General features: G+C 43.6%; 5 protein-coding genes, 2 long non-coding RNA genes and 1 pseudogene across 7 annotated transcripts; 4 read left to right on the forward strand and 4 right to left on the reverse strand.

The window, feature by feature from the left end:
• The first annotated feature begins 22,947 nt into the window (after positions 1-22,947).
• On the forward strand, positions 22,948-31,207 carry LOC103639487 (putative pumilio homolog 10). Its single transcript, XM_035962755.1, has 5 exons — positions 22,948-24,529; positions 24,770-24,932; positions 26,230-26,390; positions 27,108-27,372; positions 27,454-31,207. Exons 1-5 carry the CDS (start codon positions 23,196-23,198, stop codon positions 27,559-27,561), a joined length of 2,031 nt encoding a protein of 676 aa, XP_035818648.1. The 5' UTR covers positions 22,948-23,195; the 3' UTR covers positions 27,562-31,207.
• Positions 31,208-33,688: 2,481 nt separating this feature from the next.
• On the reverse strand, positions 33,689-36,715 carry LOC103639489 (uncharacterized). The gene is made up of 2 exons (XR_559476.4): positions 35,640-36,715; positions 33,689-34,852 (listed from the first exon to the last, which is right to left on the reverse strand). It is a non-coding gene; the product is annotated as an uncharacterized lncRNA (long non-coding RNA).
• A 4,859-nt stretch (positions 36,716-41,574) lies between these two features.
• LOC100216576 (uncharacterized) lies at positions 41,575-42,840 on the reverse strand. Its single transcript, NM_001142993.1, has one exon. It carries the CDS (start codon positions 42,732-42,734, stop codon positions 41,967-41,969), a length of 768 nt encoding a protein of 255 aa, NP_001136465.1. The 5' UTR covers positions 42,735-42,840; the 3' UTR covers positions 41,575-41,966.
• Positions 42,841-47,576: 4,736 nt separating this feature from the next.
• LOC109942323 (uncharacterized) lies at positions 47,577-48,970 on the forward strand. Its single transcript, XR_002265055.2, has 2 exons — positions 47,577-47,889; positions 48,387-48,970. It is a non-coding gene; the product is annotated as an uncharacterized lncRNA (long non-coding RNA).
• A 5,917-nt stretch (positions 48,971-54,887) lies between these two features.
• LOC100193008 (WW domain containing protein expressed) lies at positions 54,888-56,305 on the forward strand. Its single transcript, NM_001138176.1, has 2 exons — positions 54,888-55,397; positions 55,501-56,305. Exons 1-2 carry the CDS (start codon positions 55,137-55,139, stop codon positions 55,936-55,938), a joined length of 699 nt encoding a protein of 232 aa, NP_001131648.1. The 5' UTR covers positions 54,888-55,136; the 3' UTR covers positions 55,939-56,305.
• Positions 56,306-75,858: 19,553 nt separating this feature from the next.
• LOC103640416 (protein PGR-like) lies at positions 75,859-76,583 on the reverse strand (annotated as a pseudogene).
• A 1,010-nt stretch (positions 76,584-77,593) lies between these two features.
• On the reverse strand, positions 77,594-80,669 carry LOC103640418 (uncharacterized). Its single transcript, XM_008663004.1, has 6 exons — positions 80,461-80,669; positions 80,243-80,360; positions 80,039-80,110; positions 79,317-79,398; positions 79,053-79,117; positions 77,594-77,641 (listed from the first exon to the last, which is right to left on the reverse strand). The coding sequence occupies exons 1-6, from the start codon at positions 80,667-80,669 to the stop codon at positions 77,594-77,596; spliced, it is 594 nt and encodes a 197-aa protein (XP_008661226.1).
• A 1,106-nt stretch (positions 80,670-81,775) lies between these two features.
• LOC103639490 (conserved oligomeric Golgi complex subunit 8) lies at positions 81,776-86,049 on the forward strand. The gene is made up of 12 exons (XM_008662238.3): positions 81,776-82,044; positions 82,128-82,280; positions 82,964-83,112; positions 83,266-83,343; positions 83,421-83,514; positions 83,694-83,768; positions 84,027-84,323; positions 84,429-84,496; positions 84,578-84,632; positions 84,806-84,944; positions 85,058-85,242; positions 85,414-86,049. Exons 1-12 carry the CDS (start codon positions 81,895-81,897, stop codon positions 85,726-85,728), a joined length of 1,758 nt encoding a protein of 585 aa, XP_008660460.2. The 5' UTR covers positions 81,776-81,894; the 3' UTR covers positions 85,729-86,049.
• The last annotated feature ends 21,628 nt before the right edge of the window (positions 86,050-107,677 follow it).

Below are 107,677 nucleotides of genomic sequence, written 5' to 3' on the forward strand. Positions count from 1 at the left end.
TGATGAGCTAGATGATGAAGAGGCTCTGTGCGTCGCGCTAAGGAACATGTCCATTGGGGATGTGTGTCCTAAGGAATCCAAAGAGCCTCCACAAACACAAGATCAACCATCTTCCTCAATGCAAGCATCTCCACCAACTCAAGATGAGGATCAAGCTCAAGATGATGATGATGAAGATCAAGAGGAGCCACCTCAAGAGGAGGACAATGATCAAGGGAGAGATGCTAATGATCAAGACAAGGAAGATGATGAGGGTCCAAGACCGCCACACCCAAGAGTTCACCAAGCAATCCAACGAGATCACCCCGTGAACACCATCCTCGGCGATATTCATAAGGGGGTAATCACTCGATCTCGTGTTGCTCATTTTTGTGAACATTACTCTTTTGTTTCCTCTATTGAGCCACACAGGGTAGAGGAAGCACTTCAAGATTCGGATTGGGTGCTGGCGATGCAAGAGGAGCTCAACAACTTCACAAGGAATGAGGTATGGCATTTAGTTGCACGTCCTAACCAAAATGTTGTAGGAACCAAGTGGGTCTTCCGCAACAAGCAAGATGAGCATGGTATGGTGATAAGGAACAAAGCACGACTTGTGGCCAAGGGTTATTCACAAGTCGAAGGTTTGGATTTTGGTGAAACTTATGCACCCGTAGTTAGGCTTGAGTCAATTCGCATTTTACTTGCCTATGCTACTTACCATGGCTTCAAGCTTTATCAAATGGACGTGAAGAGTGCCTTCCTCAATGGACCAATCAAGGAAGAGGTCTATGTTGAGCAACCTCCCGGCTTTGAAGATAGTGAGTACCCTAACCATGTCTATAAACTCTCTAAGGCGTTTTATGGGCTCAAGCAAGCCCCAAGAGCATGTTATGAATGCCTAAGAGATTTTCTTATCGCTAATGGATTCAAAGTCGGAAAAGCCGATCCTACTCTCTTTACTAAAACACTTGCAAATGATTTGTTTGTATGCCAAATTTATGTTGATGATATCATATTTGGGTCTACTAACGAATCTACATGTGAAGAGTTTAGTAGGATCATGACTCAAAAATTAGAGATGTCTATGATGGGGGAGTTGAAGTATTTCTTAGGATTTCAAGTAAAGCAACTCCAAGAGGGCACCTTCATTAGCCAAACGAAGTACATTCAAGACATACTCACCAAGTTTGGGATGAAGGATGCCAAGCCCATCAAGACACCCATGGGAACTAATGGGCATCTTGACCTCGACACGGGAGGTAAATCTGTAGATCAAAAGGTATACCGGTCAATGATAGGTTCTTTACTTTACTTATGTGCATCTCGACCAAATATTATGCTTTCCGTATGCATGTGTGCAAGATTCCAAGCCGATCCTAAGGAAGTTCACCTTAGGGCCGTAAAACGAAGCTTGAGATATTTAGTTTATACTCCTAAGTTTGGCCTTTGGTACCCCAGGGGATCCACATTTGATTTAATTGGCTATTCCGATGCTGATTGGGTAGGGTGTAAAATTAATAGAAAGAGCATATCAGGGACTTGCCAGTTCTTGGGAAGATCTCTGGTGTCTTGGGCTTCTAAGAAGCAAAATTCTGTAGCTCTTTCTACCGCCGAGGCCGAGTATATTGTCGCAGGCCATTGTTGCACGCAATTGCTTTGGATGAGGCAAACCCTTAGGGACTATGGTTACAAATTAACCAAAGTTCCTCTCCTATGTGATAATGAGAGTGCAATCCGCATGGCGGATAATCCCGTTGAGCATAGCCGCACTAAACACATAGCCATTCGGTATCACTTTTTGAGGGATCACCAACAAAAGGGGGATATCGAGATTTCTTATGTTAACACCAAAGAACAATTAGCCGATATCTTTACCAAGCCATTAGATGAGCAAACATTTACCAAAATTAGGCATGAGCTAAATATTCTTGATTCTAGGAATTTTGATTGATATTTTGCACACATAGCTCATTTCTATACCTTTGATCATTTCTCTTTCATGTGCTATGACTAATGTGTTTTCAAGTGAATATTATGCTAAGTCATATATTGAAAGGCGAAATGGAGTCTTCGGCGAAGACAAGACTTCCACTCCACTCCATCGAATTATTCATCCCTCGCCGTCGCTCCACAACGCTCTCCAAATGTGGTATAATCTTCACTCCTATATTATTTACCATAAGGGGAGAAAGTAGTTACAAGGGCTTATATTTCACTCACAAGTATCTGTATTTGGCGATTCATGCCAAAGGGGGAGAAAGTATTAGCCCAAAGCAAAAGGACCGCACCACCACCAATTTCAAAAATGTAGTCTTTCAAATTTGTGTTAAGAAAAGTTTTTTCTATTGGTATCTTATTTTTGATATAATTTCAAATTGGTATACCCTCTTCAAAATCAATATCTAAAACCCTCTTGAACACTAAGAGGAGGATTTCATTAAGAGGGAGTTTTGTTTAGTCAAAGGAAAAGCATTTGAAACAAGGGGAGAAAATTTCAAATCTCGAAAATGCTTCTCAAAATCTTATTCATATACCTTTGACTATTTGCAAAAAGACTTTGAAAAGATTTTCCAAAACATTTGCAAAATAAAACAAGTGGTGCAAGCGTGGTCCAAAATTTTAAATAAGAAGAAAATCATTCCATGCATATCTAGTAGAAATAATTATTGGTTTCACTCCAAGCAACCTTTGCACTTACATTATGCAAACTAGTTCAATTATGCACTTTTATATTTGCTTTGGTTTGTGTTGGCATCAATCACCAAAAAGAGGGAGATTGAAAGGGAAATAGGCTTACACCTTTTCCTAATTGATTTTGGTGGTTGAATTGCCCAACACAAATAATTGGACTAACTAGTTTGCTCTAAATTATAAGTTTTACAGGTGCCAAAGGTTCACAACAAACCAATAAAAAGACCAAGAAATGGTTCAAACAAAGAGAGCAAATGACAACCGAAGTGTGCCCTGGTCTGGCGCACCGGACAGTGTCCGGTGCACCAGGGAACCCGACTCCAAACTGCTCACCATCGGGAATTCTGGGAGCCCGCTCCGCTATAAATCACCGGACTGTCTGGTGTAGCACCGGACTGTCCAGTGCGCCAGCAGAGTAACGGCTACACAGCGCCAACGGTTGTCTGCAATGAGCAATAAATGCGCTACAGTGCGCGCCTGCGCGCACAGAAGTCAGGACAGGCGCCAGAAGGTGCACCAGACAGTGAACAGTGACTGTCCGGTGACCCAGCTGTCAGAAGATCCAACGGTCAGAACCCAACGGCCGGGTGACGTGGCTGGCACACCGGACTGTCCGGTGCGCCATGCGACAGCAGCCTCCACCAACGGCTCCTTTGGTGGTTGGGGCTATAAATACCCCCAACCACCCACCATTCATTGGATCCAAGTTTTCAGCCTTCACACCTCATACAAGAGCTATAACATTCAATACAAGACACAACCAAAGAGATCAAATCCTCTTCCAAAGTCCAAAGACAATTCCAATCAAATAGTGACTAGTGAGAGAGAGATACTTGTGTTCATTTGAGCTCTTGCGCTTGGATTGCTTTTCTTCTTCATTCTTTCTTGTGCTCAACTCAATTGTAACCAAGACAAGAGACACCAATTGTGTGGTGGTCCTTGTGGGAGACTTAGTATCCCGTTTGATTGAGAAGAGAAGTTCACTCGATCTAAGTGACCGTTTGAGAGAGGGAAAGGGTTGAAAGAGACCCGGTCTTTGTAACCACTTCAACGGGGAGTAGGTTTGCAAGAATCGAACCTTGGTAAAACAAATCACCGTGTCATCCGCTCTTATTCGCTTGTGATTTGTTTTCGCCCTCTCTTTCGGACTTGTTTATATTTCTAACCCTAACCCCGGCTTGTAGTTGTGCTTAAAGTTTGTAAATTTCTAACGTCCTAAATTTTTATATTATTTATTAATTATTTTGGATAGTGATGGAATATATATAGTCAACTTTCATACTCTCAGCAAGGTATACGATTGGACACGTGGAAGAACTTATGTGGTTTGTCTCAAAGATGAACGATGTCGTTATAATCTTTTTGAGTAAGCAACCAAAATTATGGTCGAAGAACACTCATTGATTAATTTTAATTTAGCGAGGGAGCCTAAAAATCGGTTTATTTATGTTGTTGTTTGCATGCTCACACGTGAAGTTGTGAAAGTGCATAGGAGCTCTGAACTTCCTGAAAGGATTAGGATCTAGACGTCTAGAGCAATTGCAACAGGTTCGTCAAATATGCCCCTTGAACCCAAAAGTTGAGTTTCACACAAAAACGATGGGCGGAGGGTCTCTACTCAAACCCCCCTGAAAACAACAAAGATGCCTCTCACATTGTCATTAATGTCACCTAGAGGAGGGCTACTCTTTTCAATTTTAGCTATTTTTTCCACACCAGAACCATGCTTGCCCAAGCACTCGCTCCTTCCCATTGCTTGATCGTCGTTGTTACTAGATTGGCCGCTGATACCACGCTCGGTCTACACTTCTGGCTCAATGCCTTCTCCAGGAAGGCGGTGCGGGCGCTACGCCCCTCCCCATCTCCGATGATCCGCTCATCTGACATGTCGCCACCCCTCTTGTTTGCTTGAGGCACCACACAACTCTCGACGTGCCCCCCACCCCACCCCAGGCAGATCCACGTCATCTTCATTCCACCATGACATCATCCTTCATCTCGCTTGACACCCTAGTGAGCAAGGCTCTCTAAGGCCAGTGACGAACAAATTGATTCTAACAATAATAAAAGGAATAACATCATGCTTCACATATTTATAATCCATTAGCGGTTCATAAACTAGTGCTAGTGACTAAAGGAATACAGATATACACATGCTTACAGTGGGGTTTCGACGCTAGAATAGCGTAATAGTAGACAAAGCATATCAACATCGGTGTAGAGAAAGCAAACAAACAGCGAGCAGTCATGACGACGATTCCCAAAACTTTATACAGCCCCTACTCGTGCAGGGACACGAGGAGACGTAGGCTTCGGAGATCCTGCTCTCCCAACCTCGATGACATGTCGGCGGCAGGACGGAGAAGACGAAGTGAGCACAACGATTTGGAACGAGGAGGAGTCTATGTTCTGATTTGTGCTGGAGACGACGTCTTGCCCCGTTATATGCACACGGCGCGGCTAAGGTAAGTAATTAGCCACGTGATCACAACCCTAACGTGATTGACTTGCAATCAATTAAATCGATCACAATTAGTGCGAGGGTAATTACTTGACGGAATAGGCCAACACAATTTTCTCCATGCAAGGAAAAAAATCGAGCAGCAAAAGGTAGTTGGGCACTCGCAAGGGTGGAGGCAAGAAATCGCCGGACCATTCACATGCATGGCTTGCGCCCACGCCCATTGCCCCGTCCCGCCCCGGTGAAAGGGAAATGGCCTCAACAAATTCCTATAATCGATTTTGGTGTTTGACAACCATTACAAACTTTTTGGACTAACTAGTTTTTCTAGTTGATCTTTTTCTCAGGTGCATAAAGTTCATATACATATAAGAAAAATGACCCTTGTGCCAATTCTATAAGTATGGGGCAAGACAGGATTGCACCAGCCCGTGGTGCAGCGGACTGTCCGGTGTGCACCGAACAGTGTCTGGTGCCCAAGCTGGAGCGCCAAATGAACTGGCCGCTCTCGAGAAAGCGCAAAGCTCCGCGGCTAAAATTCACTGGACTCTCCAGTGTGCACCGGACTGTCCAGTGAGCCCATGAGCAACGGTCATCTTCGTCAACGGTCGACTGCCACGAGTCAGAAACGTCAGAAGTTTAGAAACAGTCAGCGACATCAGGTCACGCCGGACTGTCCGGTGCGCCACGAGGGCAAACGAATCCAACGGTCAACTCCAACGAGCGACTGACGTGGCACGCACCGGACACTGAACCGTGTTGTGTCCGGTGCGCCCGTCGACAGAAAGCCTAGCCAACATCTAGAATAGTGGTTGGGGCTATAAATACCCCCAACCACCACCATTCAAGGCATCCAAGCTTTCCACTCTCCATAGTCAATACAAGAGCAAAGAATTCATTCCAAAGACACATCCAAAGCTTCAAATCCTCTCCAAGTCCCACAATTAAGAGAAGTGATCAATAGCGATTAGTGACTTGAGAGAGTGAGATTTGTGTTTCATTTGTTGCTCTTGTTGCTTGGTTGTGCTTTCTTCATCTCCTTCTAAACTCTCAAAGTGGTTTGTAAAGCTAGCAAGAGACACCTAAGTATGTGGTGATCCTTGCAGGGTCTTTGTGACCTCCTCAACGGGGAGTAGGTTCATTGGAACCGAACCTCGGGAACAAATCGCCGTGTTCATTTGTGTTGATCATCACCATTCGATTTGTTTCTTCCCTCTCTTCTCTCTCTAAAAGTTATCTTGTTCACAACACTTGAGTTAGCTCCCAAGGTTATCCGCATTGATTGAGCAACTCATAGCAATAAGAACTATCTTCCGCACTCTGTATTCATTATTATTTGTTTCTAATCCTAACCCCGGGTGAGGTGCGTGCTCGAAGTTTATAATTTTTAGGTCTCGCCTATTCACCCCCCCTCTAGGCGACATTCACCCGGTGAGGCGAGCGATGCGCGTGTGTCCTCTCTTTTCTCCTCCTCAATAGTTTCAACCAGGTGGAGCCAGCTCAACTATTTAAGTTTGCTTCACTTCACCTAGAGTAGCAATGTGGTACTAAAGCTACCACCATACCATGCATTTGTGAGTGGACCTTTGGAATTTACATGATATATTATTTAAGCCAGACCCAAATTCTCTAACACTTTCACCGTAGAGCTCCCCACACCCCCACCTTCAGTGCACTCTGTTCCAAGCCTCACCGTATATGGCGGAGACAGGTATGAGTTGCAATCCCCCACACTTTAATTAGTTCATTTCTTTATGATATTGAGCTCTTTTAATTATCGTAACTTGAAAATAATGTGTATTATGGTAGATAAATATACTATGATTCTTTTAGCTTCAAAAACTGATGAAAAAGTCAAATAACAGAATTATAGTATGTAGGATAGGAGGATCTAGATAGGATGAATGGTTGGAGACGTTCTGAATATGGGGTATCTTTTAGAGTGATGTAGTAAAAATATATAGAAGATACAGATAGGGGAAGAATTGTGGGAGAATGATTGAAGATGTCTAAGGGCACACTGTAAAGCACCTCTAACTATATGTGAGGGAGCCGGGAGGTGTATGGGATTTTTTTCCTCTAACGGCCTTCAATAGCTCTCTCTATATTCAGGTTTCTCCCTTGTACTACTATGCTCCCCTGTACGTTAATAACATATTTTTAACCCTAATTAAGTCTCGTGAGATGATATTTATATGTTTTAGGGTATTACAAATATTGTACTACCTCCATTTTTATTTGACGCTACATAGTACAACTTTACACTAAAAACGTTAAATAAAAAAACCAGAGGGAGTATGATTTTTAAAGATTTCAAAAAATGATAAATAAGTGTTAATTAGCCGAGTTATAGTGAACATGTGAAATGGTTGGAGACGGCCTGTACGTAGGAATATAATCTTTTAGGAGAGACTAACAAAATACTTGTACATTGCTATAGTTTCTATTTATGCTTAAGTATAGAATATAAAACATAAATATATGTGTGTTCTGTTGGCTAGGTGGGTGTGAATGTGGGTTTAGAATCAACAATCGTGGTTTGAATACCAATTTGTACATAATTTTCGTATTTTTTAATTTAAATGTGGGGCACATTGCTGGTGGAAATCGTGGAACCATGGAAATCAATGCTTTAATATAGTAGAGATAGAGAAGTGATAATAAAATTGAGAGCACCTAGAGGGAGGTGAATAGGTGATCCTGAAAAATAACCACTAAAAACACAAACTTGGTCTCAAATGAGAGTTAGTGCAATACTAAATCAAGTTTGAGTCGAGAAGAAGAGACAAAAGTTTTCTTCACTTGATTGCTCTTTCAAGATGTAAATTAAACTTAGAGCAATATCACAAGTGAATATATAGAACTTAGGAAGAAAGAAAATCACAAGATCGTAAATGAACAAGAGACACATGTGATTTTTATCTCGTGATTCGGCCAAGCCTGAAATGCTTGCCTACATCCACGTTGTGGTGTCCCAACTGACACGGTTTGCACTCAACCCCTCTCAAGTGATTCAAAGATCAAACTTGAGCGTCACAGTTCTTCCTTATATCAATGAATCCCTCTCGCATGGAATCTCCACAAATTGGAGTCTTTTGCAGCCGTGCACAGATCAAAGTTACAGGCTTAAGCACAAGAGAGGGAGAGAGAGCACACACAAGTGCCAATCAGAGCAACACAACACAAGAGAAGACCATAAGAGCGCAAATACACAAAGTCACAAGAACAGTTTAGAACGACGCCAGATCTCGCTAGAATCACTAGAAGGCATTGTGGAAGAGTGTCGGAGTATTGAGATGCTCTCTGGAGTGCTTGGGTGCTAAAGGAGGTTGCCATGCGGGTGCTTTTATAGCTGAAAGCATCTAGGCCCCTGGTTGGTTTTAGTGATTAATGACAACGTAATATTATATGTGACTAACGTGTGTTTTGCAGAGACAAATGGTAAGTTAGGTCGCATGACAGGTAGAAGTACTACAACGGTGAAAACAATCCCGGAAATAAGAACTCGAAGCGACGGCTAAAATGACGGAACAAAAGGTGAAGGTCTACGGAGTCCGAGTGTCAAGGAGATGTGGACACTCGCGATTTAGTTAGGTCTTTTATTCTCTTTTAGCCGTACTATAAAGAGGGGTTGTCGATGAGTAGTTTGACCAAGAGAGTTCTAGTGTAGTGTTGGTGCACAATCACACTCATATACAGTGCTAGGTGTCACTCTAGAACTCACACACAAGTTAGAGCGAAAACTGATTTGAAAATCAGCTGAAAAACAAGACTTAGAGTTTCTGGCTTTGGGGCACCGGACTGTCCGGTGTGCACCGGACTGTCCGGTGCACCCTCTGCCAGGTGGGGCCAGGCTGGTCCACGGTAGAGTCCTCCCCTTCGCAGAAACCCGAGAGCGCAGCCTTCGGAGATGAATTTTAGTGGCACACCGGACACCGCACCGGACTGTCCGGTGTGCACCGGACTGTCCGGTGTGCACCGGACAGTGGACTGTTCACTGTCCGGTGCGCCATGAGTCCAACGGCTCTCTGCCAGAACTAGCCGTTGGAAGTGACCGTTGGCGCACCGGTGGCGCACCGTTGGCGCACCGGTGGCGCACCGGACTGTCCGGTGCGCCATCGCGCAGTAAATGCCTATAACGGCTAGTTGGTGGGTGAGGGCTATTTATACCCCCTCCACCCACCATATTCAATGTCTTGCACTCCACATTTATTCCAGCACATTGGTAGAGCATTGCAAGCACCAAAAGCCTAGTGAGGAGATTAGAGAATCATAATCCGCGCTTGTTCCTCATTAGCGCTAGTAAGAGCCACCTAGAGCACACACCACTTGCATTAGGCTTCTCTTGGTCAAGCGAAAGTCTACGGCTTGTTACTCTTGGTGATCGGCATCACCTAGACGGCTTGGTGGCGTTGGGAGCTCGGTGATCACCGTGAAGATCTTGTTGGTGACCCGACTCAAGTTTGTAAGCGGTCTCGAGGGATCCACCGCGCCGGAGTGGCAAAGGATCATCTCGTAGTGAGCACTTGGTTCTTGCGAGGACCAAGGGGGAGCGATACCCTTGCGCGGGTGCTCCAACGAGGACTAGTGGAGAGTGCCGACTCTTCGATACCTCGGGAAAAATTGGAGGAGTCTTCTAAACTTTGCTTTACATTCCGCACTTAATTCAAGCACTTTACATTGTGTATTTGTTTAGCAAGTATTTGAAGCATTGTCTTAGCTTTGTTACATTTCTAGAATTATATTCTTAGTGCTAGTTGTTGGGGTGAAGTTGGGCTCTTGTTTAGCTCTTGCTTAGGTTTTAATTAGTGTTGATTTTTAGAAAAGCCCAATTCACCCCCCCTCTTGGGCATCGTGATCCTTTCAATTGGTATCAGAGCCTCGTTGCTCATAGATTAGCTTAACCGCTAGAGTTACGATGCCCGGTGGGGATGGACCTCCTCCCGTTTTTGATGGTGACGATTTTCCTTATTGGAAAATTCGTATGGAAGCATACTTAGAGGCTATAGACATTGGTGTCTATAAAGCCGCCACACAAGGGTTCCCCGAACCTAGAGATCCCACAAATCTTGTAGGTGATGAGTTCAATTATGAGAAATGGAATGCTAAGGCCAAAAACACCCTTTTTAGAGGCCTTTGCAAAGATGTGTTCAATAGAGTAAGGAATCATAAAAATGCTCATGATTTGTGGATGGACATTTGTGCTCTACACGAAGGAACTAGAAGTGAACGTGAGGAAAGATATCACATAGCCATGCGAAAGTTAAATTCTTTTGAAATGCTTACTAATGAAAATGCAAATGCTATGTACTCACGACTTAATATTCTTGTAGAAGAAGTAAATGGATTGGGGCTTACTCAAATCTCACAACCGGATGTTGTGAGGAAGATTCTCAGTGTCCTCCCAATAGACAAATATGGACACATTGTCACTGTGCTACATCAAATGGATCTTTCAGTTACCACACCTACACAAATTTTGGGAAAGATCAATGCCCATGAAATGTACATGCACATCAACAAAGAAGAATCATCTTCCAAAAGAAAGGATTTGGCTCTCAAAGCAAATCATGAAAGAAAAGGAAAAACAAAAATACAAGTTGAGGAAGAATAATCCTCAAGTGATGATGACCTTGATGCAAACATTGCCTTGATGGTAAGGAAGACCACCAAGATGTTGAAGAAGCTAAATAGAGAAGGCATCAAATTTGATTCAAGAAAGAAGAAGTTCTTTTCCAACAAAAGAAAGCCCATTTCTGAGATGGACTGCTACAACTGTGGTGAGCTTGGTCATCTTGCTCATCAATGCAACAAGCCCAAGAAGAACAAGTTCAAGGGCAAGAAAGAAGATGACAGCGATGATGAAAAGAAGGAAAAGAAATTCTTCAAGAGGAAGGATGGAAAGCAAAAGAGGTTTCACAAGAAGAAGAATGGAAAGGCATATATTGTTGGCGACTGGCTCACCGACATCGAATCATCAAGTGGGTCTTCTTCAAGTGAAGAAGAGAATGATGAAAAGGTTGCTGCCATCGCCGGGGACTTCTCTTCACCACCACCATCGCCATCATCCACTTCTCACCTATGCCTCATGGCTAGGGGTGAACGGAAGGTACAAAATGATATTAATATTGATGATGATAGTGATAGTGATAGTGATGAAGAATTTGCTTCACCCTCATATGATGAGTTAGCTGACTTACTTAAAGAATATACTCAAATCATTAGAAAGTCAAAAGCTAAATGTGATAGGTTGAAAAATGAAAATGAATCTTTAAATGCCAAGTATGACATAGTTATAAAGGCTAGTGATGAAATAAAAGAAGAAAATAAAACTATGTCATCAACTGTAAATGAGCTCACAAACTCCCTAAAAGATGCTAAGGAAAAATATGACAAATTAAATGAAGCTAATAGGGAGTTGCAAAATAGACTAGTAAAGATCAAGGAAGACTATACTCAAATTAAATTTGATCATGACAATCTTCTTGTTGAAAATAAACTTTTATCTTGCAAAACACATGAGGCTATTAACCCTGTTGTTAAGCTTGATGTAGCAACCTCATGTGATGACTTGATTCAAGAAGAGCAAACTAGTCTACATGCTGAATTGACTGAAAAGTTGAAGTCCTGACTTTAGACAACCAAAAATTGAAGAATTACTTGACTGATGCAACTACTAGAGGAAAAGTTGCTATTGAGAACAATGATTTCAACAATGAGTTGGCAGTGGATAATCAAAGGCTTAAGAATGAGGTCAAGAAACTAAAAAGTGAAAATGAACATCTTGCAACAAGTGTGCAAAAGTTCAACAAGGGTCAATACCTCCAAAATGAGCTGCTTATGAACACTGTTATGAAAAATAACAAGAGTGGTATTGGATACAATGCTTTTGTGCAAAAGAAAGCTATCACTCAATACAAGCCAAAGCAGACTCACAAGCCTATCAAATGCTTTGAGTGTGGAAATGAAGGTCATTTTGCCCACAACTGCAAAGCTAAACCACCAACTCCCTTGCCTAAGCACTCAAGACCATTTGCTTTCAATGCTCACTATGTTCTAAGAAAGGTTGCAAATGGAAAGATTAAGGTTACATTCCTAGGTCCACCAAATAAGAGTAGACCTAGACAAATCTGGGTGGCAAAGTCCTTAATTGAGAGAGTCACTGGTCCTATGCAATATAGGGCCCTCAAAACTCAAGCTTGAATTGTCTGTGAATGTAGGTGAACTACAAGACCGGTGGGAGCCATTGGGTTATTGACAGTGGATGCACACAACATATGACAGGCAACCCACGGATGTTCACCTCACTAGATGAGAATGTTGATGGTCAAGATAAAATCACATTTGGAGACAATTCAAAAGGAAAAGTACAAGGACTTGTCAAGGTGGCAATCTCAAATGATTTATCAATATCAAATGTTCTTTTAGTTGCACCTTTGAGCTTCAATTTATGATCAGTGGGACAACTCTGTGATCTTGGACTTCAATGCTTATTCACTCCATCAGAGGTTATTGTAACAAAAATGGATGATGAATCAATGGTATTCAAGGGATTTAGATACAACAACCTCTACTTAGTGGATTTCACTTCAGAAGATGCAGACTTAAGAACTTGCCTCTTCACCAAAGCTTCTCTTGGATGGCTTTGGCATAGGAGGCTTGCACATGTTGGGATGAGCACACTCAAGAAGGTATTAAAGAAAGATATGGTTAGAGGATTAAAGGATGTGGTATTTGAAAAAGACAAGCCATGCAGTGCATGTCAAGCTGGAAAGCAGGTTGCTAATACACATCCCACTAAAGCTTTCATGTCAACATCAAGGCCACTGGAACTACTTCATATGGATTTATTTGGACCTACAAATTATGTCAGTGCCGGTGGCAACCTCTACTGTCTAGTGATTGTTGATGACTTCTCAAGATACACTTGGGTGTTCTTTCTCCATGACAAATCTGAAGTTGCATCTATATTCAAGAAGTTTGCCAAGAAAGCACAAAATGAATTTGATTGCAAGATTAAGAAGATTAGAAGTGACAATGGCAAAGAATTCGACAACACCAACATTCATGAGTATTGTGATGAAATTGGGATCAAGCATGAAGTATCTGCCACATATACACCTCAACAAAATGGAGTTGTTGAAAGGAAAAATAGGACCTTGATCACCCTTGCAAGAACAATGATTGATGAGTATAACACACCGGAGAGGTTTTGGGCCGAAGCTGTCAACACTGCTTGTTATGCATCAAACAGGCTATTTCCTCACCGGCTACTTGCGAAGACTCCTTATGAACTGCTAAATGGGAAAAAGCCAGACGTCTCTTTCTTCCGGGTATTTGGGTGCAAATGCTACATCTACAAGAAACGCCATCACCTAGGGAAGTTTCAAAGACGTTGTGATATTGGTTTTCTTTTGGGTTATTCATTAAAGTCCAAAGCATATCGAGTATTCAACCATACCACTGGCGTGGTAGAAGAAACATATGATGTGGAATTTGATGAGACTAATGGCTCCCAAGGAGCACTTGAAAATCTTGATGATGTAGGTGATGAGCCACTTAGGGAAGCAATGAAGAACATGCCTATTGGAGCTATCAAACCAAAAGAAGATGAAGAAGAGGTGCAAATCATTGACAGGCCTTCTTCATCAAATGTACCACAAGATGATGAAAAAGATGAGAGGCATGCAAATGAAGATACATTTGTCTCTCATGAACAAGCAAGGGCACAAGCCGAAGATGTTGATGCTCCAGGATCTTCTTCCCAAGTGGTTGACAGGAGAAACTCATCACTACTTCAAGCACATCCTCAAAACCAAATCATCGGGAGTCCTTCACAAGGGGTTATCACTCGATCACATAAACATGCTAATTTTATTGAACATCACTCTTTTGTTTCTTGTGTTGAGCCTACTTGTATAGATGAGGCGCTACAGGATCCGGACTGGGTGAATGCCATGCATGAAGAACTTAACAACTTCACCCGTAACGAAGTTTGGACCCTGGAGAAGCCCCCACAAGATGCAAGAATCATTGGAACAAAGTGGGTGTTCAGAAACAAACAAGATGATCAAGGTGTGATTGTAAGAAACAAGGCAAGACTTGTCGCAAAGGGATTCTCTCAAGTTGAAGGCTTGGATTTTGGAGAGACCTTTGCCCCGGTTGCTCGACTGGAAGCCATCCGTATCCTACTTGCATATGCATCATGTTATGATATAAAACTTTATCAAATGGATGTAAAAAGTGCATTTTTAAATGGCTTCATAAATGAACTTGTATATGTTGAGCAACCGCCTGGATTTGAAGACCCTAGATATCCTAACCATGCTTACAGGTTGTCCAAGGCGCTATTTGGGCTAAAGCAAGCTCCAAGGGCTTGGTATGAGCGTCTTCGCGACTTCCTCATCGAAAAGGGCTTCAAAATCGGGACCGTCGACACAACTCTCTTCACAAAGAAACATAACGGTGATATTTTCATTTGTCAAGTATATGTTGATGATATAATCTTTGGCTCGACAAATGACTATCATTGCAAGGAATTTGGTGAGTTGATGTCGAAGGAGTTCGAGATGTCAATGATTGGTGAGCTAACATACTTCCTCGGCTTTCAAGTCAAGCAAATGAAAGATGGTAACTTTCTCTCACAAGAGAAGTATACCAAAGACTTGTTGAAAAGATTCAACATGGAGAAGTGCAAACCAATCAAGACCCCCATGCCTACAAATGGACATCTCGACTTAGATGAGGGAGGTAACCCAGTTAATCAAACTCTCTACCGTTCTATGATTGGTAGTTTATTATACCTTACCGCATCTAGGCCCGATATTATGTTTAGTGTCTGCATGTGTGCTAGATTTCAATCTAATCCTAAGAAAGCTCATCTTCGCGCTGTTAAGAGAATTCTTAGGTATCTCAAGCACACCACAAGCGTTGGTCTGTGGTATCCCAAAGGAGCTACTTTTGATTTAATTGGCTATTCCGATTCGGATTATGCCGGTTGCAAAATTGATAGGAAAAGTACTTCTGGGGGATGCCATCTGCTTGGTAGATCACTAGTTTCATGGACATCCAAAAAGCAAAATAGTGTTGCCTTGTCAACTGCCGAAGCGGAATACATTGCCGCAGGTGCTTGTTGCACACAGATTTTATATATGAAACAAACTCTTCTAGACTATGGCGTAGTTCTAGAAAAAGTACCTTTGTTGTGTGATAATGAGAGTGCTGTTAAAATTGCTAATAATCCTGTACAACACTCTCGCACCAAGCACATTGATATTCGTCATCACTTCCTTAGAGATCATGTTGCTAAAGGAGATATCATTTTAGAAGGAGTGAGATCGGAAGATCAATTAGCGGATATTTTCACTAAGCCACTTGATAAGACCCGCTTTTGCATGTTGAGGAATGAACTAAATATTCTTGATCTCAGAAATTTTATGTGAAATGTCAAATTGTGTTGTCAAGCTTGCATTGCATGTTTAAATTCTTTGTATTGCATCTAGGACTTGTCTAACCTAGTTGAGATAACCGCCAACAAAGCGAGTGAAAAAGCTTAACTCGGGTCAAACCTGACAAGTCTTAATTTTTAAGCTTTTAGCACTTAAATTCTTACTTTTCATGCAATTATTGGTTCTTGAAATATGCATGAGGTACTGCACTTAGGGGGAGTATTCAAAACTCAAATCACTCATGAAAACCCCTAGTGCAAACCAAAATGCAAATTTCACCATTTGCCTATTTTCTCTAAAAATTATCTAGCCTATGGCAAAATATTTTGAAAAGTATATGAGGGTGCCAATACCTGTCCCAACAAGTGTTCTTTTGTGTGATTATAAGTTGGGATTTGGTTTGGTTGGGAGTTAGATAGAAAAATTCAAAATTTTCCAAACTCTCCTCTGTCTGGGCTCACCGGACAGTCCGGTGTGCACCGGACACTGCACTGTGCAATGTCCGGTGCACCGGCAGCCGCGCGCTAAAATCCATTTTTCCTGTGCGCTGTCCGGTGGTTCACCGGACAGCTACTGTGCGCTGTCCGGTGTGCACCGGACAGGCACTGTAGACTGTCCGGTGCGCCCATATCGCGTTTTTAAAAATGCCTCCAGCCCGCAGAACCGAGCCAGAGGCTCCTTTTATTTCCCAGTCGCGCCTGCTGCTCTCTGTCTGTGGCGATTTCCCCCCCGCCGGCGATCTCCTCTGGCGGCCACCCTCTCCGGCGGTGCTCCGGTGACCTTGGGCTCCCCTCCTCTCCTCTCCTCGGTGAGCAACTCTTGCTCTCTCACTCCCTCAGTTCTTCTCTGTTCTGGTGAGCAGAGCCTCCCACCTCTTCCCTTTGTGCAATAACTCTAAATCCTGTGAATTCTGGTGATTTCCCTTTGTGAAATGTGTTCCCCTGTGTGCCTTAAGCATCCTTGCAGGTTCCTAGCTCCTTCGGGAGGGTTTTCCCACCCCAAATAACCGTTTCACCGAAACCCTAAATCCCCGCACACCACGTGCTCGGTGAAATGCCCAAACCAGCCAAACTTGCTCCAATTGAACCCAAATTTTTCAGGCACCTTCACAACACTTCCAGTAACCTCCTTGCCAAATTTCACGCCAATCCGAGATCCCAGGCTTAAATTTTACCAAAATTCCCGTTTTGCGCGATCGTTTCCGAGCCGAGTGCCCAAATCCCTATTTCTTCGCCTAAATTCAAACCAAGCACACACTTCACTCATATTGACCTATATAAACCTATTCGTGAAGTATCGGCTCAATCCCATATCATTTCGTGCCTCAATTCGAATTCCAATCATCCTATGTCACTATTTGTCTGTCAAACGTCGTTTTCACGTCGTTTGACTTCTTGATCGTCCCGTCTCGTGCCATATCTCTCTGTGTATGTATTTATTCACATTTCATATGCTTATGACTATGTGACTAATACGTGCTCACCTCTTCTGTCATTTCAGTGACCTTGCTTGACCGTGTGCTGTCTCTCGTCCTGCCTGGATCGTCACCTCTTGTGTGAGCCTTCCAGGTAGACATCTCTTTCTTTGCTAAAATCTATCGGTCACTTTTGCTCTGTGCTTAGTCTCTCTATCTCATTTGCAGACTTTAGTTCAGGATGCCGCGCACGAAGAATGCGTCGGCGTCAGGGGGTGGCGATGACGAGGACCCTCGTCGCCCCTTCAGGCAGGTGAAGGGCAAGACTGTCTATTTGGAGCAGCAGGAAGGCCGCAAGAAGCGGCGTTCGGACAGAGAGGCTCGTGCAGCCGCAGCAGCTGCAGCAGCCGCTGCGCAGGCAGCACTTGGAGATCAGCCGCATGTTCCATCCGATCAGATTGCATTCCGTGCTCGTCGTCTCACCTCCCGGCCTCGCTCCTCCACTCACACCTCCGCTTCCACTCTGCCACCCACTCTGCCTGCTCCCGTCACTCCTATTGCTCCATCCACCTCCACAGCCATACCCACTACCAGCACTACGCCAGCTTCCACTGCTACCCCTGCTCCCGCTCCCGCTTCAGCTCCTCCTGTCCCTCCACCTCGCTTCCGGGAGCGTGATGAGACTGAGGTCCGTCCTCTGGTTTCGGATCCTCGTCTGTTTGATCTTCAGCGTGCTACTGCAACACGGGTACGTCGGTTCAGGTACGTACCCGTGGAGTCTTGGCTACCAGCTCAGAGAGACCCAGCAGCAGGTGTTCTTTTCAGCACACGGATTCAGGAGTCATTCTTCAGGGCTCAGATGTCTGCTCAGATAGCGCTGCGAGTGCACCGCCTTTTGGATCTTCCAGCTTTTCTGCTTGCAGCCGGTGCTGAGTCTGAGGCACATCTCACCTATCTGCCTGGCCTCCTGACCCTTCTGACTATCAGCGGCAGATATGTTGAGGAGTGGGTCCGCGTCTTCTACGCCTCCGTTTGGATTGACCCGGATCATCATTGGATGAGGTTCCGCTTTGAGCGCGAGGATGTCACGATCACTGCCAGTCAGATCCGACAGCTATTTGGATTCCCTGAGTCGACGACTCGCCTTCACAGCCTCTGCTACGGCACTTCAGATCCTCCTCGTCGCCCTCACGGCGGTGTTGCTCCAGGGACAGCTCACGTCGCGGCTCTGTTCCACCCGCCTTTCTCAGATGGGTCGCGACGTTCTCCAGCAGACTTTACTACAGCAGCGAAGTACTTATATGAGCTCATCAGACGGACACTCCTGCCGAGGATGGGATACAGGGAGGCTACCACTCATATTCAGCTTTGGCTCCTTGGTGCCCTGGTATCCCACTCACAGTTTGATGTTGTGGACTTCCTGATCTGTGAGATCGAGGACACTGTTCTGGATGGGATTCGTGCTCGTCGGCAGCTACCTTATGCTCACTACTTGTGCCACATCTTTGCGCAGCTGATTCAGCCACCTCGATTTCAGAGCACCCTTGAGGCCTCACGCCTTGTGTTTGGATCTTACCGCCCTGCTCCTGAGATTCCAGTGCCAGCTTCTGCTTCTGTGTTTGACTCTCAGGCCGAGGATGAGCTCTACGACAGTTTGACACTCAGGGTACAGCAGCTGATGATGATGATGATGATGATGATTTTGGGGTTCCTCCTCCGCCTCCGCCTCCTATGCCTCCACGCTCACATGATCATGAGGCTGGGAGCTCTAGTGCTGCCCCTGCTACTCCTCAGGCTATGGACCCTGCTCTTGCTTTGATTCTCCAGACTCTCTCTCAGCAGCAGGCTCACCTGGCAGCCGAGCAGGCCCGTATATCCGAGAGGATGCTCTCAATGTTTCAGAACATGCAGGACAGGCAGGATGCACTTCAGCAGCAGCTTATTCAGGATAGGGCAGAGAATAGGGCATTCATGGCTCTCATGCTTCAGCATTCTGGTATCTCAGCACCTCCGGTTCAGTCTGCTCCGCCTCCTCCGCTTCACGCTCCAGTGGTGCCTTCGATCTTGTCTGGACCCCCTGCTGGTACCTCTCCGCTCCGGCCGGTCACTTTGGCGTTCACCTCTCCGGCTCTCAGCTCTATCTGTCCGCAGCCGCCAGTGCCACCAGCATCTGCTGTTACCACTACCGCTGTGGCAGTATCTGTGACCGCTTCTGTTCCGGTAGCTCCTGCAGCGCGGCCTCCGTCCAAGTCAGTACCAGCTCCAGCTTCTACCGCAGATCCTGGATCCGAGACTGACTCTGACCCTCCGCCGGCGTTCGCTCTGCTACCTCGACCTCGACCGGATGCGCCCCCGCCGCCTCCTCCTGCTTCAGATGTTTAGGTTCAGGTCCCTTTTGGTGTTTGACGCCAAAGGGGGAGAGATGAGTTGTGAGAGCTAGGGGGAGTTAGAGAGTTAGTAGAGAGTCAGAGTCATTTTGATGCAATATATGTGCTTGCTACTCTCTGTACTAGCTTGATGTTTTTTTGGCTCACAAACTCGTCATATACTCTCGTTGCGTATGATTGACTGGTTGTATTATGTTTTCACCTTATATCATATCACCAGTCTTCTAGCTCTTGTTTCATTAATTTACTCTCTCTTTTATATGAACAAGAATCTTATGATGTGTATGCGCTCACTCTTATTATTATGGTACACATTCCTTCTGTCAAAGATTACTGAGTATAACTAACCATTCTTTCTATTGACAGAATCTTCAAAACAAACTACTCTCACAAAACTTGTAGGGTTGTCATCAATCACCAAAAAGGGGGAGATTGAAAGCATCTAGGCCCCTGGTTGGTTTTAGTGATTAATGACAACGTAATATTATATGTGACTAACGTGTGTTTTGCAGAGACAAATGGTAAGTTAGGTCGCATGACAGGTAGAAGTACTACAACGGTGAAAACAATCCCGGAAATAAGAACTCGAAGTGACGGCTAAAACGACGGAACAAAAGGTGAAGGTCTACGGAGTTCGAGTGTCAAGGAGATGTGGACACTCGCGATTTAGTTAGGTCTTTTATTCTCTTTTAGCCGTACTATAAAGAGGGGTTGTCGATGAGTAGTTTGACCAAGAGAGTTCTAGTGTAGTGTTGGTGCACAATCACACTCATATACAGTGCTAGGTGTCACTCTAGAACTCACACACAAGTTAGAGCGAAAACCGATTTGAAAATCAGCTGAAAAACAAGACTTAGAGTTTCTGGCTTTGGGGCACCGGACTGTCCGGTGTGCACCGGACTGTCCGGTGCACCCTCTGCCAGGTGGGGCCAGGCTGGTCCACGGCAGAGTCCTCCCCTTCGCAGAAACCCGAGAGCGCAGCCTTCGGAGATGAATTTTAGTGGCACACCGGACACCGCACCGGACTGTCCGGTGTGCACCGGACAGTGGACTGTTCACTGTCTGGTGCGCCATGAGTCCAACGGCTCTCTGCCAGAACTAGCCGTTGGAAGTGACCGTTGGCGCACCGGTGGCGCACCGTTGGCGCACCGGTGGCGCACCGGACTGTCCGGTGCGCCATCGCGCAGTAAATGCCTGTAACGGCTAGTTGGTGGGTGAGGGCTATTTATACCCCCTCCACCCACCATATTCAATGTCTTGCACTCCACATTTATTCCAGCACATTGGTAGAGCATTGCAAGCACCAAAAGCCTAGTGAGGAGATTAGAGAATCATAATCCGCGCTTGTTCCTCATTAGCGCTAGTAAGAGCCACCTAGAGCACACACCACTTGCATTAGGCTTCTCTTGGTCAAGCGAAAGTCTACGGCTTGTTACTCTTGGTGATCGGCATCACCTAGACGGCTTGGTGGCGTTGGGAGCTCGGTGATCACCGTGAAGATCTTGTTGGTGACCCGACTCAAGTTTGTAAGCGGTCTCGAGGGATCCACCGCGCCGGAGTGGCAAAGGATCATCTCGTAGTGAGCACTTGGTTCTTGCGAGGACCAAGGGGGAGCGATACCCTTGCGCGGGTGCTCCAACGAGGACTAGTGGAGAGTGCCGACTCTTCGATACCTCGGGAAAAATTGGAGGAGTCTTCTAAACTTTGCTTTACATTCCGCACTTAATTCAAGCACTTTACATTGTGTATTTGTTTAGCAAGTATTTGAAGCATTGTCTTAGCTTTGTTACATTTCTAGAATTATATTCTTAGTGCTAGTTGTTGGGGTGAAGTTGGGCTCTTGTTTAGCTCTTGCTTAGGTTTTAATTACTAGAGCTAATAGTTAGCCAACTAACAAATTAATAGCTGAGTTAGACCGGTAATAAACTAATTGTTAGCGGTGAGGTAGCTTACAATTAGCTAGAATACTAGCTAGGGTTTCAAAAACACCCCTATATCGGAAGCAGGTAGAACTGAGAAGATGTACTGTTGGTCTGCCTCTTATCCATCGCAGCAACATTTCTTGCGGTGCAGCCACCCATCCAGACGCGGGAAACATCTACATGCACGCGCGTCCGGAGGATTGGGGAAGATTTCACGACGCGGAAATATGCAGGAGAAGGACGAGTATTCGGGACGCTAATAGGGTGTTTGGTTTAAGGAATGTGCTAGTTCATCATCTTCTCAGTTCTCACTGCTCACTATTTTTATTTGGTTTGTGGAATTGAATGAGTTGATCCATCACCACCCCATTCCTCATAGTTAGTTAGTTAGTACTAATATGAGGAATAGGGTCATCCTACCAAATTTGAGGAATGAACCCATAATGCATCACCTCAATTTGGATATAGTGATTCCTTAAACCAAACACCCCCTAAGTTAATGGGGAGAAGAAGGAGAAACTGTTGGAGGCTTAAAATGTATCTTTTTTTCAAAAAACCATTTTACATGTTGCTTTACGGGTTGTGTTGGAATTGCTCTTATGAATAGTAAATTTCCAAATTTCTTATCCTACCAGGCTCAAATGCCATCCAGAATAAAATGACAATGGCCAATGACATACTCCGTGAATATGGTTCAACACTGCAGGGCGAGACCACATATAGGGTAAAATAATATTTTCCATTACGCCCCGTTTGGATCATTGGAATTGAATTCCATTATAATAGTAATTTAGGCATATATTAATTAAGCTAATTTGATTTTATGCAAAATATATTTGTATACTATTATTAGCAAGATGTCGGAGATATTTATGTGCTACATTTTTACTATAGGGGAGTGAGACGAAGAATGTCATGTAAGTTATAGATTAGAAACCAATTCTAGTAATGCATAAAATCATTTCCCACCCTCCACCCCATGAATTTGAGATAGGCTTATATCTAAACTTTAGAAAGTGGTAGAATGTCAAATTCCAAACTAAATAAGTTACTTTATTGAGTGAATTCCAATTCCTCTAAAATGAAGGGATCCAAACGTCCCGTTAGGGAAATATTTTTTTGACCATGTATATGTGTGACCATGCTGAAAGTGACACTGGCTTTGCCATGGTTCAAAATAGTATGTTTTGCCGTTTCACAAAATATATCGCAGGCTGTTTTAGTTTCACTTTTACGGATGGTGAAAACAACACCATAAAAAAAGGAATAACGTTAATAAGTTGTTACAACCTCTCTCTCCATATCTCAACGAAGGTTGAACACGGCATACCGTGAATATATTAGTCTAATCTAGTATTTTCTGCTGATTCACAAAATATCGCATGACGTTTCGGTTTGCTACTTTTACGCTTGATGAAAACAAACAAAATTACAAAACAATGTAACAAATACGGTCAACATGTTTTTTCTTTTTTACTGATTCACAGATTTCAATCCTGAAAAGACTCAACTAACCCCGCCTCCGCCTCCGCATCCGCCTCCACGACGGAAGAGCTGACCAAAGCCGCCAAACCCCCCTCTGGAGGCTGAACGCCAGTGTTTGGCTATAAAACCCCGCACCGCTTCCGATCGGGCTCTCCCCTTTTGCATGCTTCACCTATCTCTCCACCTCCTCCGCCTCCCTCCACTACTGCTAACCCCTGCTCCCCAATCCCGATCCACCGCGCACCCGATCCCCGGATCCGCCGTCCCACCACCCCGCTCCCGGTCCGCGATTCCGTCCCCTCTTCCACCGATCTCCCCGATCTTTCTCAATTCCTCGGGGGGTTTTGGTTTCCATCTATTCTGGGTTGCGTGTGTTGTTCCGGAGTGCTGTTAATTAGTATCGACATGAGGGCCTCGGACTCGGCGGCGGCAGCGGCGGCGGCGGAGGCGGAGTGGACGGAAGAGATAGATTTTCTACTCGGCGTCGGCGAGATCCCCCACGTCACCTCTCCGCAGGGGCGGCAGCGCGGGGTGGGTGTTATCGGCGACGGCAACGGCGTGCATCGCGCCTCGGGTTCCGACGGCTACACTTCACCATTGCGCCTTGGGTGCCGACGGGTACACTGCCCCCCTGGCGCCGACGGGTACGATGCGCAGCACGCCAAGTACCCCTACTACATGGTCCTGAACCGTCGGGACAATGCTGCTCCACCCCATGGCGGAGGCGATGCGGGGGGCATGGGCTTCCCCACTCAGTCATCGGTCACGGGACCGCTCGTCGGTAGCGCGGTGCCGTCGCCGTCGCCGCCTCCGCCGTCGCCGCTGCCACTGGGGGCGGACGATCCGGACCAGCAGCTGATCGCGAACCAGCTCCGCTGCCTGCGCATCGGGGACGCGCAGGGCGCGCTCCTGCACCAGGGCCGGGCGCCAATCATGAGCACCGCCCGGACCGATGTCCCCGCAGGGCACGACGCCTACCATGGGTACACCTTCGCCGCGTCAGGTTCTTCCTTCCCCCGTGATCGCGTGTTCCTTGATCAAGCCAAAGCTGTCGGGCACGTCGCAGCACGGCCGCATCATCGCTTCGTGTCGGACGCTGGCCTGGATGACTTTGGTGGTTTCCCCGGAGCCCTGGACACCAGCATTGGAAGCTTCATGTACAATAGGGCAGGGCATGCCACCGGCATCGGTTGTGGCCAAGGTTTGGTACAGTCTGATTTCCCCGAGTCGTCCTACCTGCTTCCGAGTCAGGCTTGTGTAGAATTTCCCAGCTCGAGTCGGTTTGCCCTTAAGCGGCACCATGCATGTGGTGGTGTCCCTATGGCAGACAACGGATTTGGGAGAGGCAGAAATCCTTGTGAGAACAGTCTAATGTTCGATAAAAAGAACATGAACTCCCTGGAACGTGAGAAGGAGAGGAGATTCCAGCGTGTCAGTTCTAGGACTTTGAGGTTTAACAACTTGGTTCCGGTCAAGGGAGGATCCATCTACCACATGGCCAAGGACCAAAATTGGTGCCGGTATTTGCAGGACAAGTTATTGGAAGGGAAGCATCATGTTGATGTGATCTTTGAAGGAATAATTAACCATATTGCAGACCTTATGATCAGTAGTTTTGGCAACTATCTTGCACAGGAGATAGTGGAAGTGTGTGATGAAGGGCAAATGTTGAGGATCATCTTAGTGCTGACACAGTACCCTCTGAAGCAGCTGATTGCCGTCTCTCTAAACACACATGGGTAATTATCTTTTCTTCTTAAAATTAATCAGAAAACCGCATTATGATTCATGTCTCACATCATAGCATTTGCGCTCGGCAACCAATTATGGTGATTGTTGATTTTAGAATGTTGTTCTTTGAGTCAGTATAATAGAGTACACAGGCATCAGAACAAGTGTGCTGTGATGCAGTGTGATCCATTTTGTTTAGTAAGGGCATGAAATGATCCTGATGATTCTATTGTATTGATTTGTTCCAGGACAAGGGTAGTACAGAAATTGATAGAGAAAGTTAGCAGCAGAGAGCAGATTATGCTCATTATTTCAGCCCTACAGCCAAGCTTCATGCTGCTTGTCAATGATCACAATGGTCATCATGTAATACAGAGATGTCTGGTCAACTTTGGAGTCGAGGATAATAAGGTACATAATGATTCCTACTAGTTTGTAAACTTGTTTCTTGTATTTGTAGCAACAGGTGGCTGTTGCATTTTTTAAAATCACGTTATTGACTTTGTTTTTTTTTTAATAATTGACTCATAATTAAGTTTGAGAACTGATGCTAACACAAGGAATTTACTGGTGGGAGTACAATTAATCATTTCATAATTTCATCTGGCAATTTGTGTCCATATGCATGCGCGTAATTCTAATCAGACGTATTTTTTCTTGCATGAAGTAGTTTCTTTTAAAGTATATATGCTTGCGAACAAACAAATGTTAAGCCTATTCATCTCGACGTAAATTTGCTATTCTTGAACCTTTTAGCAGTTTTTTTTCAGGGACATACATTAACCAGGAATTTGTTTACAAACCACTCCAGTTCACTTTAGTACATCTTGTACAGAGACTTTGCTTACATTTGCAAACAGTATAATTTAAAAAACTCTTTAGTTTTGTATAGTAATTAATTTATGAGGTCCTGTCTGGATCCACTTAATTAGAAGTTCTAGACAGAAATTGAGACATTTAGAAAGTTTGACACATGAATATGATAAAATACACTAGATTCAACCAAGTTCATTAACCACTGTTGCTATGCTCAACTAAGTCACCAGTGTTTAAGTGCCAAGGACCATTTCCTTATGCATATCATGTTTTGCCAGTGCTGATATCTTACGATCAACTTTAAGAGCTTGTTCGTTTTGCTCTCAATCCATGTGGATTGGGTGGGATTAGGCGGGTTTCAATCCCGAACAAGTCAAAATCATTTATAATTTTTTCCAATCTCATCCAATCCACATGGGGTAGAAATAACCGAACAAGCCTAAGGGTTTTCCTCACTTGTTCTGAACTTGGATTAGACTATGCCATCTTGTGTTATTTTTCCTTCAATATTTTTGGCATATGCCTTGTGCATTGGAAGATATATTTTATACTTACAGACGTTTTTTTATATGCCCTAATGATAGGGAAATTCATTGGGGAAGATATAATTGTGTTCTTAGTTTTCACCACCTCAAATTATCAAGTGAAAAATAAATAAATAAATAAATAACAAGTTTGTTACTGTCTGTATACTCTAATTTTCATATTAATATAATTACCTTGCCCGAGGTCAATGTGGTGTCATGAAATCCTTCTTCTAGCAAACATATACTAAGTATGCATTGATCTTACTTTACTAGAGTATCTGCAAACATAATTTTGCTTAGTATGCGTTGATCTTACTTTACTGGAGTTTTCTGCACATATATTTATATTTACTCTGTTTAAACAGTTCATATTTGAGGGCGCTGCAGCCAACTGTCTTAACATGGCGGTACATTGCCATGGATGCTTTGTTCTACAAAGTTGCATAAAAGCACGTGGTAGATACCTGGCCAATCTGATTATGGAAATATGTCTTCATGGCTTTGAACTTGCCCAGGATCCATTTGGGTAAACCTTTGGTTGCTTATATTGTAGTTTGTTTTTAAAAAAATGCAGCATTGTTTTGTGTGTTTTTTTTCAATACATGGATGCTTTGTTCTGGTAGATTGTAGACATAAAGTCTTTGTACCTTCTCAGTGCACTGCCTTCATAGTTTTCAATACTGATGATCATCTCATATATATATTTGTACAAGGCTAAACTTTGTTTGAAATAACTTTACACCAGTGACTTAATTTTAGTGCAGCAAATGTTTGTTCTCCTTTGTTTCTATGAACCTGTATATGTTTATCTCGATTCAAATCTTTGTATTTTTCAAAAACTTTCTCAGTGATTCTGTGTAGATGACTTTTTTTTCAGAAGATAACATAGTATCATAGCAAGGACCATGAACTCTGTGCCAAGCCACCTTTATTTTTCCAGAAATAAAGGGAGCTCAAACTGTGCTAAAAGTAACTATATTTCTCATGACCTATAGCAAATGGCACTCTTGTTTGAATAGGCAGGGATTTGCACAGTTCTCTTGGACTGGCAAGGATTTTTGTTCATTTTATTAATTATCACTCGAAGGGGGAGCTATGAACCAGGCTAGTTGACCCACAAAACACCATTGGGTTGCATCCTTAATCCTAGCCCCCTTTCTCATTTCTCGATGGTATTTTAGGAATTTATTTTGGACTTCATCCCACAAATCTAAGATTGCTTTCCCATTCCCCGTTATCCCAGGAACTACGTGGTCCAATGTGTTTTGGAACAGGAAATTCCTTCCGCAAATGCACACTTGGCATCTCTGTTTGAAGGAAAGTATGTTTATCTCTCAAAGCAGCAGGGGAGCAGCAATGTGGTGGAGAAATGCTTAATGTTTTTCCCGGACGATGCCAAAGCTGTCATAATACAAGAATTACTCATGCTCAGCGGTTCTGATTTCGAACAACTGCTGCAGGACCGTTTCGCCAACTATGTCTTTCGCACTGCCCTTGACCACACCAGGGTTAGTGTGCAATATCATCCAGGTACATCATTCGGTATGTGCAACATTGTAAGCTAAGTTTTTTTTCCCTCTTCGTGGCAGGGCCGTCTGTACGATGTCCTTGTTGAAGCGATCCTCCCTTATGAGAATGCCATTCGGAACAGCCCCTATTGCAATAAGAGGATCATCATGCACCTGACCAGGAGGTGAAAGTTGTACTATCTGTATACCTTTGGTACCAGGGGGAAGGCCGCTTTCCTGTTGTTGACAATTTATGTTCGCTCTGTCAGAGTTCAGAAAGGCAGGTTTTGGTTGCAAGAACAACGGTTCAAGTGTTGTATCGTGTGTCTTCCGTGTTGTAGTTTTTTTTTCCTGATGGTGTGCTGTAGTGTACTTTAAAGTTTTAAAAGGAACCCGTGTGCTTCCCCCTTGTTTCTTTTTTGTACCTGCTGTAATGATTTCCACTTTGGATTCTGTGAATTGTTACTGTTTGATAAGGACCATTCAAAAATTAAGTTACTGTAGAACAAGTGGTTATACTCGTTGCTTTTATAAATAACCGTGTTTTGAGGAACAAGTTCACCGTTTCATTTGGAGAGTTGTAAAACACCGTGTGCTGAAGTTGTCAAGTTTTTCAGCGATTAGCTTTGCTGATTAATGCTTTGAATTGAATGTCGACTCGCCTCGGTTTATCCCTTCACTAGGCGGAGCCTCTACCAATAGATCTATCCTTTTTTTTGTTTTTTTAAATAGGTTAGTTTTCTAATTCCCTTAAACTATACCAAAATCTTATCAAGTTTACTGAGATGAGAAAAGCATAAGACGACTATTTTTAAGGCTGGCTATTCAGTTTTATTGGTTTATTTCATGCGGTTTATTTGGTGTCAAAAAAGTTTGGTGTTTGGAAAATGGAAACTAAACTTTTTGTTCAGAAATAAAAAAAACCCGCACAATTTAGTGTTCGGTTTTTTTAGTTTGGTATTGCCACAATTACCAAACAACTAGCAATTTAAAACTGTAAACATAAAATTGCATAAAGAACATACTCATCAACAAGTAACAACAACAACAACAAAGCCTTTTGTCCCAAGCACGTTGGGGTAGGCTAGAGATGAAACCCCGTATGAAAACCTCAGAGCTCAACCCCCAAAGAAAACAGGGGAAACAAAGGCAAAGGAGAACCGAAAACGACGAAACGGGGGAACACATAAAAGAGATAAAACCCACAAGAACCAGCAAGGTCTAAATGGGCACAAGAAAAGGTCAAACGATTAAGGAGGAAAAGCGGAACTATAAATCAAGGTTCTGGCACGTGAATTGCACACTTCCACCCCTTCCTATCCACGGCGAGCTCTTTATCAATATTCCACTCCTTCAGGTCCCTCTTCACTGCCTCTGTCCACGTCAAGGTTGGTCGACCTCTACCTCTCTTCACATTCTCGGGACGCCTAATTATTCCGATATGCACTGGTGCCTCTTCAGGTCTTCGTTGGATATGTCCAAACCATCTCAAACGATGTTGCATAAGCTTCTCCTCAATTGGCGCCACTCCTACTCTCTCTCGTATGTCATCATTCCGGACTCGGTCTCTCCTTGTGTGGCCACATATCCAGCGCAACATACGCATCTCTACCACACACAGTTGTTGGACATGTCGTCTTTTAGTGGGCCAACATTCTGCTCCATACAACATAGCCGGCCGGATTGCTGTCCTGTAGAATTTGCCTTTTAGTTTGTGTGGCACCCGGGGGTCGCATAAGACACCCGTCGCTTGCCGCCACTTCAACCATCCAGCTTTAATTCTATGACTGACATCCTCATCGATGTCTCCATCCTTCTGAAGCATTGATCCTAAGTAACGAAAAGTGTCTTTCTTGGGTACCACTTGCCCATCAAGACTAACATCGCCATCTTCATACCCCATGGCACTGAAATCACACTTCATATACTCCGTTTTAGACCTACTAAGCCTAAAACCTTTTGCTTCCAGCGTCTGCCTCCACAATTCCAACTTTTGCGAAACACCGCTCCTACTCTCCTCAATAAGTACCACATCATCGGCAAAAAGCATACACCACGGTATATCTCCTTGTATGTCCCTTGTGACCTCATCTATCACCAAAGCGAAAAGATAAGGGCTCAAAGCCGACCCTTGATGTAGTCCTATGTTAATTGGAAAGTCATCGGTGTCCCCATCACTTGTTCGGACACTTGTCACAACATTAGTGTACATATCTTTAATAAGATTAATGTACTTTGTTGCTACTTTGTGTTTTTCCAAGGCCCACCACATTACACTCCTGGGTACTTTGTCATAAGCCTTCTCCAAGTCTATGAAGACCATATGCAGGTCTTTCTTTTGTTCTCTGAATCTCTCCATAAGTTGTCTTAGTAAGAAAATGGCCTCCATAGTTGATCTCCCGGGCATGAAACCAAACTGATTTTGGGTCACGCTCGTCAGCTTTCGCAGGCGGTGTTCAATGACTCTCTCCCATAGCTTCATTGTATGGCTCATGAGTTTAATTCCACGGTAATTAGTACAACTTTGAACATCTCCTTTGTTCTTGAAGATTGGTACTAATGTACTCCGCCGCCACTCGTCGGGCATTCTGTTTGTCCGAAAGATGGTGTTGAAAAGCTTAGTCAGCCATACTATCGCTATGTCTCCAAGGCATCTCCATACCTCGATAGGGATACCATCAGGGCCCATCGCCTTTCCTACCTTCATCCTTTTTAGCGCCTCCTTAACTTCATATTCTTGTATCCTTCGCACAAAACCCCTGTTGTTGTTATCGAATGGTTCGTCCAATTCTATTGTAGAACTCTCATTCCTTCCATTGAACAATTTGTTGAAGTACTCCTTCCATCTATTCTTGATCTCTTCATTCTTCACTAATAGTTGGTTTGCTTCATCCTTGATGCATTTGACTTGGTTGACATCCCTTGTCTTCCTTTCACGAATCTTGGCCATCCTATAGATATCCTTTTCTCCCTGCTTTGTGTCCAACCGTTGATAAAGGTTGTCAAAGGCTTGACCCCGGGCTCTACTAACCGCTCGCTTTGCAGACTTCTTCGCTATCCTATACTTCTCTATGTTTTCTGCACACTTGTCATGATGTAAGCGTTTGTAGCAATCTTTCTTCTCCTTGATAGCCTTTTGGACATCTTCGTTCCACCACCAAGTGTCTTTAACTTCCCTTCTGTTTCCTTGACTCAGCCCAAACTCTTCTGAAGCTATCTTTCGGATGCACATCGCCATCTTCCTCCACATGATATTTGAGTCTCCCTCTTCTGCCCAAGGGCCCTCCTCGATAACTCTCTCCTTGAAAGTTTGGGCCACAACCCCTTTAAGCTTCCACCACTTTGTTCTAGTGACCTTGTTATGCTTATTCCGTTGTAAACGAATCTTAAAACGGAAGTCAGCAACGACAAGCTTATGTTGGGTTACCACACACTCTCCAGGTATAACCTTGCAATCTAAGCAGGCATGCCTGTCCTCTTTTCTCAAGAGGACGAAATCAATTTGGCTAGTGTGTTGGCCACTACTGAAGGTCACCAGGTGGGATGTCCTCTTCCTAAAGAAAGTGTTTGCTATAAACATGTCATAGGCTAGGGCAAAGTTCAGGATTTCCTCTCCTTCTTGATTCCTACTCCCAAAGCCGAAGCCTCCATGCACACCCTCGAAACTGGTGCTAGATGTACCCACATGGCCATTGAGATCTCCTCCTATGAAGAGCTTCTCGCCAACTGGCACACTACTAACCATGTCCTCCAGGCCTTCCCAGAACTCCCTCTTTGAGTTCTCATTAAGGCCTACTTGAGGAGCATACGCGCTGATAACATTGAGAACCAAGTCCCCAATGACCAGCTTGACTAGGATGATTCTATCTCCTACCCTCTTAACATCTACTACTCCATCTTTAAGGCTCTTATCGATCAAGACGCCTACTCCATTCTTGTTTGTTGCAGTCCCCGTGTACCACAACTTGAAGCCTGTACCTTCCACTTCCTTCGCCTTCTGTCCTTTCCACTTGGTCTCTTGAACGCATAAAATATTTACTCGTCTCCTCACCGCAACGTCAACTATTTCTCGTAACTTACCTGTTAAGGAACCTACGTTCCAACTACCTACACGGACCCTAGTTGGCTCGACTAACTTCCTTACCCTTCGCACCCGCCGAGGAAGATGCAAAGACCCTTGCTCATTTTCCACTACACCCGGGCGTCGATGTAGCGCGCCACTAAGGATGCGACGACCCGATCCTTGCTCATTTATCACCGGCTCCAGATCAAGAGACGGCGCGTCACTTAAGGGGTGACGGCCCGGCCCTTGCTCATTTAACACCATACCCGGGTTCCGATATGGCGCGTCGCTAAGAGGGTTACGCCCCAACGATTTTCTTTGTGGTTTGCATAACAATTTAGTGTTGAATAAGAGCAACTAACACATATTTTTTAAAAATATAATGATATGAGTCTAGGGTTTAATTAGGACCTTATAACAAGTGCTTGTTGGGCTTCAAGAGGTAGATTTGCTACATTTCGGTTTTTTGTATTTTCGGTGCCTCAATATTGAAAACCGCACCAAACACCAAATAGAGCTCAAATGCAAACTGCACCAAACACCAAAAAAATGAATGAACCACAAATTTCGGTCTATGGTGTTCGGTTCGACGCGGTGTTTGATATTTTTTTTGCCCACCTCTAACTATTTTGCTTCCTGAGTAGGGACAATGGTTGGTGTCGGTCAATGTGATTGGTAGTATCTGATTCAAGCATGTTATGGTGTTTGGTTTCTATAGACTATTTTGTAGATCCTCTATTTTATTCTATTTTAGTCCTTAAATTATTAAATATATAACTTAAATAGAATTTTAGTTTCCGTATTTTATAATTGATGGACAAATAGAATAAAATTGAGGAACTGAAAATTAGTCCTTAGAAACCAAACAACCTGTAAGTCTAATGTGACAAACATTCTAATGTCGATAATAAACTGAATGCCACCGCAGACTATTGTATGGTTGTTTATGTTTGTGCTTAATGGAGATAAGCACTTAGAGCATATTGGCTCTGACCCTTTATTTACTTTTTCGTAAAGATTGTATTTTATATATAACATCTTAATTTAAAAAATTATCTTTCTAGTTTGGCTAGTTAGAGTGATTAGCCAAATTCGGCTAGCGAGGGAGCCGATTTAGAGAGTTCGATAGCTTGTCTGGACCTTGAAGGCCTCCTCCCTGTGGTTCGTTCGGGTTGTACTTGTACCTCTGAATTTCTCACCTTGGCTTTCAGACTGAAGACTATGGGCCTATTTGGTTCAGCTTTTTTCTGACCAGCTTTTCTGAGAATCTGGCTGTAGAGAATCTGAGTATCATTAGAATTACGTGCGGAGGAAAATAAAGGTGTCCATAGGACTTAGGATCTAGAAAGTGACGGATTCCTACTATTGCAACGACTCAACCGATTATGTGTTTATATTGATTTTGAATGATTTTTAACCAAACGAATTTTATAGAAGCTGACTGAAAAGCTGAGCGTTTGGCAGTCCGCAACAGCTTTTGGTGGCCAGAAGCTCCAAAAAGCTAAAACAAACAGGGTCTATGAATCGACATGTTTCCGTTCAAAAGATCAATGGCTAAACACATGTACTTCAGGCCACTCAGGGAATGCCTCTATTTATTTCAGAATAATTCATGCTCGTATGCTAATATGGCATGCTGACATATAGAGCTCGTGTGTGAGTGAGAAAAGGAAGATGAAGCTTACATGCTAGTATGTTATGTTAGCGTATAGACACGTACGGGTCTAGATCTGTTTGCACTGGCTGTGAGACTACAGCCATTATATATATATATAACCATGCAAAATACTGTTTTGTATTATATAATGTATTATTTATATAATGTAGTTTAAAATAAAAGATATAGATGTGTAAGCTGTTTAACATAGCTTGACACTCAAACGCCGCGCGATAGAGGACTCATATGTTTAACTAGTAACTTGCTTGCGCTTTGCGCGAGTTGAATTAATGTGTTAAACTGGATAGCAACTCAAATTAGAGAATTCGAGGCTTACATAACATTCTTCTAAGTATTATATGAACAGGAATCAAATAATTTCATGGATAGGGCCAAAGATGGATAATAAACAACATATAAATTAAAGTTCACATTATGTCAATAGTAATCAAAGCATTTTATTGATTAGGAGAAAGATGGACGGTAAACAACATAAAAACCAGAGTGCACGTAAAATTCAAATGTCGAAGTCCAGCATTGATGCAACATTGCATCACGATTTAATTAATAAAACTTTAGCTCAGTCTGGTAAGGCAAGAACAGAAAGCAAGGAAGCTACCATAGTCAATTGGAACTGTAAATAGATTTGTAGCAGTAATGAAATATTGAAGTTTACAAATGTAGCAACATGAGGAGCTAAGAGATTATATTACCGTGTACATATATTTGTAGCAGTAATGAAATGCTGAAGTTTCAAAACGTAGCAGCATTGATGAACAGAGCGTGTGCATCTCTAGAATCGTATTCAAAATACATAATCTTATTCAGTTTGCATGTCGTCATTACTACTTTTCCTCCTTGTCACCCGGCGTCGTTTGGGGGAGGAGGGGGTGGGCTCATGAAGGTGTGTAGCTCGGCGGGAAAGACATGACATGATTGAGGATAGGGCTCCTGGCGGCATGCTGTGGAAGTCACGGAACGGAGGAGGATCCAAGGAGGTGATACGGAGATGATGGATTGTTACCTGTCGATGCGATTGGTGAACAGAGCGGGAGTGCCATGACATTGACGGTGGCGACGCCCTAGCTTCAGCTGTCAGATGCGTTGAAACCCTAGCTAAGAGTATGCGTTGTTGGGGAGGAAAAGGCTACAACGTTTTTCACCTAACCTGCACAGATGGTGAAGACGGACGAAGCTTCTAGAGAGGGGACGCACAGCCGCTGGTCCCAGCCGCCGACGCCGCAGTCACGGTAGCCGACGCTAGGCACGCGATGCCTATTTATACGCCCTTCTAGAAAACAGTTGATTTTTTTATGAACTGCACATCGCTAGAATTCTCCAGGCGTCTACAGCGGCCCGGGGAGGCTGAGAAGAAATCTCGTCCGTTGATGGAACATCCTACGCACATGTTTTTTTTGCCGACGTGGACGCACGGGTGCACGCGTTTCTGACGGGGTGAAGTTGTTGGAGGCTTAGATCGTCATATTGCTACTATAAAAATGATGATTGAAAACTAAGTGTACTGGTTGCCTCTTGCTCTTTTTACATGGACACATCTATGGATCGAAGGGAAGGAACATTGACGTTTTTGCAGAGAATAGCAGCTTAGCCATTAATTCTCAATATACCTGGTCCAGGTTCGATCTGCTGTCTCAGACACCACAGTTTGCATCTTTGTGCAGAAAATTGATCCCTTCTTAGCAGCACTGGAAAAGGTTTGGATGGTTGCTTTCGATGGTTTCATCTCTGTCACCTGGTCCCTGGTTTTATTGCAAGACATGCCATTGGTATATATTCTGGTGTAGGAACTGTTTGTACACACTACTGATGTGCATGTTCAAAGAGATATGCTTGATGACATGTTCATTTCCTTATGAAGTTTCCTCTACTCATAGATGTTCTCTTCAAGTAAGATATCTGGGATCTAACATGCAGTGCCAGTGCATATTGTCATTTGTTTATTGCTAACACTAATATTTTTATCGTTTATGTCCATTTAATAGGAAGAATATTTAGCAAGAATTTGTTGCCATGGAGTTCTCACTCTTCTAAAAACATTGGCTTGAGCTATTACCTGATGGAAGCATGCCATACATGCATATTCGATTTGTTATACTGAAATTATTAACTGATGTAGGCATATTATATTTATTTCCTTCGGCCCTTTGCATTGTAGAATTTTGGGTTGTTTTGCATAAGAACATAGTTGACTGTGATCTATATTTTGATAACTTGGAATTTGGTTTCTAATGGAAGTTTCATGCTTCCTGTAGTTTCTAATTGACTTGAAACAGTATGACCGGAGAGAGCAGCCTAAGAAAAGCGTCCTGGGAAAGGTATACTTATAGCAATCCCTCAGATATATTATTTTGTGGAAGATTATTTATTGTGTGCACAATCTGTTCATTGGTGCATATTTAGTTCATTACGTTGTACACAGAAGTGAGAGTGAATTGTGTATGGCTGCTACCAAGCTATCGTGTATGGTTGTAGCTCATTACACATAACTGAAGTTGATGACATGAGATGAATTAGTTAAAGTCTTACCACCGAGAAGTATTCGGAGAAGAGCGCAAAGGCGAAGTTCGCTCTCTGGTTGATCAGCTCCAGCCTTAGGATCCCTTCCCACTCTTGTTGCAGACGTTGTTCTTGTAGTTTGCATACTGGAACTACAGGTTAACCCACTCAACTAATTTCAGCCTCTATTGAATGTCATGTAGACGTGCAATGAATTAGTAGTAGTAAGATGGAAGAGCAAGTGGTACTGAATACTGATCGACCTTCATCGGTGCAGTGCAAAGATAAGGTGTTTGATACATCGTGGCCATGTGAATGACAGGTGAAATGGAATTGTCTGAAAATAAACTTGGGGATCTAGAACTCTAGAGACGGTAAAGCAGGAAGCCAAGAGGAGATCGGCAGGGGAGGCAAGGAGGGAGACAGGGGATGAGGCAGCTACGTCTAGTGGCCGTGGTAGCTCGTGCCACTCCGGTAGCGTCGTGCAAAGGATTTGTTGTACCGGTCAGTTGCCCCTGTTGCTGACTTGACAAAAGAGCGATGGATTACCACATGTTGAGCCGTCCTACACGGGCAAGGCGACATCGCTTGAGGGGAAGGGGGAGGAGAATAGAGCTCTTGGCAGCGGCTCGAGCACCGCTACGGTACGGTGTCTGAGGTGGGGAGGGGATGGAGCTCCAATTGGAGTTGACACAAGGAGGATAGGATGGTGCGGGGAGGGAGAAGTTCCGGGCGGCTTCCCGCGTCATGGCGGCTCGAGCACGGGGACGATGTCCAAGAGAGAAGGGGATGGAGCTCCAATTGAAGTCGGCACACGAAGGATAGGATGTCGCTCCACCCCGCGCCGACAGGACGACGATGCTCCTGTTTGAGGGGTCGGGCGACGGTCCGCGCCGACATTACGACGACGTTTGAGGGGGGCGCGAAGATAAAGTTTTGGTTGGGGAGGAAGAGGTCCCGAGCGGCGGCCTGCGCTGCGGGGGTGGTGGGGAGAGCAGGGGAAGGAGGTAGGGAGGGGAAGGAGCTCTCGAAGCATCTTGGGTTGTTCTGTTGCTGCTGCCGACGAAACGTCGCGTGGTGCGTAAGAGAGTTTGCGGAACCGTTGCTCAGCGATCCTGCGGCTATGAAATTAAAGGTGACGTGGACCATCTCGGAAGCGAGATTCCCTCCCCGCTCTATTATAGAGAAAGAATGTGAAAGTTTAGGGATCAAAACGGTATGTGTTACAAGTTTATGGTTCAGCTATGGACTTGATTCTAATATAAATAATGTTTGTTTATGAGGAGTATTAAATAAAAATAATAATTAATGTTTTTCGTCTCCTAAAATTGTGTAATCCCCTACTAAAGCATGGGTTATTATTTTATTATATAAATTTGTTTAAATTTAAGATATTTTTATTCTCTAAAATAAGTTGAAACGGTTTGTAACTTTCGACGGAAGAATTACTTTAGGGCCTGTTTGTTTTCATCCTAATTCATATGGATTGGAGGGCTCGTTTCCATCCTAACTCATATCGATTGGATGTGATTGGTTACGTTTAAATCCTCAGTTGAAGTCAAGTTTTATTTTTTATTTTTTCACCAAACTTTTTGTAGTGTGTTCCTACATTATATAGACCTACATGTTTTATTTTGGAACAATTATCAAAGTATTTGTTATAACTATTAGATTTAGCTCGTTTAATTGAATTTTTCTTCGGATAATTCAGATTTGAACTGCAAGTCACACGAAAAATGAAAAACAGTGAATGTAAAAATGATATTCATGTTATTTAACATAAATTACGACCTATTTCAGAAACATACTAGAATTTTCGAGCACCATACTCACAAAACATGAACGGTAAATTGGGATGTGGTTGTTTTAAAATTGTATAAAACACAAACAAAATCAGAAAATCATGAAACTTGTCGACATGTCATGATATCATATGTAGAGACTCTGATAAAAATTTGACATTGTTTCGTGAAAACTTGTCACGCACCATGTGTAGAAACCTAGCCGTTTTTCATTGAAGTTTTATGATTTTATGTGAAAGATGGCTAAGTTTGTACACATAGTGTGTGACAACTTTCACGAAACAGTGTGAATTTTTTATTAGAGTCTCTATATATGATATCATGACATGTCAACAGGTTTCATGAATTTATGACTTCGTTTGTGTTTTGAACAAGTTTAAACACAACTGATCGAAAGTGCGCGATTATGTTTCGTGAGCATTGTAATTGAAAATTTCGGACTGTTCCTGAAATAGGCCATAACTTGTTCTAAATAACATGAATATTATTTTTTCATTCACCGTTTTCTATTTTTCGAGTGACTTGCAACTCAAATCTGAATTATCCGAAGAAATTCAATCAAACGAGCTAAATCTAATAGTTATAACAAACACTTTGATAATTGTGCCAAAATTAGACATTTAAGTCTATATATTGTAGGAACACATCACAAAAAGTTTGAGGAAAAAAGATAAAAATAAATGTACTTTGTCGAGTATCAAGTAAAGACACTCGACAAAATAATGGTTTGTCGAGTGTTTGCCAGGTAACACTCGGCAAAGAAGAAATTTTGTCGAGTGACTACGTCTGATACTCGACAAAGTTAACGACCGTCAACTATAAACAGCTGCTGACGGCCCTTTGCCGAGCATCGCGTTTCGCCGAGACTTTGACACTCGGCAAAACCTCCTTTGCTCAGTGTCTTTTTATGCCGAGTGTTTTGTCGTCGCTAAATTAAGTCTATGTCGAGAGTCTTATTTCGCCGCCCGATAAATTACACTCGGTAAAGCACCGAGCACTCGGCAAAAGAGCTGAATTCCGGCAAAAGTAATACTAATGACTTCACAGGAACCACACCTAATCTATAAATAATTTAGCATTATGGCTTACGTTGTGCTACCGCACATACAATTATACTATATGTCTCTACGAATTTCACTGATACATTTTGTTTTCTTTTCATCATGCACACATAAAGAAACTATTTGGTTTTCTATCTAAAACGCGTAACTTATCTAAATTTAGTTGCTGGAATTGGAGAACTAAGACAGCAAAGCTAGACAAGATGCCTTTGATAGAAAACCAAATAGACTCTAAGGTAGTGTTTGGTTGAAGAGCCAAATAGAACGGAGCCGTTCTGTCCCAGTTTTGTTGCTGTTTGGTTACAAAGTAACTAGAACGGAATGACTCCAATTAGGGAATATTCTCCTCAGATCCGGAACCATTCCGCTCCAAAAAAATCAACCGGACGAAGCCGCTCCGTTCCCATCCCGCTCTCACAGTCACGCTCCGTTCCGTTCACTCTGCAACCAAACAAAAAACAGAGCCGCTCCGTTCCAGATTACCAAACACAGAACAAAGTCACTCTGTTCCTAGAATCAGGGATGAAACGGCTTCGTTCTACTTGGTTCCTCAACCAAACACTACCTAAGAGTGCCTATATTTTTATTTTATTTGTTTTTTAAAATCCCACTGTCCTACTGTATATTATACACGTCTAAATAAGATTCACTAGCTCATCAGCTTATTTGAACTAGAAACCACTTATTATAAAGTTATTAATTAATTAAGACATTCTCCTCCGGGTCACAAACAAGACACGTTTTTAGGGTTGTCTACTTGTCTTAATAATTAAGTCCAAAGTCAAGTATCTAAAAATAGTTCTCATGATTTGATTCAAATCAAATTATTATTAAAAAACAGTGGTCAAAGTTTTGTACTCCCTCCGTTTCTAACAATTATTTTTTTTGCTTTGATATCGTTTACATATAATATACTTTAAATATAACTTTGAATTTTTCATTGTTGCAAAAAAAAACGAAGTCAAATTTACTAAAAAAGTTAAGCGAATTATAAATTGGTACAAAGAGAGTATTAGAATGACCCACTTGTCTTACTCATTATAAATATTCTAACAAATATAAGTGGGTCTAAGACAATCTCTCGTAGAGTGTGAAAAATAGGAGGGTGTGAAACTGTAGATGAGATTGTTTTTATAGAGAAGTTTGAAATAGTAATTGAGCTAGGAGATGAGATAGCTAACCCATTTTTCAGCGTGGGTTGACCCCGACCAGCAACAGTGCCAAGTCGTTTGCCGACTTCCAAACTAGGCCCACCAAAGCCGCCGTGATCATTTGTTGGGTTCTTGTCGACGCGCTACCCGCACGACCGTAATTTCCATGGATACCAAAAAATCCAAGATAGGCCGCTCGCGTTCGCGTCTCTTCTTGGCTTGAGCCTTGGTGAAGACTGAAGACGCGCAAGTGTCCGTTACCCGGTGAATGGACATGTGATGTGACGCTGTGCAACTTGGTACTAGCTACCTTGCATGGCCGCACGAGGCACGACCCCATGCTGACCAGGTCAACCGTGAATGACCCGGTTTGTTTTATCTTCTTTTTTTTTCAAGTTCTAACCACTAGAAGTTAAACAACTAGTTTTTCAGTCTGATTTTATAAGATTAGTTTTGATGAAAATTATTTAAAATTAACGTGAACATAGAATCACTTGAGTCATCATGATATTAATAATCCGTCACTTTTTAGATTCTAAATCCTATAAACTCGTTTATCTTTCTCTGTATATAATCCCCTACGGCTAGATTCTTAAAAAATCTCATCAGAAAAAGTTGAAATAAGCAGATCTTATCTTGTCTAACACACAGGTCGCACTAGGTTCTACCGCGGCGAACGGTATTGTAACGGTCGAGCTCCGACGGTTGCGCCACCGCCGTGACACTCGATAACACCGGCGCTTGCCACGACAAGCTCCCGAGCTGAGGGCCAGACAAGGCTGCTCCACATGTTGATATAACTACTGCAGAATGAATTTTCAGAGACGTTCATTTTTTTTCAAATAAGGAGACAGACGATCTTACTGTTTCAATTAGAGCAAGTAGAATGATGAGCGAGTAGTCGGTTAAATCCTAGGTGGAGGACAGAGATGAGAAGAGAGAGAATGGAACGAGCGTTTCGCGAAGCGCCTGCTTAAACCCGGCTGAGACGTGTTCTCTCATCTCCCATTTGCTACTTGCTGCTACACGTGCTGCCCAAGTGCCGATTGGCTATATATGTGTTGTTGTCCACGTTGTGTCCCATTAACTGCTGCCCACACTAGAGATTATTTCGCCGGTATCGGGCGAAATCATTGCCCTTGCTCTTAAATAGAGAGAAGATCTTACTGTTTATATTTCTAAAAGTTATTTGATAAGAATCTAGGTGTTTGGCAACCTAACTGTGTGGGAGAAGGGTCACAGGCTTCGTCACTTTACTGAGTAGGCAAGAAGTCGAGCAACTTCTGGGCGCCGCGGCCTGCTGGCCGCTTCTCGCAGGCCGTTGTGCGGGCGCTTCGTTATGAAGTGCTTGGAAGAGAAGCTGGCCAGGAAGCTACCCGTTTAGTTCTGCTTTGAGATTATGGCGGCCAAAATCCTAAAAAAACTGAAACAAACACAACATATAGCTCATCGAGTTCGTGCCGGTGGACGTCTAGCCACGGAGCTTCCTATTGACTCTGAGGATTGGTCAGAGGGTGCATTAGGCCACTGGTAGTGGGTATTTCATGAGAGTTTTATCCTCATTAAATGATATGCCACATAAGTAAAAGCAAGATATAGCTTACAACGGGCTTTATGATATTATCATGTCATATTTATCCAACTAAAAGTATAGTCATATAATAACCTTTCAATGATACAAGTTGTATATTTAATACGTGGTCCACCCTTCTTCTCATAGACTGTCTTGAGTTTATCAGGAGTCCGTTTTCAGATGGCTACTAGTGAGCAGTTGCTTCTATTCTCTCTCCATTTCTTTTTTTCTTCACATCAGTAGAAATTTAATGCGCCATCTCTTAGAGTCCAACTATATTACCTTATTATATATACTTGCTCTAACAAGTAGGATGATATGATATGACATGTGATTTAAGTAGGATGATATGGCATGTAATTTAATGAAGAGGGATATGAGAGAGTTTTATAGTATTGCTCTAACAACTATATTACCTTATTCGCGCGTGACAAACTTGTAAACAGTATGATGAAACTATACACTGAAAATGACCTTACACCCAACCATAATCATTCGCGCAAAATAAAGGTGCACTATTTTGCTTTCCTATGAGCAACGGAGCCTTGGAGGATTCTGACGCAGCATATATTACATCCATAATTCCATAGCTCACGGCATAAGAAAAGAACAGGAAAACCGAATACAGCAAAGACATTACAGACTGCACTCGGTGTTCTTATCGAGTCTCGAACTGAATAGTTGAAGGCAAAGGAGCGGCAGGCGGTGAATCGAATGGCAGGTGGAGGTGGGCGCCGCGGGAGGGATCGGACGACATAGTATAGTAGCAATCAACTGAAGGCCGCCGATAGAACATCGAGCACCGGCGATGCCAAGCCTCCGGTTGCTGCGTTGACCGCGACATTGAAGCTTGTCTTGAGAAGAAACTTGGCGACGGAGGAACGACGGCTCCGTCGGACGGGAAGGCTCTGGCCGCTGCTGCTACTTTCGCATGCAGAAGCAGAACTCACCTGCGCGGTGGCGGCGCTGGCATGATGAGCACTGCCGGTGTTGCTTCGGCCACAGTAGTCAGTGCTCTGGCGACCACTGCTGGGCGCGCCGGAGACGCACGCGATGTTTACTTTCAACGGACAAGAGCAGACGTAGTTCCACACGGACAGTTCCTCGCAGCCGCACATGCACGTGCCGATTGAAGGGACCAGGCGAAGGTCGTGCCGTGGGTGGAGGGGGCTACGGATGGTCTGCGGGAGCATGGTGCAGAGAGGGTGCACATCGAAGAGGCAATCGGTGCAGCGATACACCAAGTCTCCCGGCGGACAGCCCTCCCAGCAGAGGTCGCAGGACCATCCGTCGCAGGAACTGGGCATGCGGCTTAGCGTGAGGGTGTGCCAGGGGTGCGCGAAGAAGGAGATTGTCTCCTTGAAGTAATTGGCGCAAGCCTCGTGGATGTCGAAGTCGCAGGCGCTGCAGCGGTAGCCGGTGAGGCCGGCCAGCTTGGACCGGCAGATGTCGCATACGTGGCGGGAACTGCTGTTGTACTGCGTCTTCAGAAGCACATGTGGGTCGGCGAAGTGTCTCCGGTGACCAGCAGACGCCATGGCGATGGCCAAACAAGGATATGCGTTTTTCTTTGGTTGGGACTTGGGAGGAAGAGGAACACGCAGGAGAACTCTGAAGCTAAGCTAAGCTAAGCCTGGTTTCTGGGGAGTTTGGGTTTGGGCATGGCATTCAGGAGCTAATCAGTTATATAGAGGGACACTAGCATGTCGGCTGGTAATTCATATCATTTGAGTCTTTGAGCTAGCTCTAACAATGTTTCAATCATATTTGGCGTTTTCCTTGTCAAGATAAGTCTTTACATTTATACATTATCCTCCATAGCAACAAGTGGCCCATGCGTTGCGTTGACGTTGACCTATAACTGTACGTGTTATTATGAATGTGTTTGCTGTGTGGAATACTTGAAACCTTGGGGATTTTGGACACACAGACTTGGTCGGACGTAAGATTTCCAAGCATTATTTCTTTTTCTCGGGGGAAAAGCAGTTAGATCATGGGTTAATAAATAACTGTGACTTTGTGAGTGGTAGCAGACCACCCAAGCCTATTCATAGTTTGGTCTAAATTCAAGAATGCAATGTAATTACGTAATGGGTAAACTAAGCATAGCTTAGTGTCGAATGTATTTTTCCTCGAGGAAGTAATGTGTAAACTAAGCGTAGCTCGGTCGGTTAATATGTCCTTTGTTGGGCAACATGTTCACTCAAGTAGTCAAGTCCCTGTCATTGAATTAGCACGGCGTCAACAATATAAGCATGCACCGGATAAAAACGCTCCACCAGCCGGAGGTGGACTAATCTGACGAGAATATTTTAATGTTTGGTTACCGAGTATAGAGGGGACAGAGCTACTTAGTTTATAATTTATTATTGTTTAGATTGGTTTCATATAAGACAGGGTGACTAAAAAAATTATGTTCGAATACTCAACCATTATGCTCCCAAAATCTCTCGAATAGAGTCGTTCTCTGGTATAGAGCTGCTCCATCCCAACAGACTCTGAAACCAAACACTATCTTATTAGTGATCCTAATGTAGATTAACTAACATTGATATATCTAAGTTTTCCGAACACTGTAACGATCCAAATAGATATCCTCGTAGGAAACAAACCTTGATCGGTCCAAGCTTCCTTTGAACACCCGATCATCAACGCCAGTACCGTCACACCCAGGTTTAAGTGTAAATCCAGATACACCTTTTATATATGTCAGGATCAAATTTTACATATATATGACGACTTGGTGTATATAGAAACTACACATAACGAAATGTTTTACAAAAATAACTAAATAAAATAAACTGCAGTAAGATAACTTCTCCACAGACGTGGTTGACTGGCGGACAACGGACTAGATCTCATCTAGCTCGCCATGGTAGTCCTCTTGTGACGGTACATGTTCTTGTCCTTGGCTTTATTTATAGCAAGTGTGAGGTATCATACGGTTATCGTTTATCTAGCTCACCATAGTAGTCATCCTCTGACGGTACATGTTTTTGTCCTTGGCATTATTTATAGCAAGTATGAGATATCATACGGTTATCGTTCAGCAAGTGTTTAGTAACAAGTGTTCTGAAAATATATTTTTAGATAAAGGAAGCTTATATTGAAAATACCAAGTCATTACATCAAGAGGATACAAATCCTTGGTACAGAACTTTCGGCCTCTGCCTAATGCACATAGCCAACTAAGAAAAACCCAAAAAGACACTGATCTAATGATAACCGATCCGAAGTCTAGATCGCCACCCGTGCCTCCAGGAGAAAAACGCCATGCCCACCCTCACCAAGGTTCGTGATCCTGTTACAACCATAGGTCGAACCTCCTTCCTCTGTAGAATAGCCCATCGTGAAAGGCAATGTGACACCGACAAGATAACCTGCAAAGGAGAGCAATAGAGTTTTTTCTCAAACACTAAATCGTTTCTACCGGTCCAAAGAGCCCAGCACAAGACCGCCGCTCCAAGTAGAAACACAGATTTCAGTATTTTATTCAGGCCCAGAAGCCATCCCCCAAACATATGTTCTACATTATGCGGTGGATTGAAGCCGGTAGCCATTTGTACAATATTCTAAACTGACCGAGCTAAACGGCACTCAAAGAAAAGTGGTTGATGGTCTCTTCCTTATGGCAGAAAACACAAGTTAAACTTCCATGCCAGTTTCGTTTGGCCAGATTATCTTTTGTGAGAATTACTCCCTTTCGTAAATACCATAAAAAAGTTTAATTTTCAAAGGGGCCTTCATCTTCCACATGTCTCTGTTTACATTAGGGGTAGTACTAAACTTTAAGGCTGTGTAAAACGATTTTACCGAGAACTTCCCATTTGGGGTAAGGTTCCAATAAAATGTATCACGGTCATGGGACAACTCCAAACCCTCTATGCGTGACAACAAGGAAATCCAATCCACCAAGTTGGATCCATAAAGTTGTCGTCGCCAGGAAAAGTTAGGAGGGAAGGAGCTCATAGCTTCCGCTATAGTTATTGATTTGGGTCTTGTAATGTTATACAGGGAGTGATATTGATCTTTCAGCGGGGACCCGTCCAGCCAGCTATCCTCCCAGAACCTTACTTGAGATCCGTCATTGACCAGAAAGGTTCCGAAGCGTAGAAAGTCTGGTTTTAACTTCATTAGACAAGACCAAAAGTGGGAGTCACCAATTTTCCATTCCACTTGAGCCAGTGATTTTGAACCTATGTATTTATTACGGAGCAATTGTTGCCACATACCATCATAGGTAAGCAATTTATACAACCATTTGCTAAGAAGGGCTCTATTCATAGTGTTCAAATCTAGGATTCCAATTCCTCCCTAGTCTTTTGGTTGGCACATAATAGACCATTTAGCAAGCCTATATTTTTTTTTGTTTTCATCCCCCTGCCAAAAGAATCTTGAACGAAAATAATCCAATGTCTTGATAACTCCTTTGGGGATGGAGAAGAAAGACATCGTATACATCGGAAGGCTACTAAGAACTGAATTAATCGAAGTCAGACGACCTCCGATGGAGAGATGTTTCCCTTTCCAGCTATTGAGTCTCTTCTCAAAGCGCTCTCCAACTCTAGCCCAATCCCGATTTCTTAATTTTTTGAAGTGAATTGGGATGCCAAGGTAATTGATTGGAAAGTTGCCGGCTTTGCACCCGAAGAGTTCCGTGTACAACTCTACCTGCTCATGGGCATCCCCAAAACAGAACAACTCACTCTTGTGGAAATTAATCTTAAGACCTGAAGCTAGTTCAAAAGCAAATAGAATAAGCTTCAAATTGCGAGCTTTGTCCAGATCATGATCCATGAAGAGTATAGTGTCATCTGCGTACTGGAGGATCGAAAGCCCACCATCAACTAGATAGGGGATGATTCCCACAATCTGCCTGTCCAATTTTGCCTGACTAATGAAAACTTTCAGCATGTCCACCATAATATTAAATCAGAGGGGGACAAAGGATCCCCTTAACGGAGTCCCTTTTTTGTTTGAAAGTAGTGTCCGACATCATCATTAACATTTACAGCTACACTGCCGCCCGAAATGAAAGTCTCAATCCAAGAAATCCATTTGGACGAGAAGCCTTTCATCCGGAGTGTTTGTAAAAGGAACGGCCACCGTACTTTGTGTATGCTTTCTCAAAATCTAGTTTTAGGATTACTCCGCTCTGTTTTGTTCGATGTAATTCGTGAATTGTTTCATGAAGAATGATCACTCCTTCGAGTATATTTCGATCTTTAATAAAGGCAGTTTGTGATGGGCTAACTACCTTATGTGCTACCACGCTTAGTCTGTTCGTGACTACCTTGGTAAAAATCTTATAGCTCATGTTAAGGAGGCATATTGGTCTGTATTGTTGGATAACATTTGCATGAAGGACTTTAGGGATGAGAGTAATGATTCCAAAATTAAGGCTGAACAAGGGGAGTTCGTCCTTGTCAAAATCCCGAAACATTTGACAATCAATGATCATCGTCCATCGATCGATATGCATGTGCATATATTAACCAATGTTCGTGCGACGCAATAGAGAGTTCTCTAGACACGGTTGCTGATGATTGAGTGAGTCATACAGAACTAGTGATGGAATGTAGTCCGGCCGGTGGCAACAACTAGTCAGCGTGGACCGCATCTGCGTTTGAAGTCCTAATTAAGCTGCAACTTGCGCAATTGTCCCGTGACCGTGATGGCGTGATGCCACAGCAGTAGGGTCGAGAGGGAATGCGATCGGTGAACTAATGGTGAGGTCTGTACTCTGTAGTCTGTACCCATGCATGCATGTACCAAGTCAACCGCTACTTTGGCCGACGCGGGACGCGAGCGGTTCTAGCATACCGCTGCGCCTGCGCGGCGTGGTAGTAGTGGTAGAGAGAGTCTGGAGACCCAAGGTCTCCTGTTTTACCGAGTCAACGCAACGACAACGCCGGAGCTCGCTAGGAGAGGAACGGAGAACGGACATAAGAAATAAAAAAAGTTTTACCCAGGGGTACTCGTCAAAGCTTTTTAACTTAGGCCATGTTTGGTTTCTTTAGTCTAGGGACTAGAGTTTAGTTAGAGGACTAAAGTTTAGTCTCTAACATATTTGGTTCTAGGGGTTAAAAATAGTAAAAATATATTAAATGACTCATAATAAGACTAAAATAGCCTTTAACATTCTCCTGTTATCAGTACAATTGAACTAAATGAGGGGTAAATGTGTAATTAATATGGTTTAGTCCCTTTTAGCACATATGTGAAGGACTAAAGACTAAATCATTTTAGTTCATATTTTAGTCTTAGTGTTTGACAAAAAAAAAGACTAAATGAGACTAAAAACTAGAGACTAATATTTAGTCTCTCTAACCAAACACCCCCTTAACCCTAACGGGCTTGAGTCCCGTTCCAGTCTCACTCACTCGCTCTCGCTCACTCAACCCGCGCCCGGCTCGCTGCGCCGCCGCCGGTCCATCCCCGTCCTCGGCCAACCACTGTCGCGGCCAGCCATTGAGCGCGGCCACTGGCCCCTTGCGCCGCCCGTTCCCCGACACTGCCGCCTTTTCCCGGCGACGCCCCTTCCCGGCAGTTCCCCGGCAACCGCCACCGACCTCGACCCGGCTCCCCCGTGCGTGACGCCGCTCCTCCTCCTCTGCGCCGCAGTCCCTCCCCGGCGCCGCCGCACGCTCTGGCCACCTTCTTGACGCCACCACGCGCGTACACTATTTTTTGGTAACTTGTTGATAACTGCTAGTTGGTTGATTGATTGATGGTGGCAGTGAAAACTAGAAGAGTTAAATAGAAGATACAATAAACTAGTTTGGTAAACTAGTTTGGTTGATTGATTGATTGATGTTGGGAGTGAGTTGTAATTTTGGGATGACGATAATGTTTGACTGGTAGTAGGGTATAGTCATATGGTATAACTTTATCAATATTTGATAATATTTTCGGGTTTATATATATGAATGCTTCGAATTATGCAAACGTTACAATACATTCGAACTTACCTTGATAGTTAAGATGAAGATGCATATACAATACATCACTATTACGGCGATTGCGAGAGAAAACCCATCGTGTCAACACGAGCATAGAATACATGTCGTGATCTATACGTGGATGCTTGTTGTTAGTTTTATTTGCAGGTTTTGAAAACCTCTATGTGGAGGGAGTTACTGCCGAAACATTTTGTTGACATGTTTATGTGTGTGTCTGTTTTTTTGTAGAGGTCTTCATAGCTGTTGCGGGTCTGACTGTACCGCGTCGCGTCGCCACAGTCCCGCTAGCTTGATTCCACTGTCACCCTAGGTATGACCACTATTTTCGCATCATAGTCGTAGATCACGTAACCCAGTTAAGTGTCCTCCCGTTCGAAATAGATACAATGTAGATATATAGATCTTTGCATATCTATAAATGTTATTTATTTTGAATTGTCTATGTTTTTAGACAGCCCATGGTTGTGTAGATGATATTAGTTTCCATGTGCACGCCGCGTGACCTAGACATGTCCAAATGGGCTGGCCTGGCAGTGGGCCCGTGACCTGGCACGGTCATAGCCCGGCACGAGCACGACCCGACTAGAACCGTGCCCGGGCCGATAGCCGTGCTGGGCTTGGGCTGGCTGTCTGGCCCGCGGTGCAGGCACGGATCCGGCACGGTTAATTGGTAGGCACGATAACGTCCCGTTTTAGGAACTTATTTTGTAACTGTCAGTCTGTTTTTAGCTATAATACTGATGATATGTTATTATATAAGAGTATTCTGAATTGTGATATGTGTTTATGTGTATATGAAATTGTTTGTCTAAGTATCTATCTAAATTTATAAATATAATTAATTGAATCTAAAATAAATTTAAATGTTATTTTTAAATTCTGAATTTTAGAGTGTTTTTTTGTGTTTACGGGTCCGGGCCCGATCCGACATAGCCCGTATAAGAATAACCGTACCGGGTCTGGCCTGCCTCAGCCAGCCCGTGGGCCGGCCTGATCCGACACGATACTGAACCGTGCCAGGCCGACCTGACACTACCCGTTGGACATGAATAGCGTGACCACAAGCGCGCAAAGCAAATTACGTGACGGGAGCGGGAGTCTAAGCTCCAATGTCCGCAGATGGGCCCTTCATCCGCAGGCCCTTGTTGTTGGGCTAACCCAACTTCTTTCAAGTGTGAGTTGGGCTAGGTTGTAGTCTTGTAGAGAAACAGAGCGCACTGTCCAATGGGACACATCAGAAGAAACGGCCTTGTTTTGCTGGGCCACCAAACCAAAATCCTAAGCTCCTTACAGTTCGACGAGGCAGGAGCTTGCACATGCAGGTTGACAGCGACAAGTCGGTAACATCTTTATAATAACAATTCACCTAATTCAGTATCCACACGTCCGATTCGAACTGAACGCGGAGGAACGAGGACTTCAATTGGCCTGATAAATACCAGATGCCATGTTAACCGAACGCAGTGGTGGTGGTAGTAGAAGGACCAACGGTCGAGCAAGCCAACACGCGCGCGGCTACCACACGGACGGTGACGCAATTCACTTCACGGCGCCCAGCAGAGAAGCAGGCCAGCAGCAGCAGCAGCAGAGCCGTGTCCGATCCGTATGAACAGCGCCTTCGCCTGTGCACGAACTGGCTGGCGCAGGCGGCATGCAGAGCAGAGCACTAGAGCAGGTGTGTAAATGAGGATCGCCGGGGTTGAGTTGATCAGACCGGGGCGTATACTCCAGTAAACGCCGCCTTAAAGGCCGCACCCAACTCAGGCGAGCGCGAGCCACCGCCGGCCTGCCTGCCTGCCCGCTGTGCACCAATGGCGACTACTAACTCCCCATATATATTAATTGCCCCATGTAGAGTAGAGTAGGAGTACGTGCGTACCGGCGCAGCAGCAGTCTACGTACTCGTCATGTAGTACGTATTATATACTCCTCCTCCTGTATATCCCACCGGCCCGCCGAAACGACGACGACGTCAGTGTGAGACGACAAGACAACACAGCAATTCTGGTGACGTACGTACGTAGCGCGTACTCGATCTCGTCTCGATCGTGTCTTCCGCGCTACGCTTGCCTTCGGATTCCGATTTTGATTAAAATTTCACACCACCGTACATATACCATATGGTAACATCTATGCGTTCAGTTTACTGCGCTAGCTCTCAAGTCGTTTCAGGTCGACGGGCAGCAGAGATGCTAGAGATAACAGGATCATCATTGCCAACATTTATGCTTGTACAGCTAACAGCTCTGCTGCCAACAGTTCTATGGAGATCGAGAAGACAACAAACCTATATGCCATGTCGTCGCCTTGCCACGTCTCCGGCTCGATCTCCATGGCAACAGGGCGCTCACCTCATGATCCATCTCAACAGCTGCTCTCTCTGCGTATTGAAGGACGACGTCATTTTTGTGGACCGTGTGCACATCACAGCTTACATTAGATTAGCTTGTAAGTTGAAACCAGCCCCCCATGCATGTATGAGTATGACAGGAATCCATGCACAGCTGCTGATCAATCATCGTGCGCACGGCAGCCTAATCGGATTAGGAGTGCGTACGTACCAACTACAGTACTTCTACTCCACCGCAAGGAAAAGCCGGCCTGGGTGGTTGTGCTTTCAGTGAAACTAGAAAACGCCAGCGTGTGTTGCAATAGAACGTGCTATCACGTATGGCGTGTGGTGTGTAGTCATCTGCATAATTTACGACTTGAGGTTTTATTCAACGACCGAGACTTCTGGTCTAATATGTCTTAAAATGGAACTTCGTGTCAGTAAAATATGGTCAGAAGAATTCGCTTTTGACTTGCTAATTGCTAACAGTATCCATCAAGTTCAGAGATCTAAATACCAAAATTTCTAGAGCTTATAAAATCCGGATGAGATAATTGTACAATATCGTGTCGGTGCCCGAGACAATTCGAGTGACCTAAATAACAGTATCCATCAAGTTCAGATATCTAAATACCAGAATTTCTAGAGCTTATAAAAACCCGAATGGCATAATTGTACAATATGCTTAACCGCTTGTTAAGCTGTTAACTTTACCCTTCCACTTCTGTGCATAAAAGAAGGCTCGTCCTTTTTTTTTTATTTTAATACGAACAGTGCACCCCTTGTTCGCCCCCGGGTTGACAGGCGCGCAGCAAAACAGGGAAGAGACCAGGCAGAGCAGCAGCCAGAGCCAAGCCAAGCACACGTGCATATCCTTCATATTCGCCCCCCAATCCACATACGCCGCAACCTCGCGACCGGTCGTGTTGCATCGGACGGCGGGGAGCGTTTCTAGTGGCCAGCGACCTCGCCATTCTCAGCAAAAATTAAAGCAGCCACGTTGCGTAGGGGCGGGCGCATTGAAGCAGATATTGAAGGGCAGTTAATGGGAACCGGTGCACTTCACTCGGGCTGCACGACGTTGCCAAGAGTGGTCGCCGTCCACATTTCCCCGCTCTCCCAATTCTACTAGGATTCGACAGTTTTTTTTCTTTATTCCTTCTCGATCGCAAGGACCGATGGTTGCGTATATATGTCCTTTCAATGTACTAGTACTGGTTTACAGGAGAAAATTATTCTATGCTAATAAATGTAATTTTTCCCCCCAATTTTCGAAACGAAATTCTAGAGAGAAATGTGAGCGATAGAATTTGAGTTTCGAATGACAGGATGCTTGAAAACGTCCACTTTGAATTTGCAGACCTAAGGCCGACTACTCAGCCTGTGAATTTGCACGGGCGAGCATCGATGGCTCTCGGCGTTTTTGAATCCTGATCTTGAAGAGAAGCTCTGAGGTAGATGCCAAATCACCGAGGAAAAGCCAAAAGCCTGCCATTGCGTCCTTCCCAAATATACAGTCGTTTATACACGTTCTTTCAAAAGATATAGCTACAGATTCTGGGTGGCCATGGCAGTATGGCACCTGTATTTCTCATTTCCCATTCTGTATTTTTTGTCCCGTCTGACACTATTACACATGGGCTGTACGTAGAGCGCCCGTCCAGCTCTTAAATTTACGTCAATCAATAATAACTAGAGCAGAAGCAGAAGCAGAAGCGGGACTTTGTACACTCCTTTGGATCTTCAAATGTGTGGAACTACCGATATAATTGCAGCGGCCGCATTCACTCCTCGTCTTGCACTGGAACAGCAGCAGGTGCCCAAACCCACCGAGTAAAATCCATGCAAACGATGGTAGATAGGAGAGTATCTAGCGGTGCGTTGATGGGGTGAAAATGACAGGTAAAGCTAGAAACAACAGCTGCATGCATATCAGCATATGGCCACATCTTTTGCAACGATAAATCTTGACCGATCGAGAATGCTCTCTCTCTCTCTTTCTCCGCTGCAGCTCCCCAGCACGTACGTCCTGGTCAACGAGTCATTAAGAGTCACGATGATGAGGTCACGAGAGTCCAGCATCCATGATTAATTGTCACTTCCAAGTTCCAAACCAAAGCTAATTAACTTGCCTTTGACCAGCACTGTTCATGTTCATCCAGTACTCCTAGCTAGGTTGCAAGTTGCTAGACAGAGATTGAAGATGAACTTGCTAGCACTGCGATTATCCTGCGGGACTGTCTTCCTAATACCAAGGTGCACGTACGGTGACCATGTCCCAACATGCACATCACTTGTGACATATGTCCCATCATAACGTAGAATACGTACTGTACGTGGTAGCCAGTAGTAGTAGCAGGCAGTACGATATGCTAGCCTAGACCGGCTACGAAACGTACTAGTACAACGGAGCAATTGCGTTGCACCAGGCATCATAGCAATTGCAGCGGCGCCAGAGGCGGCGAGGGCCCTTAAAGGCCACGCAGCTACTAATCTCCTGCTGAGGAGAGGCAGACGCAAGGGAGCATCCCGGTAAATCCGCCTACGCCGGCCCCACTCCTAATTTAAAGACAAGGTTGGCGAAAATTTATTCCCCCCTGCTGTAAATTTTGGGGGTGTTGGGCCGCTTTAAATCGGAGTCTCACTTGGTGACCCAAATCTGGAAGTCGGAGTAATGGGGAGGGAGCTAGGCAGCCGCATATTGAATCCGATCGTCGCTCCGGCTCCGGCCACCTGCCCGGTGCGCATACGCAAGCTCTCTCAGCCTCTCGCCGCTCGCCCTGCCGGCTCTCAGGCCCCGCACGGACGACACGTGTCTGCTGCTAGAGCCTAGAGCTGCGTTTGTGTGTTGTCACGTGTCTGCTGGAAAGGCTCTGGCTTGCCATGGAAGGTTCTGATAAACAGTCAGGATTACGGAGGAACAGGGGAACACCCCCTGACACTATTTTTTTTATAAAAAGAAGAAAAAAATCAACATCTTTATCCATAGTTGCTAACTTTTATTTACTACCAAGAGCGGGTGTTTAAACTAACGTGACGAAACCCACAATCAGAACTAATCTAACTAATGTGCACGTACGTATGTACATATGGTGACGCTCTATTCAACGACCGCTTTTCTGACTGGAGGAGGGCAAGGGTACGATGAATTTGTTACTGCGCGGCGCGCCGCTGGCGTACTCTCTTGCTGCTACACACTCATTTACTCTCCATTGTGCAACACTTCTGATATTCACATTTACTGCGTCCGTCAGGCCGGGACAGAATTAGATACAGCTAGTAGCTTTTAAAGCGGACCGCGGGCCAGTACGCTTGGTCAGTACGTAGCGTAATAGTAGTATCTCGTGGTTTTATTCCATTTCTACCTACGTAGGGACGGCCGGCCGGCCTGTTTGGATTTTCAGTCCGGCAGCGAGATTGTATGATCCAGATATATACTGGTATATATGCACGCCCTTTGTAGTTGTAGTACAAGCTAGCAGCTGGCAGACGAACGACGACGATCGAAGGCGATTAATCTTAACGGGACGTGCTTGATCCTTGGATTGGATCTTTCACATGCATGAATGACGATCCTATCCGCTAGCTTCCCGCGGTCACGCGAATTGAATGCGGTCGCATCCACCACTGCATGCACACACAGCCCCAACGGAAAGTCGAATCGCCGTTCCATATATAATTAATGGTGGTTTTCCGTCCAGGTCTGTGCTAGGCTTAGCTACCCACCCGCTTTCGGCCGGAGCCGGAGAGATGGACGGATCGAGGAACCTGGCGGAATCCGGCCGCGGCCGGCAACGAACCACGAACGGGGGAAGGGAAACTGCTTTATTATTAACCCAGGCCCGCGACGCCGGCGGACCTAGCCTTGATGGCGCGGCGAGCCAAAGAAAAACGACGGTTAACCGCAAAAGCCCATAATGCATGTGAGGGCGGAGAGCGATGCGGGGCGGGTGGGAGGAGAGATGCATATGTGAGGAGGACGGGACGGAGCAGAGCTAGCAGCAGTAATGGCAACGCGTGCCCCGCCCGCGCGGGGAGAGCCGGGAGCGGAGCGGAGCACCGATCGAGCCCGCCTCGGCAGGCAGGCGGCCAGCTAGCGGTTAAAGCAGGGGATGGCCCCGGATCCGGATGACACGCAAACGCAATCGAAGATGGAATGCGATGCAGGCGGAGCGGAGTAGCGGACCCTGACCCGACCTGACCAGCAGTAATGTGTAAGTAGCTGCGTGAACATCTCGTGGGCCCCGTAGCAGTGTCCCCCCTTTTAAAGATCCTGGCTACCACTTCTGTGCTCATAAATTTCCGTCCCCCCGTCGACGTCCACCCTCTCTCTCAGGCCAGTTCTCCCCCCCTATATAAACCCCGACCCCTCGCTGCGCCCGAATCCAAACCCATCTCGCCCCCACTCCTATCCGCAGAGTACTACATCACCAGAGGGAGGTTGCGAGTTGCGACCGGGGGCCGGCCGACCGAGCCAAAGTACGCTACCACTCTTGCTGCACCGACCGCGAGGGTGCAACAACGACTTACATATATATATAAATATCCGCGCCGCAGCTAGCTAGCTAGCAGAGCAGCCCGGCCGAAGCCGTGTAGCCTAGCCTCCTCACATATAGCAGCAGCAGGACGAGATCGTCGATCGATCGATGGTGTCTCTGCAGCCCTCATCAGCGGCGCCGCTCCTGCCGGAGGCCGCCACCGCGAACAAGCTCCCGCCGTGGCTCTCACTCGTCGGCAGCGTCGTCGCCTCCTCCACGGGTACGGCGGCCACCAGCAAGAAGCGGAAGCGGGACGGCAGCGGCTGCGGCGGCGACGACGACGACCGTGGCGAGGTCGTGGACGGGATCGAGCTCAATTTCGACGCCGCGCCGCTGCCTCCCGAGTGGCAACGCTGCCTCGACATCAAGGTACACACGACTACACGAGCGAGCAGCCGTGCCTTCATTCGGTACTGTGGCCAGCCCTGTGTGTTTCTGTTGTGACTCTCGATCCGATCGTGTGTGCATGCAGTCGGGGCAGATCTACTACTACAACACGAGGACGCAGAAGCGGACGTGCAAGGACCCCAGGGGCCACGGGCTGCAGTCGGACTACCGCGCCGAAGAAGGCCAGGAGGAGGAGGAGGACTCCGCGAATTGTGCGCCGCCGGGGCTGGACCTGGAGCTGAACCTCACGTTCGAGCCGCGCCGAGTGCTCGCCGCCCACAGGAAGACGATGAAGAGGGCCAACAAGCAGCCCGCGGAGGAGGAGGAGGCCGAGGACGACGACAGCAGCAGCAGCAGTAGAGAGATGGTGGCTGGCGTGTGCGTGCGGTGCCACATGCTGGTGATGATGTGCCGCGCCAGCCCGGCGTGCCCCAACTGCAAATTCCTGCACCCACCCAGCCGCGCCGCGCCGCCGCCGCCGCCGCTCAAGCTCGGCCTCCAGCTGCTCTGCTGCAGGGACTAGAGACCAAAGCGTCCCAACGAGACCCATGGATGGGCTCCCCCAGCAGGCATATGCGTGCACCAGTACAACGCGCGCACGTGTGTCGCACGCATGTGCAAGGAAGACACAGCGTAATATTCAATCAGAGGCAGGGTGGTGGTATGGTAGCTAGGGGAGTTGATCAGTAGTGAGTGGCGGCGCCGATGTCCGTGGCCGACCGATCGGCTGTGCGCGTACGTACGTACGTACGTTTCGCCAAGGGGTATATATATCGTGTCATAATGTTATTACTCATGTGGCGATAGATGGATGGATGGATGGATGGTGGTGTAGATATCATAAAGTGCATGCATAGCATAAATGTAGCTCGGAACTTTCGGTGTCTGTCACTTGTCCGTGTGCATGTACACGTACTGTGTAAACATGTAGTATTCCAACTCCTCGCGACCGGTCTCTGCTCGATGCGGGAAGTTGGTTGGCCGTTGGTCAGCACGAATAATTTATTGGCGCCGCCGCGCGCGCCCCCCTGTACGCGACGGTGCTGCTCGCTTCCTCGATCGGGCCTCGCCGCCTCGCGAGGAAAACACACCGCTCTGTGGCCGACCGCTGCAGCTGCTGCGTTGTCCAGAGATTTGGATCGGATTTGTAATATATATATATATATATATATATAAGTGACAATGGCTCTAAATTTTACACTATATTGGTATAAATTAAATCGTCCGACGCTGTCGTGCACACCAAGCTAGCTAGGGTGTGCAGTACTACGTACGTACCCGACGCATGCCAGGGTCGATCGAGTTTGAATGCATATTCATTTAGCGCGAGCTGATTCGGCAGCGGAGTCGAAATCGAGTTGGTGCAAGGGTCGAGTTTGAATGCGCCTCATTTATGCTCGCTGGATGGCGGGTGCAACGAACTGTCCTCTCGCGTATTCAATCGCGCACATATAGTGTAGTGCTGTGTGTGTCATCCTTCTCGTGTCGTGACAGTGAGACAATTCATTGCATGTAGGAGGGGAGGGAGGGGTATGTGTGTATCCAGCTGGGGTGTCGTCGCGAGCTGTTGGATGCAGTGGACGACATTTAAACTCTTGAGGTTTCTGTTCCAGGAAAAAGAAAGACACGAGCGTAACGTTGTTCACCTGTTCCGTTCCCGGTCATTTCTTCTTCTTCTTCAACTTCTTTGACGCGGAGAACCTCCTCAACTGACAACCGCCAATTCAAAATTTTCTTGTCCTGGTCTCCCTGACACGTGATCCCGTGCACAGTTTTGCGACTGGCACGATCTATATATGGATTTTTCAGAGTTTAATGAAAAACAAAAGGACTTGTGTACCTCCAAGCATCTGTTTCTCGTGCTTCACATGGCCGGCGTCAAACCTCAGCACGGCATCGCAACGCGAGGCCCATCTATATTGTGGCTATACCCATCTGCAATATTGCCGCCTCCTAGTAGCCTGATTCCATTAGGGACCGGGAGCAATACTACCTATATTATCAATCTCTACGATGGTCCTACATACACTATACTATATTTACTACCTATATTATCAATCTGCGTTTTAGTGAGTACAAATCGTATGATTTTAGTAGACAGACTTCTGACTAACAGAGAGGTAGGTCTTTTAAAGCAAGCCTCACTAAAACGCAGTAAAAGCTCTATATATGATCTACTATATTTACTCTAAACCTTGTGTTCATATATAAAGTTTGAGCAATAAAGGCCGGGCAACCATTAAAAACTGTGTGGTGGTAAAAAAAATGATCTAGTGCTCAATATTAAAATAGGAAGGAGAAAAAAATAAAAAAAAGAAGAGCTAAAGTCAAAAGTATAAGCAAATATATGTTTGTTTTACCAGTCAAAACACAATGCAATACACAGAATAGATGGTTATATTGTTAAAAGGTAAGTCTAATTAGACACCACATGTGTCATCTAACACTACTAGACTTTCGAATCATATGCATTGTATATATGCCTAAGTGAAACACATGGGAGCAAGCGACAAAAAATATTGAAAATACTTTGAACCATATGCTAACTAGGTTATAACATATTTGGCAAAACATTTGATAGTTAGCGCGCTTGAGAAGATGTAAGAAAATGGTTCTAGTGCAAATTTTTAGAGTGCACTGAACATGTTTGATGAGGTGTCTGACATGGCACCGAATATTTGGTCTCTTTTTTAGTTCACAGTTTTCAACCGAACGCCTAGTGGAACAATGGATGGCCCACCGACAAGGAACTCAAAAGAGTATGTCGAACATGCACATAAGCTCTGCAAGACACTAGACGTGTCCAGTGTGGCATCAGAGACCACACCAAACAAAAGCACTCAAAGAGCATGTAAACTTCTACATTCCGACTTTATATTCACATGACGTATCAGATGAACACCTTAAAATAAGTCGATGTGCACATAAGCGCTGCATGTTTCTCTCTCCGATATCAAGCGGTTCCCTGCCCATCCAGTTCTATGAACGGCCGAACGTGAAATGCGGCGCAATGCTTGTCCAGTGCTACTACTAGGGTAGGCCCGAAGGCTAATTGGAGGCTTCACCCCTGCAGGCGGTTACATAAAGGAAGGAGAAGAAGAGCCCAGCTCCCTCTCTACTCCACGGAAGCTCCTCCACACCATACCAAACTAGCGGATTTCAGCTCATCTCCATCCAGAAGAGGTGAGATCGATCGATCCCTTCCCTCACCTACCACCCCTTCCTCCTACCTTATTCCCACTACTCTCTCTTTCCACCTCGCCGACGGCAATCGATCGAAACCTAGCCCCGAGCTATAGTACTGGTTTCCGAGCTATACTACCACTACAGGAATCCAGTTAATTCCCACCGGCTAAAAACCGACGGGAATAACCTATAAACCGACGGGAATAACTAATTCCCGTCGGTAAATGGCTAACTCCCGTCAGCCCTAAGCCGATGGCCATCAGGTGTCGGGGATAACCTTATTCCCGTCGACAGTTGACGGGAATAAGTAATCCCCGTCGGCCAAGTACAAGTCGGCGGGGATAAGCGTTAACTCCCGTCGGCCAGCTGAACCGACGGGGATTAACGATGGCCCAGTAACTCTCGTCGGCCAGGTGCACCGACGAGGATAAGCGTTAACTCCCGTCGGCCAGATGAACCGACGAGGATTAACGATGGCCCAGTAACTCCCGTCGGCCTGGTCAAACCGACGGGAATTAACTGGGCCGAAGAGGATTAATTGTTAATCCTCGTCAGTTTGACCATAGCCGACGGGAATTAACCTATAATGCTGCAAAACCAGCACCAAATTAGGCCACTATTTCTCCACAATTTCACACAAAATATATATATCATCACACAGAACAGACACATACATTGATAATCAATTCACACATCACAAACTTAAGATCACCAACATAGTTTACACAAATATTTCAAATAGGAACAACGAGATAAGTTCAAGTGTTTAGTTTGCGAAAAAACATAGCATCCACGAGTTAAGAAACATAACGTCCACGAGTTAAGAAACATAGCGTGCACGAGTTCAAGTGTTTAGAGATAACCACCACTTGGGTGGTTAGAGCTTTGACCGCTGCCGCCACCAGGAGGAGGGAACGCGAAGAGGGAGTCAACAAATCCAGTCCCTACTGTGGGATCAGACCCACTACCATCCACTTTGGGCGTAACCTATGTAAGTTAGCAAATATCAACATTTTTAATACAAATATCAAAAAGTATACAAGTGTATAAATTCATCGAGAGTTATCAAACATACCCTATCTCCAGGTGCAGGTATATGTGTCGGAGGGGTGTTGAAATGTGGTGGCGGAGCTGGTGTGGATGCAAACTGGCTCCATTGTGGTGGCGGTGGAATATTTGTTGTCATGCCCTGTTGCTGCATTAACTGTTAAATATATGTGTTACTATTGAAGATGTTGTATTGAAATATAATAATTTAGAGTTCAGATTATGTATACTCACTTGATACATCGCTTGGTTATGTGCATTGCAAGCCTCCATAAATTCGCGTTGTTGTCTCGTCTCTTCACGCATCCTCATAATCTCCAACTCCTGCTCGTTCGGTCGACGAGAGCATGAGTTACGGAAAGACGAACCCATCCTCTGAGATCTCACCGATGATGAGTCAATGAATCCGTCGAAGAGTGCGTATCTATAAGTGATTCAAAAATTGTGATTACTGCATAACCAATTTAGTGTCAATCATATAATTTCATAAGTTAGAGCTTACCGTCCATACGCTTTTCCACCACCACTTGCGTACACCACCGAGGGATCCACCGGTTCATGTTGCTAGTCGAAGTCAGGGCCATGGCGACGAACCATCTCCTCCCCATATGCCGCCTATACATCATTCACAACCTTACAAATGCAGGAATTTTTATACTTTGAACGTTTGTACTTTTGGGCCAAAACTCACCAGCCGATCCGTGTCTATCTAGCTACAGAGCTGGTCAGGGTTGTTAGGGTCTGGTCCTTTGTGGCCCTCCTGGTAGACCTCAATGTCACTAGGCTTTTGGCCACGCGTAGCTTCCTGTATAGACAAAAACATTCATAAGAAATCGTATTATTTAGTGATCGACATAGCTAGATGCAACTTACCATTTTTTTTAGCTTTTCGGAGCATGTCGTCACCGCCAAACTTGTGGTTAGGATTGGTTCCTCGACATTGCCTGTGATGCGCTGACGCTTTCTGGAAGCCTTCGGAAGCCCAATATCGACACCAAGCATAGTACGCATCAGGCACGGGCGCCATCCATGGAACCATCACCTGCACACACAATGCTACATATTATATCAATCACAACAATCAATAAAAAAAGGTAAAACAAATTGAATACTAACCTCATGATATTGATCCTCAGTCAAATATATCTTTGAGGACCCTTCCTTTTTATTCAAGGGCCTGCTTCTTTCGGATGATTTTGAAAATACAGGTTTGTAGCCTGAATTCTCGCATAGTATATGGCATCCTTCACCAGCTTCTTTGCATTGTTTTGGAACACACGTTCAGCGTGCCCCATGTAATCCTCTTCGTCAGGCAACCGATATCGAAGCTACAACATGAATACGACGCAACGGTCATATTGAATGGCGTGAAACCATCAGTTGCCAAGCCGATACGAACGTTTCTTGCATCGCTGGCAAAATCTGTATCAAAGTTGTCAAGAGCCTTCCATGCATCACCATCTGGCGGGTGCACCATTAACCCATCTTGTCTGTTCGTACAATCTTTATGCCACCCCATGTGCATAGTGGTCTTCCTCGAGAGAAACAAACGTTTCACTCTAGGAGTGAGAGGCATGTACCGAAGTTGTTTATGTGCAACCTTTGTCACCACCTTCTCCACACCTTCATTTACAAGCTCCACGTACCTCAACTTCCCACATTTTAAGCATTTCTGCTCTCTGCCATGTTCCTTCCAAAAAAGCATACAATTGTCCTGACAAACATCAATCTTCTCATACTCCATACCAAGACCTTCAAGCAATTTCTTGGACTGGTACATGTCTTTGGGTATCTTGTGACCCGTAGGAAGAACCTCGGTAATCAAATCCACAAGCTCCTTGTAACAATTAATTGAGAATGCAAATTTGAACTTAATTGACATCAATCGGGTCACGAATTCGAGGACGGTCACGTCAGTGTGCCCGTGAAGAGGCTCTTCTGACGCTTTGAGGAGGTCGAAGAACTTCTGAACCTCTGGTGTAGGTGAATCATGATGATATGTGGCCAGTTCAGGCTGCAGATCCTCAAGCATATGGTCCATCCTATTAACATCTTCACCGTCATCAACTTCTACTTCTGTTGCTCGTTCAACATCTTCACCGTGGAGATACCAGACCTTATAGCCTAGCACGAAACCATGTGAGCACAGGTGTAGTGTGACCTGCCTCTTGGTGTGACTCGTCATATCTCTACATTTATTGCATGGATATCTAATATTATCTATTTGTGACAAAGCAGCTGCATGGTCCAGAAACATCTGTGTCTTGGCAAACCATTCACTTGTGTGACACCCACCCTTATTGAAACCTTCATACATCCAATCACGTCTATCACCCATTATTGCGGTTGTGTGTACGAATAAGGAGTGTGTGAGAGACATTCATGTTTCTACATGTCACACATACATCTATAGGTAAGTAGTAAAACTATATATATATAACATCACCTTCATCACATTAACATGATATTCATCAATTAACAATATTTGCAAACATCCAATCCATCAAATTAAATTATAATGGTAGAACATCAAATTCATTACCTATAACATTAAATCTATCAAATTGATTAATACTTGCATAATATCAAATTCATTAAATAATAATATTAAATACATCATATCATATTTACAAAATCAAGTTAGAAATAACAAATATTATACATCAAATAATATTAGGTCAAATCATACTAACAAATAACAATATTAAACAAATTGTAATTGAAAGGGAATTAGGCTTACACCTAGTTTCTATATAATTTTGGTGGTTGAATTGCCCAACACAAATAATTGGACTAACTAGTTTGCTCTAGTGTATAAGTTATACAGGTGCCAAAGGTTCACACTTAGCCAATAAAAAGATCAAGTGTTGGGTTCAACAAAAGAGCAAAAGGGCAATCGAAGGCTCCTCTGGTCTGGTGCACCGGACTGTCCGGTGTGCCACCGGACAGTGTCCGGTGCACCACCGGACACCAGAGGACTCCAACTCAAACTCATCGCCTTCGGGAATTCTCAGAGCCGGCGCGCTAAAATTCACCGGACTGTCCGGTGTACACCGGACAGTGTCCGGTGCTCCAAGAGGACGCGACTCTGGAACTTGGCAGCCTCGGGAATTCGCAACGGCTGCTCCGCTATAATTCACCGGACATGTCCGGTGTACACCGGACTGTCCGGTGTAACTGCGGGGCAACGGCTACTTTGGCGCCAATGGCTACCTGCAGCGCATTGAATGCGTGCCAGCGTGCACAGAAGGCAGGCACGCCCATGCTGGCGCACCGGACACTCTACAGTGCATGTCCGGTGCGCCACCGGACATCCAGGCGGGTCCAGAAGACAGTGCTCCAACGGTCGGAATCCAACGGCTTTGGTGACGTGGCTGGGGCACCGGACTGTCCGGTGTGCACCGGACTGTCCGGTGCACCATTCGACAGACAGCCACATCAAACGGCTAGTTTTTGGATGGTGGCTATAAATACCACCCCAACCGGCCACTTCAAGGTGTGGGAGTCCATGCAACATTCCAAGTCATCTAGTTGACATACTCAAGCCCTCCCAACCACCTATATTCATTGATCCATCCTATACACAAGATTTAGTCCACTACAACTAACACAAGTGCCACAAAAGAGAGAGCAAGCAATTGAGAGCTACTCAATTTAGTTTAGCCCTAGCGCCTTGTGAGATTCATTGAGAGATAGTGGGTGCTACATCTTTGTGTTCATTCGCGCGTGGAGTTTTTGACTCCCATTCGAACTTCCTCCAAAGTGTTGGAGGCTTGTAAAAGCTAGCAAGAGACACCAAAGAGTGTGGTGGTCCTTGTGGGATCGAGAGTGATCCTTGAGAAGAAGAAGAGCTCGTCGATCCTTGTGTGATCAGGAGAGAGGGAAAGGGTTGAAAAAGACCCGTCCTTAAGTGGACTCCTCAACGGGGACTAGGCCTTCAAGGGCCGAACCTCGGTAAAACAAATCACCCATGTTCATTGTGCTTTTGCTTGTGATTTGTTTGCTTTCCCTTACTCTAAGTTCTCTTGCACTATTCTTTGCTCATATCATTTGGTGTTGCTTCAAGTTAAACTCTCATTTAAGTGAAGCAACACTCCGCAAGAAAGAACTTGAGTTAGTGCTCTTTTCATCTAAGCGTTCTTGCTTTATTATCATAGACTTATTAGTTGTATTGATCTATCACTTCTGCATTATTTGAAAGCTATACTCTTTACTAGCAAGAACTTAGTTTTTATACTCCGATAATTGTTCATCTTGTTCTAACCACTAATCAAAGGATCTAGTTGGGGGATAAAGTTTTAATTTTCAGGTTTCGCCTATCCACCCCCCCCTCTAGGCGACTTTCAATTGGTATCAGAGCTAGGCACTTCATCTTGAGTCTAACAACTCGAAGTGATGGCTCGTAAAAGATCCCAAAAGAACAAGAAGACATCTTCCAAGGAAAACACGGAGGTAACTCTTGAAATATTACTTTCCGATTGTTCTAATTATGATTCATGGTCTACTAGGGTAATAAATGCTTTTAGAACGGTAGATCCTCAATTAGAACAAATGTTAGACAAGAGTATTATTCCTCCTAACTATGCTAGGGAAAATGCCTCCGAAGAAGATTTAAGATGTATACGCTTAAACTATCTAGCTTATGACATCTTAAGTAAATCCCTTGGCAAAGAAGATTATCATGCCTTCATAATAAAATATGACAAACCCATTTGTGATGTGCATGGTATTTGCACTAGAATTAAAGGCAAATTTAATAAGTCCAAACATGATAGTTCATTTTGTGCTTCTACTTCCTTTGGTATTTGTGATACTAACCCTTGCAAGGAAGAAGAAGAAAATGAACGGTGGAGACCAAACGATGAATCCACCTCTCCAAAAGGTGTGTCTTCCCATTTCGATTCCCACATGTGTTGTGTGGCTAATGCAAATAATAGCGGAAGCACAAATGAGGATGAGGAGGAAGAAAGAAGCTTTGTGCAACTCTACGCTCGCCTAAGCCAAGAAGATAAGGCGGTCATGCTCAAACTTATAGAAAGAGCGAGAGAGCAAGGCGAAGCTCGTCAAAGGCTAGAAAGTATTCTCTCCATGAAGATGCAATACTTTGACGAGTTGACTAAAGAGCATGAGGAGCTAAAGTGCTCTCATGTTGATTTGGTCCAAAGGTATGAAACTATTTCAATTGAGCAAGATAACGCGTTACATTGTATAGCTCAATTAGTAAATAAGAATACCTTGCTTAAGGACCAAGTAGAAAAGCTAAAAATTGAAAATCTAGCTTTTCAAGAAAAATATGATATGCTCATATGCTCTCATGAAAATCTTAGAGATGATCATATCATATTAAACATTGCTCATGAGGTTGTGATAGAAAACTTAAAATTCCAACAACCTCACTCTTGCACATGTGTTCATATTGATACTATATTACCATGTGCTAATGCTTGTTGTCCGTCGACAAGCAAATCTTCTTTTGAGCTAGAATTTGCAGGAACAAATGATGATTCACATCAAAAGCTCAAAGAAGAAAATGAGAGGCTAAAGATGAGCTTGACACAACTAAAAGGGAAATGCATTGCCCAACCTTCTCAAGATAACCGTGATCACATGGTGAAGAAGCTTGAGACGGGAACAACCGTGGCATGCACTACATCTCTTGAAGAAAATGTCAAGGATTTGAGGATTGCCATGAGGAGGGAACAAAAGATGAAATTCAACACCTCCTCCAAAAGCCTCAACCACGCCTCCACAAAAGGTAACATCCAAGGTAATGATCAAGCCACACTTCGCATTAAGAGGTGTAGTGAATGCTTTGAAGAGGGGCACTTGATTAGGTCATGTCCCTATATTAATGGCTTGATTATTAACAAGGATGATAGACTTTGTTTTAAATGCTCCAAGAAGGGACACTTACTTATATCTTGTCCCCATTTAAAACAAAGAGGCATAGGGTTAGAAGAGAAAATTTTTACTAACCATGTAGCAAGCAACAAACAAGGAAAGAAGAAATCTTCAAAACTTGGAAAACGCCTATGCTACACATGCCGGAAGAAGGGACATCAATGCAAAGATTGTACCATTGGTAAAAATCCCACTCCTAACTTGTCATTTGATTCATATATAACTAGGCAACCCAAGATTGCAACTTGTGCTAGAAAGGTAACAAGTTTACCAAGCGCTAGCACAAAGGACACTTGGGTTCCTAGATCTTTGTTTACTAACCTTAACAGACCCATCAAGCGATGGGTACCAAAATGTGCTTGACAAGCTTTGTAGGAGAAGGAGATGGTATGAACCTTTGGGGTGCTTGAGGGAGTTAATTCAATTCTTATCAACTCAAGCTATCAATCTTCAAATGATCTACATATTCAAGATTGACCCAAGGCCTACAACATGGATGAAAGTCAAGGGATGGTAACATTTATATTCTTAAGTGCAATTATCTTAATTTGTCATGTGTCTTGTGTATTCACATAGAAATAGAAAGCACTTAAGCATATGTTAAAATTATGTTATCATTCTTTGAAGAAATTCCTCTCATATGGTAGATTGTGTATTTATCAATTCTATATTATGACAATCTACATGTTTTAAATTGTTGCAAGTTCTCATGGCATGTTTTTACATTAATTATTCTATTATTGCCATGTTCTAGATATAGATAGATATTTCATGTTCTTAAAAGAATAAGGTGTCATGTAAGAAATTCAAATACTTAGGACACTTATAAAAGGAAAAATTCTCTCTATAGCTAGAAAAGTGAGACTAATGTTTTTATCTGAGTAATTTAAGTAGTCTCACTTGTAGAGATAAATTTCTCTATGGAAATGCGTATCTCATCATGTCTAGGAAAATCAATCCAATAATTTATGTTGTATGTTTTATTGCTTAAATTGGATATGATTCTTCTACATTTATCGCTCTCCATGTTATGAATTAGATTTATTCCCTTAAGTCTCAAGAATTTAACCATGCTTGTTTTATGAGTTAAAACTAGGCATACTTCATGGAATAATCTAGTTCATATTATAAAGTTTCCATGCTTTAGTAATTCACTTTTCATTCTTTATCAAAAATGATTACAAAAAGGGAAACTAGTGCTTGTGTTGTTTTTAACATCTCTCTTGAGCTTACTTATGAAAATCTACAAGGGAGTAAGTGCAAGTTTAATGCCACAAGCCTCATGGGTTGCTCTTCACCCAAAGGAAGAGAGGTAAAAGCAAAGGTATGGGAACTCATCTTCTTAGTCAAATTTAGTTCCCATCTCAATGACTATTTAATCTAAATTATCATATTCTACCCATGTGAGAAATAGATTCTTTATTGGACTCAATTCAACTAGATGTGCATCCAATCTCATTCTTTTAAAAGCTCATGTCCATTAGAATCTATTTAATGCCTTTGCGATATTTATATATGTTATCATATTGATTTGATTTCAAGTAATGATTAACTAAATTCAATATGATAAAGTAAAATCTCCAATGATTATTAAAATGCTTAAAAGGTGCTCACTCATATTTCTCAAATGAAATGCACTAATGTTAAGGATTTTACTTCATGTCAGTGTGACTTTTTGAATGATGAATTGTTTATTTCCTATCTAAAGAAATCATTCTTCATCATATACTCCCTTGTGCTATTAACATCTTTCTTAAGTATTTTCAATAAGTTTGAAAGGAAAAAGAAACAACTACAAAGGGAGGACTCTCAAATGAAAGAGTAGGACATCAAGAACAACACCACCTACTTGGATAGTAAGATCTACAAAATAATCTATGGTGTGGTTGTGAGTATTCTAAATCCTTTCATTATGAGATTACCAGGCTTAAGTTGTTTATTGCAAAATTCATAAGCCTCAATCAAAATGTATAATGCTTCTCCCTTTATGTCCTTAAAAGTGAATGCATCGAAATCAATTCTTTCAATTACTTGATGCATATCTTTAGGGGGAGTCCATTCTTATATTTTGATTATGTTGAGACTATTGCTTTATCTTAATAATTTCATATAGTCTCTTGCATGAGAATAATGTTTCTCATATAGTATGCTACTACCATCAATCCAACTTGTTAAAAATAATGTCGCTTTTATCAAGGATTGTTGCTTTCATTTCTAAAGTAGCATGCTTATTGGATTCTCCTATTTTTAAGCTTGATTGAAAATCTAATGCCTATGTTGTTCTCTTGATCGCATATTGGTTGATCATTGAACAACTTCGATTATAACTTATGCTTCTTAGTGCCTCATGAAATTTCAATTTGATCTCAACTGGTAATTTTAATTGACATCTATCTTGATATGCACTAAGGAAAAAGGAGAATTCATGATTCATTTATGGAACTTGTGATCTATTTGATATATGCTAACAATAACTTGAAAAAGTTCACTAGTTGTAGAACTCTCTCTTGTGCAAAGTATTTCCATATATTGTCTTTGAGTATAGGTCTTAAGCAACTAAGACTAAGGACAAAGCACAATGAAGAGAGCGTCTCTATGCATAGGTACAAAAAGGGTAAATCTACTTCCTATTATTTACACTTGTACCTAAATCTTCCTTTTCTTATAAGCATTCTTTGCATATCTTATCTATAAGGAAGAGAAAGCATGTCCTTTGCACTTTTTCCCTGCTTCATACCTAGTTTAACCTCTCAAACATTTCATTCTTGCATTTATGCATCTTTGTTAAAACTGGATGAAGTAATCTTCTTGTCAAAGAGCTTAAAGCTTGACCTTGTAACGAGGATAAGCTGCCTTTGTCTCAAAGGTGGATGGTCCTTAAGCCTCTTTGAAATCCTTAAGGGAAAATGCTTAAAATATTTGTAACATGTTTTCAGTAGTGCATAAACTGTCATGAGCATCACACTTATCCTATGACATAATGCACTTCACATTCTGTATGGTATAGATATGTTCTCATTAACCTCATTATGTGCAAATGACATTTCAAGGCCAAAATATGTATTCCTCTCAATGCACATATTTAGGGGGAGCAATCTATGTTGTATAGAACTATGATCATGCTTAATTTAATATATCTTTTTGATCATATCTCTTTATGTCTACGACTAATGTGCTTTCAAGTGATCTCTATGATTAAGTCGTAGATTGAAAGGGAAATGGAGTCTTCGGCGAAGACAAGGCTTCCACTCAACTCTATCGGTATTATCTACTCTTCGCCATCACTCCACACTAGCTCTCCAATTATGGTATAATCTTCACTCATATATTTTTGCCAAAAGGAGAGAGAGAAGTTATCAAAGGGCTTATATCTCACTCAAAGTATCCGTTTTTGGCGATTCATGCCAAAGGGGGAGAAAGTATTAGCCCAAAGCAAAAGGACCGCACCATCACCCTAATTTTTAAAACTAGTGATTTTCAATTGGTAAATTTCAAATTGGTATCTCTTTGTGTTCTAAAGAGGGAGAAAGTAGCACCTTTCAAAATTGATATCTTAAAACCCTCTTGAACACTAAGAGGAGAATTTATTGAGGGGGAGTTTTGTTTAGTCAAAGGAAAAGCATTTGAAACAGGGGGAGAAAATTTCAAATCTTGTAAATGCTTCTCAAAAATCTTATTCATTTGCCTTTGACTATCTGCAAAATGTCTTTGAAAAGAATCTCCAAAAGAATTGCAAAAACAAAACTCATGGTGCAAGCGTGGTCCAAAATGTTATATTTGAAGAAAGCATCCATGCCTATCTTATGAAATGCATATTGGCTCAATTCCAAGCAACCTTTGCACTTCCATTATGCAAACTAGTTCAATTATGCACTTCTATATTTGCTTTGGTTTGTGTTGGCATCAATCACCAAAAAGGGGGAGATTGAAAGGGAATTAGGCTTACACCTAGTTTCTATATAATTTTGGTGGTTGAATTGCCCAACATAAATAATTGGACTAACTAGTTTGCTCTAGTGTATAAGTTATACAGATGCCAAAGATTCACACTTAGCCAATAAAAAGATCAAGTGTTGGGTTCAACAAAAGAGCAAAAGGGCAACCGAAGGCTCCTCTGGTCTGGCGCACCGGACACCAGAGGACTCCAACTCAAACTCATCGCCTTCGGGAATTCTCAGAGCCGGCGCGCTAAAATTCACCGGACTGTCCGGTGTACACCGGACAGTGTCCGGTGCTCCAAGAGGACGCGGCTCTGGAACTTGGCAGCCTCGGGAATTCGCAACGGCTGCTCCGCTATAATTCACCGGACATGTCCGGTGTACACCGGACTGTCCGGTGTAACTGCGGGGCAACGGCTACTTCGGCGCCAATGGCTACCTGCAGCGCATTGAATGCGTGCCAGCGCGCACAGAAGGCAGGCACGCCCATGCTGGCGCACCGGACACTCTACAGTGCATGTCCGGTGCGCCACCGGACATCCAGGCGGGTCCAGAAGACAGTGCTCCAACGGTCGGAATCCAACGGCTTTGGTGACGTGGCTGGGGCACCGGACTGTCCGGTGTGCACCGGACTGTCCGGTGCACCATTCGACAGACAGCCACATCAAACGGCTAGTTTTTGGATGGTGGCTATAAATACCACCCCAACCGGCCACTTCAAGGTGTGGGAGTCCAAGCAACATTCCAAGTCATCTAGTTGACATACTCAAGCCCTCCCAACCACCTATATTCATTGATCCATCACAAGATTTAGTCCACTACAACTAACACAAGTGCCACAAAAGAGAGAGCAAGCAATTGAGAGCTACTCAATTTAGTTTAGCCCTAGCGCCTTGTGAGATTCATTGAGAGATAGTGGGTGCTACATCTTTGTGTTCATTCGCGCGTGGAGTTTTTGACTCCCATTCGAACTTCCTCCAAAGTGTTGGAGGCTTGTAAAAGCTAGCAAGAGACACCAAAGAGTGTGGTGGTCCTTGTGGGATCGAGAGTGATCCTTGAGAAGAAGAAGATCTCGCCGATCCTTGTGTGATCAGGAGAGAGGGAAAGGGTTGAAAAAGACCCGTCCTTAAGTGGACTCCTCAACGGGGACTAGGCCTTCGAGGGCCGAACCTCGGTAAAACAAATCACCCGTGTTCATTGTGCTTTTGCTTGTGATTTGTTTGCTTTCCCTTACTCTAAGTTCTCTTGCACTATTCTTTGCTCATATCATTTGGTGTTGCTTCAAGTTAAACTCTCATTTAAGTGAAGCAACACTCCGCAAGAAAGAACTTGAGTTAGTGCTCTTTTCATCTAAGCGTTCTTGCTTTATTATCATAGACTTATTAGTTGTATTGATCTATCACTTCCGCATTATTTGAAAGCTATACTCTTTACTAGCAAGAACTTAGTTTTTATACTCCGATAATTGTTCATCTTGTTCTAACCACTAATCAAAGGATCTAGTTGGGGGATAAAGTTTTAATTTTCAGGTTTCGCCTATCCACCCCCCTCTAGGCGACTTTCAGTAATCGCATTACAGCTAACTCCCGTCGACCATAAAAACCGACGAAAATTAAAACATGAACCATTTGTTTATACTGCTAATCATAAACAATTTAGCTAACTGTGATAGAGTAAACACCTGGACGCGGACGACGATGATGGACAACGTCGATTGAAGTTGGTGCAGCGTCGGTGGCAGCGCGAGTACGTCAGAGCCACGACTAGGAGACGGTGCACTCTGGGCGGGGCGGCTAGGAGAAGGTGGGCGGGCAGGGCGGGTACGGGCAGCGGCTGTGGCCAGGGAGAAGATGCGGCGACGGGGCGGTGGGCAAGACAGTCGACGGCTAGGAGAGCGGTGGCGGGGCGGGTACCGCCGCGGCTAGGAGAAGGAGCGGCGGCGGGGCGGGTACCGGCGGCGGATGGGGCAGGGGCGGGTGCGGCCACGGTGGGGGTGAACTGGCGGCGACGGCGGCGGGCCAGACGGGCGGCGTCGGCGGTGGGCAAGACGGGCTACGGCTGCTGCGAGGAAGAAGATGGGCGGCAACGGCGGTAGAAAGCCAGAAGAAATGAAGATTGAATGATCGGGCGTCTCCTATAATTAGTAACTCCCGTCGGCTTGGTACAGAGGCCGACGTGGATTATTAACTCCCGTCGGCCTGGTCAAGCGGCCGATGGGGATTATAAATTTGAACGGTCGGGGCGCGTCCTAACATTTGTAACTCTTGTCGGCCTGGTCAAGCGACCGACGGGGACTATTAACTCCCGTCGGCCTGGTCAAGCAGCCGACGGGGATTACTTAATTGTCGTCGGCTACCCCACAGCCGACGGGGATTGTTTTATAGCCGTTGGCTTACGATAAAGCAGACATGGATTATACTAGCTGACGGGAATCGTAAGTATTCTTGTAGTGTACCGGCGGGGCGACGACGACGGGGTTTCGATTGATTGCCGTCGGCGAGGTGGAAAGAGAGAGTAATGGGAATAAGGTAGGAGGAAGGGGCGGTAGGTGAGGGAAGGGAAGGGATCGATCGATCTCACCTCTTCTGGATGGAGATGAGCTGGAATCCGCTGGTTCGGTATGGTGTGGAGGAGCTTCCGTGGAGTAGAGAGGAAGCTAGGCTCTTCTTCTCCTTACTTTATGTAACCGCCTTCAGGGGTGAAGCCTCCGATTAGCCTTCGGGCCTACCCTAGTAGTAGCACTGGACAAGCACTGCGCCGCATTTCGCGTTCGGCTGTTCATAGGGATGGGCAGGAACCACTTGATATCGGAGAGAGAAACATGCAGCGCTTATGTGCACATCGTGTGTGAATATTAAATTTCTGACTTTAGTTCAACACCTTATTAAAGCATTTGTTTTATGACAGAGTCGTAAGAACATTGCGTGTGGGGAGCGCGTTAGGACACTAGTATATACAAACTACATTTATAAGTTGATCGATGAGTGTAGATTTAGTCACAACACATTATCTTTGACTATCGCTTTGGGAGGTTAATATGTACACATCATTTGGAGATGACTCCTAGAAAAACATTTAATAGGCGGGTCTTTTCTATTTTCAGAGACGAGAGGACTGACCGCCTCTACAAAAGGTATCTACTGACTTAAAATAAGTCTTCATCTCCTATTTTAAAAAGTGAAAAGTTTTAACTTTGATAAAAATATATCAATACTAATAATATTAATATTTGTGATACCAGGTAAATACTATCGGACTGATCACATTATATCTTTCTATTGTAAACCTATTTTAGAGATACTAATGTTGATATTATTATTTTTAAACCTGGTCAGAGTTAAAATTGGTTGAGTCCTTAAAATGTGAGATGCAGACTCGTTTTAGAATGGCTAGAGCATTTGCTAATAAGCCATTTCTTGACACCGGCATACTTAGATTATCTTCAACAATTATCCTATCACATCTTCTATCTTATTCCATATTTCAATCTTCACTCTATAAACAATGTAATCTACAGTACAAATTTCTTATTTTATATGATCTGCTGTGAACAACCGCACCTTCATAAATAACATTTTTAGAAACAAAATGTCTGAAAAAGTAGCAAACCATTTTTTTAATCTTGGGACAGACCCTAGACATGCACCTTGGACAACCATTTGAAGGAGAAAAACAATAGTTTTCAATATATTGCTTCCATAAATCTAGATGAAATGTTTCGATAGATCATAATACTACTTTATTTTTATACTTTACACAATGATATTTCTGCTTTTTACGTCCATTACCAATTTGTTATGTTCGTTTTGGTTTGTTTTCGTTATCCTGTTAGTTCCGTTTTTGATTCGTTTTCAATTTCGTTTCTGAAATAAAATGTGGAAGGAGTTATTCCAAATCCCAAGCGGTCCTCTTTTTTATCCCTAGTAACCAGTAACCACACTGACCCACGGGACCCACCAACCGAACCCAAGCTGCGTCGCACTATCCTTTTGTCCTCACAGCAGCTGTGCGGAGAATCCTTATCATACGCTCCATGAAGACGTTTGAAAGCAAAATATTTTTAGAGTTTTGAGATAAAACCATGATATTAGAGAATATCATAGTATTTTTTTGCTAAGAGTTGTTTGGCTATATTATAAAAAACTTGTTTTGAATACCGTGGTTTTGTAGGTACCATATTATTTTTGGAGTATTTGAAACTCCACTCCAATCCAAAGTTTTTATTTATGACTAGCCTTGCACATGTATACTAAATACCATGGTTTGAGACACTTTGTCTTCAAAACATACTAGGTATTTGCCCATGCGTTGCCACGGAAGCTAAAATTAGTATAAAACATAAATATATAACGACAAACGTCATGATAAGCAAAATCCATAACAAAATATTACCAGAACAATAATATTATATTGACGATATAAACATGTAATGTTATAAATCTTCCGACTCAAATAGAATAAACTAATGTAGAGAAAACATTATAATATCACACAAATTATTTTTAAAGAACCAATATAGAAATCGACTTCTAGAGGCCCTTTTGCTAGGGGCGATTCTTATCAGCTAGACCATTGATTATGTTAGGTTTCTTCTCAGGCGCGAACAGATATCTCAAAAAACGCTCTGTATGAACATCAAGCACAGAACTCCAAAAATTTGAACGGTCATGTGGGATAAAATCACCAGCAACCATGTGAAAGTGAAACGCGACAGAGGCAAAGAAAAATCATTAGAATCAACTATTAGCAACATGCAGTTCGCTTTAAGTTCAATCTCGTTACATCAATAAGGGCCTGTTTGTTTACCCCCATGGATTATATAATCTGGATTATTTTTGGAGGATTATATAATCTGAATTATATAATCTGGATTATATAATCTGAGTAGTCCTGTTTGTTTACCCAGATTATTTGAGTTGTTAATAGGATTCTTTTGTATGAGGAAGACAAGAATGCCCTCTATATTTGTACTAGGTTGAAACTCATATATAAAAAAAATAATTCAATTGACATCGGCAAATATTGCATTAGCAATATTATCACGGAAGGCATTCATGTCACCTTCTTCATCCCAAATTGATTAGTACTAGGCGCAAAAACGATTCGGTGGATTATAATGGCAATGGTGGGTAATTTCTAGAAAACTTGAAAGGGTAGTGGGGAAGTGGGAAAAAATAATCTGAAATAAACACCTCCTCACTTGCTTATGGATTATCATAATCCAAGGGGTTAGATTATATAATCTGGACAAATAAGCTGGACTGTTTGTTTGACTCTTAGGATTATTTAATCCAGATTATATAATCTGTGGGGTAAACAAACAGGCCCTAAGGAATAGACTTCTTTTGATGAGTTAGACAAATGCTTAAAAGCTTTACAACCAACTTATTATTTTTTGCCCAATCCAGCAACAATTCTAAGACCTAAAGCCAGTAGCAGTATATATCCAACATGGGTTGAAAGGGCCTGATGCTGAATGGAGCCACAGTCATATCCTTCTACCCACCCTGCCTACAAAAACACAACTTCCCAAAACCTATAAAAATAGAAATTGAAAACGACCAATACTACCCTCGCTGGTTCCTTGATCAGTCTGATATTCTAATCTCTACTCCTAGCACATCCTTTACACAACCTCGTAAGTCACAAATGCAATGGCAATTGAGGGCACCACCTAGAGACAAAAAAACAAGGGCAGGATGTTAGAAACAGACTACATAGAATTTTACAGAACAAAATATTGACAAAAATCTAGAAACAATTTGCCAGCTAACGTTAGGCAACATCAAAAGTTTGTTTTAGTTTTAAACTTTTCTTAGAAGGATTACCTTGACTGAGTTCGGCACAAGACCCTTGTATAGAGCACCAACTCCATGGCGAACAGTCTTCCTGAATGCATCGATCATGCCATTGTACTGGAGTGCTTATTTGACTTGCCCAATAACAATAGAGTTAGCATGGCTCCAACCAACCATATGCATTCTTGTACTGATGACATCAAGAGGGTATGCAACAGTCTGGCCAATGGTTCCAGCCACAGCTCCGCACTCAAGCCTTGTAACTACGTGAATCTCGTTGTCATTTGCAAGGCCAAATGAATTTGTCTAGATTAGCTAGCCTTTGAGGGACTCGTATACAACAAAGTTGAGACCAGCCATATGGAACCTTTATGAAGATAACCAACCAAAAAGTGATAAGTAGTTATTAGAGAAGATTTTCAGAAATTGGGCAATGTAGATATCAGAAGAAAATTTCATCAATGTTAGAAAAGAGAAATGTGGTTGAATCGTGTTTGTTGCGGCTAGTCTTCATGTTTTTGTCACACTTGTCTGCAATTTCTAGGAAAATTACTTTCATATTTTGTGGAGTCTTTAGTCGCTAAACAAAACAAACATGACATAGCAGAGAATAAGCTTTCAAAACCAGGAGACAAGGATATGTAGAGACACTGGCAAAAATTTCAAATAGTTTGGTCGTAATACCTTTTTGTGAACACTGTAGAACCCACTATACCGAACTATTGCGCCCAAGAAGGAATCAATCAAACTTCCACATAGGTCGGCAACTGTGCCAAGGGTATAGCTAGCAGCTGGCTCCATAATACATCAGGAGCACTTTGAGTGGTGAAAAATCCTATCAGCACAAATGCAAGCCCAATCGAGAATCCAGCTGCTGCTGCAAGAAGCCCATCTATGGTTACACCACCAATGGTAGCCTGCCGCACTCTGAACAAATCAAAAGGAAACAATGAAAAAGTATATGTTTGCTAATGATTTGTGCAATCATAAAAAGACTTAACAACACCTTGAATGTTGTGATAATTCGTGGCTCAACTTTACAAAGAATGTCGAGCTCAGATGACCATGTATCTCCATTGCAACAAGCATAATGTCCGATAACACCATCAATAAGAGCAGTAACAAGAGTTGACTCTTTTGAATCCAAACACCTATCTATCCCTCCGATGACTAATGCTATCGACACAACCGAGATACTTGCAATACCGCTATTTGACAAAACTTGCTTCCTGCCAATAAGAGTGGGTTGCACCTGCATTAGAAAGATTCGAAAGGAAACTTTCTGAAATCCAAACATATCCAGCTAAGCAATAATGTCAATATTTTCAGAATTAGAAAGCTCACAAAAACAGGCACAATGGTTGCAACTCATTTACATCCACTGTCATGTGGGAGTGGGACCAAGTCTACCAGCAATGGCCCATGGCATGGCGTCGCGCCTATGAACAAGGCTTGGTATAGGAAAAGTGAATTTAGGTTTAAATTCTTGATTGGTAATCAATTGCAAGTAACATATATTTAATTTCCCTCTTTCTATCTCCATCATCACTGGTAGGCTTGCTCCACAATCAACATGAAATCCGGACCAAGAGCTTTTATTTTCAGAAAAAAGACTCTAAATCTAAGAAGAATGGGTAAATATGGGTGGAGGATAATCTCACATCAAAACAAAACTGTTCATTGTTTATTATTTTCTGTATTCTAGCAACCTATGAATAAAAGTGAGCAAAATGTAACAATCAATGGCATAGCTCATGAACTAAAGAAAGTAGGCATGCTAACAAAAATATTAACTACATCACTGTATAGAAAGGCATACAGACCATATTTTATTAGACAGTGGGCATGATATCTCCTTAACACAAGAAAGACAGTTGAATTCAAATTGAGGGTCATCATCCTTCCACTTATAAAAAGTTAGCTCATCTAGTAATTTTATGGCTGCACAATGCATATGAAGCCCTTGGTTTCTCCTCTCACAAAAAATTATAAATCACTACTCGATATAGGAAATAATCAAACAAAACTCCCACCACATACTCTGAGAATATGTAATGATAGCAGCAGAGTTTCAATGATTATAATTGTTTGTCTAAATGCAAGAACTACTAAAAGGGATAGGTATAAAACTAACTATGTATGACATACCTTGCAAGCACTTCTTTGTGACAATGACCACAAAACATGGTGGATCTTTTTTTGCCTTGGAATAACCTATTCTACATATGAAATACGAAATACCTTTCATAAATAGTCTTTTCTAAGTCTACAAAAGCACCACCACATATAAAAAGAATATTTGTCATGTCTATCTGCAGTATGATGATTCATGACATTCTGCTACAGGTTTGTCACCCTGAACAGTGAAAGACCATGCAACATTTACAATGAACCAATGCCTATAATATCTAAGCAAGTACAGAGTTGCAAACATACTCTATGCCCGGAAACACAAGGTATCCAAGCAATTTAGACAAAATAAGGAGCCTGGTTAAATACCACCTTGCCCCTACTTATTAGGACAGATGGAGTAGTTCAGATGTTATTTTCCTAAGTTATTGGCTGGCTGTTTTGGGTGACACCAAGTTCAAAAGGAATCTCAATATTTGCTACCAGAAAAAAGGCAGAGGAAAGAGAGGGTTGAGTGAGGATCCAGAATACCTTATATTTTGGTACAAATTTTGAACACTAAATAGAAAAGAGCATATGTATTATATATGCCACTATGTCAGTAACAAACAAGTTCCTCGAAGTCTAGAAGCAGTTGATCCGGTTTTGCCCTTTTTGTTTCGGCAGTTGGTGCAGAGCACTCTTAAGATATTGTGAGAAAATTGGCATGTGTATGGGAAGGAAATGCATAAAAGAATAGAAATGAACAAAAAAATATAATAATTAGAAAAGGAATCAACTTGCGTACCAGTGAGCTATAGAATTATTTAGTCATAAATATGAGAGCTTATAAAACAACACCATACTTTCGTTTTGAAGGATACCAGTGAGCTATAGAGACACCATCAGCTAGAAACCCATCATCCTGTTTGAAGGATGATGCTACTCTCAAGCCCACTGATCTCACCCTAGTGCTGTTTGAATTTGTAGCGAAGAGTTGGCGGGTTGATGCCTTTGTCTTCTTGGACACATTCCCACCCTTTCAAGAACTGGACTCTGCATTATCACAAACAGACAATCAGAAAGCAAAAATCATTCTAAAACACTAAAATGAGCATGGTCTTATGAATGAATATTAGAATTATTGCGAAAAAACTCTAGTTTAGTTCATGGAGCCATAAGAAACTAAAACTCATAGCTGACAAGTCACATATTTTTTATTTGACTAAACGGATTTATGGATGAAGTAGTGGTTACCAAAGTTTTGGATCCTAACCTTTTTTATCTCCTTCCAACAAAAATAATCCATTGATTATTTCATCCATGCACCTGCAGGCGCCTGGAGATATGTCCCGGATCCTCCTTAACTTGAAACCCAACACTCTTTAGCGAGCTGGTAACACCATGCTAAATAGTGAGCAGATGGCAGGCACCTCTAGCTGCAGGCCAAGAAAGCTTAAATGAGAAACTCGCCAATCACAACAACACAATATGTAGCAACCATCAATTTGGTATAACATATTTGTTTCTTCTTCTCCTCCAATCCAGAATGAGATCCCCATCCTCATCCACGACGACTGCGTCAGGCGAATCACCTCCTCAACAGAGTAAATCATGTTACCCCAACGAGCAACTCAACACATACGCACCAAACTAACCTCTACATCATCAACACGAGATGAGGAGGCCAGAGACTTTGTCATCCCATTTGTTACAACCATCCCTGCAAGATTTGGGTATTTGTATAAGAGGTATGAAACCATATTGACATTGCACTCCCACACCCCACACCCTCAATGACTCTCCGAGAAGAGAATGCAAACACAATATGTAATGTATACTAAGTTACTAACTGCTTCCAGCAAATATAAAGCGCCCATAATAATTAAACTAAATTGATGAGTTGAAAGACACAAACGTACAAGAACTTCCACTTTTGAGACCAGTGCCTAGGGGCAGGTACTGTATTTCTGTATGCCTTGAGATATACAGGCAATTTTGGCTCTGTAGCAGTTGCATCCCAGACATAGAATTGAAAAAAAACATGAAACAGTTACCCCGAGAAACATTAGGCACTCATCAGCTCCTTCTTCATGTGCATCACAGTTAGTTGTCTCGTCCACATTTACCTCTTCAAGCTTTGGTCAAAGTTTTAATGTCAATAATTAACTCTACTTTCTGCGGGTGATACCAGATATAAACAAGCATCAATTAATAATTAATAAAAATAATAAGGATGAAATGGTTCATTTGACAAAAATGATTTACTGTAACATAAAATTGTTATTGCGCCATGATACACAGGGTTGCTTTCAAGGAAAAAAATTGAAGAAAAAAGGAAGATTTCTAGTACTACTTTGTTCCAGTGACTTCTAAATGATAGTTTCCTCATAATACCCAAGGTCATGTAGGAACCTGACTAAACTAAGCACCTTATGTTAACACAGTGAAAACAAAGCACTACTTCAAAAAATCCAGCGCTTACAAAATGCCTGAATTCATAGGGATATATAGCATAATACAATGTCTATCAAAACGTAGCACAACAACAAATGGTGAAATACTAAAATGCATCCTAGACAGGTACTGTAGTTATATGTTTATTTCACAAGGTGGCGCAAACAATTGTGATAAATGCCCCAACCAGGCGCTCCTGCTGTGAGAGATGACTAAGGAGGTCATCGGACCTAGAGATATGCATCGTGTACTTCTTGATCTGCAGCAGCCACGCCAGCAGGGCGATCAGATTGCCGCAACTGTCGTTTCTTTTTTGGGTCGCTAATTTTGGTTCAATCTAGAAAGGGTGGTGCAAGAACAAACACATGGTGGGTTGTGAAATCCTACTAACCTTCTCCAGGAGGAGGTAGGAGCGGAGGAGGAAGAGCGTGCGATCGAGGTCCATCTGGTAGAGCGAGACCACCAGGTCGTCAACGCCGTCGTCGACGAAGTCATCGAGCGCCTCCTCCTGGGTGACACGACACCAGGAGAGGGAGCCACGGTCAGATCCAGAGCTGTGGGGGAGTGGAGGAACGTGGTCAAGAAGACGGGGAGGGAGAAGAGCGTATGAGGTGCTGGATCTGCTCGCGGACACGTAACGCGAGGGGCGAGTCAAAGTTGAGGATATCCGACGCGGCCTTCTCGTTGAGCCACGCTCGCTTGAGCAGATCGACGTCCGTGGCCGCCGCCGCCGCAGCAGAGTCACCATCGTCCCATGTGGTCTTGTACGCACGCAAGACACCGACCATCTCGAACTCGAGCTCAAAGTCGGGGTCCATGGCGGCGTGTGGATTGAGGAGCATGTAGAAGGGGTGCCAGCGAAGTCGGTTGCCCTTGAGAAGGGGAGGTTGTGGACGGCGATGAACTCGCGATGTATGGGGCCCACCTGTCGTAGATGTTGTCGGCGTAGATCCGAATCGGCCCGTCTGTGGGCACACCCCCTCACTGCCGGTGGGGAGATCTCGACGGTGGCTCGCGTGCCGCACATGGTAGACGGGGATGTGGAAGGTGGAGAGCTGTTGCACCACGCTTTATGGATCCACGGAAGGAGGGTGGCGGCGGGCGGGCGACGTACGAACCGTCGAGGTCGTCGTGCACGAGGAAGATGATGACTTCACCAAAAACGAAATGCCCTAAGTTTCAGGGTGGAGGACGATAAAACTGAGATGGGCGACGGATGGCTTGCTTTCGACCTGTGGTCTTGGGCAACGAGGAGGAGGTGTGCTCGTGCGATGTTGATGTCGGCACGAGCGGCGAGGTCCATAGCATGACACTCGCGTCGATCTGGGGGCGGAGGTGGAGGTGAAAGAGGCACAAAAGATTCAGGCGTCTCCTTGACTACCGGCCGGTCGATCCACATTTAGGCGTGCGCTTCGCCGGTAACATCGCGAGGTGGGCGACGAGGAGGAGCGTCGGGGTCAGGGGGCATCACTTGGGTGGGTGGGGCGATGGCGACGACGGCGGTGGCGTGGGCACATGCGAGCTAGGGTTTTTGGGTGAGAGAGGGTCCGAGGGAGGAAGGGGAAGCGACGAGGGAGCGGGGCTGGTGGGCGGGATCGGGGAGCGGGGCTGATGGATGGGATCGACGATTGAGATCGCAAAATGGTAGAACAGACGGTTGAGATCGCAGATTGGCAGAACGGAGGTGAGGCAGGCTACCCTTGCAGTCTTAATAAGTTGTATATAGATTGTTAGTGATGTAAAAAATACTATGATTATATTATAACATCTTAAAACTGCAGTATTACAAAACTATGGTTTTAAAATACTTTGTTTCCAAATACGTTCTATTTTTCCCTTTTTGGTCTAGACAGACCTTGGGCCCTTTAGGCTGAAAACTGGGTCCTTTGACCATCCGTAGGCTGAAGAATGGGCCCTGGGCTCTATAGTGGCCTTTGTGGTTATTTGAAGGAACAGAAACAAAACGGAAAAGGCCAACTGCTAAAACCACCCACCTTCTCAGTGACTCACGAACTCACGACTCCAGATCTCCCACCGCTCGCCATGGACCTCCTCGACGCGAGGCACCGCCACACGCCGGATTCGAGCTCCTCCCCACATGCCGCCTCCGACATGGGTCTCCCGCTCGCCGGGGCTGCCTACCAGCCCTACGTCTCTGAGCTCCTCTCCTTCTCCATCGAGCGCCTCCACAAGGTACGTACGCCTACACTTGCCGCGCGACCCTTGATTGGCGGCGATAGTGATTCCCGGTTTGTTGGTTTGGTGAGCGATTGTAGGAGCCGGAGCTTCTGAGGGTCGACGCGGAGCGAGTGCGACGGCAGATGCAGGAGGTGGCGGTGGAGAACTACGGCGCCTTCATCGCCGCCTCCGAGGCGCTCTCCTTCGTCCGCGCGCAGCTCGAGAGCTTCGATGGCCACCTCGAGGCCATGGTAATGCGGCCGATCCCTCCCTGCTCGTAGTAATCTTTACTCCATTGCTTCTATTGTCTGCCCCCTTTATGCCAGAAGCTGTTCCTCTATGTGCTTCAGTAACATTAAGTAGGTCTTGCGCAATCAACTGATCGGATTAATGCTTGTGGAGGGATTGAGTTCAGCTGCTTTATGCTGGTAGCAAGTAGATCACGTGATCTTGTTACTGTTGCACCCCAGAGATGTGGTTGCCTCTTAAGTGGAACTGCAATTCTGCTAGCAATGTGGTCATTTTTAAGTTGAGTTTTTCAATTATTTCTATTGGCCATGAAATCACGGTCATATAGATGTAACTATGTAATAAAAAAATGACTCTAATAGAACCTCTTTTTGTGGATCTAAGCTTCCATATAGTTAGCCTAATTATTTCGTGAAAAAAATACAGTGCCTGTATCTTCAAATATGCGTATCAGGACAGAAGTAACCTTGCAACATTCTGATGTGAACTAGATGATCTTGAGCACCTGTTATGGCCAACAGTATGTTTATTAAACACACTTCATGAAAGGATTAACTCAGTGCTCATTATTACACTTCCTTTTTTCTTTCTATATGATATGCTAACATTATAGACTTCTATTGTTCATGCGGCCTTCGAAGAATGATTTGAAATGTTTTACCATGTTGTTCATGCACCATTGTAGATAGAGGAGATACCAAACTTAACATCTGGCTGCACTGAGTTTGTTGAGTCTGCACAACAAATTCTGGAGGAGAGGAAGCTTAACCAAACATTACTAGCCAACCACACTACATTGCTTGACTTGCTTGAAATCCCACCATTGATGGACACGTATGGAACTTTTATCTTACCATTCCCTTGTCTCTTTACTTTATGTTTGAGTCGGCTGTTAATGACAATGTCATTTGTTTTTCATAATGCATAGTTTCAGCTGTTGTATTATTGCTGAATTATGCATGACAATCATTAGGCTTATGCTTGTAGGTGTATACGGAATGGGAACTATGATGAAGCACTTGATCTAGAAGCTTTTGTGAGCAAAATATCGAAGTTGCACCCAGAGTATGCTGTATAACATAATTGCATCACTGGCCCTGGCATTTGCTGTTATATTAACCATTTACCCTTTCCAATTGAAGTTTACCTGTTGTCCAAGGATTAGCTGCTGAAGTAAAGAAGACAGTACAATCATTAATTTCCCAGCTTCTCCAGAAACTCCGATCAAATATTCAGGTGAAGATACCAGTGTAATGGAAAATATTTATGACTGTTTTGTATTGTAGAGATTATGTTATGTATGTAACTATGTATCCAATATTCACCCCCAAATGCTCTTGTTTCACCCCCAAATTGCTCTACCTATCCATCTTGGGCAGAACTTTATCTAACAGTCAATTCATTTTCTACTACAGTTACCTGAGTGCCTCCGTATTGTAGCACATCTGCGTCGAATTGGAGTTTTCAGTGAGTCAGAATTGCGCTTACAGGTATTCTGAAAAGTTTTCATGTCATTTTCTTTGTGTGAGTAGGTTTAAAGAGATATTTTGCCTTTACTTTTTTCTGTTCAATTTATAATGGTGGGGGTCACTGCTTTGATTTGCAGTAGTTTTCATTAGTTCTACATAATAACACTGCAGAATTTTTTGTAACGATATTTCTTTTCTTTCTTATATAATCAATTTTTCTGGATAATAAGATATTTTTGCATTTCCATCTTCATCTTCTAACTCTGATATAATTTCTAGTTCCTGAGGTGCAGGGAAGCTTGGCTTTCTGGAATTCTTGAAGATCTGGACCAAAGGAATGTTTATGATTACCTCAAAGGCATGGTGACTTGCCACAGGGTACATCTATTCGATGTTGTTAATCAATATCGAGCAATATTCAACAATGATAAATCTGGAAATGATGAGAACTCCGAAGGTGGGCTGCTTTTCAGCTGGGCAATGCAACAAGTTAGTAATCACCTCGCTACTCTTCAAGTTATGTTACCAAGCATAACAGAAGGTGGGTCTCTGTCCAACATTCTTGAACAATGCATGGTAAGAATAGCATCTGACCCTTTTTCTATGTCAATTAAGGTTTGATACAATATTTATGAGCGATATCTGGTTTCATCATAAATTCGATACACTTTCATGTTGCAGTATTGTGCAATGGGCCTTGGCTTAGTTGGATTGGATTTCCGTGGCCTCCTTCCGCCAATCTTTGAGGAGTAATTGGTGTTTAAATTATTGAATTTTATCACTGACTCTAAAGGGGCTTTGTTATTGATGCTGTTATCTGCATTTTGCAGCGCGGTTCTAAATTTATTCTCAAAGAATATGAGTATGGCGGTTGAAAATTTTCAGGTAACACAGTGTTTAGCGACGATTATGCATGGTGAAATACTGTTAATTCTAGATCAACTATAATCTGGATTCACTGTGCTATTTGAGCTTTTGACCAACTTTCTAGTTCTTTGGATACAGCGTCTTATTAGTATACCATCTTACTGACATTGTAATACCTTTGACCATGCTAGGTTGTTTTGGATTCGCACCGCTGGGTTCCGATGCCATCTGTTGGCTTTGTAGCAAATGGTGTTGTCGATGACACTTCTGATGATGTGACTCCACCTTCTGTTTTAATGGAGCATCCACCTCTTGCAGTGTTTGTTAACGGTAAGTTCTACTACATCACTTGTGGTATTTGCTTTTGTCACTACTCGAACATATCTTGTGGATAACTGGTGTGTCCCAATTGATGTGTTATGTTTCGAAACTCTTGTCTGCAGGTGTTTCAGCAGCAATGAATGAGCTAAGACCGTGCACACCATTGAGCTTGAAAGTCATCCTTGCTCAGGAGGTGGTCAAGGGACTACATGCAGTCTCTGACTCCCTAGTAAGATACAAAGCTATGCGGATGCTTCGTGGAAATGAGTCCGCTCTTTTCCTGTCACTCTGCCAGGCATTTATCGAGGTTTGTTTAGTTTTCCATGATAGACCAGTGGTTTTCAGTCTACAAGCGAACATAACTTGCTACAACACACATGAAATGAAACTGAATGACTCATCCTTACACATAAAGCCTAAACTGTAAACATTTATCTTTAGAGGTAGGGAGAGTTCACATCTTGGTTTTCCATACCAGGTTGTACATCCTTATTGTGCCGCATGTTTTGGTCGATGCTACCCGAATGGGGCAACATTGATCTCAGAGTGTCAAGGCACACTGGACGCTGTCCGTCAGCTATTGACCATACCTGCAAGATCTAACAGTTCCAGTATCGAAAGAAAGCAGTCAGGAGCCATTGAAAGAAAGCAATCTGTTGAGAGCCCTGGGACAGCAGTCACGAATAACGAGCTGTCAGCCGATGGACCTGGGCTAGAGATCAACGATGCTGCTACAACCACCACCCCACCGGTAGAGGACGACGTGAGTACCCATCCACCAGCAAGTAAGTAGCTTGGACCTCCGTTTGAATTTGTTAAAGCTCTTTATCAAGGCCTGGTTTAGTCAACCAGAGAAGAAATTGCTGCAAACATTATATTCATCGATAATAATTCATAGTTTTGCTCCAGTTCTACAGTGTACACAATACCTCACTGGATATTTGTATCTTATTTTTTTTATCACTCATTAAATTTTTAGCTGTTCATTGTTATAGTCAATACCTAGATGTTGTAGAGTGTGTCCAACCTGAACATTCAGTAATATGATGAGTACAAACGGTGTTCATCGTGTTGACTGCACACTTCTGAAATAAAAGATCTGATTCATGAGTCATATATATGTAATTGATACTACTGACCATATTTTTCTCTATATGATTCTATCTAGCTTTAGTTTAAATTGAGCAGAAAAGAGGGTGCAAGTAAAGTATCAAATGTGCTAAAATATACCATGCCGTTGTTTGCTTATCTCATCCTATTCTCTCTCCCTAAGGCTGTCTCCAGCAGATTGTATATGTGATTGTGTAAAATATCTTTTTGCACTGCACTATTTTATATAGTGAAGTTTGAAATTGGAGAAGATATAGGAGATAGGGTAAGGCTATCTCCAGCAGCCTCTATCTCAACTTCTATCTTACTTCTTATTTCAAACTTCACTTTGTAAACAATACAATTTACAATATAAATCAGTGTTTTGCATGACCATATATACGTTTCGCTTGAGATGGTCTAAACTGCTGGAGACAACCTAATTGAAACCTAAACTTCATGCGCTAAATAACATAGGCCAAAAACAAAGTAGTTAGACTAAAACAGAGCAAAGCCAAGAGATATGGATGATTGTGAGGACAACCTTGTGAATCAGTGTTGCGGCGGATTTAGTGCTAGTGACTGGAGAAGACAACGTTTGTGGGGGATAAACAGTGTAGGAAAGAAGTGCTGTGGGCCGGGGCAGCGTGCTGTGCAAGTGCTCCATGTTTTCCCTCGGACAAGGATATGGAAATTGAGTGTGTTTGGTTATAATGACAGGATGAGACGTTCCTCAGATAAGTTTGTTTGGTTCAGAATTAGAGATGGGAACAGGACTAGCCCTTCCTTAAAATTAGAGGAATGAGAAAGGATATAATAAATTAGAGGAATGAGAAAGGATATAATGGGACATAGTTGTCCTGGCTGTCTCTAGCCGTTCCATAACCAAACACGTTCTAAAAGAAGCGCATAGTTTTACATTTGCATTTTGTTTTCCTGCGTCCCCACTCACAATCTTTATTCTAGGCATCATCTTTCTCGCTCACCTTCGAGAGTTTGGGTTCGGGGCGATGGTGGTGACCTCTACTACGGCTGAATTCGGCCATTCACCCTCTCTCTCTTCGTAATTTCTATTTATATTAAATAGATCTATCTTTCCCCTATTTCATCTAAGGGTGAAAACGGCCGGTAACGGTCGGAAAAAACCTCTCACCGTTTTCACCCGCATAAATTTTTGTTCGGTCGGAATCGGTAAACGGGAAAGTCGGAAACAGATAACGACTGGTAAATTCCGGTATATCGAAAACAGATAAATCCGAGCAAAATAGCTCAAAATTGATCGGGAAACGGTAACTGTAATCGGAAAAGCTCACCATAAACAAATCCTAACCACACAGATGTTCATTCACATCCACATACAAGTCTCATTCACAAAAGTACACAAAACACAATCGTGTCCACATATAATTGGCCATACACTCATACATGTCAACTCTTACATTTTAACACACAACACATAAGTCTTAAAACACGATTGTTCATTCACATTCACATACAAGTCTCAACCACACAAATATACAATACATAGTTATGACCACACATAAATGATCATACATGTTCACTAAAGTTTTAACCACATAGTATATAAGTCTTAAACACACGATACATAAACTAGAAATCATGTGGCATGTCGTCTAGATCACTTGATATATCTTTTATGACATCTAAAACCCTAATCTCTAAACCCTAACTGGTATAGTTCTTGCCTCCTTTGTTTTTTTGGACCGGGAAAATACGGTTAAAATACAGGAAAATACCGGATTTTCCCGAGAATTCCGAAAACAGACGGTAAATATGTCTCACCGTTTACCGTACCGTTTTCGTAATAACACATCCCGTTTCCGTTCCATTTTCCATATATCTCGAAAAATCTGAAAACGGTCGGAAAAATCTGGTAAACATTACCGGAAATTTATCGAATTTTATCCCATCTTCAACCATTTTTCATCCCATCTTCAACCATTTTTCTACTCAGCTTCTCCTATATACTTTAATTGAGCTATTTGATTTTTCTACGTCAATTTTTGGAGTTTTAAAAATAATATATTATTTATAGTATAGTGTTAATTAAACTGAAGCTCGTAGTTAAACACATTGATTAACAAAAAGAGGATATAAGAACTTCCCCTCTACAGAGAGGGATTTCCTTCTCTCTGTGTATTTAGGGCCACAGAGGGGGAAGCGTTGGACGTACTCAGAGAGGCTTCCTACACGCGATGATGGGAGGGGTGCAGAGAGAGGGAAACACTGGAGCAAGTCTTAGGTCCCTTTTGATATGGCTTCAACTTAAAAAATGGCTTTAGATCTAGTTTCTTCGTCAAAGCAGTTTCTCTAGAGGAGACAACCATTAAAAAAACATTTGACAGGATGTCATCTAGAGACTAGAATGGCTTTTGAAAAATCCCCTGTCAAATCCATGGCCCTTCGCCGAGGAGACGGTGGGGAAACGCGCGAGGAGGCGTGAGAGGATGGAGTCAACAAACAACGGAGCACTAGCGCCAAGCGCGAGGTGGAGGGGGAGGTGTCCTCTACAACTAACCAACTACAACACACGAGGGGAGCAACACTTATAGTCACCGTATCCGAGCAAACTAAAGACGATGGTGAGGAGCTCCTCGGGGAGGTCGGTGGTGTGATCATGTGCAGTGTGGAACCCGAAACAAGATTCATATAAAGAACATAAGCATCTGGTGGAAGGGGCTCTTTGCAAAATATACGCAAGCTAAAATTGGTTGAGTCAGTATTTTTGGCTTCACAATCCTAATGAAAATGACAAAAAATATTTTGAGACAAAGCTATTTTAAAGACACTGTTTGGTACGGCTTCACTAGAAACATCGAAGCCAGAGCAGAAGCCGCCTCAGAGAAGCCCCGCCAAAGGCCATAGAAGGAGGGGCCTAGGGGTGGTGGTGATGATTTGATCGGTGGCGAGCTAGACGATAGGGTGTTGCTGAGCATGCGGTGGGAGACCTCCGATGGGTGGAACCACCGTCATATGTGAGGGGTTGATGTCTTCCTCCAATCAAGTTTATGGAAGGGTGAAGGTCGATCAACGGAGGTGGCTGGTGGACGATGCTAGTGGCGAGGCATGGGCGAGCGAGGAAAGAGGTGGCTGGTGGACGATGCTGGTGGCGAGGCATGGGCGAGCGAGAAAGGAGTGGCTGAGATGGACACAGGCAGTGTGACCATTAACAGGGAGCCAGGGCGGCGGGAGCAATAGAGGCCAAGGGTGTGGCCTCTGATCAGCTACTAAGGTTGTAGCCAGCAGATTCTGGCATATGCAAAACATTGTTTTACAGTTGTAATGTTTATATAGTGGAGTTTGAAATAAGATATGCAATAGGTAAGGCTGCTAAAGATAACCTAATACAACATTATTTTAATTTCACTCTCTTGCTTCCAAAATAAGTATAGTTCTAGATTTGGTTAGAGGTACCAATAATACTAATAAAAATATATTTGCATCCTTATAAAGATTGCTTTAGCATACAATAATTAAAACTAAAAAGAGTCACTGTAGTTAGGCAGTCCATAACTAGATGCACATTTATTTTAGAATAAATTTTATATCACAATAGAGTAACTAATAAGTAATAACCCTGTTACGTCTGAGAAAGATAAGACACGCAAGGCGTAGGAGGTAGGAGTCATATCATATACATTGCAAATCCCTAAAAAAATATTACTTGGGTTTGAACCGCCGTGCGATATGCGATGCAAGCTAGGTGCACTTAGGGATGAAAACGGTACGGAAAAATCTCGTACCGTTTCGGTTACCGGTTTTTTCGAATCGTTTTCGTATACTTCATGTACTTTTCGGTTTCGGGACGAAAACGGGTATATTGTCTTCGGTAACGGTATCGAAAACGGGCAGACTGTTTTTTTCGTTCGTTTTTGCTGTTACCGTTTTGGTTCGGGAAAATCTCGTTTTTTTATACCGTTTAGCCTATTCGGTTTTGGGCCTTTTAGTTCCTGCCTTCCAGCATCCTGCATCCAGCGGTCCCATGTCAGACACAGCCCAAGCCCAAGCCCAATATACGGAGGCCTGAACGCACATAAAACTGAATGTCTGTTCGGTGGGCAGCGGTGAGCATCCTGCATCCAGCGGCCCTTCCGCCGTCCCTGATTCCTACCTCCCTGGTCGGCGCCTCGGCGGGCAGCGACTGGCTCCTGGCTTGTTGCAAGCAGCTTCCAGCTAGCAGCCCAAGCAGCAGTACAGCAGGCAGCCAGGCAAGCCGTAAGCACCACTGCTGCACTGCACCTGTTAATCATCTTTTAGGTTTGTAGTCACTGCTCACTAGAGACTTAGAGAGAGGTTTGTCTGATCTTTTGGATTTGTGGTCACTTCTCACTGGAGACTTGGAGAGAGTGATAGGTATATGTTTCACTTTTGGATAAACCAAATGCCTATTGTCCCTGGCAGCTATTTATAAATATTTCACATTTGTTGTTTGCATGTGATCTATGCTATAGCGTCAAATTATCAGTATGCTTGTATGTGACATGAGTGTAGATATAATTTCTCACTCAAATAATGTCACTATATGTGTTTATGTTGATGCTATGAACTTAATATATATTAATGTTCGGATTAAGTCATTCAGTTTGTTGTTTGTTTTTGTCAATTATCGACTCAAGTTTATCATATGTCGATCGTTTTTGACATATCTTCGTTTCAAATTTTTCGTTTTCGAATGACCGGTAATTTCGATATCGTATATCGACCGTAACATTTTCGTTTTCGTACCGTTGTTATAAAACAAAACCAAAACCAATATCAGTGTTTTTTCGATCGTTTTCGACCGTTTTCATCCCTAGGTACACTTGGCAGCACCATTGTTCATATCGGAAGCAGTGGAGGAATCGATGACAATCTTTGTACTCTTATAGTCTTATATGCTAATATTATCTTCACGGTCGACACTGACACATCTGAATTATCTGATCCACCCAGCACAAAGGTTAGAAGCCTACCAAGCCAACACATGAACAACGACTCAGTGTAAGGGTACAACCCCATTTATACGGACGGAAACGGACTGAGACTAGGAATCGGTCCAGGATAGTCGGAAACAGGAGCGAGATAAACAGGTATACAAAAACGAACGAGAGCGAAAATATTAAGGGCTTGTTCGCTTAGCTCTCAATCCATATGGATTGAGTGGGATTGGATGTGTTTGAATCCCAAACAAGTCAAACTTCTTCTTAATTTTTTTCCAATCCCATTCAATCCATGTGTGTTGGAAATAACCGAACAAGGCCTAAGCGGAAACTTATAATTTAATACAAGCATACATGATATTGATGACCGACTAGCAGGACAATAACATAAAACAAATAGATATAGAAAAACAACATTTCATTGTTGCTTGCTTGCTAGTGATGTACATATAGCTATTGTCGATTTATTTGAGCCTTTAGACCACTTGTTACTAAGAAGAGCCCGTGGATAGAATGACCACTTATGCTATAATATATATCACTTAAGAATAAGAGGCTTTAGTTTGTGCACTAAATGCATATTGGGCTCAACCCAGATTTCTTAAATACGGAATAAATACAGGTTAAATTCGGGGAAAATGGGATCTCGCAAAAAACGGACGGAATAGACCCTCTCCTGTTTCCGTCTCGTTTTCAGATTTTTTGCAAATACGAAAACCGACGGGTTAAATGTGGAAAACGTTATGGGTCAGGACAATATTTTTTCCGTCCGTTTTCAACCCTACCCATTTAGGTCATGTTTGGGAAAGCTTCACTTCAAGAATTTAAGATCTATTTCAGCTTCTTCTATCCAAACAAGTCCAGTTTCACGAGTTCTAGCTTAAAAAAACTGAAGCTAGATGCTAATTTTATGAAAATTTCGAAGCTCCTTAAAGGATGCTTCAAAAACACCGTTTTTATACCTCCTCATGAATGGCAACAACGTTATAATTGAGTCAACAATTTAAGACATAAATTTTCTCCATTTTAATATAGTCATCAATGGAGTCAACAATGTTACCATAAGCAACACATGCGTAGGGCAGCCGTGAATTTCTAGTGGTGGAGAACCATTACAATTGAGTGAATCGATTCCAAGAGTGAAGTAGACGGAGTGCTCACTCAACCTCTTCAAGATTTGGAAAAAGAGTCTCCACTCGTGGTACCTTCGATGAAATAGAGCAAAGAGTAGACGCACGGGTCGTTGAAGTAGTCTTGCATCAAATAGTCTTAAACGGCTTCACAATTTCAATTGATGTAGCTCCGATGTTGCATCCTTCGCCTCCTCGTGGAAGATCTAGAGGCCAGCTTCATCGTTGCATCTATTATAGTTTGATACAACAAATCTCCTACCTCGTCTTTGGTCATGTCAATATTCGAGCTTGATCGAGGAAGACATCACAACTATAGTCTTTTCAAATAAACGAGTGACATGAATATGAAGTTGTAGAGAAATTTAAAGTGTGGATATGTGAATGAGTTAAAACATTCTTCTATTTATAAATCGAATTCTTAGTTTTTTTTCATTTTTAAAAATCAAAATAACGCAAATCGACCAAAAAAGTGACACGTGTCAATAGTCAGTCGATACCGACTAAGGCTCTAGTGACAGGTACTGATTGTAATCGTCTAACCGATAGTTATACCGAAGACATGAGAAGAAGCGATGATGCAACTCACTAAAATTATAGCTCAATTAGAATACCTCACAACACAATGAATGAACGCTGCTATATCCATAACAACCTCTGTAGCGATTTATTTATCTCATGTGAAGAGTCATATATATAGATATAGTTTATATATTTGGAGCACTGGACTTCCAATAACTAGAGGAAACTCTGGCTCAACGGTGTCATCTGGTTCAGACGTCTATAAAGGAGGCCCAATGCGCTAGGGTTTCATTTTTAGTGGCGCCGGCGGTGACACTCCCACCATGTTGCACAAGCGACGGTGCTCCCACCCCATCGATGCGCGCACGACGTTGGTTCCTTGAGGGAGCGCGGCAACAACGGCCATCCGAGGCGAAAGAGGCGGTGACGACCTCTCCTAGGCGTGAGTGGCAACGACGTCTTCTCCTAGGCGTGAGCGGCAACGGCGAATCTGAAAGAGAAATGGGCTTAATCATATCCTATTATCGATTTTGGTGGTTGACGTCCATCACAAACCACGTGTACTAACTAGTTTGCCTAGATGTCTTTTATCTTAGGTGCATAAGGATCAACACAAACCAAGAAAGAAAGTCAGTTGGGGACTCAAATAAATTTGGAGCAAAGGACTTGAGAGTGTGCTGCCAGTGGTGCACCGGACACTGTCGGGTGTGCACCGGACACCAGGCCAAGCACCAAACGAACTCGCCACTCTCGGGTTTCTTCTGGGCGCGCTTCACTATAATTCACTCGACTGTCCGGTATGCACCGGACATGTTGAAAGTTCCCTATGCCCGGGAACAGGATCTGGATGTCGCCTAGAGGGGGGGGGGGTGAATAGGCGAATAATAATTATCACTTTATAACTGGAAATTCTTACTATACTCGAAGGCTGGATCGCAGTGGAATGAAAGACCCTTCGAGTAGGTTGCAGCGGAATTGAAGTTCCTGTCTTAAAATACCTTGCACTTCGAAGACAGCTTGTGCCACATATAAATATTGAAGTGCAAGTATAAACAACAAATAAGACAGAGAAACAGCACACAACACAGAGCAGAGCACACAGACACAGGGATTTATCCCGAGGTTCGGCCAAGCCTGAAATGCTTGCCTAGTCCTCGTTAGAGTTAGCCACAGCTTGGCTTGGAGTCTATTTCAACTCCTTCCTCCGTTTGCTCAGATCTGTCAGTGCGACAGATAGAGTCTTCCACTATGTTGATATCAGTTACAACGATGCCATGGATGCTTACAATCTTCTCGACAGCACTCCGGCAGAGTAACAATGCACTCAAGATATTGCTCTAGCTCTCAGCAGCACTCCCCCTCTCTCTAAAGGCTTATAGCTTCGCCTCTACACAAACTAGAGAGATACACAAGAGAGGGAGCGAGAGAATTGATCCAAATGATGTATGCACTTGTTGGCTGCACTTGTGTACTTGTTTGGGGCGCCTAGGGGTCCTTTTTATAGCCCCAAAGGGCCTAGGAGCCGTTGGAGCTTCATTTGGAAGCTCCCAGCCTTCCCTGGTTGCGGGTGCACCGGACTGTCCGGTGGCGCACCGGACAGTAAACAGTAACAGATCTAATTGACAGTTTCCTTCTCTAGAACAGCTAGCCGTTGGTGCACCGGACATGATACTATTCACTGTCCTGTGCACCAGACAGGTCACTATTCACTGACCTGTGCACCGGACACGGCTACTATTCACTGTCCTGTGCACCGGACACAACTACTATTCACTGTCCTGTGCACCGAACAGGTCACTATTCACTGTCCTGTGCACCGAACAGGTTACTATTCACTGTCCTGTGCACCGGACAGCTACTATTCACTGTCCTGTGCACCAGCCAACAACACACTAAGTGATTTTTCCTCTGTTCTTTCTACGTTTGACTTCAACTTTTGGGAGGATTTTCTTGAGACTTAAACAAACACATTTAGAGTATAATCCAATTGATTTAGTCCTAGAAACTTACATCTTTTTGTTCTTCTCCTAGCTTTTCTGTTTCTCCTCCAGCAGAGCTCAGAATGGTACTTTCTCTACAGAAAGAGTTAGAGAGCAAACCAAAGCACCAAACTTGTAGTAAGAGGTGTATACAACATGGTTGAACACTCAAACCTTACACACTTAACCTTTATCATCGTTTTACCCAATTTGGCATGTTTGAGGTCGATGTTGGACTCTAAACCATTAAGTCAACTTGACTTGATCTAGATTGACATATCTGAGCTCCAACTCCCTTGTTCATTTCTCGATCTTGATCTTGAGCCTTATGACTTACACCACATAACTGTAGATGTTATCTCATTGGTTGTAAGTCATGTCCTTATGTAGTGATTCTTGATGTACCATAACTCTTAACTCGATCAACCTTGACTTTGCAAGTCTTCTTCACCCCTGGCTTTGGGTTCCTGGTCTCCTTGACCTTCTCCCGTGCACTCGGTACCTCGAAGCTCTTCTTGCCGCCATCCTAGGCTTGATCGGTTGTCTCTGAGTTACGCACACCGAGTCTCATGTAAGCAGTGTTCATTATCTATAGATAATTCAGTCTTTGGACCATCGCACTTGTTCACTTGTGTTGAACCCTATTAGCTTTGCATTAAGCACCTATTCAACACTTAGCACACTTGTTAGTCCTTTAATTGGGTTGTCATCCAAACACCAAAACCCACAAGAGAAGTTTCAATCTCCCCCTTTTTGGTGATTGATGGCAACACAATTAAAGCTTACACAAGAATAAGATTTAAAGCACAAATTTTGAATTCTAAGTTTATAGAATGCTCCCCCTAAATATGTGCTTACATTAAAATATTAACTTTGGCCTTATATGCCAAATTGCACATACTTAGGCTAATTCGAAGCATTACTACACCTTAGCGCCTGTGGGATGCATTGTGTCAATAATTAAACCGTGATGCGTATAACATACAAATGCACAGAATCAGAGTTAAACACCAATTAAATGGATATACCACAGGAATATCAACCTACCACTATTCACCATTAAGATACCAATTTAAAGCACCAGAACCAAATGGATATCTATTACAGGACAAACATAATAGATACCAATTGATTCATATCATCGGAAGCACTAATTATGTATTATCACCATATAATACAACAAGAAGCATATGATCAGTATTATCAACAAAACTAACACATTCTTCCTTAAGATCATAGGACCTCAAGGAAACCCCTTTGAGTCCTTTAGCACACACAAAAATTAATCTTCACCCTCTTCACTCTTAAGATAAGGTTTCCTCTCAGGTCGAGGTAAGCTTTAATGCACAAATTCTCCCCTTTTGACATCAAACACCAAAACCATATTCAAGCAAGAACATAGGATGACGTCAAGGGACAGCAGGGTAAAATGCAACACACTAACATTACTCCCCCTTACACATTAAACATATGCAACACAAGCATTTGAGAAAAATTAAGGTGCAAATACACAAAAGGTCAATACCTCCTTTTGTACCTTTACCATTATTATGGTGTACTTTCCATCTAAGTAAGCGGAGTTGCTTTTGTCATCAATTTAAGATTTCCATCTTGAAAGCTTTATCTCTAGGGAGCTCCTTCACACTTGTGCCTGATCCTTTTCTTGTTGCTAAGACACCAAACTTAGAACAAGTTATAGTATTGTGGCACAAGATGAAGCTTCTATTCTAGTGATTACCAAAAGATACCAATTGAAGCACACTACCAAGGCTTCCAATTGAAAAATCATCACTGTCATAGCTCCATGATATTTAAAGATAAGCATCTAGGATCACCAACTATTATAGAGCAGGAGCAACCTTTTAAATACCCAATTACTCACAACTTTAGATACCAATTACTCGACTTGTGGAGGTACCCAAGTCCTGATTGCTCCATTTCTTGCTCATCTTCCCTTTTCCACCTTGAGACTACACAGGATCACTCAAGAAACAATTGGTCTCAAAAGACACAAGTTATGTGTGCTCCCCCTAAAGTTGTGCATCAAGTATTTGAATGACTTGCACCTTGCACATTCTAGCATCCTCAGAACTAGAGGGGATCACAACATACTTTGGTCTAGGCATAATATATCAATTGTATCACAAAAAGATACCAATTGGATAGATGACATAATACAACTTATGACTAGTGGAAACAATGCATGCCTCAAGATATATAACATTTTAAAAGCAACCTAGGCACACTTCACACATGATGATCATTGCAACACATATACCAATTGAAAATGACAAGATCATGCATATAAAGCACAATGTCTAAGCACACCATGATTAAGAAGTATTTTCTTAGGTACACCAAAGGAAACAACATTTTAAAGCATAAAGCACCTAATCCAAGATACTACCAATTGAAAGGCAAGAACATAGCTATGATCACAATCAACAGAACTTCAAGATATTCAATGAAATTGCATAGTTCCATTCTCCATACCTTTGCCTTTTACTTGAATGCCATGAGATTCATTCTTTTAGGTAGTGTGGAGTGAGAGCACCTGTTGTCACCAATTTAGGGCTCCTTTTGCTCATGCACATCATAGCTCGAGAGGGTGCATTAGAGACACAACATGGATTTCTTGTTTTGGTATACACAGAGTACCAAGACAAAGTAATCATGTGAACATGGACTAAACAAAACTATCATGCTTGCACATAGGTTAATCATTAAAAACCACATAGCATGACTTACAAAGAGATACATGTTTATCCACATACACTAAGAGAGTTAATCATGGTGGATATATCAATTGAAAAGCTACCCATTGAATGATTCAAGAGATATAACCTATAAAGCACACAGTCACGATTGAGCAAACATGATTATGATATTGGAAGTCATGGATCATTAATTGAAAGATATTCAACACAAGCAATCTAAAATCATAACTACTCCAAGGATAGGTCTAGCACGACAATCCAACTTAAAAGCAATACTGATTGGAAATATTGCACTTAAGATACACGGGTACCGTCCTTTGGAGAGCGAGTTGCAGATTCTCATCAAGGTCCTTTGCTTGATTCACCAATAATGATTAAGGACCTCTACAACTTATTTAACTCAAGATGAACATGAGATTAGTATTGCACAATAATTCAACCTTGGGTCAATAAATAGACAATAAAATTGACAGCTTAAGCATAGAGTTTGAATTAGCCATCTTAAGCTCTCCAGTCCATCTCGAGGCACCTGCATGGTCTAGTTGGCACAGTTTGGTACCCATCTCGAGATGGGTCGATAACGTTCATCTAAAAGAGCCTTTGGTACCCAAATAGCATTTGTGCTAGTTCTAGGTGATCTCATTACTGATCTAGCACAAGTGTATGATTTGGGTCTCCTAAGCGAATAATATTGAGATAAATTTACTTGCTTAGGAACCTTACCCTTATTACATACATTAGGTAGATGACCATGCTCACCACACATGTAGCAGAAGCGTCGCTCAACCTGACATGACGCTTGCTGTTTGTCTTTTTTCTTAGTGAGGGTCATCTTGGAGGGTGCACGTCTTTGATTCTTCATGAGCGGACATGAAGTGATCATATGGTCCTTATCGTTGCATCCAAAACATCTCCTCATCCCTTCATCCTTGTCTTTGTGCGGACAAGACGCAATGAAGTGGTCTAATTCCTTGCACTTGAAACACCTCCTTTTCCTCTTCTCTTTTTGCTCTTGGATGACACAGAGAGATGATCAGTGCAAACAACATGACTAATTGAATTTTTACCTTTTTCCTTGTTCATGTTGATTGCTTCATTTATTGCTTTAGGAACATCCTTCTTATGGAGTTTAACACTTGTTGTGGTTTCTCCCGTCTCAAGCTTCTTCACCACGCGTCCGTGGATATCTTGAGGAGGTTGAGCAATGCGTCTTCTCCTTAGTTGCTTTGCTTTCTTGTTCCTTTCTTTATTCATGAGCAACTTTTCTTTTGATCCTGCAGCTTGATGCTCATTCAAAAATTGGCTTTCTTTTGAGCAACAGGGGTTAGCACATGGTGATATATTATCTAAATGCGCACATGTGCAAGGATGAGGTTCACATGAATTTAAGTTCACAATTACAACCTCATGAGCAACATCAAGCATGATATGGTCATCAACTAATTCATTACGAGAATAAGATAGCATATCATATTTTTTACTCAGAGCAAGTTTTTCTAAATTTATCATTTATACTTGACTCTTAAGCATAGAATTCTCAGCTTTAAGTTGAGCAACATCAGATAATACATCATGATTATTTCTTTGCTCAAATAAAACAGATCCATACCGTTGGACCAAATTAACATGAGAGCACTTTAGCTCCTCATGTTCTTTGGTCATCTTCTCCAGGCTGTCGTTGGTTTTGATGAGAGTCTCCTCTAGCCTGAGAAGCGTCTCGCCTTGTTCCTTGTTCCTCCTCAACAGCTTAACCAAGAGCACTTTGTCTTCTTTGTTGAGATGGGTGTAGAACCGGCGAATCTCCTCTTCTTCCACATCGTCAATCTCATTTCCCTGTCACTATTATCAGTGGAAGCAATACAGGAAAATGTACCTTGTGGTGATGAAGACTCATCCTCGCGATCATCCTCATATTCCTCCTCATCATCGCTTTCGTCTCCACTATCATCGTTAGCAACAAGACATCTATAACTAGTGGGAGATGAACCTGTCGGTGAGGTGGATCCATCGCTTGGTGTCCATCGTTCTTGTTCGTCTCCCTTGGACAAGTTAGTACCACCAGCAATAGAGGGAGCAGAAGCAGTGCATATGGACTTAAAAAAATTTAACTTAATTTTAGTCCATAGATCATGAGCATCAACAAATAAATCACTATCACTACTCATGATGGCAAAATAAGCGCCTCTAGAAAGAGAGTCAACTAAGATGTTGCAAGCATGGTGATTGAGAGATAAACATCTTAGTTCAGCATTAGACGGTTTTTTACTAATATAAGAGGGAAAAATACTTCTACTAAAGATCTGTCTCAAATCATGATCAATATGCATGAAAGCATTATAAATAGAGACATACCAAGATTTATAATTAGAACCATCGCCTAGAAGAAGTTCTAGAGTTACCTCTTGTGACGACATCGTCATCTCCGGACGGCTAAGCCCACACTGGAGAAACCTGGCTTCGATACCAATTGAAAGTTCCGTATGCCCGGGAACAGGATCTGGATGTCACCTAGAGAGGGGGGGTGAATAGGCGAATAATAATTATCACTTTATAACTGGAAATTCTTACTATACTCGAAGGCTGGATCCTAGTGGAATGAAAGACCCTTCGAGTAGGTTGCAGCGGAATTGAAGTTCCTGTCTTAAAATACCCTGTGTTGAAGGCTAAAATGAGCCTTGCGGACGGTCCGGCCCTGAGGCCGGACGGTCCGCGGTGGCGGCGCGGACGGTCCGCGCGCGCAGAGTCAGTTAGGGTTCCTAGTTTCTCGCGGGATTTGTTGCCTAAAACCGCGGGATTAACTCGGGAAACAGTTGGAAACGGATCCAGACCTCCCCCTTTATATAGATGAAGGGCTACGGCCGATTGAAACCCCCATCAATCGAACAAATCAAGTCTATTTCTCGTTTTTACCTTACGCATTAGGAATAGTTCTAGTCTAGTTCTAGTTTAGCCTCTCAATCTCCAAATTCTCTGCCTCTCTTCGACTCTACGTCGATTAGAGGAGTCTAGGTCGGCCTGCCGAGCCTAGACGACACCTAGGATCTCTCCTCCCCGACGGGGTCCCTCCCGGGAGCGAGATCCAGGCGCCGCCGGCGACCTTCGCCACCCCCTGCGCACGCGCGGACCGTCCGGCCTGTAGGCGCGGACCGTCCGGCCGTCAGGCAGGGAACCTTTGCCCCTGCTCCAGGTCACGGACCGTCCGACCCTGTGCCGCGGACCGTCCGCGCCTGTGCAGAGAGCACCGCCGCCGGTTCTTGTTGAGTGTTTGGCACCCGAAAAAGGTGTCAACATACTTTTGGCGACTCCGCTGGGGACGGTGTTTAGATCTACTAAAAATCAGGCCCTCAAATGGCCGGTTCTAAAGATCACACCGATATCTCCCCGGACAATATCCTGAAGCCGGCTGTTGAAAGTCTGACGGCCGATGAGCAACAGCAATACGAGGACTACATGCGTCAAGCGAGGGAGAAATTCTTATCACAATACACGGTGGATCGCCACCAGAAAGTTGTCAAACATGGAGAGACCGACGTCGCATCTCTTCTATCTTCGCTTCAAGTCCCCAACGTAAGTAAACCCGACGACATCCAATTTATTAAACAGTATGTAGATCAGCAGCAGGATCAAATGAAACAACGATTGTAGGGTTAGAAGAGTCAATTAGAAAATTAACGCGTACGTTGGAGAAGTCTGTTGCTCCTAGTTTTCCATCATATGAGACTAGTAACAGGATATCTATGGCTAATACATCGGCAACAAATGGGGATTTGCAGCCCCAGCCATTATATGGTATGCCGATGAACTCATATACAGGACAAGTACCACCACCACCATCCCTGCTTGGTAGATCGGCACCCATGAACACGGTCGGACCGTCCGAGCTTCTGCCCGGACCGTCCGGCCATATGTAGACCGTCCGGCTTGCTCTGCTGGACAGTCTGGGGCCGCCCTAGGACCACCGCCGTCCCTGCTTGGCAGACCGGTGACCCTGGACGCGGTCGGACCGTCCGAGCTTCTGCCCGGACCGTCCGACCCTTATGCGGACCATCCGGCTTTCCCTGCCGGACAGTCCGGGCCCGCACCAGGACTACCACATGGCGTCCCGATAATGGCGAACGCAACCGGTCAGTTCGGATTTACCACCGGGCAAGCTGGATATGCATACGCAGAACCTGTTGTTGCACACCATGCACCAAATTATTACACACCACAGCAGTAGTATGTTTCGCCCTCTACATATTTAAACCATAACGTACCATACAACCACAGACCGATCAACACTATCGATCGGTCACGGCAAGAAGGTCGGTATACTAATACCCGACCAAATGAGCCCCACAGCCCAGGATCCGGTGGTCTGCCACCGGGTGCAATGGAAAAAATTAGGGAAGAGATGACTGAACTATTTCGAGATAAGTTCGGAGTTAGTGTAGCCAGAGTAGGGCAATCATACCAAAAGCCGTATAATCACCGGTTTGACACTGTCCCATATCCACAAGGGGCAAGGATACCAGAATTTTCCAAGTTTTCTGGTGAGAATGGGAGGAGCACACACGAACACATAGGCCAGTTCCTAGCACACCTAGGTGAATTGGCCGATGGAGAAGCATTTCGTGTTCGGTTATTTTCTCTATCCCTTACTGGTACCGCTTTTGCATGGTACGCCGCCCTGCCTCCTAATTCCATTAATTCCTGGAATGAGTTAGAAAGTAAATTTCATGAACATTTCTTTGCCGGGGAATATGAATTAGGACTAGCTGACTTAGCTTCAGTTCGACAAGGACGCGAAGAATCAGTTAATGATTATATCCGGAGGTTCCGGGACACTAGAAACCGATGCTTTCGGATCCATGTCGCAGACAAAGAGCTAGCAGAGTTAGCTTTTAATGGGTTGCTATCCTACTTAAGAGACAAATTAGATGGGACCCAGTTCTTTTCGATAGCCCAGCTACATCAGCGGGCTTTAGCCTGTGAAAGCCGATTTAAAGAGACATCAAAATCGGTCGCCCGTACTATACATCTAATAGAGCGTGATAGTTCAGATGATGAATCCGCAGATGTATATACCGCTGAGTTTATTTGGCCAACAAAGGCCAAATCTTCAGCATGTTCTTCCTTACAGCCGGTTCAAAAGAATCGGCAAGAAGAGATTAAATTTACCTTTAATGTTGCCAAATGCGATAAGATATTTGATGAGCTACTTAAAAATGGCAACATTAAATTAACTCATACTATCCCTCCTATAGATGAATTAAAGAGACGTGCTTATTGTAAGTGGCATAATTCTTTTTCTCATGCCACCAATGACTGTAATGTTTTTCGTCGACAGGTACAATCGGCCATAAATGAGGGCCGATTGGCTTTTTAGGAAATGCAAGTGGACACACAACCATTTCCTGTTAATACAATAGATATCGCATGCAAAAAGATCTTAGTTCGGCCCGAAATGGCCGATAAAGGCAAAAGCAAAGACATCATCATTGGTAGTCCTCGCACGTCGAATATATCACAAAAGGAGATTGTTCGAAAGGCTCCGGATGATAAGGCTAAAAAGTCCGGAGGCACCGGGGGGCAGGCACAATTAATGAGTCAAGCACGACAGCCTGTCTTGAGCATCACGGACGATCTGGCACCTACGTGCGGACGGTCCGGTGTTCAGATAGACGGTTCGGCTAACTCTGCCGGACAGTCCGCCTATGCCCAAAGGTGTCAGCCTCCACACAAAACCTTAAAAGGGAAGGAGACACAACGGCGAAGCACAAATGGTCGGCTGATCAAAGCTGACTCTACTGTTGATCAGTTGCTCTCCAAGAATACTAGCGAGAAGACCGTTCTACGTGATCGGTCAACGAAGAAACCTCGGTCACCTACTAAAACGAAACGGGTAAACAAAACGGCCCGAAAGGCGACACAACAAGCATCGCCTATTCATCCTATGAGACCAGGGTACTTTCCACCCGTTTACTCATCGTCAGTATATTATCCTGTTCAAACATGGAATGGTACGATGATGAATCCATGGTACATGTATAGTCCCTTTGTCTATCCATACTGGGGGGCACCTCCATTCTATTCCTTTTGATTCAGTGATCAAACGGTCATGGCCGAGAAAGATAAAATCTGAAACAGCCGTTATACATTGGTGCTTTATTGAATGATCTCTATTTTGAAAAGCCGATGACTTACATCAGGTTTAGTTCATATGCTTTTGGTTCGTCAACCTTCACCAAAAGGCAGGGGGCATATGTTGAAGGCTAAAATGAGCCTTGCGGACGGTCCGCGGTGGCGGCGCGGACGGTCCGCGCGCGCAGAGTCAGTTAGGGTTCCTAGTTTCTCGCGGGATTTGTTGCCTAAAACCGCGGGATTAACTCGGGAAACAGTTGGAAACGGATCCAGACCTCCCCCTTTATATAGATGAAGGGCTACGGCCGATTGAAACCCCGATCAATCGAACAAATCAAGTCTATTTCTCGTTTTTACCTTACGCATTAGGAATAGTTCTAGTCTAGTTCTAGTTTAGCCTCTCAATCTCCAAATTCTCCGCCTCTCTTCGACTCTACGTCGATTAGAGGAGTCTAGGTCGGCCTGCCGAGCCTAGACGACACCTAGGATCTCTCCTCCCCGACGGGGTCCCTCCCGGGAGCGAGATCCAGGCGCCGCCGGCGACCTTCGCCACCCCCTGCGCACGCGCGGACCGTCCGGCCTGTAGGCGCGGACCGTCCGGCCTGTAGGCGCGGACCGTCCGGCCGTCAGGCAGGGAACCTTTGCCCCTGCTCCAGGTCGCGGACCGTCCGGCCCTGTGCCGCGGACCGTCCGCGCCTGTGCAGAGAGCACCGCCGCCGGTTCTTGTTGAGTGTTTGGCACCCGAAAAAGGTGTCAACACCCTGCACTTCGAAGACAGCTTGTGCCACATATAAATATTGAAGTGCAAGTATAAACAACAAATAAGACAGAGAAACAGCACACAACACAGAGCAGAGCACACAGACACAGGGATTTATCCCGAGGTTCGGCCAAGCCTGAAATGCTTGCCTAGTCCTCGTTGGAGTTAGCCACACCTTGGCTTGGAGTCTATTTCAACTCCTTCCTCCGTTTGCTCAGATCTGTCAGTGCGACAGATAGAGTCTTCCACTATGTTGATATCAGTTACAACGATGCCATGGATGCTTACAATCTTCTCGACAGCACTCCGGCAGAGTAACAATGCACTCAAGATATTGCTCTAGCTCTCAGCAGCACTTCCCCTCTCTCTAAAGGCTTATAACTTCGCCTCTACACAAACTAGAGAGATACACAAGAGAGGGAGAGAGAGAGAGAATTGATCCAAATGATGTATGCACTTGTTGGCTGCACTTGTGTACTTGTTTGAGGCGCCTAGGGGTCCCTTTTATAGCCCCAAAGGGCCTAGGAGCCGTTGGAGCTTCATTTGGAAGCTCCCAGCCTTCCCTGGTTGCGGGTGCACCAGACTGTCCGGTGGCGCACCGGATAGTGAACAGTAACAGATCTGATTGACAGTTTCCTTCTCTGGAACATCTAGCCGTTGGTGCACCGGACATGATACTATTCACTGTCCTGTGCACCAGACAGGTCACTATTCACTGTCCTGTGCACCGGTCACGGCTACTATTCACTGTCCTATGCACCGGACAGGTCACTATTCACTGTCCTGTGCACCGGACAGCTACTATTCACTGTCCTGTGCACCAGCCAACAGCACACTAAGTGATTTTTCCTCTGTTCTTTCTCCATTTGACTTCAACTTTTGGGAGGATTTTCCTGAGACTTAAACAAACACATTTAGAGTATAATGCAATTGATTTAGTCCTAGAAACTTACATCTTTTTTGTTCTTCTCCTAGCTTTTCTGTTTCTCCTCCAGCAGAGCTCAGAATGGTACTTTCTCTACAGAAAGAGTTAGAGAGCAAACCAAAGCACCAAACTTCTAGTAAGAGGTGTATGCAACATGGTTGAGCACTCAAACCTTACATACTTAACCTTTTTCATCGTTTTACCCAATTTGGCATGTTTGAGGTCGATGTTGGACTCTAAACCATTAAGTCAACTTGACTTGATCTAGATTGACATATCTGAGCTCCAACTCCCTTGTTCATTTCTCGATCTTGATCTTGAGCCTTATGACTTACACCACATAACTGTAGATGTTATCTCATTGGTTGTAAGTCATGTCCTTATGTAGTGATTCTTGATGCACCATAACTCTTAACTCGATCAACCTTGACTTTGCAAGTCTTCTTCACCCCTGGCTTTGGGTTCCTGGTCTCCTTGACCTTCTCCCGTGCACTCGGTACCTCGAAGCTCTTCTTGCCTCCATCCTTGGCTTGATCGGTTGTCTCTGAGTTACGCACACCGAGTCTCACTTAAGCAGTGTTCATTATCTATAGATAATTCAGTCTTTGGACCATCACACTTGTTCACTTGTGTTGAACCCTATTAGCTTTGCATTAAGCACCTATTCAACACTTAGCACACTTGTTAGTCCTTTAATTGGGTTGTCATCCAAACACCAAAACCCACAAGAGAGCTTTCACATGTCCGGTGAGCCAACGGAGCAACAGTAACCTGGCGCCAACGTTCGACTGCAAAAGGGAACAGTGCGTGGCAGAAGTCAGAGCAGCGGTGTGGCACCAGACTGTCCGGTGCAACTACAGGACAAAGGTTCCAACAGTCAAGTCGCTCCAAACCCCAATGAGCGTGCTAACGTGGCACGCACCAGACAGTGAACATTGATTGTCCGATGCACCACCAGACTGTCCGGTGTGCCCATCGGCAGCAAAAACAGCCAACGGCTAGAAAGTGATTGGAGGCTAAAAATACCCCCAACCACCTCCTTCAATGGTATCCAAGTATTCTGAACATCACATTCATTGCAATAGCAAAGCCAAACACTCCAAGACACATTCAAAGCATTCAATCCACTCCAGGCTCCCAAAATCAACTCTAGTGCTCAGAGACTTGTGAGAGAATTATTTGTATTCTTTTGTTGCTCTTGTTGCTTGGATTGCTTTCTCCTTTCTATTCTCATTCTTCTAAGTGCTTTGTAAAGCTAGCAAGAGACACCTAAGTGTGTGGTGATTCTTGCGGGGTCTTAGTGACCCAAGTGATTAAGGAGAAGCCTCGACCGGTCTGTGTGACCAATTGAGAGAGGGAAAGGGTTGGAATAGATCCTGCCTTTGTGGCCTCCTCAATGGGGACTAGGTTCTTTGGAACCGAACCTTGGTAAACAAATTATCGTGTCCACTTGCATTGATTCTCACTTGATTTGTTTTCCCTCTTTCCTCTCTTTTAAGTTCTGTTGCTCATATTGATTTGAGTTTGCTCCCAAACGTTATCCGCATTGATTGAGCAACTCTAAGCAAGGTGAACTATCTTTCGAGCTCCGATTTAATTCTAACGCTAACCCCGACCCTTGTGCGTGTTTAAGTTTATAAATTTCAGGTTTTGCCTATTCACCCCCCTCTAGGCGACTTTCAGAATCTTAGAGACACGCCCGACGGGGGCGACTCCACGAGGCCGTGTTGCAGCGGCGACCATCTTCACCTCATGCGACGGTGGCGGCTCCCGGAGACTGCGCTGCAACGGCGGCCACTTGAGGCGTGCGTGGCGGCGGCGCGCATCCAAGGTGTGTGTAGCGGCGATAGTTCCCTGAAGGAGCGCGACGACGACGTATCTGGTAGGCGCACGAGCGACGGCGGATCCCAGAGACGTGCGCGCGACGTCGGCTCCTCGGAGGCGCGCACGCTGGCATCCCACCTCCCGCGACGACGCCAACCTTCCCTAGGCGCGAGCGACGATGACGGACTTCCCTAGGCGCGATCGGTGGCGGATCGACGACCCTGTTTTATGCTATTTTTATACATATTTATGCCAACGTCAATACGTTTTTATGATACATTGTCAGTTCATGGCTCTACTTCCATCTTTTGTATGTTTATGATATTTCTATTCACATTTTATATAAACTTTTGTTGATTTTTATATAGTGTACCGCAATGCATAAATACCTTCGACGTGTAGCATATCTAGTATCAGTATATATCATAAACTGGTTCTAACGAACCTAAATGCATGGCGGTTGGAGAGATCTTATATTTATGTTCGAAATAAAGCATTGAAAATAATTTTTTTTGTTTCCATGCATGCCAATCCATTTTCTTTCAACTCATTCTTGTCTTCCTAAATTTGTGCGCATGCAACAGAAAACTGATTTTTTACACAGTGTAACACAGTGAAAAAATACCTTCACCATGTGTTATAATTAATATCAGTATATATCATAAACTGGTTCTAACGAGACTAGATGAATGGATGTTGGAAAGATCCTATATTTATGGAGGAAATTAATAAT

The sequence above is a fragment of the Zea mays genome, chromosome 9 (assembly GCF_902167145.1).
Source record: "Zea mays cultivar B73 chromosome 9, Zm-B73-REFERENCE-NAM-5.0, whole genome shotgun sequence".
NCBI lineage: Eukaryota > Viridiplantae > Streptophyta > Magnoliopsida > Poales > Poaceae > Zea > Zea mays.

What these genes read in the sequence shown, in the direction of transcription:
- LOC103639487 (XM_035962755.1), top strand. Translation starts at nt 23,196, where the DNA reads ATGAGGGCCTCGGACTCGGCGGCGGCAGCGGCGGCGGCGGAGGCGGAG. An exon ending in CTTGCCCAGGATCCATTTGG is followed by an intron (nt 26,391 to 27,107) that starts GTAAACCTTTGG and finishes CCGTTATCCCAG; the next exon opens with GAACTACGTGGTCCAATGTG. An exon ending in CTGCCCTTGACCACACCAGG is followed by an intron (nt 27,373 to 27,453) that starts GTTAGTGTGCAA and finishes TCTTCGTGGCAG; the next exon opens with GGCCGTCTGTACGATGTCCT.
- LOC100216576 (NM_001142993.1), bottom strand. Translation starts at nt 42,734, where the DNA reads ATGGCGTCTGCTGGTCACCGGAGACACTTCGCCGACCCACATGTGCTT.
- LOC100193008 (NM_001138176.1), top strand. Translation starts at nt 55,137, where the DNA reads ATGGTGTCTCTGCAGCCCTCATCAGCGGCGCCGCTCCTGCCGGAGGCC. An exon ending in AACGCTGCCTCGACATCAAG is followed by an intron (nt 55,398 to 55,500) that starts GTACACACGACT and finishes GTGTGCATGCAG; the next exon opens with TCGGGGCAGATCTACTACTA.
- LOC103640418 (XM_008663004.1), bottom strand. Translation starts at nt 80,669, where the DNA reads ATGGACCCCGACTTTGAGCTCGAGTTCGAGATGGTCGGTGTCTTGCGT. An exon ending in TCTCACAGCAGGAGCGCCTG is followed by an intron (nt 79,399 to 80,038) that starts GTTGGGGCATTT and finishes CAACTGCTACAG; the next exon opens with AGCCAAAATTGCCTGTATAT. An exon ending in CTCGTGTTGATGATGTAGAG is followed by an intron (nt 77,642 to 79,052) that starts GTTAGTTTGGTG and finishes TTCACTGTTCAG; the next exon opens with GGTGACAAACCTGTAGCAGA.
- LOC103639490 (XM_008662238.3), top strand. Translation starts at nt 81,895, where the DNA reads ATGGACCTCCTCGACGCGAGGCACCGCCACACGCCGGATTCGAGCTCC. An exon ending in CCATCGAGCGCCTCCACAAG is followed by an intron (nt 82,045 to 82,127) that starts GTACGTACGCCT and finishes GAGCGATTGTAG; the next exon opens with GAGCCGGAGCTTCTGAGGGT. An exon ending in ACATTCTTGAACAATGCATG is followed by an intron (nt 84,324 to 84,428) that starts GTAAGAATAGCA and finishes TTCATGTTGCAG; the next exon opens with TATTGTGCAATGGGCCTTGG.